This window comes from Pelodiscus sinensis, chromosome 3 (assembly GCF_049634645.1).
Source record: "Pelodiscus sinensis isolate JC-2024 chromosome 3, ASM4963464v1, whole genome shotgun sequence".
Taxonomy (NCBI): Eukaryota; Metazoa; Chordata; order Testudines; family Trionychidae; genus Pelodiscus; species Pelodiscus sinensis.
The window spans coordinates 59908444-60030339 of NC_134713.1; the positions used below are offsets into that span (position 1 = coordinate 59908444).

A 121896-nucleotide genomic window follows, 5' to 3' on the forward strand; every position below is an offset into this window, starting at 1 on the left:
ACTTAATCTGTTTAATAATTTATATTAAACAATTCTTCCTAGCTGCAGCACTAGCAAAATGGCTTGGGCATAATTATGTAATTAACAGTGAATTTCCATTAGCAACTGGAGGTCTGCAGAAAGGTTTATATTGAGCCAGGTGGTCCATGGGGCAAAAAGTTTGAGAATCACCAGGTATGGGTTTATGCGGGGCTCAACAAGTGGCCTGCGGGTGCAATCCTTTGAACATGGCCTCCACTGGGAACATGCTCCACAACGGTGAGGCATCTCCAAGGTGGGGTTGAGCATTGAAAGACGTAAGCAGACGGGCTGGCTAGAACAGATGGGTACAGGGTGTTGGTGTTTCTAGCCCCCAGGGAGGAGGTGCCGGGAGCACTGGGGCATTGTGGGAAGTGCTGGCTGCTTAGCCTTGTGGGCAGAGCCTGAGAGGTGCTGACTGGCTCACACTGGCCACATTTGGGTCTGGTGCCACAGCCGGGCAGCCCTGCCTCCGTCCCACACGGAGTGATAGACTCCGATGTGGGGATGTTAGCTCTGCTGTGAATCCGGGACAGAGCCTCTCGTGTCTGGTCTAACTCGCCCTACTAACCGTCTGTAGCAGGTTGGAATGCTCTGGCTTGGAAACTTTTTCCTGAGTAAAATCACTCCAAACACTCACAACCTGAAGCTTCAAGCTAAACACTCAAAACATTGGTATACAATTATCTTTTTAAGAAGAAGCATTAAAAATGGCAACAAAGAGGAAGCACTTGTTGGATGAACACATGATGATATGTGTTTTAGTAGTTAAATTTAGTTTTAGTAATTAAATTCCTGGACTGTTGTGAAGCCAAAACAAAAAAGAAGTCAATATAGTGGTCTTCTGTTGATATACATTTTAGTAGTTAAATTCTTGGACTATCATTGCTCATTAAAAGTGCTGTCATATGGGTGGATATCGGGTAAATATTGCATTTTATTAATATCAGCAGAACTGACTTAAATGGGGCCTGCGTGTTGTATTGTCTTGCCTTAATCGTATTGTGAAAAAAGCTATTTGCATATATATTTGCATGTACATGCAACCATACTTAAGTTGCAGCCCTCAGCATGTGCTGTATCAGTGTGGCCCCAGGGGGCTTCCAAAGTTGAATAGCTCTGGTTTAAACCATGGCCCGAGCACTAGGAGAGAGTTCTTCCAATAAAGTAAACCACCGCTAGCAGGAAGTAGTGGACAGCGCTGGGAGCCTGGCTCTCAGTGCTGTAGCCTGACATGCTGGGATGTGCGTGTTTTTTCACACCCCTGTGCAAGAAAGTTACAACTCTGTAAAATGCCAGTATAGGTTTGGCCCTATTTGTAATCATGCTTCTTATTGGTGTCAGTATGACTTTTTCTTGGTTATACATGTGTGTCATGATGAACTGTAAAACGAAGTCTGCACCCTTCACTTGCTTTCATTACAAGAGTGGAAGAAATGGTGCTATACAAAAACTAAATTTATGCAATGGTGAAAGCAGATATAATGGATTGCAGGAAGAGAGGTTACACTGACTATTTTCTTATTGGGTATATTAATTTTACTTCTCACAAATATTTTCGGATGGTGACTACTGGAATGATATGCCTCAGATGAAAACCAAGGAAAAAAATGAATTGCTCTGAACACAGTATATGTGAAAGATGATCATGAGATAGACCAGAGTGAAAAGAATTCCAGGAACAGCAAAACATTCAGGAGATGGATTGATTTAACAAGTATAACAACATTTATCATGTTAAACTACTAGAGACATGCTCTTAAAAACTGCAGTTTGAAAGTCACAGTCAAATGTAACATCTATTCCGTGTAAATATCTAATGATGAGAATCAGGTGATTTTTACCTGAACTAGGAAATAAGACACACATTATGAGACCTTGTCAGAGGCTTCCATATAAATAAGAGTGGTCTATACATTGTAATTACATCAATTCTTCCCATTAACAACCTGTAGCTTCTGGATTTCTTCTGGCAGTGTCCAGTGGGCAAAGATTACCAAGAACAGATTTTGCATCAGAACCCATTTAATAACTTGACTGATAACCTGATCAGGAAGAAATCCATCTACCTGCACAACCTCAATGAAAAAATAACAGAAAACTGAAACACAACAACGGTCCTGCAGCACCTTCAAAACTAACCAAAAAAATATATAGATAGTATCATGAGCTATTGTGGGGACCCACAGAAAAGTTAATGCTAAGGCTATCTTAAGTTGTCTTTAATATTTTCCACATAATCAGTGTCCTTTGGGAGTGGGCAGGTCATTAGGGAAGCCATAGCAAATCTGTTTGAAAGGAGCCAGGAGGCCCTGGACGTAAGTAAGCAAGGAGACTGAAGGAACGGAGCTGCTTCAGTCTAGAGGATGTGCAGAATGAGAATGCTGAATCACTTGCTCATTCCACAGGAAACAAAACCTGGCCTGCAGTACACTAATTCAATCAACTGTGCATACAGAATCCCAGAAGAGGAAGGACCAAAATAGCCTTAACACCATAAAATTGATCCACCTGCCTAAAGAATTCATGAGTGTAGGGCAGCAGGGGGCATACTTTTAAATCAACACCTATAAAAGTGATACTTACAGGGATTTTATACAACAGCCTGAGAGTTACTTGGCTTCCATGGCTTAACTTCTGCTTATGCATATTTTGGATTCCTCGGGGTTGTGAATATGATGTTCAAAATTAAGAGCTCACAAGCTTGTTCAGTAATTCTGTTTCCCACTGCTATTTTTAAACTTTCTTTGCAAACAGTACATAGGAGATTTAGTCTAAAGGGCCTTTTCTGCAAAGAAAAGAAGAGGTTTTAATGCTGTTTTGACTCTTATATGTGCAGAACATTTAACTGATGTTTTGATATTGTTCTCACGCTTTTCCTTCCTTCCCCCCAAAAATGCTCTTTTTAGGCTTTCCTTCATGGCAGTTAAATTTTTAATGGTGTTTTAAGATCAATACAATAACAACACGTCATATCTAAAAATAAATGGCCAAAATAATGATTTAATGAAGTTTCTTTGTGAGCTTTTATCTCATTTGTATATCGTGTTTGATCATTTTTAAGGGCATTAGAGATCTTGATGAATGGCTTGAACAAATATAAGATTACTGTAGGCTGCACTTGTGGAGAGCAAAGAAAATAAAATCCCAGTAGCTATTTAAAGTCATTTTATAATAAGAATTGAGGTAATGCAGTGTGTTTACCATAGAATGCAAGCTTGTGTCTCATAGAATATTTCCCTCAACATTTAATTATTCATTTTTAACACTGTACCTGCCTGATCCTGACTACCCTCCTCTTTAGCTTTCGTCATTCTTTCAAAAAGTACACAAACAGTACAGGCAGTCCCCGGGTTACATGGATCTGACTTACATCGGATCCCTACTTACAAACGGGGTGAGGCAACCCTGTACTAGCTGCTTCCCCCCCAGCAGACCAGGGAGACGCGAAGCTAGCGCCCCCCCCCCCCCCCCCCAGCAGACCAGGGAGACGTGGAGTGGCTTTTCTCAGCAGACACCTCAGCTTGAGAATAAAAAAGACTGAGGGAAGTGAGGTGTGGGAGAATAAAACTGAGCTCTGGAGAAATGTTTGGCTAGAGTTTCCCCTACAATATGTACCAGTTTCGACTTACATACAAATTCAACTTAAGAACAAACCTACAGTCCCTATCTTGGACTGCCTGTATAGGAACATCAGTAAACATGACAATTTACTGCAACTATGAGGACAGAGATCAGGGGTTTTGCCTATGATGATAACTAACTGGCTTGCCCATTATAAAATCTGCTTTTCTTACATTCAACACCCAAATGACGTCAAAAGCTAAGTATGGGGCACGTCCAGCCCACTCAAGTAGCCTCATTAGCACTGGCACAACAATTGAGAAGTACTTCCCCTCCTTTTCTTTTTCTGTTATCAATTATGAGGGTCCCCCCTTTTCTCTACACTCTGCTCATCTGAGGAAGTGGATTTTGCCCACCAAAGCCCATGATTATATATTTGTTAGTCTCTAAGTTGCTACAGGACTATTCATGGTTTTTAAAGTTACAGACTAACACAGCTCCGAAATTAATATCAATCTCACATTTTGTACATCAAAGAAACTCAGTATGCTTTACAGACTTAAACTAGAGTACCAAAGGAATGCCACTGAAATATAAACATATTTGGTACATAATATGGCAACAGCTCAACACTGTACAAAAACACTAAAGTATAATTTGTGGCAAGAAAAGGAAAACTGCAGGGGGAATACTAGGCAGGCAGAATGCAACTAGAGGGGGAATCTCAACTAGACCTCCAGGTTAAACCTCACATTCTTGTGAAAATTCCTTGTGATCTGTAATGATCTTAAGTGGTTGGGACTTCATACACACAGAGATGCATAGAATAACAACTATAAAAGGCTTCATGCTTCTGTGCTCCTGGATATTTAGGGCTGAGAGATGTTTTTCCCAAGGCTTGGTTGTATTAAGGGAGGGAGGAGTGGTATGGTCAGATACAAAAATGGGCAAATACAGCTTGGGGGGGATACTCTGTCCTAGCTGCTGTAGTAGTGGAGGGCTCTTTCTGTTAATTTCCTCTGAATATTCAAATGAACACATTTTTGATTGTTGACAAAAGAAGCCTCACTAATGCCAACGTGAATGCTGACTTGCAATGGTATTTCTTGGTATCCGGAACGGTGTGTTGAAATGGAAAAGGGAAGGAAAAGCAATGTCAGTGAAGAGAAGCAGCACTGAGGAGTTGTTCCTGGAGGCATTCCTAGCTTTGTAGCAGCAGAGTGCAGGGACACATCTGGTAATTTGGCTGAGTGCCTGGAATGCAAGTGGTAGGAAATAGGCCCTGTGGGATACAGGCTTCCAGAATCACCTGGAACTGTGGAATCTACAGATGCATGCCACTTGGCACCCAGATAAATTATTTCAAAGGGCCATTAGATGCCAGGCAACAGCATCACCTGAGGAGAAAAGGAAAAGAATGCTAACAGCAACCAAGAGAAAGTGGGTGTGGGGGGAACCAGCAACAGGATGAAGCAGGATAAAGGCCTGTCCTGTTGCATCTAATGCCAACACCTACCAGGTGCTCTCAGCAGCTCAGAGGATTTAAAGTGCTGCTGCTCAACTTCATTTGTAGCTGCTCTGCATGTTGAATTTGTAGATTAGATTGTAAATTCTGGATGGCATTGTAAAGTCCTTGGAGCAATGACTATTTCTGCCTGTGCAGCATCTGAATGGGAACTCTGAGCACTATATACATAAAACAATATTGGCAAAAAGCATTCCACATCATTTTGAAAGGAATTATTTTGTTGAGCAAGGGAATTCCCCAGAAATGCCTCTTCTGGGTCTGGGCAACATTGCAGGAAACAATAGCTGGTGCTCCAGACTGGGGCATTGGTAAACACATTATATCTTGCCATTCCCTGCACAGAGTCAGTGGAATCACTGAACTTTCATACGGGACAGGCATTTTTACCTCTCAGATTTTAATGAAAAAGTAGATTTATAGCTTTATGCTTTACCCAGTTCATTTACTGAAAAGGGGATTTTCCCCTTCTCACCCCAGTACATACAATGCACACGGAGGTGAAAGTAAGTTTGTGAGCCCTGGTGCGCAGCTCTGGCAAGAGCTGGCTGAGCTGTGGCAAAAGCCAGCGGGGAGCTATTTAAAGAGCTGGCAGGGACCCAGGTTGCAATAGGACAGTACCTGTAAGAAATGGTAAGTGACTTTCACTCCTGAATGCACAACATACTAAAGTACTTCAGACTTTTTACCAAATGAGAGGGAAGCAAGAGTCCACATTTTAAAAGCACTTTAAATGTGTTAATTCTAAGTCACTGTGAAGCTAAAGCTAAGATATTGCAGAATTTCCTAGATAATCATAAAATCATGGTCTCAGTGACTGGAGTGACTCATGACTGAGTGCGCCAACCTAAGGGCATACTGTCATGAAGCAGAGCAGACATGCTCAGAACACCAACAGCATAAGTGATACAGTTGTTCCTTGTCAGGGATTCTCCTCTCCTCCAACCCTCACCCCCACATCTTAAAACAGATGGGAAGAGTTCACACATAAATCTCTCTAGGAATGCAGTCAACAAAGCCTCTGTCCTTGATGCTATGTAATACCTCATTGGCCTTCTAGTGGCCATCTTCTGTGCAGGACAAGCATTTTCCTTTAATTAATGTTTCTTTTCTTGTTTGGGGAGTTACACAATTACAGGGGTTTACAGTGCAAACACTCAATATCACTTCATACCACAGGCTATAGCGGTTGTATATATGTATGGACTGAGCTGTTGATGGATGGAGCTAATCTTCTATGATGCCACTGGTGAGCGACTAAGCCAATTCTCGATCGGCAAATCCAATTACAGATGCAGATGTCACATAAAAATCCACCATCTGTGGGTGTTTCACATTCTTTTTGGAGCCTACGCTTTTCTTGTAATTTCAGAATACATTGACTCTCAAAGTGTTTGATAGCCTATGCAATATTTTTCTTCCAGAGGACCCCCCCCAAAAAATGTGGGGGGGGGGTAGGAAGGGGAGATTTGCAAAGTTATTAGGGGTTAGTAGGGGTGTGTGTGTGTGGTATTGCTACCCTTACTTGTGCACTGCTGCTAGCAGCAGCATTGCCTTCAAAGCTGGGCAGATGGAAAGCAGCAGCTGCAGACCTGGAGCCCAGCTCTGAAGACAGAACTGCCACCAGCAGCAGTACCAAAGTAAGGATGGCATGGTCAGCAGTACCAAAGTAAGGATGGCATGGTATGGTATTGCCACCTTTTCTTCTGCACTGCTGGTGGTAGGGAGCTGTCTTCAGAGTTCAGCTGCTGCCCCAGGTTCCAGCTGCTAGTTAAGGGCTCAGCTCCTGGCCCAGGGCTCCATAGCTATGGGCCTAGACTGGGACAGTGAGGTGTGCAGATGGGGTAAGCCAAGGGTTAAGAGCAACAACCCCTCTTAAAATTTTTTCCAGCCCTACTGAAATAACCGTATGATCCCAATACCACTCCCTTTTGGATCAGGACCCCAAATTTCAGAAATACTGGTCACCACTGTGAAATCTATATCATGTAGGGTAAAAGCACACAAAAGACCAGATTTCACAGAGGGGCAGGAACACTAGATTTCACAGTCCATGAGGCATTGTTCATGGCCATGAATTTGGTAGGGCCTACTGACAGTATCCTATGTCACTAAGATCTCAGTGTGTTATACAGAGAGATGTCAAATATTGTTAGAGAATTCAGACATATCAAAGTAATGAAACGCCTCCAAAAAATTAAATGCCTCCCCATTTGAAGCATTCTCTCAAAAGACATTGTTCTGGGATGAGTGTGCTGCGGATTTAGCTCTAAGCTAATAGTTTTGGTATATGCCCACAATCCATCCCATCCGGGTGTAGCGCATCAACTTTTATTTGTAGTTACTTACATCACAGAGAGAGTGTAACTGCATTATAAGCTCAGAGAAGGAAATAACAATCTCCTACCAGAAACTTGGAACAGAGGCATTCCAAATATGTGCCCAAATGCCTAGCAATTGTTAGTGGAGGATAAAACAAGTAAGATTTGTTGTTGTTTTTAAAGTGCCTGGTGATTTATCTTTCTATGGCATTTATAGCACCTCACAACTTTGTCTCACAAACCTCCCAGTGAGGTAAGGAATTGCTAATATGCCCCCATTTTACAAATGGAGAACTGAAGCACAGAGGGGTGCAACAGAGCAGGGAACTGAACGCTCCAAGTCCCAGACTAGTACCATAACCACTGGACCATGCTTTCTTTCTGATCAGAAATTATGCTGGATTGAGAGTTCTGGAGCATATGCATTGACTTCCTCTGCTCCCAGGGACTGCTCGACCTCTGCCCTGCCCCCACTGCATACCTTCCCCCAAATGTCCACCCTGCCCCACCTCTTCCTGCCCCAGCCCCTGCTTTTTCCTTCTCCCACTCCTCCTCTTCCCTCCAATACCTCCTGCACACGGCTGAACAGCTGACTGTGGCAGAAGATGCTGGGAGGGAGGGGGAAAGCTGATGTGCTGAGCTGCTGGTGTGCAGACAAGGGGGAGTCACTGATCTGCTGAACGCCCACTATATTTTTTCTCTGCACGCTCCAGCCCCAGAGCACCCAGGGAGTTGGTGTCTGTGCTCTGGAGGATCACATGTTCCCATCTTCCAGTGAGATAAAGCAGAGGGCAGAGCATGACAAGCTTCCCCACATTTGTCCACCAATAAGTATCACTTTTATGAAAGCACCATGTCTAGCGATGACAGAAGGTGCTTAAGTCTCTCTTAAGTACTCTTGATTTGTCTGCTGAGAATGCTAGTTAGGGTCAACTTGATTTATTTTGGGAGGAGGAAGGGCAAATTCTCCATAGGATTCAATTTTATATAGATAAATCTTTTTAGTATATGTAGTTCTTATCAAGAAGTCCCTATTCAAGGGAGGAGCCATCGGGCTGCCCTTTTCTAAACTAGATGAAAAGAACTAAAAAGAGCACCCGAGATCAAGCGAGCACAAGTACATTGTATAGCTACCGCCTCCGTTAAACCAAAATAGAAGATTTATGGTATGTATCAAGACACACCATGTCATTCGATACACTTGAAAAACATGGCATGTTGTCACTCTCTAAAAAATTACTCTCCAAAAAATAGTGTCTGAGCTCACCCATAAAGCATACACGTGGCTATAAACAGGAGGCACAGGATGTGAGGTCATCTAGTGAATATTAATAAGCATCAGAAGAGCATGTATTTGATTTTGATGAAGAATCAGCAGTTTCTGAGTACCTGGCATGACCAAAGGAATTATAAAATGAGAGAGACACTGAATACCTGAGGCCTTGAAACCCCAATCAATATTTTCAGCATAATCATGGGGAGAGTAAAAGACTGCAAAGGTTAAGAGATGAACTTCTAGTTCATTTGGCCCATGGAGATCACTAAGGAAAGATGCAGGGGTCAAAGATGAGGAAGAATATACCCTGATGTAATCTGACACTGATCAAGTGTTGACAGATAAAGTCCACAGGTATTTCTGACAGGTAAGAGTTCCCTCAGGGTGGTGGATACACCTGAAAGTGGATGACTGACAGAAAGTACAACATTTACCACCTTGTGCACATTTTATGATTATAAAGCAGTTTTTGTTGACAGAACTCATTTTTCACTACAACATCTTGGTCTCCAAGCCTGTGCCAAACTGTTCTAACTTCATCAGTGCAGCTGGGAATACACTTCACAAAATTGCCCTTTGCTGGAGGGAGGAAGAGAGAGAGAGAGAGAACTGAAGCAATGTAATTCTGCAAAATATTTAAGGGAGGGAAGGAGAAAAGCTATGTAAGAGACAAATCCAGATTGCTCTCAATTTTCTAATAAAACATCCCCCACTGCCATGATCATTGGAGATAATAATTAAAATAACAGGAGCAAAATAAACTTTATTTCTGGCTGTGAGCCGCCATGACAATTAGGTAACACAAGAAACTGCCGAGTTATAGATTACTGACAGTATTTGGTTGCAACAGAAACAAGTGACAAGTAGATTAGTAAAATAACTCAAAATAAAGACCCTGACTCAGCAAGACTTTAAGGAGACTACTCAAATTTGACAACACCTCATCCTCACCACTCTCAAAGACGCTTCTTCACAATGCCTGCAGCCATCAGGAAAAGACTGCAGGAAAAGGCAATAATTCCCTTTCCAAAAAAGTGGTTTAGTTTATTTTCTTTTAAGCATATTTCAGAGTATGCTGCTGCAACATGATCACAGGTTCCCCCATGCCCTGTTTGTTTAGTTAAGCAGAGAACTGCATAAATGCCAGACCCATCACAGCTGTGTTTGCTGGACTGGAACATTGCTCATTGTCTATGGAAGATAAGGGCTCACAACAGTTGAGCCATGTTTGCTCATTGCAGGCTCAAACTATGATTTTAATAAGTATCCCAGATCAACTAAAATAAATGTCTCAAACCTTCTTAATAGCCATTTATTTAAAAGGCACTCTTAATTTAGTACATTTTTACTTTTCTTCATCAATTCTGGGATATGTATTCCAGCAATCTGACAAAAAACGCTTTTCTTCTTCAGCAACAAAGCACAAGCTGTAAATTGTCCCATACCCAGATTCCTTTCAAACTCAGACAAAAGACCGTGCTTACTCTGCTCTTATTAGGTCCACATAAATCAAAGACCAGTAAAGGGCATGTCTGGTAATCTGAGAAAACAGCCTACACTAACTGTACAATTGGATCACTATGTGACTCATCCTTCATATTAGCCACAGACAGTGCAACATCTGACAATGCTGCCAAAGCAGTTCAGAAAAAGAACCAGGACATTATATGAATTTGTAAACTCAATTACCCTATTAATCTAGAAATTAACAGTTGAAGGACAGTCGGTAGTTATAAGATGCACTGATCCTGCAAGCCAATAGTATGATGAAGATCCCACTTAAGAAACGTCCCCTCAGATATTCCCCATGTCCACTCTACCCTATACAGAACACTAAGGACTTTTGACTTTCAAAAAACAAGTGCAGAGGAACTTACCTAGGGGGAGATTGCCACATGGTATAAGTGCCATAGGTGCCACTGAAATAAAAGGAGGTATGGCAATTTTACAGGAGCTGAGGCTTTGCTCCCTACTGCTTATCTTCACTTGTGCTGGTATTTAATCTCCATCCACACTTATGCTAGTGTGAAGCAATCTTGTGATCCCAACTCGCTATTCACAGCAGGATCAAGACCTCTGTAGTGCTTGTAATAGTTTTAAAAGAGAACATACATCTTGACACATTTTTAAAGGATAGGTTCTGCATTCAAAGGATTTGGATACTATTTTGCAGCTCTGCCAGATCATACGTTAATGTTTGGAAAAGCCAGAGAAATCCTAAGCTGTATCATCATACAAAAAGACAAAGTGGCCTTTTTACAATTAAATTAAAACTAATTCAATCCATGCTCTCACACTCACACTTCATACACTGGTTATATCTAGATTTATTCTAAGTAGGAAGTGGAAGCAAAAACTATGTAGAATTTAATATACTGAGCCACACAATCAACAGGGTCTCTTCTGCATCAGAAAATCTAATTGTGTTAGAATGTGTGTGAATACCTTTTACCTAATGTGGTATTGAACACGCAATGACATTCAGGACGGAAAAGCACAGTTATCAAAGAATCATAGAATACTAGAAATGGAAGGGACCTCAAGAGGTCATTGAGTCCAGTCCCCTGCCCTCATGGCAGGGCGCACCATCTACCATCCTCATAAAAAGGCTATCTAACCTGCCCTTAAATATCTCCGGAGAGGGAGATTCTACAACCTCCTTAGGCAATTTATTCCAGTGTTTAATCACCCTGACAGCAAGTTTTTCCTAATGTCCAATCTAAACCTCCCTTGCTGCAGTTTAAGTCCATTGCTTAATTATGTTAATATCAGGTCACCTGGTTACTAACAATGACAGTCACTGTCCACAATGAGTTTAGCCTTGTATTTACAAACTTGTGTTTTAATCTCATGTAATTTCCAAGAGTACAAAAGGCCTAGCAGGATATTCCATTATTTGCCCCCATTGTAGATTTTGTAGTTTTGTACAACCATAATGCAATCATTGCAAGAAAGCCTATATGAAGAAAAATAAAAGATCAGGCAAACTTGTTATGGCAGTATTTCAAATGCTCTCTGCTACCTACAGTGGTCCAAAGATGATTGGGGTGGGTGTGGGGGAGTCTTTAAAAGCAAAACAATACATAGATGTTCTTAAATAATGGAATAAATTAAAGGTTGAAAGACAGAGCAATATGGAAACGGTAACTGTCAGAAGCATGTTAAGGTATGTCTACACTGCAATAAAACATATGTGGATAGTCCATGCTGCTGCAGAACATTCCAATGACGTGTAGACACCTGGGCCTGGTCTACACTAGACCATGCAGGCTGGCTTAAGGTACACCATCCTGCTATGCAAAATGCGTAGCTGGATTCAACTTCCCTTAAGCCAAGACACCAGTGTCTACATTACAGGAGGCCAACAGGAGCTGGCTTCTCTTACTCCTTGTAGAATGAGGAGTCCAGGATGCCGGTGGAGTCTGCTCTCCGTGTTCGATTTAAGAGTCTACATTAGTAAAATGAACGCTAGAAGATCAGCCTCTGGAGGGCTGCATTGAACTTTAATAGCTCCACAGCCTTTGACAGCTGACAGGCCAGCCACAGGTGTTTTATTGCAGTGTTTAACCCCAAAATGCTTGAGTGTTTAACCCCAAAATGCTTATCTGAGGAAACACTCTTACTTATTTTAAACCAGAATTAAAAAGGCATTTTAAATCTTGTAACTAAGAATTTGTAGGTATTGAACAAAAAATATTTTTTTCCACATGGTGTAGGAGTTCTTCTGATAGATATCCTTTATAAACTTGAAAAACAAATAACATTTCTGTTTCCATATGAATGAGGAATTTAAAAAATGACACTAGATTTACACATAATTATGAATGATCACAAAGACGTTGTGACAAGAATTAGTGTGCAAAAATAACTTGCTTGCATGAAGATTGCCATATTCTTATACAGCATTACAATAAATAAGTTTTTAAAAGGCAAAAACTGGACTCATTGGTACACCTGTACTGATATAAAGAGATGAAAAAATGCTGAAAGATTTACAAGAAAAAAAAGACAATTTCTCTATAAAAATATGATTGGCTGAATAATGCATCATGAGTCATCACAATAAACCCTTTTAAAGGGCTATTACTGACTTTTCTCGCCGTCTTATGAATACTAGCAAATAAACCCAAGACGACTTCTAATACGTTTATACATTACTGACATTTTCCAGGTATTTGTACGAGTAACTTAAAAACTGCAGGAAAGATACTGTGACGGCTTTTAGTTCAGGTGCGAGCGCATAACCCTCCCACGCCGGGCTTACGGCCCTGCGAGCCTGCCGTCTTTAAGCTATTCCGTCTGTGGCCGTGTGATGGGTTCTAGTTCGGGCGCGAGCGCGTAACCCCCCCATGTCGGGGTTACGGCCCTGCGAGCCTGCCGTCTTTAAGCTATTCCGTCTGTGGCCGTGTGATGGGTTCTAGTTCGGGCGCGAGCGCGTAACCCCCCCATGTCGGGGTTACGGCCCTGCGAGCCTGCCGTCTTTAAGCTATTCCGTCTGTGGCGGTGTGATGGGTTCTAGTTCGGGCGCGAGCGCGTAACCCCCCCATGTCGGGGTTATGGCCCTGCAAGCCCACGTACGTTTAGGTTCCAGTGCGTATCGCTCAGCAGAACCAAGGAAGTGAGGGAGGGGGAATGGGTGGCTAGGGGGACCTGGGCCCTCCCTCTCCACCGGGTCCCAGCCTGGGGCCCTAAGGGTTTGGGTCTTTAGCCCTCACCCGGCTGACGGGGTCCCACCTCGTAACGCATCAGCCCACGGGCGCCAGTACAGCCCTGCCCCAGGCTGCTTCCTAGCCTCCCCTACCCCGGTCTGGCGGGACCGCGGCCTCTCGGCCCTTACCTCCCCAGCGGTGGCCGGTGTCAGCCTGCCTGCGACCTCCTGGGACTTTTCAGTTTAGAAAAGAGGAGACTAAGGGGGGATATGATAGAGGTCTATAAAATCATGAGTGGTGTGGAGAGGGCCGATAAAGAAAAGTTATTTATTAGTTCCCTAAATAGAAGAACTAGAGGACACCAAATGAAATTAATGGGGAGCAGGTTTAAAACTAATAAAAGAAAGTTCTTCTTCACACAGCATGTAGTCAGCCTGTGGAACTCGTTGCCAGAGGAGGCTGTGAAGGCTAGAACTATAATAGAGTTTAAAGAGAAGCTAGATAATTTCATGGAGGTTAGGTCCATAAAAGGCTATTAGCCAGGGGATAAAATGGTGTCCTTGGCCTCTGTCTGTCAGAGGCTGGAGAAGGATGGCAGGAGACAAATCACTTGATCATTGTCTTCGGTCCACCCTCTCTGGGGCACCTGGTGCTGGCCACTGTCGGTAGACAGGATACTGGGCTAGATGGACCTTTGGTCTGACCCAGTACGGCCGTTGTTATGTTCTTATGTTCTCCTCCGGCATTCGTGTCTTGCTCCTCAGTCGGGGCGGAGGGATCACCCTCTTGGTGTCTTCCCCCCTGCTCTGGCCCCAGTCCCAGCTTTAAATGGCCCACCGGGGCTCACATCTCCAGCGTCCGCCCTGCCCCCGGCGTTGCCGGCCCTCCTATGTTGCGGCGTAGGAGGCGGGGCTGCGTTCCGGCTTTCCCCGCCCCTGGCATGCTCGTGTTTGCCAGCGTGGCCGGGAAACGCCGCCTGCTCCTGCCTTGCACTGGGAATGTAGCATCCCAGCGTGGACTCCGCAGGGGCGTGCCTCCCGGGTTTTCCGGGGGGCTCATAGCCACAGGTCCCCGTCCCCCCCCGAGTGCGGGCCGGGGTCGGACCGTCACAGATACCCCTAACAGAACCAGAACTGCTTATCTTTGGCAGGTCACAACTCTCACCTTCAAGATACAGGTTGAACCTCATTCGTCGGGCATCCTTGCGATCTGAGGAGTACTGAGCCAGAGAATTTGCTGGACCACGGGAGGTCAATATTGTCTAGTAGCATTACCAACACTTCCACTGCTTGCTAGCTTCTTAGAACACATTTAGGGGTAAATTAGAGCTAAGTAACAGCACAGAACACTGAAAGCCAGGACTGGTGGCTATAAACAAACTTTATGGGACTGCAGGAAACTTAGCCACGCCCATAATAAGTGGCTATATGATTAACTAAAATCAGACTGGACCGTGGATGTTGCCCGATGAGAGACAGCCAGACTAGAGAGGTTCAACCTTTATGGGAAAAAATACCAGACACAAAAAGATAAATTCCTGCATTTGACCTAATACTACGTCTGCAGTCTTCTCTCCCACATACGTGCCCAGGAATCCTATAACGCTGACCCCACGCATGACATTTTATTGTGATATTCTGCAAGGTGCTCAGAGTGATGAACTTGCCAAATGGGGTTTGATTTATATTTATTTATATTGCCCTGTTCATGCATATTTTTTCTTCTGAATTTCTGATAAATCAAGTGAATGATTTGCCTGCACCTGCCATCTCAGGACCTCATTTGCCATTAGAAGTATATTAACTATTTATGTCCCTAATAGCATATCATGTAGGAGAAACTGACGTGACAAATTTAAAAACATACAAAGCATAAATACACCCTGAAGCAGATTGCTCTATTGATGCAAAATCACAACGGGGGATTTAAATAGGATGAAAGTGGCTTTACAATTGCAATCTGTCACTTCAATGTTTTCCCTCCTTGACTGGCCTAATCATATTCTACAAAGCAGAAACCAGGATACAACAGAGCAAAACAAAAACTGAAGTGGAAAATGTATTTTATTCGTAACAGAAAAATCAAAATGACTAGCCATTGTTATATTGACAAATTATCATGGAAGTATGCAATAGAGCTCCAAAATACATAGGTGGAAAATGCAACATGGCAACTTCTGCCTTTAAATGAATACTCAATCTAAAATACTGAGGAAAAGTAGAATGAGGCCTAGAATAGTTGATGAATGATCTTAACCCCCACAGATATCCCATATTTCACAGGAGATGTTTAGCATCTTACAGTACCCATCAGAACAGTATTGGACATGACAGAATATATAAAGGAAGTGTGACTTCTGGAATCCCAGGGATTTAAAAGAAGCTCTTTGCAACTATAATCTCTCTCTAAACCTGCTCCTCTTATGGTGCATCTACACAGCACCCTTACATTGAAATAAGCTACGCAATTTGCACTGTGCAAACTGCATAGCTTATTTTGATGTTATTTCGAAATAGTTTATTTAGAAACGTCCTTTATCTCTCGTGCAATGAGATTTACAGGGATGTCGGAATATATATATTTCGATATAACAGGCTTGCTCTTAAGACACGAAATAGCTACTTCGGGATATCACAGGCATCGTGAAATAGCTCCACTGTGTAGATGTAGTCTTAGAGAGTTGTCCTTTGACAAGCTCACAGCTTTCTTATTTCTTAATTGTTTGCAGTGTAGCTGCTGCTGTGTTGGTCCCAGGATATTAAAGAAAGACAAGGTGGGTAGGTTAAGCTCAAAAGCTCTTCTCATGCACCAACAGAAGTTGGGCCAAAAAAAGATATTACCACACTTACCTTGTCTCTCTTTTTAATTACTTGAAGTGAATTATTGAAAAAAGTCAGCCTATATAAACAGAATTTCTTCTACTATTTTAAGTAGAAATGCTTCTCCCAAGCAGCTTTGGGATGTACAAACTGTCAGGCTGGATTAGACCCATGGTCCAGGTAGTCCAATGTTCTGTCTCGAAAAGTGGTGTGGACCAGATACTTCAGAGGAAGACACAAACAAATTAGAGAAACATGTGCTAACATTTGGTCTCCTCCTAATCCATATTAGTTTATCATCTAAATCATCGGGTTTAATTACTCAAACCAATATGTATGATAGCATAAGCTTCTATAACTCTGAACTGTGTGGTTATCCTTAAAAACATGTGACTCCCTTTTTGAATCATGCTCAGTTTTTGACCCTAGGGTACTCTGTGGCAAACTTGAGGCCATCTAAGAAAACAGATTACATTAAGGTTACAAAATGGGCGGGGTTCCGAATGTATGTTAATAGAGGGCTCAGACATATAGTAAAAAAGGGCTCAGCAATATGAATATTCTCAGCTATATCTTTAACTTGGGCAGACAACAGGGTTGCTGCTGAACTATGGCAGCACTAGTGCTTATGCAGAGAAAAACAGCTCATCTTTCTCTCTACTGCCCACACATATACTGTATACAAGTTCTCTCTGATACTCTTTCTGCGCAACAGAGACCAAAATGATTACTGACAACTGAAGAATGAGAGGTCCACTCCAAAATTGGAAACCGTGCAAGGTTATTTGTTCCACGCAGAATGCATTTGGTAGTTATCAGTCCAATTACAAGTAGATAAGTGTCTAAAACACAGAAGCTGCCACCAACTCCACTCAGCACTAACTCACCTGTCAACTCTTGTTGACAGTCTCGTAAGAGAAAGCACTGAATGGGCCACAAGGACTGAACTATTTCTAGATATGGTCCCGCCAAGTCAGAATTGAGGCACTTAAGAAGATAGAGGAAGGGAAGTTTATGCAGTGGGGAAGTTTATGCAGTCACAACCTAAGATGGATTAGCTTTGCAAACAGAGGATTTCTGCCTCCAGGGCTGCCAATCCAGAAACTTCCATAAACCCTGTAGACACAAGCACCGTTTTTATAGTTGCAAGATCATTTATTTTAAACAATCACAAAAACTTTTTGTTGTTAACTTTAGCCAATGCATTATCAATTTCATTCAGTTTTACATAGGATACAGATATGCAAATAGTACCTTCTCTCTTGATTACCGAGTCGGATATCAGATGGGAAAAATGTATATACTACATACATAAGGTTGGTGGAAAACAACAGTTTACATTTTACAGTTCCAGTCACCTGATAACCTCTGCCAATTCAAAACAATGACTAGTGTAATAAAAGTTGCATATGTTTCTTAGTTAGGATTCACTACACTAAATATTTTATATCCTCTCCTAGCTACAAGTTCTTCCATTTTCTACATAAAATACACAATTTACTATCAACCACTGCTCCATCAAGATTATTGACTCCTTCTCCCTTGGTGATGAAGACATCATGATTATGGTCACGCCCGCCTTCAGACATAAGTCACTCTCAGAACTCCAGTCTTATAATGTGTGCCTGTCTGAACTAAGGCAGCTGGCTGTCACCTCGTATGTGTAACTGTGTAACCACTGACATTTTCAGCAGTTACAAGGTTACTCAATTACCCATTTTTTAACCTCCCTAATCTGAATGAATTTCTCTGTCATTGGCTTTGCTCTTTCAAAACAAAAAATCCAACAAATATTAAAGCTAAAATATTTTGAGGTTTTGCACCCTGTGTGGTTTTTTCTGGAAAGTCATCCCAATAGAAGTGATCCTTACATTTCTGTATGTTAAGTGAAAACTCCTCTCAAGGTAATCTTCAAATAATGGATGTGGGTTCTTTACATCTTCAAAAAGGCAACCTAGAAAAGAGAAAAAAGCAAAACAAAATGGTTAGCCTTAGTATGGAGAGAAAAAAAATAAAGGACTCAAATTAGCAAGATTCTCTGGTCTGTATTTCTGTGAGGGAAGCCTATGTATACACGTTTCTCCTTGCATAGGAAATACAGTTTGTTTCTAAATGATACAAGTAAAAGGTGTTCATCTTGTCTAATTTAAGAAGACTTTTTAATACCTGATGTACTATTCATCTTGCCTGAAACATTAGCTTGTTTTAAGAACGTTGTCTCTCTGCTATGAATGAAATCCTCATCTCAAAGATAATGGAAAAACTCATTCAGATTTCAGTGACTCGGAAATAGTTCAAGATATATCTGTGATGCTGTTTAAAAAGATAACTACACCTACACTCACACAGCCACCGTTACAAAATTGCAATAAATCTTGTACTAAGTATGTCACCATGTAAACAAGGTATCAATGGAAAACATATAGATTGTTAAGCATTATCATCTTGTTTAAATCCACATATCATCTTTGTATATGAAGTTGGCTATGGGTTTGCATCACAAACATGTTGTTTTTGGTATGCATCAAGACCAATGTTTCTCAAAGTGGTCCATGGACCCACTCTGAGAAAGCTGCTACCGGGCCACTCTGGTTTGTTTACTTACTGGCTCTGCAGCCAATTTGAGAAACAGTGGTCTAGACTAACCAGCCTGCTTGAGGACAATCAGCTCGCTCAGTCAGCCCCTTTTGAAGAAGTTTCAGAAAGCACTGAGGCAATGGCCACCCCATGATTCAGCAAGGTATGTAAGGACATGTGATCTAAGTCTCCATCTTTTGTCAATAACTTTCCATACGCTTTGGCTGAAAGTATAAAAAGAGACTGTGACATGACATCTTTGTCTTGCCCCGTATCTCTGGACATAATTTCTAACAGAAGGAAGCTTTGGACAATGGACTGATGATCCCCAATCTATTTGGGTGAACCAGAGAGACTTACTATAAACTAGCAGAATTAACATCACTGCTATTATCCTGACCTGCAAACTCTGAAACAATTAAAATATGTTTCCTTTAAACAAATAATAACTTTCTTCTTTTCTTCTTGTAATTATAAACCTTTAATTTTTAGTCACTAAAGGGCTGGCTACAAGAGTGGAAATCTGGAAAGATCTAAGTATATGACCTCGGGAGTAAGAGTGGCTGATTCTTGGGATTAGAAGAACCTTATATTTGATTAATCTGGTTTTCAGTAACCTATAAGCATAAAGATCAGAAGTCTGGGTTGTGATAGGGTCTGTTAAGGGAACCTGTATTATGGCTTCTTCTTACCCAGCATGGTAATACAGGAACTCACATAGGCTTGGTGAACTCTGATGTTGGAATAACCACCAGTTTTGGGGTGAGTCGTCTGCCTTATTTTTTAATCAATCTGTCCTGAAAGTGGCATTCTAAGCTGTGACCCTCACCAGGAATGCTCTACATCATCTTTTTTTTTTTCAAAACAAACCAACCAACCAACCAGCCCACCCCTAGAAGGAGTAAAACTACATGATAAACACTGCATGCTAATCAATCCACCTTCTTCCCTTTTATGCACAGGACTGATGGCAATACAGATGGGCCAGGGAGTGTGACCTGCCAAATACAAAGAGCCCAAGAATTTGTGGGAATAAATGGACCCATCCATTGGGTCATCTTCATGTAGTGGCTTTCTCCTAAGTTCTTTTCGCCCTTCCTTAGAATGGGGAGCCTATACTAGAACACAATTAGAATGTGAAGTTAAACAATTTGGAACAAAGTATAAGCCAAGTGGACCTCCTACAGTAAGCAAAAAGCTTACTATTAACCTGGGGACCCTTAATACTTTGCCTATAAAAATGGTAATTCAGAAAATGCATTAAAGCCTCAATGGAAAGATGAAAAAAGCAACAGGGCATTTAACATATTGCTGAAAACAGATAGGAAACAGAATTGATGCCTCATAAAAACACAGTAAGATGAAAAGTCATTAGACACATGCTGACCTTTTTCCTCCATCTCCCTTGCAACTCCAATGGATCAACTACACAAGCAATTACTGACCTAATAAAGCTCAATATCATCTTGGGTTTGTAAACTATGAGACTACATATGTGTGGAGGTCACGCTGATCTTTAAGTACAGACTGTCTGATACTGTTTGTAAAGAATGTACTAAATATGAACCACCAGCAGGAAATGTATTGCAAATAAAACAGAAACTATATCAAATGAATAGACAAAAAATAAAGCTGGACAGAGTAAGACATTTCTTTCTGATCAGATGGCCAAAGGAATACTCCAGAGCACTCAAAAGTTTGCTAGAGAAGACACAGAATACTAAGAGAACCAGTACACATGGGAAGCTGACTCTGCACATTTATTGGCTCCTGTGGAGCTACCTGCCTCCTGTCAGTGCTGCTGCCTTTCTGTGAGAGGCAGAAACGAAGGGGAGGGAAAGGACAGGCGAGAACTGATACATGTGGGGAGCTGCCTGCCTTCTCCTTGCTGCCTCCCAAAAGGGCTGCTGCCGCCCTGCACTGCTGCCTCTGTATTAGAGGCAGCAGTGCAAGGCAGCAGGTGGGAGCTGGTCTGTGCAGGGAGCCAATTTTTAAACCAGCTCTCTTCACAGACTGACTCCCACCTGCCACCCCATGCTACTATCTATGGGTATGTCTACACTACCATCCTAGTTCGAACTAGGGTGGTTAATGTAGTCATTCGAAGTTGCAAATGAAGCCCGGGATTTAAATATCCCGGGCTTCATTTGCATCTTGCCGGGCGCCGCCATTTTTAAATCCCCAGTAGTTCGGACTCTGTGCCCCTGGCTACAAGCGGCACGGAGTAGGTAGTTCGAATAATACAGAGGCAGCAGTGCTGGATGGTGGGGGACTCCTTGTGAGTGGGGCTGGAGCTGTCTGCCTCCCCTGCCCTTGGGGACTATAGAATGGTCATGTAAATGCTAAAATTTGATGTGGTTTAATGACTATTCAATTACATATGACTTAACATCCCTATCACAAAGTCTTCGTTCCCCATTGCAGACAGGAATATATAAAGGCAACAGCCTTTCCCCTACCATTTTCAGAGACTTCATTCCAAATTCACTGATTCAGATAGAACCAAAAACAAGTTAAAATCTATCTTTTGTAGTTAATTAAGTGATTATAAGGGAGAAAGCAAACAAATCAAAACAGATTGCCAAGTGAGTAAACAACAGCGCAAAATAAGTCTCAGAGACTAAAGATAGAATGTGACTATAATACTGGTTTGCTCAGGAAGAAATGTAGGTCCATGCCATTTAATTTTAGACCTTCTTGAAACTTCCTGATAACATTTTGTTTTGCACAGTGTTTTTCAAACAAACACTTCAGCGACCAGGGAGCTTTGTGAGCTGGAGCAGCAAACAGGGAATTTTGAGAGGGAGTTATCCAGGTAAAGGAGGAGCAAATACGGGACCCTTGAGGTAAGTGTCTGTCTGTAGTGTGAGTTTGTGTGTTTGGGGGTTACTTGCTGTGTGCTGAGTTTGTGTTTTCTGTTTGTTTTGTTTGTTTGAAGGAGCGTGTGCTTTGGCCTACAGTTTGAAGCTTTGAGCTTCTAAAGGTTTGAAATTTAGAAGCCTCTGTTAATTGGCTGAGCTTTAGTCAGGGGGCAGGGCTATCAGGAAGGCTAGGGCTTAATAAAACAGTGAGTGTGAAAGGGGAGTGGTAAGGGGCCAAGATACACTTGCCATTCTTTATAGTTTAGTTTAAAGGTTTTAATCAAAACTTCCTGATTTAACTAAAACCTCTATCAATAACCTAGGTAGCTGTAGGAGAGAAGGCAGGAAGAAGCCCAGCAGCACAGTAGGGGCTATCCTGTTTATTGCACTCAGTGTAGCATGTATGATTACCTGCCCTATGGGTGGATGACGTATGTGTGCATTCGATGCAAGGAGCTCCTGGCCCTCAGAGACCACGTATGGGCTTTGGAGGCTAGGGCGGCTGAACTGGAGGAGCTGAGAGAGGCAGAGAGGTGCGTAGATGAGGCTTTCTGGGACACTGTAGAATTGTCTCACCTCCAGTCAGACAGCCTCTGTGCTGTTAAGGAGGATGAAAGGCTCAGGGAAGGAGAGCAGTCAATGGGAACAGAGGGAAATCTTCCCATAGTTGGGACCCTCCTTCCAGATGTTGGGGTATCCTCTAGCACTGAGGTTACCTCTCTGGGGAGGGAATTCCAGTAAGTAAGAAAAGGCAGTTGTTAGTAATAGGAGATTTGATCATTAGAAATGTAGATAGCTGGTTTGCAATGACCGGGAGAATCGTATGGTGACTTGCCTGCCTGGTGTGAAGGTTGCGGATCTCTCGAGCCATCTAGATCAACTTATGTGTAGTGCTGGGGAGGAGCTGGTGGTCATGGTACATGTAGGTACCAATGACATAGGGAAGGGTAGCAGAGACGTCCTGGAGGCCAAATTTAGGCTGCTAGGAAAAAGAGACTGAAATCCAGGACCTCTATGGTGACATTCTCAGAAATGCTTCCAGTTCCACGCGCATGGTCAGGTAGGCAGGCAGAGCTTCAGAGTCTCAATGTGTAGATGAGACGAAGGTGCAGGGAGGAGGGATTTAAGCTTTATAAGGAACTAGGGAAACTTTTGGGATAGGGGGAGCCTATAGAGGAAGAATGGGTTCCACCTAAACCAAAGTGGATCCAGACTGCTGGCACTTAACATTAAAAAGGTCGCAGAGCAGTTTTTAAACTAAGAGATGGGGGAAAGCCGATTGGTGCAGAGGAGCATGTGGATCGGACAGACACATCTCTTAGCAGTATATAAAATCATGAGTGGTGTGGAGAAAGTGAATAAGGAAAAGTTACTTACTTGTTCCCATAATATAAGAACTAGGGGCCCCAAATGAAACTAATGGGCAGCAAGTTTAAAATAAATAAAAGGCAGTTCTTCTTCACACAGCACATAGCCAATCTGTGGAACTCCGTGCTGAGGAGATTGTGAAGGCTAGGACTATAACAGGGTTTAAAAGAGAACTAGATAAATTCATGGAGGTTAGGTCCATAAATGGCTATTAGCCAGTATGGGTAAGGAATGGTGTCCCTAGCCTCTGTTTGTCAGAGGGTGGAGATGGATGGCAGAAGAGAGATGGCTTGATCATTACCTGTTTGATTCACTCCCTCTGGGACACCTGGTATTGGCCACTGTCGGCAGATGGACCTTTGGTCTGACCCAGTATGGACATTCTTATGTTCTTATGCAAAAATGTTCATAGTGTTAGTTAAAGAATACAAGAGAGGGTCTATTAAGAATACCAGAAACCAATGGTGTAAACGCATTCTATAATGAATAAATTAAGCATTTAGTCACAGGTTTAACAACAACAACAACAACAACAAAATTATGAGGACTGAGTGAAGAATAAAAATGTTTTTTTATCGGAAAAGTTTGAAGAGCAATGGAGATGTAAGGAGTCAAGAGAGAAAAAAGCAGGCTGTTCCGGAAAGCAGAAGCTGCTGGAAAGAAATCTCTTTACACAATATTATGTTTTTGTATAGAACAGAGAGGATGTCTAGTGTGAGATGAGCAGAGACAAGGCTCAAGCTAGATGTATTTGAAATGTATAAAAAAAACCCACAAGATTTGTGTTCCGACTACACAGGCAATTCTATGAAGCTGACAGTAGATACAGGAGAAAGAGAAAACTTAAGGGTCAAAGATGATGCCAAAGTTACAAGCACTAGAGGTAAAGTAGGTGTCTGAATTGAGGGAGATAAAGAAAATAGAGTTTTAGAGATTTCTCCTTTTTGCTAAGAAAAGGACAAGCTGTTCTGTCTTTGAGGCAATCAGTTTTAGGAAGCAGAGATTAAGCCACATGCTTATTTCATCACAGAAAAACAATGAAGGTGTCAAAAGCTAAGTTTCAGTATATAAATGGCAATCACAAACTTTCAAATTGCTCCTACTTTTTACTCATTCCAAAGTGAGCGAATGCTGCATAAAGGGGAGTGTATGGTTTTAAAGGTTAGGGACACAAGATTTCCAATATCTGTAGTTTTCATTCCAGAAAAATACACTGGTGTATTTGTATAGATGGCCTGCCCAATATAACCCACATTCATTATCATTTTCCAGGTGAAAATGTACTTAAGGTCTCTCACATTTAACTACCTCTGTAAAGTTAAAGCTGAACAACTTGTGTGTTTAGGCATGGACTTAATTCTATCTGATTCATCACAACATTTGTGCTCAGTATGCACTGGCATAAAATCAAGGCAGACCAGCAAGAAGTTGGAGGAACAAACTAGCTGCATATTGTCCAGGCAAGATCTCCATGAATAATTGTGTCGTGGCATATATTTCCTCACCCAAGTCCAGATGTTCCACACCCTGTCTTTTCAAACAATGTAAGCAGAGAATGAAAAGATTGGGCAGCACTCCTTTCAATCTTTCATGATACTCACCCAGTACCTCCACACATACAAATATGTAATACTATTTATTTCCTTCACCACTACCAGTAATAAAGCAATTGTTGCTCCATTGCAACTACAATTAGCTTGCAATGCTGATAAATGATTGCTCCAGATGCTGGAGGGAAGGAAACCCTTTGTGAGCTCCTACATCCACCAGCCTCATGGGAATTTAATAAGTTAACACTGAACCTAAAAGTATTAATTTACATGAGTCCATCTGTTAGTTACACTGTAGGCAATTCAGCAGCTTCTGGGGGGAACGCATAACAACAAGTGTATTTTTGTCAGAACCAGGCTGTCGTGGAGGCCCAAGGAAGGCACTGCAAGGCAAGGCAGAGCAATGGAAAAAACAGGACTTCCAAAGAGCTGCTGCCTAAGCAGCCAAAATCTCTGCTGCTGCTGTGAGAAGGGTGGGGAAGGAAAACACCACATACCAACCAGAAAGATATGAAGGGAACTCCACAAGCACAAACTTGTGTGGATTCCTGTTCCCTGGGCAGGGATAAACTATGAGAGAGACAATATGATCCAGAGGGACTAGTTATTTCCATTATCCAAATTGGGAGATGCGTAAAATGTAAACAAGCAACCCAATGGAAAAAAAAACAGAATTCAATTGTAATTTCAGCAAGAATTTTTTTAAGTATTATTTTTAGCCTGATAGTGTCCCTTTAAAATTGCATGAAATCAATCAGTCTATAACTAACATATGTGCTTTCATTTTATTCCTCTTAATTGTTACTTTCTCATGAGGACTGAGTTGCACTAGGCTGTTTGTTCTTGTGGTGTAACAGAGGTAAATGTGAAACAGAGACCAGTCCCTTTGAAATTCCAGGTGCTTTTTTCTAATTTAAGAGCAGTATGGCAAAGCATGACCATCCTTTAGATCAGGGCTACTCAATTTTGGAAGCCCCAGGGGCCACAATGTTACTCACAGAACCTGGAAGAAGCAACTTAAGTGTGGTTGCATATACATACACATATATTTGCAAATGTATGCAAATAGCTTCTTTCACACTGACAGGCATGAATATGACTAAGGCAAGACTATACACCACACAGGCCCCATTTAAGTCAGTTCTGCTGATATTAATAAAATGTAATATTTACTCGATTTCCACCCATATGACAGCACTTTTAATGAGAAATGACAGTCCAGGAATTTACCTACTAAAACACATATCAACAGAAGACCATTATATTGACTACTTTTTTGTTTTGGCTCCCACCTGTGGGCTGCATGTTGAGTCCTGTGTAAACTCAAACTGCACCGTGAGCCACGAACAAATGGACTGCGGGCCGCATGCACAGGCCGCATGTTGAGTAGCCCTGCTTTAGAAGAAAGCGCAAGAAGAGCAGCCAAAAGGATTGACAAAATGTCAGTCTCTACTGGCTTTTATTTTATATCAAGACAACAAAAGTCCATATTAGCTTAAAAATGTAAATATTTTAGGGGAAGATGAAAAGTGAATTTTTTTAAATCCAAATTTAAATGGCTACAAACCCTAACCATATTATTTTTTCTCATTTCCAGCTTGTTTCCATTTTCTTTCTTTAACAGCCATTATTCCTTGTAGCATGTGTTAGGTAGACAGGCACAAATATAGCAATGGTATTTACCTGAGTTAGCCTTAAATACAAACCATGGATATAGATGGAACTTGATGATAATGCTTCATTATAATAACTGATCTAAATCCAACCAGAATAATATAGTAAAATAACTAAACAACAATAACAATAATAAAATCAACAGAATTTAGGATTTTTCTTGTCAAAACCAGATGCTGCTTGCTTTACCCTGTGGCAATTACTGTTATGAACTGCAACCCTCAGCTAATCACGCTACCTTAAGCAGCACTTATTTTCTACAACAAATGATTTAAACTGCAGTAGGAAAAAAGTTTGCCCGAGGGCACACATATGTGGGCAGTCTGAAAAGACACATTTTGCTAAGGCTCTGCTGAGTCCCAGCAGTTCTAAGCCAAGAATCTTGAGCTTTGCATTCTTGTGAACCTTCTGTTTTAGTTATCCCACGGGATGGATACCAAAGCAGAAACTTATTTCCTTTATGAGGGCTATTTCAAAGAGAGGAAAGACAGCAGCTGTGCTTTTGCTGTGGTATTTAACTCTGGTCTTAATGGCATTTAAACATGCAAAGGAGAAAATAATGGAAACTCTGAACAAACATTAGACATGGTTCAGTCTTTTTAAAAGAAATGGGTACAACGAGGAAGGATTTTGCAAATTCAACTCATGGATTTACTGTGGGGACTCTGGGACAAAAAATACATCCTACAGAGCTCTTTTGTGGTCTCAGACCACAAAACCATAACCTATATTGAAGTAGGAATCCATGTTCCTCTCCTTCCAGACCAAGGATATAGGCTACAATTACTCCTGCAATTCACTGTGATCACCTGTATAAGACTAAGGCCATGCCTACATTAAGGATGTTAGATATCGGGTAACTGAATAGTTGACTAACTGAATGAATTCTTATTGGTTACTTAACTATTCGACAGTCCCCAGTCAGGGGTGGAGCCAGAAGCCAGTGTGTTCCCAGTCCCACTCCTGGGGAGCCCCCTGCCACACGGCACTGCTGTCTCTGTATTAGAGGCAGTAGCTCGGGGTGCCAGGTGGGAGCTGGTCTGTGAGAGGAGCCAGTTTAAAAACCAGCTCCCCACCAGACTGCCTGCCACCCCACGCTGCTGCCCCTGATAAAGAGGCAGCAGCAGGGGCGGCAGGTTTGTATACTTTTTGGTGGTGCCCCATTAGCCATGCCCCCTGACCCCTGCCCACAAACCCCTTCTTCCTCCTCCTCCATTTTCCCGCTCCCTCTCCACACAAGCCCCTTCCTCCCCCTCCCTCATTTTCCTCTTCCCCCTCTGCATAAGCTCCTTCCTCCCCCTCCTCCTGCCCTTACCTTTCCTTCTGCCTTCCACTTTGCGGGGCCGGAGTCTGCGCTCGGGCCCCAGAAGTCCCCAGACTCCGAACCCGAAGCTTGGCTGTGCGGTGCAATGCCGCGCTGAGCAGTTTTAAAGTCCCGGGCCGTGACGTCATGTCACACCCAGGCATCTCCCTGCTCACCTGTAAACGTTGCACATGGCAGCAGCAGCCGGCAGCATGAGATGGCAAGGGGGAGCCGGACTGAAAGCTGTGCACGGCAGGGACGGGACAGGGACGAGAAGGACACTCTGGGGCCAGGATGGGAGGATGCGCGGGGGGCTGGCAGGTGGGGGCCGGAGCTCGCTCCAGGCAGGGCCAGGGGAGAGACCCAGCTCCAACTATTGGTGGAGCAGGGCCCCCAGATCTGAATATTGCTGGAGCATGGGCACCACGAGCCCATATAACTCGCCACCCATGGGCAACAGCATCCCCTGTACATGGGGGGTCCGAGCATTCTGCAAACAGGGGAGGGAAGAGAGGCTGCCACGAAGCAGTCTCTGTCTGCAGTGGCCTAGGCTGGCTGCAGACAGAGGCTGGTTCCCGGCAGCAGCCCCTGTCTGCAGGGGGAGGGGCTGAGCTCAGCAATACTGAAACCCCCAGGCAATAACCCCCACCCCCCCACCTCTGCCCACACACAACTCCTTTACAATTACAGCACCATGCAATGTCAGGTTTAAATATCTGAAAAAATGAAATTTGCCATTTTTAAATCCTATGACCATGAAATTGACCAAAATGGATCGTGAATTTGGAAGGGCCCTAGACATAATGAACAACTTGTATTGGGGCCTAAGTGGTTTCAATGGAGCCCTAATTCTTCCCCACCGCATCTTTGGGCTCCATGACAATAAAAATAAATCATTATTACTACATCTCCCTCTTCAGACAGGGGCTCACAAACAGGATTCCCCTCCCAAGCTCCTCCTCCTCAGCTTTTCTTTTTTATCTCTTTATGGTGTGCAGTTACTTCTGTTGCCACTTGCTGTCTCAGTTAATTTAGCACGTGCTCTCTTTGCAGAGCGGAATACACCATTATTTTTCAACATAACTATTGCCCATACTAAAAGCAAGTAATAGTAAATTAATAATGATAGCTTGATTTTCCATGAGTCATTGTGAGGCCTTTGTCAGGATTTCCTAGTTCTCAATCCTGCACTCAGATTATGCCTCTCATTTTATAGATTTACAAATGCACTATTAAGATGTTCAGATGAGCAAATTAGGAAAAAAAAGACAACCAGAGAAAAGCAAAAATTCATTCTCTCTCTGGTTTGGCTGACTGATGTTGCCACAACATCTAAAATTGTCTGAGAGTAAAAATCTGTTTGTAAAAATTGTAGTGTATAGTATGGAAAAAAGACATGAATTAGGCAGAAAGAACAGAAGAATTTTTTACAGCATCTTCCCTTCTTAATCTGGTTGTGAAAGCATCCTCCCTTCCTAATCTGGTTGAGAATTTGAGCAAAAGCGATAAAGTTCTTTGGGTTTTCTTAAGAGAAAAGGAATCTAATCACTTAGCTGTACAATTGTGGAAATGGGAGTGAACCAGGACATTCATATGCTTGAAGAGAGAAATTTGGGATGATGGCATTTCAGGGGTATTGCTGGATGGTTGCAGTGACCCTAAACACAATAGGAATTAGGAACAAATCAGCTAGAGCATAGTCAACTGTTTCCCTATCTGATTTGACTATATTTCAAATAAATCCTGAGAGTATCCTGCACAACAATAGTCTGTTTAACTTAGAGAATCTGTTCCCTCAAGACCACCTATAATTAGCTAGGGATGATGCACACTTGGAAGACAAATTTAGACACCACAGAGGTGATGCATCATAGCCTGAAAATAATTAATGCTCATCCTAGTAATGCCACCTATACCAAGAGACTTTGGAACAGTTTACTGGGCCCATAATGTCACAAAGGAATGGGGAAATCATTTTTCATATCCACAGAAATAGGTCACCATAACATTTTGAAAAAGAATCTGAGTGAAAATAAAATGCATTTTGTGACAAGTTGTACTCATTTATCACACAAAATAGACTTGCATGTGGACTTTCAAGGCACTCCAGGCACCCTGCTTCAAACATGAAACGCATTACAAAACAAAACAGATAATAAAGCCATTAAAGTGATTTTGCAGTTAAAAGTATATACATCATTCAGGGACAGAAAGGCTCTAGGGTAGTTGGCTCTGTAAAGTCTGTGGCCTCTGGGCTACAAGTTCAAATCCAGCCCAACCCACAATTACTCAAAGTCTTTACTATTTATTCAGTAGTTTATTACTAGAATTTGCATTACTGTAGTGCTTAACAGCTCGGACTTATACATAAAGAACATTTGTAGTTCCAGACCAACTCTTAGGGGACACTGTTCATACTTAGAGGTGGTCCCTTTCAGATTAGCAATGAATAGGGCCCTACCAAATTCATTGCCATGAAAAAGTGTCATGGACTGCAAAATATGGTCTTTTGTGTATTTTTACTCTATATTATACAGATTTCATCACAATCTCTCAAGCTGAGGATCCTGACCCAAAAAGGGCAGAAGAGGGTTGTAAAGGATATTGTAGGAAGGTTGTGGTATTGCCACCCTTACTTCTGCACTGCTTTCAGGGAGTGATCTGAGAGTGGTGGCTGCTGGTTGCGTGCCCATCTCTGAAGGCAGTGTCCCACCAGCAGCAGTGCAGAAAGATGGAAACACCATACCAGCCCATCTTTACTTCTGTGCTGCTGCTGGTAGCATCTCTGCCTTCAGAGCTGAGCTTCTAGCCAGCAGCCACTGCTCTCCAGCTGCCTAGCTCTCAAGGTGATGCTGCCACCAGTAGTAGAATGAAAGCAAATGGGGAGGAACTAGCTGAAAATCTGAAAGTGGAAGGCAGCTTAGGTGAAAATGATCATGAAATCATAGAGTTCATGATTCTAAGGAATGGTAGAAGAGAAAACAGCAAAATAAAGACAATGGATTTCAGCAAGCAGACTAATTTAGTAAAGTAAGAGAGCTGATAGGTAAGGTCCCATGGGGAGCAAGACTAAGGGGAAAAACCATTAAAGATAGTTGGCAGTTTGTTAAAGGGACATTATTAAGGACTCAAGAGCAAACTATTCCACTGAGTAGAAAAGATAGAAAGTATGGGAAGAAACCATCTTGGCTTAACTTGGAGATTGTAAATTATCTAAAAATCAAAAAGAAACCATATAAAAAGTGGAAACGAGGCCAAATTACAAAGGATGAATATAACCAAATAACACAAGTATGGAGGGGCAAAATTAGAAAGGTGAAGGCACAAAATGAGCTCAATCTTGCCAGAGATATAAAGGGTAACAAGGAAACATTCTACAATTATATTGGAGAATAATTTTCTCCCTCCTCCTTTTAGATACTTGAAAGCTGCTATCATGTCCCTCTCAGTCTTCTCTTTTCCAAACTAAAACCCCCGAATTCTTTCAGTCTTACTTCACAGATCACATTTTTCTAGCTTTTTAATAATTTTTGTTGCTCTTCTCTGGACCGTCTCCAATTTCACCACATCTTTCCTGAAATGTGGTGCCCAGAATTGGACACAATACTCCAGCTGAAGCCTAATCAGCACAGAGTAGATAAGGAGAATCACTTCTCATGTCTTGCTCACAACACTCCTGTAAATGCATTCCAGAATCATGTTTGCTGTTTTTGCACAGTGTCATGCTGTTGACTCATATTTAGCTTGTGGTCCACTATGACCCCTAGATCTCTTTCTGCGGTATTCCTTCCTAGACAGTCACTTCCCATTCTGCATGTGTGAAATTGACTGTTCCTCCCTAAGTGGAGTACTTTGCATTTGTCCTTATTGAACACCTCATCTCAAATGCTTGCCAATTTGTACTGCTTGTGTACCATCTACTTGTTCATCTCAATTCAAAAAGCACAGTATTTTATATACATCCCCAGAAGGACACACATCTGTGGCCTGATGCTACAAACACTAATATGAGTGAGCAGTCTCACTAAAATGAATAGGACTACTTGCATTGCAAACTAAAGGATGTAGAAGCTGCCAGACACATCACTTTTAATTCTCTATAATTAATTTTTCTCATTAGCTATCTCTGGCTTAAATCTTAGAAGAGATCATCCCAAATATCCCTTGTTAATTTTTTTATTGATTTGTGTTATTACTTCTCTAAAATCCAAAATATATTTTATAGACACACATGCAGGCACATGCCCCATGCATTTTACAGTGGTAAGAATTTTAATGCTCAGGGTGAACTACCACTTTCCAATAATTAAAAAAAAAACTGTTTTCAAAAAAATAACACACAGATTTTTAACACATGAAGTGAAATTAAATTAGTTAGCCGCTAGAAACATAAAGCATTAATGAAATGAACTAGAGTATTTTCTCCTTATGAGGACCATTTATTCAGTGTAATTACATTCCTTATATTCAAAATCGATACTTACTCAAGTGTAGAATATTACAATATACCAATAACTGCAAAATGTAAGCAAGTACTGAACTGTAAGAATCTTTTTCTCCCCCAACAAACTGAATACATTAAATCACCACCACTGTTTGAACTAGTCAAAAAAGTGATGGGGAAAAAATGGTCTTATTCAGCAACTACAGTTCCTAGTTCATTTTTTAGAATGCCCAGCTCTCAGAGACTAGCTCCAAGCAATTTTTTCGTATCTAGTGGTGTTAATGAGAAATGTTCAGAGATCCAGTAATAACTCTCTCTCCACAATATATCCTACTGACTAGTTCACTCATTTGTACCTGTTCTGTAGCCAATGGGAATTTTGACATTAACTTCAGTTGGGTCAGGTCCTTAGATGGAAAGTGGGGATAATATCAAAAAATGTTTAGGTACATTTCCATAACTTAATACATAAAGAAAGCAAATGAAAATGACAGAAGCTAGTGACCATGGTGAAGATTTTCAACCCTAGAAGCCTAAAACTAAGCTTCCAAATCTGTATTTGAGCACCAAATATGACGCTCAAATTTCAAATTGCTGAGTACCTATTGACTTCAATGGGACCTGTTGGTGCTATGAAACACGGGCAATTTGTATTTATGTTGCCAAGAATGGGGACCTGTGGAAGCAGCATGGGCCAGGCCACTGCTTCCTACAGCTCGAAATGGTGAACCACACCCAATGGGATCTGTGACGCTCCATGCCTATGGACATTAGATAAAGTGTCTTGCGGCCTGCCAGTGGCTTATCTGGGTGAGCCTGTGACCCACATTTGAAAACTTCTGTGCTAAAGGCTAATATTCACTCCTGTGCAGAGGCCAGTAAAAGGTCTAGTCACCAATTAAGTCCCTCTAGCCCTTAGTTTAATCTTGTTTTCCATTAGCTTTAGAAGCGTATAAACTACACTGTGGATAACAAGACAAAGATTTAAGGAGGATTTGTTTGAGGTAAAAGGGTCATGAACGCCTGTGTCAGTATTTTATGCTCTCTCTCTTTGGTGAGTATATTTAACTAAATGCTAGGAACAAACTACACTGGATCAGGCCGATAGTCCATATAATTCAGTATCCTGCCTCTAGCAGTGGCCAGCTCCAGATTTTTCAGAGGAAGGTTCAAGATGGCAGATGTGGAATAATCTGCCCCCATTTTAAGTCTTCTAATTCCTTTAGTCAGGCTTAAGCCCTGAAGCATGGGATTTAATAATGCTTCCAAAATTTATTTTAAGTATTAAATTAGTAAACCAAGGACAGGAAGAGCTATCCATAAAAATGTCTACTCCCTTTCTGAATTTTGCTAAATTGCGGGATTCAGTTACGTCTAGTGGCAAGGAGTTCCACAGTGAATTATGTGTTGTATGAAAAAGCATTCCCTTTTACTGGGTTTCAATTTGCCACATTTACATTTAATTGAATGTCCCCCTTTTCTTGCATTATGAGACAATAATAAACGCTCCTGATCTACCTCTCTTTAATTCACATATTTACTGTCATGTCCCAGCTTATTCTTCTCCTGTCTAAAGTTAAACAATCTCATCTTTATTCATCTCTCTTCATATTTCTATTCCCCTACTCAAACCTTTTACTCAACTGTGCAAAAGGGCGAACTTTAGCCCATAAAAGAGCTAAATGTACCGTGGCACATGTTTCTGACACTGAAGAACAGCCAGTGAGAGTGTTATAGTCAGTATCTACAACGTTAGTTTAACTGTGAAATCTTTAGCCCCACAAGCTAATGTCTGTTGACGTAGGCTGTGAGATTAGCTGCTGAAGGCTGTGTAGACGTACCCTAATACAGAGGTACCTGGATCTCTCGATAAGCTGGGAATCAAGCAATGGTATGCATTTTAATAGGACCAAAGGTAAATGTAGACATCTAGGAACCGAGAATATAGGCCATACTATATTCAATATAGGGGTGGTGGTGGTGGTGGTGTCTCTCTTCTGAGAAGCAGTGCTTTTGGAAACGATTTGGGTGTCATGGTGGCTAATCAGATCAACATGAACTCCTAGTGCAATGATATGGCCAAAACAACTAATGAGATCCATCTATGCATAAACAGTGGAATCCTGAGTAGGAGAGGGAGGTTATTTTACTTCTATATGTGGCACTAGCGCAATCACTGCTCAAATACTGTGTTGAGTTCTGATGTCAGCAACTGAAGAAAGATGTTGATAAATTGGAAAAGATTCCACAAAGAGCCGGGAGAGTGATAAAAAAAATTAGAAAATATATTTTATAGCAATAAATTCAAGAAGCTAAATCTACTTAGCTTAACGAAGAGACAGTGGAGGGGTGACAGAGTCCTATTCAGGGAACAAATATTTAATAATGGGATCTTCAGTTGGGCAGACAAAAGTGTAACAAGATCCAATACCTAGAAGTTGAAACTAGACAAATTCAGACTGGAAACACAGAGTAATTTTTTTATAGTTATGGTAATTAACAACTGGAACAATTTAAGAAAAGCCATGATAGATTCCTCCACCACTAGCAATTTTAAATATCAAGACTGGATTTTTTTTTTCTTTTTAAATACATGCTCTAGTTCAAACTGGAATTATTTTGGGGACGTTCTATGGCATGTGGAATACAAGAAGGTAGACTAGATTATCCCTCTGATCCCATTTGGCTTTGGAATTTATGAATTTTATTTGCTGCTAAATATGTGTACTAAAAGTGCATAGGTCAAATCCTAGGAGTTGATACAAGTCCCTCTGACTTCAGTGGGACCAGAACTTACCCACACTTCACAGTATATTGAAGTAGAATTGTTTTGGGAGGCAGAGATACAAGGGAGGGAAGAGCTACTACACAGAAATTTTTTTAAACAAGGCAAATTCTATAACTAATATTTAGCCACATTCTAAGTATCACCATTAAATAGGAAAAACAGATACTACTAATAGAATATATCCCCAGGATACCCATAAGGAATAGACATTCGTGATTAATTTAACTAGTCACTAGCTACTACTCTATAAAAATAGAGCTGAAAATGCATTTACTCTGTGACAGTAAAGAATGCAACTTAAGAAAGGTTTTTCTGAGTGTTCAGCAAGTCTCCTACAATAACTTTTTTTTAAAAAAGTAACATTGGTTTCACATTGTTATATAGAAGAAAAAAATATTATTCCTTCTCAGATTTTCTGCCTTTCTTTAAAGGAAAGAGGCAAGTACCACTGAACACGGAAGCATTAAAATCTAGTTTCTAATTACTTTAACAGAAGAAATGCGTTACATGAATTTATTCATAAAAGATAAAACAAGGTTAAACCAGTTGCTCTATACTGTACAATATAAGAGGACATGTATCAAATACCCCTATCAAGAACCCATTGAAATCCACCGTTATCTTAGTTTACGCCAAGGACACAAAATAAAATGGTATATTATAAAATTAGGAATGCACATGGCCACACACCATTGCCAAAAACCTGAGATAGCAGCATGAAGGAAAGCATAGAGAGGTTTATCAGCCATATTTTCAAAGATCCTCATTGAACAACATGAAGCCACAGACAGCCTGGAGAGTGATCCAGGAGAAAATAAAAATGTATTGGTCACATAATTAAGTTATTTGAAATTCCACAAATAATTATGTTAAATTTTGAATCAATGGAGAGTCTCAACACAGAAACAAAACAAAAAAACACCACAGAATAGTGCATCAGTAGTTCAGAGGACCAACAAGCAAAGAATATTATATCCAACATTAAATCAACAGTGTTAAATATTTGATGACAGAGATTAGGACAAGATTAGGACAAGAGTCAACTAAAGGTAAGATACAACTATCTGCAGAAGATTATCCCAAATCTTTCCAGCACCACTTATTACAAATGAAGTGCACTCCTCCTCAGAAGAAGGCCAAATAGCCAAAACAATTACAATTTTCATAAGCATGATTAAGTCTACATTCTAAGTTATTTGATTTAATAGGACAGATTTTTTTAAGGGAGCAAGGAATTTAAAAAAAAATACTTGTAGATAATTTTTCTTTATCTACTTTTCAGGACCAGAATTCAGGTTTTATGTTTTTCCAATAAGAGTTGCTAGCATCACTGTTACTGTGAAAACAGCATGAGCAGTACAGCTCAGAACTGTTTTACTTGTTTATTTTTCCTACAAGCACTAGTATCATATAAAACCTGGATTAGTATCTCAGAGAGTAAGGGGGAAAAAGTATCATATTTGAGTGTGCCAAGTGATTCATTAATAATTTATTAATAAGAAGATTATTTATTTAAATTTAGTAAATTTATTTATTTTCTAAAAAAATGAACAAGAATCAGTCCACATTTAACATTTTAGGCTACTATTAAACAGAGCAAGAACAAGGAAATGACTTAGCAAAATCCTAACAATTGTATTTGCCTACCCAAAACTTTCCCTGCAATTTCAATTGGCTATGGCCTTCTTAAGCTGCTCCAAATTATTCCATGTACGATTAAATAGCTGCCAGGTTTCAATTTAGAGTAGCATTTCTACTGGGAATGAATGAATCCTTGTGTATTAAGGGCTTTGTTAAGTATCAACAGCCATGAAGAAAAACCTATGGAGGAAAAAAAACCCAAACTCAAACCCTCACTTGACAGTACAGGCAGTCCCCAGGTTACGTACAAGATAGGGACTGTAGGTTTGTTCTTAAGTTGAAACTGATCAGTTTCAACAGCGGCTGAATCTGGACGCCAGTTCTGACTTACATACAGATTCAACTTAAGAACCCCAGGCGTCTCCAAGTCAGCTGCTGCTGAAACTGATCAGCGGCTGATTCCAGGAAGCCGGGGGCAGAGCAACTCTGCCTCAGGCTTACTGTAGTCAGCCGCTGGTCAGTTTCAGCAGCGGCTGACTTGGGGACGCCTGGGGCAGAGCAGCTTGGGTGCTGCTGGGTTGCTCCAGTAGTGCCGCTCCTTGGCGCTACTGGAGCAACCCAGCAGCACCCCAGCTGCTCTGCCCCAGGCGTCCTGATTCAGCCGCTGCTGAAACTGACCAGCAGCGGCTGAATCAGGATGCCTGGGGCAGAGCAGCTGGGGTGCTGCCGGGTTGGTCCAGTAGCGCCAAGGAGCGGCGCTGCGGGACCAACCCAGCAGCGCCCCAGCTGCTCTACCCCAGGCGTCGTGGGCAGAAAAGCCTGGTCTGCTGGGGGGTGGGGGGCACTAGCTGCACCCCCCCCCCCAGCAGACCAGGGAGACGCGGAGCAAAGCCGCAGAGGACGCCCACAGCGGGACAGTCCAGGCACACCGTGGCTGTCCCGCTGCGGGCGTCCTCCAAGGCTTTGCTCCGCGTCTCCCTGGTCTGACCAGCAGACCAAGGAGATGGGGAGCAGCTTTTCTCGCCCCGGAGAACGCGGGCGGCGGGACCACGGCTCATCTGGGCGTCCCGCCGCTCCCGTCCTCCGGGGCGAGAAAAGCCCCGTTCGTAACTGCGGATCCGACATAAGTCGGATCCGCGTAACTCGGGGACTGCCTGTACTGTAAAAATGAATTTGCTATATTGGAATACCTCTGTCTCCTCTCGCACTATTTTGTGTAAGAGCCTTTGAATTAAAGGACCAGTCTAGCCTCCTTTTTGATGCTGCTGTTTAAGAAGCCATTGAATTTGTTATTTTCCATTACTGATCACACCAGCATACAGTTTGGCAAGGTTGTGCCCAATCTTGTTCACAGTGCAGGCTGTGGGAGTACTTCAAATGGGAGGAATAGGCATTGGCAAGGAAGCTTGGCCATCTTCCCTCTGGCATCTTTCCTCAAATCCTTGCCTCTCATTTGTAGGCTGGTCAATTCTTCTATGTATTTCTTCCTATATTTACCGCCTTTTTACTGACTTCAAACTTTCATTTGTTTTCTAGAATCATGCACTACATTCAACATCATCTATCAATCGCAGATCAAGAGCCAATGATTTAAAAAAGGATGATGTCATTAGATGACAAGTTTCTTAAAATCGCAACAAACAATGGACTGATTTCGATGGCAGGTAGATTATGTGTATGTCACCAGAAACATTACGTTAAGGTCTTAATAAACTCATCCTCAATTAGTCAAGAACAACAACAACAACAACAACAAAAACGTAAACCCATCTTTCTTCCACAATGCACTTTACTGTAGCCAAATTGCTCTTCCATTTCATGACAACCACACATGACACTTGGTTATATGCACCTGTAATGTGTTCATTTCTCCATTTGATTCTTTGAAGTCTTATTACCCCTTCACTCTCCATAAGATGCTGTGGTCTCAAATTCCTCTGAATGTTGTCAAGCTGCTTTGTCTGCCAATATGACCCTGCAGTTGAGCAGTAGCTTTTTTTCCCCCCACCATAACACATTTCTCAAGGTCTTTGAAATCTACAATAAAATTTTCCCCATTATGAATTATAGCTCTAATTTGATAGGATTACCTCCTTTTCCAGATCACTTATTGATATGCTGAGCAGGACTGATCCTAGTACAGACTAGGGATGTTAAATATCAGTTAATTGATTAGTCGAATAACCTCATGACCAGAGATCGACAAATCTGCGTATCTATTTCAGCTAGTCGCCCTGTTCACCGGCAGTTCGCGCATGCTCAGTGCGGGTCTCGCACATATGCAGTGCGGGACTGGCAAATGGTTTTTGCTGTGATCATCAAGCCCTGCTCATGACATTTTATCAGTTAGTCGACTAGTCTATAGTCCCTAGGGTCAGGGCCAACAGCCACTGTATCAGAGGCAGCAGCGTGGGGTGCCAGGTGGGAGCTGGTCCATGAGGGGAGCGAGTTTAAAAACCAGCTCCCCTTGCAGACCAGCTGCCTGTCACCCTGTGCTGTTTTTTCTGAGAAAGAGGCAGCAGTGTGGGGTGGCAGCAGTCCCTGTATAGGGGGTCCGATGCGAGCCAGAACTGAGCTGAGTGTCCTGCCTGCCTGCCTGGCTCTTGATGCACTTGAAGTGCAGAGCTGAAATGGGGATAGGTCCCAGACCCAGTATGAGCCAGGACTGAGTCAAGCTGCCTGCCCACCCAGCTCCTAATACACTTTAAATGCAGAGCCACAGCATGGGTAGGTCTCAAACCCATCACAAGCTAGGACTCAGCCAGGCTGCTGGACAGCCTGCTAAAAATGTACTGGCAGGGAGAGGGGGAAGAGGGAAATGTGTGTAGTCTATAGCATTAACCTATAAGCTTTTGCTTATCTGTTAATCGACTATATTATTATACTCCTAGTACAGCCCCTGGGGAACACCACTATATCCCTCTCTCCATTCTGAAAACTGACCATTTATTGCTACCCATTGTTTCCTATTTTAACAAGGTACTGATCCATGAGAGGAACTTCCCCCTTATCCCAGGATAGCTTATTTTGCCTAAGAGTCTTTGGTGAAGGACCTTGTCAAAAGCTTTTTTTTAAATCTAAGCACACTATATCCACTGGATCCTCCTTCTCCACATGCTTGCTAACCCCTCAGAATTCTAGTAGATTGGTAACATATAATTTCTCTTTACAAAACCATGCTGACTCTTCCCCTTGTCTATCCGTGTGTCTGATTATTCTGAACTTTACTACAGTTTCAACAAGTTTGCCTGTTACTGAAAGTTAGAAAAACCAACCTATAATTGGCAGGATCACCTCTGAAACCTTCCTTCTTCCACTGCACGTGTCCCCAGCAGCTCAGTCCCTGTGCTGAGTGGGCAGCATAAGGGGCAGTACCAAACATTTCTCATGCCAGTCACTCTAGACTGCTGCTCTGTACACTGTGGCGGAAATGTGCTGGAGGAAATGGGGGCTTCTGGCTTGCTCAGCCCCATCCAAGGCAGCTGGGTCTAGATGGCAGACGGCCTGCTAGCACCCCTCCCAGGCTCTCTTTCAATACTGAAGTTAGGCTTATTAGCTTGTAATTGCTAGGATCACCTCTGAAACTCTTTTAAAAAATTGGCATCATATTAGCTATGTAGTCATTTGGTACAGAAGATGATTTAAATGATAGGTTACAAACCACAGTCAGTAATTCTGTAATTTCACATTTGAGTTCTTTCAGAACCCTTGAGTGAATACCATCTGGTCTTCGTGACTTATTATTGTTTATCAATTTGTTCCAAAATCTTCTCTAATGACACCTCAATCTGGAACAGTTCCTCAGATCTGCCACCTAAAAAGAATGGCTTAGGTTTGGGAATTTCCCTCACTTCCTCTCCTGTGAAGACCATTATGATGATGAAGCTATGCTAATTGCGCCTAGGTTAAGCCTCATATAGACAGCATGTGAAAGTCCTAAACATACCTATATAGAGAGTTAATTACGCACTGTTTCAACAGGACAATGAATAGTTAACACAATACAGACACAGATTTGAAAAAGTTCCTTATTACTTAGATGGGGCTACTATAAGGTGGGTGCATAACTGGCTGGATAACTGTTCTCAAAGGGTGTGTCTAGACTACATGCCTCCATCGACGGAGGCATGTAGATTAGCCAGATCGGCAGAGGGAAATGAAGCCGCGATTAAAATAATCGCGGCTTCATTTAAATTTAAATGGCTGCCCCGCTCTGCCGATCAGCTGTTTGTCGGCAGATCGGGGCAGTCTGGACGCGACGCGCCGACAAAGAAGCCTTTCTTGATTGGCACAGGTAAACCTGGTTTCACGAGGCTTACCTGTGCCGATCAAGAAAGGCTTCTTTGTCGGCGCGGCTCATCCAGACTGCCCCGATCTGCCGACAAACAGCTGATCGGCAGAGCGGGGCAGCCATTTAAATTTAAATGAAGCCGTGATTATTTTAATCACGGCTTCATTTCCCTCTGCCGATCTGGCTAATCTACATGCCTCCGTCGACGGAGGCATGTAGTTTAGACGTACCCAAAGAGTAGTTATTAACAGTTCACAAATATGCTGGCAGGGCGTAACAAGTGGGGTTCCCCAAAGGTCTGGTTTGGGACTGGTTCTGTTCAATATCTTCATCAACATTTTAGCCAGAAGATCTTGCATCATCTCAAAATAAAAAAGGAGTCATATAAAAAGTGGAAACTAGGACAAATTACAAAGGATGAATATAAGCAAACAATACAGGTATGCAGGGGCAAGATTAGAAAGACAAAGGCACAAAACTAGCTCAAACTAGCTAGAGACATAAAGGGTAACAAGAAGACATTCTATAAATATATTAGAAGCAAGAGGAAGACCAAGGACAGGGTAGGCCCATTGCCCAGTGAAGAGGGAGAAACAATAACAGGAAACTTGGAAACGGCAGAGTTGCTTCATGACTTCTTTGTTTCGGTCTTCACCAAGAAGTCTGATGATGAAGGAATGCCTAACACAGTAAATGCTAGTGGGAAGGGGGTACGTTTAGAAGATAAAATAAAAAAAGAACAAGTTAAAAATTACTTAGAAAAGTTAGATGGCTGCAAGTTACCAGGGCCTGATGAAATAAATCCTAGAATAATCAAGGAGCTCATAGAGGAGCCTTTAGCTATCATATTTTAAAAATCATGGACGACAGGAGAGATTCCAGAAGACTGGAAAGGGCAAATATAGTGCCCATCTATAAAAAGGGAAACAAGAACAACCCAGGAAACTACAGACCAGTCAGTTTAACTTCTGTGCCAGGAAAGATAATGGAACAAGTAATTAAGGAATTCATCTGAAAACATCTGGAAGATAATAAGGTGATAGGTAACAGCCAGCATGGATTTATAAAAACAAATCATGTCAAACCAATCTGATAGCTTTCTTTGATAGGATAACAAGTCTTGTGGATAAGGGAGAAGTGGTAGACATGGCATACCTAGACTTTAGTAAAGCATTTAATACGGTCTTGCATGATCTTCTTATCAATAAACTAGGCAAATGCAACTTAGATGGGGTTACTATACAGTGGATGCATAACTGGCTGGATAACCCTCCACAGAGAGTAGTTATTAATGGTTCACTATCCTGCTGGAAGGGCATAACAAGTGGGGTTCTGCAGGGGTCTGTTTTGGGACCGGTAATGTTCAATATCTTCATCAACGATTTAGATACTGGCATAAAGAGTATGCTTATTAAGTCTGCAGGTGATACTAAGCTGGGAGGGGTTGCAGCTGCTTTGGAGGATAGGGTCATAATTCAAAATGATCGGACAAACTGGAGAAATGGTCTGAGGTAAATAGGATGAAGTTTAATAAGGACAAATGCAAAGTACACCACTTAGGAAGGAACAATCAGTTTCACACATATGGAAAGCGACTGTCTAGGAAGGAGTACTGCAGAAAGGAATCTAGGGGTCATAGTGGACCACAAGCTAAATATGAGTCAACAGTGTGACGCTGCTGCAAAAAAAGCAAACATGATTCTGGGATGCATTAACAGGAGTGTTGGGAACAAGACATGAGAAGTCATTCTTCCACTCTACTCTGAACTGATTAGGCCTCAACTCGAGTATTGTGTTCAGTTTTGGGCACCACATTTCAAGAGAGATGTGGAAAATTGGAGAAGGTCTAGAGAATAGCAGCAAGAATGATTAAAGGTCTGGAGAACATGAGCTATGAGGGAAGACTGAAAAAATTGGGCTTCTTTAGTTTAGAAAAGAGGGGCCATGATAGCGATTTTCAAGTACCTAAAAGAGTGTTACAAGGAGGAGGGAGAAAAATTGTTCTCCTTGGCCTCTAAGGATAGGACAAGAAGCAACGGGCTTAAACTGCAGCAAGGGAGGTTTAGGCTGGACATTAGGAAAAACTTTGTAACTGTCACAGTGGTTAAACACTGGAATAAACTGCCTGGGGAGGTTGTAGAATTTCCATCACTGGAGATATTTAAGAGCAGGTTAGACAGATATCTATCAGGGATGATCTAGATAGTGCTTGTTCCTGCTGTGAGGGCAGGGGACTTGACTTGATGATCTCTCGAGGTCCCTTACAGTTCTAGTGTTCTATGATTCCTAACTCTGCTATGGAGTGTCATTTATTCACACTAAAATATATTATGGAAAATTGACTGAACACTTTCCAACACATATATAACCATGTGACAAATACTATTTGTCCATGAGTTTTGTGTATATCATATTGTGGGAACTTCTGTAATACAAATACAGAATAATTAGAATATAACAGCTACCTGCACAGGTTCTGAAATGTGGGAAGAATGACCAACAATTAGAACCATCTTAATGAAAATGAATATGAAACTAGTGTAATTTCCACTACATGCATCTGATGAAGTGAGTCTTTGCCCACGAAAACTTATGCTCCAATAAATCTGTTAGTCTACAAGGTGCCACAGGACTCCTCGTCACTTTTGCATGAAACTATAGTAGATATGGCACTTTGTTTCTCTGTAGCTCTGACATCATTTGTTATTGTGTGTAAAGTATCATGAACTCTAATCAGACTAAGCCACTTGGGATTTTCACAACCAAACCCATACTATTCTTGTCTAAAGAACATTAGTAGTTTTTCCATATATGTTCTGAAAATATTGTTCTCAAAGATGTCAGATGACAAAATTACTTCGAGCATGTGTACTTCTCCCTATTTCTAAGTGTTCAAATACCCATGTCCTGCCTATGGCCCAGAGTGGGGCTTGCAAATTGTGCAAATCTTCCAAATTCTTTTTCTTAGAGTACATGCAAATATTCAGAATTGTGATAATATATTGTGTGCTGTTTTGTTATACAAGATTCTGGGTAGAAGGAGTAGGATGGAATGAGTTGGAGAGTTTCCTGAACTAGATAGAAGGAGTGGGAGAATGAGCAGTCTGCTTTAGTCTCCAACTGGAGTTAATTCTTAAGGAAGATTTGCTCCATGGAAGCCAAGCAATTGTGTTAGGCTTAGATTTCTTGAAAAGAGTACTGCTTATGTGCCTTTGGTAACCACCTCTCCTGCAGGATGTGTGTCAAGTTATATTTAAAATATACCCAGACTCTTTGTCAGTGATTTCTCTTCCTTTCGAAAGTTGACATGCAAGACCATGGACATAAAGTACTGCTCAGCAAAGGGATGAGACTGCAATGTGGTTCCTGATTCTGGATCCCAGGTTACAGTTTTACTACTGCTTCCTGAACCTTGATTCACCATTATCATAATCTCAAGTAATTACAAGAAATGATGTTAGCTAATGGAGGACATGGGGAGAGGCTTCAGCTACTGCAAAAAACCTGAGGGTTTGCATTAATAAAGCAAGAAAGCATTGAGCTTGAACAGAAGCTTGTTTACCTCACTTTATTAAAAGGGAACACATTTAGTAAAGTACAATGCAATTCATTAAAGCTGTAGTCAACAATTTATTTTTTAAGTCTACGCCAATAACCCAAATAAAAAATTGACTATGGCCTTGAAAATATGTTTTACATACAAAGTACAGTCTCAAATTTTAAAAAAGGTTGTATATCTGAAACAGGTGCTCAAATAAATGTTATAGTAAACTAAAGAAATATTAGAACTGAAGTGATGATTTAATAAATTCATCTTAACAAAGTACGACAAAGTGGCAGAGTCATAAAATCTAGTACAGGCAGTCCCCGAGTTACGCGGATCCGACTTATGTCGGATCCGCAGTTACGAACGGGGCCCTTCCTCTCCCTGGTCTCCAGCAGACCAGGGAGAGGAAGCAAAGCGGCGGAACACGCGGCTTGGCTCTGCTTTGCTCTGCTTTGCCCCCCCGTCCCCCTGGTCTGCAGACCAGGGGGACGGGGGGGGCAAAGCAGAGCCAAGCCGCGGAGCACGCGGCCAGCTGACAGCCCAGACGCGTCTGGGCTGTCAGCTGGCCGCGCGCTCCCCGGCTTGACTCTGCTTTGCCCCCCCCCCCCCCCTCCCCCTGGTCTGCAGACCAGGGAGACTGTGGGGGGGGGGGGGCAAAGCAGAGCCAAGCCGTGCAGCACGCGGGCAGCAGACAGCCCAGACGCGTCTGGGCTGTCCGCTGCCCGCGTGTTCCGCCGCTTTGCTCCCCGTCCCCCTGGTCTGCAGACCAGGGGGACGGGGAGCAAAGCAGAGCAAAGCCACAGAGCCCGAGGGCAGCAGGACAGCCACGGCGCATCTGGGCTGTCCCGCTGCCCCCGTGCTTCGCGGCTTTGCTCCGGACACCTGTGGTACAGCAGCTGGGGCACTGCCAGTTGGTCCCGTAGCGCCGCTCTGGGCGCTACTGGACCAACCGGGCAGCACCCCAGCTGCTCTGCCCCAGGCGCCCTGATTCAGCCACTGCTGGTCAGTTTCAGCAGCGGCTGAATCAGGACGCCTGGGGCAGAGCAGATGGGGTGCTGCTGGGTTGGTCCAGTAGTGCCGAGGAGCAGTGCTACTGGAGCAACCCAGCAGCACCCCAACTGCTCTGCCCCAGGCGTCCTGATTTAGCCGCTGCTGAAACTGACCAGCGCTGACTACAGGAAGCCCGAGGCAGAGTTGCTCTGCCCCAGGCTTCCTGGAATCAGCTGCTGATCAGTTTCAGCAGCAGCTGACTTGGGGACGCTTGGGGTTCTTAAGTTGATTCTGTATGTAAGTCAGAACTGGCGGTCAGTTTCAGCAGCGGCTGAATCTGGACGCCAGTTCCGACTTACATACAGATTCAACTTAAGAACAAACCTACAGTCCCTATCTTGTACGTAACCCGGGGACTGCCTGTAGTATAATTCTTCCAGTATTGCTTGTTATTTCCATAAGGGACCAGTCAGTATTTTATCACTTCTTTTCTATTCATTCTGAAGTGTTTTTATGTATTTATTACTGTTTTAAGGAACATTTGTAATAAGGTAGCCTTTGTAGTTGTACTAAACTGCAAAACTCTTGATGCTTGCATGAAACATATGAAAATGAGGTAATGATACTACGTAAATCACCCTAAATGAGAAATAATGAAACTTAAAAGGAGAGTACATAAGCGTTATCTAAATCTGCACAACAGAGAATTTATTTGCAGATGAAATGCGAGAAAGTTGCATTTTTTTTAAATAATTCACTGCAGGAAATATGATGATTTAAGAGGAAATAATAACATGATATCAGATAAGACTAACTCCCTTTTAACACTAATATCTTGGAAGAATTGACTGAAACCAGCAACATTTACTGAAGTAACAGCTTCCATGTGGGGGCTGCTATATTCAAGATAATCTTGGAGCAGCCAAAAGAGACTGGCACCAATATCACTTTAATAGCAATTTTAGAAAAACTAAAAAAATACAGTCACCCCAAATAAACAAAAATGAATACATGTATATCAATGAAGGTATGTTCTGTGTATTAACAGCAGTTTCTCCACTTAGTTGTTAGCATTGGCTTAATATTTCAAAGCACCAATCCAATTTAGGAGCTTTAGAAACAAATTAATAAAAGATATGTCTCTAAATACACTAGTTAGTTTTGAAAATCTGAATTATTTTTCTGTAAAAGGATCAAAAGATATGGATCCAGATAACTGCAAAACAGAAACACTAACAAATACATAAAACTATTTTTTTTTTAAACAATGGTTGCAAAATCTGTATAAAATGTACCTCATTTTCTTTTTTGGTACAGGGAGGGGACAAGACCTATTTTTGAAGTAAATTTCTCTCCCTTGTCTTCTTCCTTCCCTACCTCATTGAATATATCAACCACCTCGAGCAACCACATCTTCTTTCTCTGCCTCTAATGTTGTTTCCCAAAAAGTTCTAAGGCAGCAGCAGAATCAATTTTGGAATCAGAAATATGGATTAGTTCACTTCTGCTCACATTGCTTGGGGAGGGGGGGGGGAAGCAGTGGGAGGATTGAAACTGTCCAGATCTTCAAAGTTTTACTCTACTATTGTGCCAGAATGGACTGGAAGAAGTAACAGAAATAGCCACACATGTCCCCTCAAAGAAATTTTATTATTTATGGAATGAGGTACAAGTGCTTTTTACAAACTTCAAGTGATAGAGAATCCACCATGCTCTTTGATAAATTGTTACAATAGGAATTTATTCACAAGGGCACACTGCTGGCAGAACCTTAACTAGAGGTACCACTATGATAAATAATGCAACAACAAAGTGCAAATGATCCTTTTGTACCATCAGCTAATCTCTCTTATCAGAAAGTGCTAGCACAGCTACCAACTTCCACTGACACTGGACTAAACAGAAAAGAAATTCTAGAACTGTAGGAAATGAACTGCTGGCATTGCTCCACAGTCCTTAAAACAAAACTTTCTTTCAATTTCATGCAACTATAAAAAGTAAATACAAAACTTCAATCTCTTTAAAGCCAAGAATCACTGTTACAATTTGTGGCCATAAGAGGTGATGCTTGGCACTGAAGTAAAATGCCTGTTTCTCCACAATAACAAGATTGAGAGAAATATACTAAATAACCCCATATATCATCATAAGAATTCAATACATAAGACATATTCTGTTCAGCATGCTGGAATCCAAAGAAAGGCAAGATAAGGTTAGCAAAATATAACAGATTACTTGTCACTTTAAAGCCTCTCCCTGCATCAGCTGCTTTGTGCTGGAAGCACAAATGTACAACATATCTGAGCAGCTTTTATGCTCAGACGTAACAGATGAATAGTTCAATAATAAAATAGATAATGGGTCAAATGGCTGCTAGCTGTGGGTGCTTACAAGTTTTACAAACAATATACGAAGTTCAACCAGAAAGTAAAGCAAAGAATTGCCAGCTCCCAAAGGAAGAGAAACAGAAAGATCAAGAGTACAGTGAGCTAATGCAGTTTTTTGAATAACATAAATGAGCCCAACATAGGAGGGCAAAATAAGGCTCAGGAAACTTAACTCATAACCTTGTGAGTTTTATTCCAACAGGCAGATCCTCAGCCCTTCCTATGTCAGCTCAGTAGCCCTAGACTATCTGCCCCAGGTCCCCTTTGGCCATTGGGCTTGTCAGTGGCAGGAGTCGGGCAGAAATCAATGTTCTCTGCTAATCTTGGCTGATGAAGGGACTCCTTGGAAGCAGTTATCTACCAGCTGAAATCAGAGCATCCTGGTCTGGCCCCCTGCTGAACTGGTTGAGCCATTGTTTGACTTTTTCCTCTTTATTTTGGCTATGCACTTATCTTCCTATGTCAGTGACGGACAACAAGGAATTTCATTATACAAGAATGAAGAAGATACCACCCACTGAAACTGCCAAGAGTTGACATGCTCTGCTCTCTCACAAATAGGCAATGTGGAAACCCGCGGTAATGTATATACTTGATCATGGATTTTAGACAGCTAGTGTTGTGGTGCCTTCTGGTCCATTCCTGCCACATACTTCCTTCAGTGATACAAACCATACTAAATGTTTTCACAGGACCATATCAGAATGAAAGAATATTTTAAATATTATGTTACTAAGCAGTAATACATTGCTAGAAGACAGTAGGGAATTTATTGTAAGCACAGATACGAAGATCACTAAGCTGGCTCCAGAGAGCACAAGGCAGAACAGTTTATTACTGAGATTATTAGCAACTAAGCATGTTTTCTTTGTTTGCCTTTTTATACCCCAGATAAAACTGAATCCATACTTACGCCAGTCAACAAATTTATAAGATCTTCAACAGTGCACTGAAACACAGAAAGAATTCTACAAAAGAATCCACTTCTTTGCACAAAATTTGGTCTCTGCTAGCACTGGGATACAGAAAGGATCACTCTTTGTCTATTACTTCCCAAAGCTGAATACATGAATCATATCTATGCTACAGATGAAATCAAGTGCTAACTTGAGCCTTGTCTAGGTTACTCTTTAAGGATTCAGAACTACCTATTACAGATTTTTTTCTAAATCCACAGCAGAAACATGCATGTATATTCTGCAAAGAAAAATACTCCTCTTGGTGAACAAAACCTTGGCTATATCAGTTGAAACAGCAATTGCAAAAGCAAGAAAAAACAGTTCCTGGGGGAGGAGGGGAAGGCTTGGCCTAATTCCAAAAACATTAAATATATCTATTTTTTTAAAAAAGCTGCTCAAAATACTTTTGTAAACCAATGACAATTAGACATTAAAGGTGCACTGCAATGAAAACAAATATTGGTTTTGCCCTCTAACTGCCACAGCTGCAGTAACAACAGCTGGGAGCCCCAAACCCTTGTAAATTGCTGGGCCCTGGGGCAACAGCCACCAGCCCCTACATCGGTGCTTCTAGTCCAATGAAATTAATAGGGCCCAAATTAACCACATCAGGGCTCTGAAAGCAACAGGGCTATACAGAGGCATGAGGATTATCCACAGCAATCCTCACAGGATTATGCAATTTAACACCACTCATTAAGAGCCAAGTCCTGAAAATATTTACAACTAGCTGGAGTTACCCGGCGTTGCTCGGGAAACTGGAGGAACAAAATGTAGAAAAACAGTAGTCCATTATCTTTTTGTGAATGGTAGAAAAGTTGCACTGATTTCATAGGGATTAAAATATAGGTCTGCGTCATTCCCCAGGAACGGTGTGACCCAGGGTGGAGGGGAGGTTACACGTGGGAGGGGTGCCCCAGCTTTCACTCGGGGCTGCAGATGCCGCGGGGGGCAGGGCAGGTGCATGGGAGTAGGGGCACTGTGTGCCGGTGGGGGGGGTCGCTTATATAACCTTGCGGGCAGGATGGGGTGAGTCCCGGATGGCGCTGGGGGCCGCAAGCGGCGGGCACGGGACCTAGGGTGGGCAGGGCAGTTCCTACAGTGCAGCACGGCAGGTTACTTTTTTATTTTTACAGCTTGAGCTCCAAAAGTACCTTAAAACCTTTTCCTGGATGAAAGGTTATCCCATGCAAAGTTTGGTTGCGGTAGCTCGTATAGTGTCCAAGTTATTAGCGCACAAACTTACAAACATTCTCCTTTATATATTAGATATGAGTAACTTCTCTCAGTAGGGTTCTCCTATTGAAGTTAATGAGACTATTACCCCCATATTATGTGCAGTAAACAAGTTGTATGAATGTTCACTGTCTAACTGGCAACCTAGATTATTTGGCAGCATCACCAGCTAGATCAACCAATGTATAAAGCATATAATTTTGCAATCTCATTCTACCAGCACACAGAAAATTCCTCCTTTTTGATCGAAAAAAGTACAATAACAGTTCTGACCATGGGTATAATACAACATTCTGAAATAAACAGTAAACAGCAATACCAGCTGTTAACTTGAGAGTTTAAAAGAATAGAGATCCCTTCACAAATGATACATAAAGCTGACAAACACTGTGGCTGCGTCTACACTGGCATGATTTTGTGCAAATACTTTTAATGGAAAAGTTTTTCCGTTAAAAGTATTTGCACAAGAGAGCGTCTATACTGGCATGTGCCTTTGCGCAAAAGATTTGCTTTTGTGCAAAAGTACCGTGCCAGTGTAGACGCTCTCTTGCGCAAGAAAGCTCTGATGGCCATTTTAGCCATCGGGCTTTCTTGCGCAAGAAATTGATGTTACCCATCTACAATGACCTCTTGAGCAAGAATACTTGCGCAAGAGGACTTATGCTTGAGCGAGAGCATCAGAGTATTTGTGCAAGAAGCACTGATTTCATACAGTAGAACATGCAGACAGGCAGCAAGATTTTGCGCAAAAGCAATTGCTTTAGCGCAAAATCTTGCCAGTGTAGACGCAGCCTGTATGTTTAGTTATTTCATAACACAGTGGGTCATATCCTCAGATGGTAACTGACTCCATTGCAGTCATTACTCTACTTTATACCAGATAAGGCACTGGTCCAATATTTCTTACACAGGGATTTCTTTTCACTTTGTTATTCTGACCTTAAACACAATTAGAAAGAAATTTCAGTAAAATGGAACAGTTTACATAAATTACCGTAAAATCACGAGTATAATACACTTTTTTCCCATTTTTTTTTAGCATCAAAGTTGGGGCACGCATTATCCATAGGAGGTTTTTTTTTAAAAAAAGTTTTAAACTCACCCTCGGCAGGCACAAGCTGGACGGGGGAGGAAGAGGGGCAGGCATGAGCTGCGCAGGGGAGGCCCTCCCCCCCGGCAGGCGCGAGCTTAGCATGCAGGTAGCTGGGCGGGGGGCAGGTTTCCTTCCCGTTCCTTCCCCTCCTGTTCTCCTGTATAATGGGTAAGCATTATACATAGGAGTTCGTTTTTTTCATGATTTTAAGAGTTTAAACTCAGGTTGCGCATTATACATAAGTGCGTATTATACTCGAGATTTTACGGTACTCAGAACTACAGACCTATACAATTTTAGGGTAGCTGCCACATCAGACACAGATTTAGATTCATTTATTGACCTAAACAAATCAATTGTTAATGCATATAATTGAGGGACTGAGTCAAGGACAAAGAACATTTTAAAAGAAGCTGAATTAATACATTTTATCATGCGTTAAACTGCAAATGCTCCTTCATGAAGAATATACAAATTATACAAACCTCTTTCCCATTTTATGTTATATTCTCTTCTTTTCAATAATTACAGTATTAGAAATGTTAAAAGGTCCATTTCTCTCACTGGAGAGGGTTTGGTGCTGTTGAACAGTAATCTACAACAGGACAGATTGTGATCACTTCACTGCCATGCACACACACTTACTTGCATGTGTGACCTTGTCAATCAAAGGAGCAATCACCTTTGAAGTACAAGTTCAAAATCTGATTCTTTATTACCACTACAACTATTTTAATTCTTTTTAATATGGCTTTGACATAGTGGAATTGTACTTTAACTGTTCTAGGTATTCACACTTCTTCTTAAAAAGTCATTGGTAGCATTTATTTAAACATGCTCTTTAGCTTTAACAATTTAAAAATCTGCTATACCTTCCCATCTTGGTCCAGATATTACAATTCTGGGGAAAACTGCATACTAAAAATAAATTCTTCATTGCTATATTTAGTACATTAAAAAGGCCGTAGAGCAGTTTTTAAACTAAGAGATGGGGGAAAGCCGATTGGTGCGGAGATGCACGTAAAGCGGATGGAGACTTCTCTTAGAGGAGAATCCATTGATAGAGATTCTCTAAGCTGTAGTCAGAAAGGGAGGAGGAAAGAGGACAAACCATGGGCCAGAGCAGACAAACAACTGCATATAATGGAATCCAATGCATCAGGGAAGGGCAGACAAAAAAGCAGTGGCAAATTTCTAAAGTGCTTCTACACAAATGCTAGGAGTCTGACTAATAAGATGGGTGAACTAGAATACCTCGTATTAAAGGAGGAGACTGACATAATAGGCATCACTGAAACCTGGTGGAATGAGGAAAATCTGTGGGACACAATCATATTGGGATATAAAATATATCGAAAAGATAGAGCAGGCCGGCTGGGTGGCGGAGTGGCACTGTATGTGCAAGATAATGTAGAATCAAATGAAATAAAAATATTAAGTGAATCAACATGTTCAATAGAATCACTATGGATAGTAATTCCATACTCCAATAATAAGAAATTAGCAGTAGGGATATATTACCGACCACCTGACCAGGACAGTGATACGGACACTGAAATGCTAAGGGAGATTAGAGAGGCTACCAAAATAAATAACTCTATAATAATGAGGGATTTTAATTATCCCCATATTCACTGGATACATGTCACCTCACGAAGAGAAGCAGGGATAAAATTTCTCAATGGCTTAAATGACTGCTTCTTGGAGCAGCTGGTACAGGAACTCACAAGGGGAGAGGCAATTCTCGATATAGTCCTGAGAGGAGCGCAGGATCAGGTCCAGGAGATAACCATTGCAGGACCGCTTGGGAATAGTGACCATAATATAACAACATTTAACATTCCTGTGGTGGGAAGAACACCTCAACAGTCCAGCACCCTGGCATTTAATTTCAAAAAGGGGAATTACGCAAAAATGAGGAAGTTACTTAAACAGAAATTAAAAGGCATAATGACTAGATCCAAATCCCTGCAAGCTCATGGAAACTTTTTAAAGACACCATACTAGAGACCCAACTTAAATGTATACCAAATTAAAAAACATAGCAAGAGACCTAAAAAAGAGTCACCATGGCTTAACCACCATGTAAAAGAAGCAGTGAGGGACAAAAAGGCATCTTTTAAGAAGTGGAAGTCCAATCCTAGTGAGATAAATAGAAAGGAACATAAACACTGTCAAATCAAGTGTAAAAATGTAATAAGAAAAGCAAAAAAAGAGTTTGAGGAACAGCTAGCCAATAATTCTCAAAGAAAAAACAAAATGTTTTTTAAGTACATTAGAAGCAGGAAGCCTGCGAAAAAACCTGTGGGTCCCCTAGACGATCGAGATATAAAAGGAGCAATCAAGGACGATCAAGCCATTGCGGATAAACTTAATGATTTCTTTGCTTCAGTCTTCACGGCTGAAGACGTTAGGGAGATTCCCAAATCTGCACCATCCTTTGTGGGTGATGAATCTGAGGAACTGTCCCGGATTGAAGTGTCATTAGAGGAGGTTTTGGAACAAATAGAAAAACTTAATGTTAACAAATCTCCAGGACCAGATGGCATTCATCCAAGGGTTATAAAAGAACTCAAATGGCAAATTGCTAAACTATTATCTGTGGTTTGTAACCTATCCTTTTAATCGGCTTCCGTACCTAATGACTGGAAGGTAGCCAACATGACATCATTATTTAAAAAGGGCTCTCGAGGCGATCCTGGCAATTACAGACCTGTAAGTCTAACTTCAGTACCAGGCAAATTAGTTGAAACAATAGTAAAGAATAAAATTGTGAGGCATGTGGAAGAACATAATTTGTTGGACAAAAGTCAACATGGTTTCTGTAAAGGGAAATCATGTCTTACTAATCTGTTAGAGTTCTTTGAAGGGGTTAACAAACATGTAGACAAGGGGGATCCAGTAGATATAGTAGATTTAGATTTTCAGAAACCCTTTGACAAGGTTCCTCACCAAAGGCTCTGGTGTAAATTACATGGCCATGGGATAAGAGGGAAGGTCCTTTCTTGAACTGAGAACTGGTTAAAAGACAGGAAACAAAGGGTAGGAATAAATGGTAAATTTTCAGATTGGAGAGCGGTAACTAGTGGTGTCCCCCAAGGGTCAAGTCCTGGGACCAATCCTTTTCAACTTATTCATAAATGATCTAGAGAAAGGGGTAAGGAGTGAGGTGGTAAAGTTTGCGGATGATACCAAACTGTTTAGGATAGTCAAGACAGAAGCAGACTGTGAGGGACTCCAAGAAGATCTCACCAAACTGAGTGATTGGGCAACAAAATGGCAAATGAAATGTAAAGTGTAAAGTAATGCACATCGGGAAAAAAAAACCAACTATACGTACAGCATGATGGGGGCTAATTTGGCTACGACAAATCAGGAAAGAGATCTTGGAGTTATCGTGGATAGTTCTCTGAAAACTTCCACACAGTGTGCAGCGGAGGTCAAAAAGGGAAATAGGATACTAGGAATTATTAAGAAAGGGATAAAAAAATAGGACACAGAATATCTTACTGCCCCTATATAAACTATGATACACCCACATCTTGAATGCTGTGTACAGATGTGGTCTCCTCACCTCAAAAAAGATATTTTGTCCTTGGAAAGGGTTCAGAAGAGGGCAACTAAAATGATTAGGGGGTTTGGAACGGGTCCCATATGAAGAGAGGTTAAAGCGACTGGGACTTTTCAATTTAGAAAAGAGGAGACTGGGGGGGGGGGATATCATAGAGGTATATAAAATCATGAGTGGTGTGGAGAGCGTGGATAAAGAAAAGTTATTTATTAGTTCCCTAAATAGAAGAACTAGAGGACACCAAATGAAATTAATGGGTAGCAGGTTTAAAACTAATAAAAGAAAGTTCTTCTTCACACAGCGTTAAAAGACAGGTTAATCTTTTAGTCAACCTGTGGAACTCCTTGCCAGAGGAGGCTGTGAAGGCTAGGACTATAACAGAGTTTAAAGAGAAGCTAGATAACTTCATGGACGTTAGGTCCATAAAAGGCTATTAGCCAGGGGATAGAAATGGTGTCCCTGGCTTCTGTTCATCAGAGGCTGGAGAAGGATGGCAGGAGACAAATTGCTTGATCATTGTCTTCGGTCCACCCTCTCTGGGGCACCTGGTGCTGGCCACTGTCGGCACACAGGCTACTGGGCTAGATGGACCTTTGGTCTGACCCACTATGGCCATTCTTATGTTCTTATGTACTACAACCTACTACTGTCAGTTTAGCTGTACAGCCTCAATTGATAAGCCATGAATCTGGGTGGATTTATGGATCTCCAGGGGGACTGCTCTTTCATACAGATAACACCTCTATATTGGATGAAAGGCAGTTCATTACCTGGAAGGAGTTCATGAAGCGTAGTGAAGGTGGCAGAGAAGCAGTACTCAAACTCAGTATCAACAACAATTCCAAACAGGTTTTTGATGGAAATGTTAGAGGATGAACTCCAATATCATTTTCCCATGCATCAGACAACCTGAAAAGTAACAAAACATTCTGTTAATTCATGAAAAATACATAGTGTACACAAGAGTCAAACAAATGCTTAAAAACACTCTGAGATTTTCTATATCCTAATAGAGGTCTACTTCACATGCATTATCCTTTAAGAGAGTCACAGGACAATGTATTTTCCTTACAAGGTTGGTAAATGTGACAGGTATTTTTGCTATTATCACCAATTTTCTAAAAATATACATAATGAGACAAGACAATTTAGCATACATCAGAACAATTCATTTTTACATTTGTAATTCTAATTTTTAACAATATTCTGAATCAAATCTCAAATGTCACTGCCAATTTCCTATCATACAGTACTTTTGCATGTATAATATAGCAAAAGGAACAGATAGTGTATTATTAGGAATCCTTTTTATTTTTAATCTTGCTTCCAGTACCAAAACTGTCATTTATCACCGATGAAAAGATAAGGGGGGCAGGGCTCTGGTGCCAACTGATTTTTGTGATATAGCAATGGAAAATTTACACCAAACAAAATCAACCCTAGTTTATTTTTAACATGGCTTTCTGGTTTGAATATAAAATACACCAAAATTTCTCAGAGCTAGTCACAATCAAGCTCAGAAATGGCAGCTATCATAACTTTTTTTTTGTAAATATTTTTGTCAGTTTATGTTGAGGAATAACAGATTGTTTCAGCAACAACTAACAGAATGCCAGCATGACCTGTTTGGAAATGCATGTTAAGCTAGATTTCCTTTCCTTCCACATAAGAATTGTCAGATCAGATTAATGGTCCATTTAGTCCAATAATGTGTCTCGGACAGTAGCCTGTACTGATGCCTGAGAGCAACCTGCACTTACAGATTAAATACAGTGTGTATTTTTATTAGCAGATCAGCCACTTCATTGTTATATTTCTTCAGCTCTCCTGGAAACATATCATCCAAACCATTGCTGTTAAATTCATTAGCTTGACCTTCCTTTTTCAACAGATGAATCTCTATAAGTACCCAAAGGGTATGTCTACACTACAGCATTATTTCGAAATATCTTATTTTGAAGTAACGCGTCTAGACACAAAATGCTTTTTGCTATTTCGAAATAATGCATCCACACGGATTGGACGCTGAATTGTATTTAAGGCCGGCTGGAACTAGTTCCGGCAGGGTATCAGGTCAGAAGTTACCTTGTGGCCAGGACGGCCAGCAGGGCACCCTGGAAAGGGCAGGAGGTCCTCTATTTCAAAATAAGCATCTACACAGCACTTATTTCAAAATAGCAATTTCGAAATTGGTCTTATTCTTTGTGGAATGAGGTTTACCAATTTCAAAATAAACCCTCCGTTAATTTCAATTTAATTTCAAAACAGCAGTTGGCGTGTGTAGATGCTAGGAAAGTTATTTCGAAATAACTTTGCTGTGTAGACATACCCAAAAAGAGCAGGTACCACTCGACCATTTTTTGAGGCATAGACCAAGACACAGAGCTGCAGTCAGTTTGTAATACCCTTACCTTCCTTAACTGCTCCCTTTACCTCTGGTCTTCTAGCCAACTCACTGGTTCTGTGACAGACTAACAGCTTCTTTAGGGTACGTCTACACTTGCTCCCTAGTTCGAACTAGGGATACAAATGTAGGCGACCGAAATTGCTAATGAAGTGGGGATTTAAATACCCTGCGCTTCATTAGCATGATCTCGCCGGCGCTTTACTCCACTCAACAGCTGTTTCGAAAGTGAAAGCGTGCACTGGGATGCGTTAGTTCGAACCAAACCCCTTGGTTCGAACTAACGTTACTCCTCATTAATGTTAGTTCGAATCAAGGGGTTTGGTTTGAACTAACGTCCCAGGGAGCGCTTTCACTTTCGAAACAGCTGTTGAGCGGAGTAACGCGCCAGCGAGATCATGCTAACGAAGCGCAGGTTATTTAAATCCCTGCTTCATTAGCAATTTCAGTTGCCTACATTTGCATCCCTAGTTCGGACTAGGGAGCAAGTGTAGACGTACCCTTATGCACTTAAAACCTTTCTTGTTATCTATGTTCTCTTCACACCCCTCTTAGCTCTCCTAATTTCCATTTTATGTTTTACCTTCCACAAAAACAAGGAGCACTCCTGTGGCAACTTAAAGACTAACAAGCTTTCTTGGGCTAGAGCCCAGTTTGTCAGACACATGAAATGGAAACTTCAGTTTGGCACCTGTATATATACATGCAAAGATGGTAGTGTTACATTACGATGCAGAGGACCAGCACTAACAAAGTCAAATCAATCAGGGTGAATGTGGCCCACTCCCAACAGTTGATAAGAAGGTGTTAGGACAAAGCCTTGTTTCCTGTGCTGGGCCTCCAGGCCTGACTAAGATAACAGCACAGCTGCAACAGGACCTTGAGCACTGCTGAAACTTTCATTGAGTGTTAAAACTATAACCTCCTCCGTACTTCTCACAGGTTTATAAGAAGCTGTTTTGTTAAACCTTGCTCTCTCTGCTCTTTCTTTCCTTATCTCACTCAGTCCTTTCTCTCCCCTTACTTTGGCCCCAGATTCTTGTGCAAAGATCTGTTCTTTCTTGAAGAACTGATAAATGAATCGTAGCCGCTATAACGATATGTATGACGTATCTGACCGATATATGACTTGCACTGATAATAATTCTTTGGAAGCTACTACTGTTGAGCCCTCCCCAATTAATTGCTAATAAACCTGATTAGTATTATCTGTGTGGCTGAATTCTTGGGGAAAGAATTCCTTTGCTTAACAAAGATGTGAATACCAAAAGAGGGAAAATTACTTTTTGTAATAAGCTAGCCACTCCCAGTCTGAGGAAGTGGGTCCCAGCACACCAAAGCTTATGTCCAAATAAATGTGTTAGACTTTAAGGTGCGCTAGGCCTCCTCTTTGTTTTTGTTGAAACAGACTAATAGGGCTACTCCCTGAAACACCATTATCACAAGTAATTACAAGAAATGGGGATTTTCACTTTAAGAGATACTTGTTTGCCATGAATGGCCTCTTGAACCTTCACGTTTGATCATATTGTTTTCCTTCCCCTTCTCTCCCTGGTTTCCTTAGAAGGATGGTAGACTCCTGCTGTTCTGTTATACATTATGCTGATGTAGACAGTACACTGCACCCAGGGGTTTCAGCTGTCAGTTGACGGTAGTGATTTTTTTACTTGATTCGTCACTTTACTTTAAATCTATCTTTTCAAAAACATGTCATCGTGCCCATTTTTGGAAGGTTTATTCCCCCCCCCCCCCGTATTGGGGAAGTTCTATGGCTTGTGCTATGCTGCAGGTCAGAATGGATGATCAGAATGGTCCCTTCTAATCTCTTGGAATGGATGACTATGAATTTAATAATATTAGTGGCTCAGTTATGGTCACCTTTTACTCAACTACTATGGATTCCTTAGTACTAAATCACAAATAATGTCTCCTTTTGAATACTCTCCAACTAGCTGATCCAAGAAGGCATTATTTATATATTTTGAAATTGTTTCTCTAAATTTTCCCCTGATGTGGTATTTGACCAGTTTGTGTGTGACAAGTTTGTTACTTATTACTGTTTTTTTATGAGACGCTGTGCTTCTTTGTTCTTCTTCTCGTCTCAAGGGATTATTCATTTTTTTCTCTTCTGTAATTGTCCCTGTGGATGAAGGAAAAGCTCTTCTTTGCTAAAAATGTAGTATTTCATTGTTTTCTTATACAGTAATTGATTTTCACAGAACCTGTTTTTATTTTGCATAGACTAGCTGTCTCAGCTGCCATCTAGGAGAAAGAATTGCTTGCTTTCACATCACCAGGTCTGGAAAAGGCCCAGTTGTGTGAGGGAAGAGTCTCCTAGGAAGTACTAAGAGCTAGTGGAAGCAGCGTACCTAGGAAGCACTCTACTCCTTGCAGGCTCAAGTCAAAGATGCTAGTACAGAAAGAGACTTCAGCACCATTCATTATTTAATACCTCCTTATTTAAACACACATAATCGAAATAAGAAAGTCCTCTGCTGCTACCTTCTCTTCTGACACAAAATACCACGAAGGTGAACCCAATTAGAAATGGATAATAGTGGGATAAAAACACAAGTCTCTAGTTTGGAATAAGTTTTGTGACAGGGGAGAACTCACCACAGAAAATAAACCAGGACATGAACTTGACATGTGTCAAGTTCATAAACCAACCCCAAAGCTGGCAGATATTGTAAAATGTAGTCAATTAGAAGATTCTGAACTAGAAACAGCACATGTCTTAAGCAAAAAGGACATGAGTACACTTTGCAGCTGGACACTAAATTCTTGCTTCAACCCTTATACCTTGCAAAAATTCAGTCATGCATTTCAGCTATTTCCTTATTAGTCATAAGTAATAATAAAATCTTGCTTTCTTAGCTACAAGTACCTGTAATTTATTCAAAAGGAGGTAAAAAAACAATGCTGAAATACTCAAAACACTACTTAGAAGTTGATTAGAATAGTAGAAATGAAAAGTAGAATATACTCTTACTGTAGAGATCATCTAAATACACTCACTGGGGAAAAAGGCTTACATTAAAAATAGCAAAGGCAATTTTCCAAATTAATTGAATATTCTGATGTTGGCATAGTATGACTTTCCAAATACCATTCAAAACAAACTCTTCTACTTTACAAAAAGATATTAAATGCACCTCCACACTCTTGAACTTAAAAGGCAGTTCTTCTTCACACAGCGCAGAGTCAACCTGTGGAACTCCTTGCCTGAATAGGTTGTGAAGGCTAGGATTATAACAGGGTTTAAAAGAGAACAAGATAAATACATGGAGGTTAAGTCCATTAATGGCTATTAGCCAGTATGTGTAAGGAATGGTGTCCCTAGCTTCTGTTTGTCAGAGGGTGGAAAGGGATGGCAGGAGAGAAATCACTTGATCAGTACCTGTTCACTTAACTCCCTCTGGGACACCTGGCATTGGCCACTGTTAGCAGACAGGTTACTGGGCTGGATGGACCTTATGGCCATTCTTATGTTCTCATATAGTTTTTGTTTCACAGGTAACTAGATTCCCAATGAACATTAGTGTGAAGCTTTATAAATTTCTTCAAATATGATTGGTTATTTAAAGCAGATCTCCATCTTCATGTTACATCATTTTTATGGAAAAGTACATTTCTTAGAGGCTTATCACAGAGCTTAAAAACATGTGTCATTACCCAAAAACATTATAACATATTCATCTTTATCAGGCTGTTCAATAAAGGGATGTTTCTCTGGACACCCATGTAGAGTAGCAACAGGGAGTGGCAATGAACGCTGCTTATTTAGGACAGTAGTAGTATGAATTAGCTAACACAGAAAGCAGCGATGGCTCTTCTTAGCAACACAAGTTATCATAAGCAAAGCAAATCTGCCCTTCACTCTCCGACACGCTTCCCATATGTCAAACGAAACTTGAGGTCTCAGTCCTTCGTCTTCTGCGGGCATGCTCCAAGGCTTTGCTCCCCGTCTCCCTGCAGACTAGGGAGACGGGGAGCAAAGCTTGGAGCACGCCCACAGGGGGACAGCTCAAGCGCGCCCGGGCTGTCCCGCTGCGGGCGTGCTCCAAGGCTTTGCTCCCCGTCCCCCTGCAGACCAGGGAGATGGGGAGCAAATCCGCGGAGCACACCCGCAGCGGGACAGCCCAGGCGCACTTGGGCTGTCCCACTGCAGGCATGCTCCAAGGCTTTGCTCCCCGTCTTCCTGGTCTGACCAGCAGACCAGGGAGATGGGGAGCAAAGCCTAGGAGCACGCCAGCAGTGGGACAGCCGCGGCGCGCCTGGACTGTCCCGCTGCCCGCGTCCTCTGCAGCTTTGCTCCGCGTCTCCCAGGTCAGCAGACCAGGGAGACGGAGCAAAGTCGTGGAGGACTTGGGCGGTCCCGCCACCCCCGTCTCCCTAGTCTGCTGGGGGGGAGGGGTGCAGCTAGTGCCCCCCCCCAGCAGACCAGGCTTTTCTTGCCTACCCCTGGGGTAGAGCAGCTGAGGGCTGTCAGGTTGGTCCTGCAGCGCTGCTCCAGACCAACCCGGCAGCACCCCAGCTGCTCTGCCCCAGACGTCCTGATTCAGTCGCTGCTGGTCAGTTTCAGCAGCGGCTGAATCAGGACGCCTGGGGCAGAGCAGCTGGGGTGCTGCTGGGTTGCTCCAGTAGCGCCGAGGAGCCGCGCTACTGGAGCAACCCAGCAGCACCCCAGCTGCTCTGCCCCAGGCGTCCCCAAGTCAGCCGCTGCTGAAACTGACCAGCGGCTGACTACAGGAAGCCCGAGGCAGAGTTGCTCTGCCCCGGGCTTCCTGGAATCAGCTGCTGATCAGTTTCAGCAGCAGCTGACTTGGGGACGCCTGGGTTTCTTAAGTTGAATCTGTATGTAAGTCAGAACTGGCCTCCAGATTCAGCCGCGGTTGAAACTGATCAGTTTCAGCAGCGGCTGACGCCAGTTCCGACTTACATACAGATTCAACTTAAGAACAAACCTACAGACCCTATCTTGTACGTCACCCGAGGACTGCCTGTATGTAAATCTCCTAGATTGATTTGAAAAGGTCAATCAATATTTTCTAATGTTTAACAAACTGATCCTAAACGTAAATGTGAACTTCACAAAAAATGAAAAGGACTATTCAGATCCTATTAGTGATTAAATTGTCAAAGATCTTCAACAAAAATAGTTGACTAGATTCTTTAGGTATACACATCCAACATTACTCCAGAGAACTGTGTCTTGCCAGTCACAATTATGGATTACACTGTGACATCAGCTGAGCACCCTTTACTCTGAGTTTAGTCAAGACAAGACTCACAAGAAGCTCTTGATGGAGTGAGACTTAAGATACCAAATTTGTGAATTATGTATTTATTCTGCAATTCCCTGAATTCACATAAGTGTTAACAGACTAATAGAGACCCGCTCATATCAATACATGGAAAATACGCATGTAATCACTAGTCTGATTGGACCCTTTTATGTTTCAAATCCAGGAAAAATTATATCTACATCATTTGAAAAAGTGCATCAGACTTTGTTTTGTTACACTATCTTTCTTTCCTGGATGTACATAGTTTTAGAGCATATCAATGGCAACCATCTTTTAACTAAGGAAGGTTGGGTGCAGCTCCCTAGAGAACTGATCACCCACAATAATAGGCCAGAAAGTTGCTTTTGAACAATCACTTCTTTTCCCAGCTTTCCTCCCTTAAAACTCAAGTTCATTGTGCTGCCAATGTAAAAATCATAGCTTATGCTACTCTAAAGAGTGATAAACCACAAATGAGAAATGAATCCAGGTATTACAGAACGCACTGCTGAATGCAAGCACCAGGGCAAAGGAATAGTTTGACTTCTTTGGTTCTAACCTTACTACATAAATTGTATATTTAGGCACGAGTGCAAAAACAAAAACAAAAAACAACAAGAAGACTACATGTGGGCTTAAAGTTAAGCATATGTACAAGCATTTAGCTGGAGCCTGAGAAATCTGATGTGAAAAGCTGACAAATGTTCAGTCCTGACTCTCATACTTCATTAGTTTTGAGTTATCCTTTCCATCATCCACAGCACTTTTAAAAGATAAATCACTTGTATTGAACAAAAGGACAAGTTTATTAAGTAAATTGTCTTAGTTGACTTCATTTTTTAAGCGGTTTAATCAAAAAACAATTATGGTATGGTAGATGATGTGTATACATATTCAATATGCTAGGAGACTACATTATTCACATTTTGTTTAATCTTGAAATATGAAAATGGCATAACATTAATGAAGAATCATTAGTCGCTAAACTCTTGCCAGCATGTATACAATACGGAAGACAAACAAATGCAATTTTTCTATAAAAAACCCATAAACTAAATTCCTCTGAAAATGTTTTATTTCAAGAATGGAGACACTTTTTAACTAAACATTTGCATTCTGGTAGCAAACTAATTAATTCTTTACCTTTATAGCAGGTAGAAAGTGATTTATTTTCAAGTAGATGGAATTTCTCTAGGGTCTGAATTAGTTACAGGGTCGCCTGGCCCACACCTGAAGAAATACCAAAGCATAGTGAAGATTTGACAGACTTGCCTCAAAAGGATGGGAAGTGAAACAGACCAGTAGGGAGACAGAGGTCAAAAAACAGAGGTGAACAAGGTGGGTCTGACAGGAGCTGGACATTGTACAGAGGCAGCATTTTTGGTATGAAGTACGGATGTGAATGAGTACTTGACTAGACGATTAACCGATAAGTCTAGGCCTATTGGTTAATCTAGTCAGCTAATCACATTTCCTGCCCCTACCGCTGCCTCTATATCAGAGGCAGCAGGGAGGCAGGAAAGCAGGAGGTGGTGCTGGAAGGAGTCATCTTAAAAGCCGGTTCCCCTAACACCGGTTCTGTGGTGCTCTCCCCTCCCCCCCCCCCGCAGCTGCCTCTATTAGGTGAAGTAGCCTGCCTGCGGTGGGCCCTGGCTTGCAGCTACTCTGCAGCAGCAGCCCCTGCAGAGAGGCTGAGCTTCCCGTGGACAGAGGTTGGTCTCTAGCAGCAGTTCCTGTCTGCGGGGAGTCTGAGCTCCCAACAGACAGCAACTGGAGCAGCCTCTGTCTGCGGGGAGCTCAGACCGCCCCCCACGGACAGAAGCTACTGTCAGAGCAGCCTTTCTCCACAGCCAGCCCAGGCCACTGCAGACAGGCTGCTGCGAAGCAGCCTCTCCCCTGCTCCTTCACCCCCCCAGCACCCTCTGTCCGTGGGCAGCAGCGCGGGATTGCAGGGGACTCCCTGGGAGGGCCAGATTGCACTGGCTGCCAGCTCCACCCCTGGGGACTTTAGAATAGTCAACTAACTGCTATGAATTCATGCAGTCAGTTGACTATTCTATTACCCACTATCTAACATACCTAGTAAGTATGAGGCAGCATCCCTCTAAGCGTCTCCATCTTATTGTTATAGCCCTGCCAATCCACAGATATCCATGGCTCATTCTTGAGGCTACAGATGGGGATATAAAATTTCGTATTGTGCAGGGCTCTACTAATTGTCTCAGTTCATCATAATGGGTCAGAATTAAGAAAAATTTCTATATAGTCCAGTCTTCTTCATCATCCTTATAAAACCTTCTTACCATTCAATTAGTGATACATATTCTCAACCATGATTAATTATACCTTGTATTTTTGCCTGGGAATATATATTTTAATTGAGACAATCTGAGTTTGATTTAAAAAGTTATTGGGAGTGTTCCTGTAAAAACAATTCAGCAAGTTTAAAGCATTTTATCCTATGAAACATAGGTCCTACATTAATTTTTAACTTATCACAATTAGAAAAGGACACAATTTATATTAAGGAAAAAGAGTTTATAAGAAAATTCAAACTTAACCTGACTAGAGGAGCATCTGCTCATTGCTTTAAACTCCTTTCAGAAAGCCTAGATTTCACAGGCATAAGAAATACCTAGTTGATAAAGTGTTCTTATAACTTTTCCAATGATCCTGTAAGTATTAATTATGCCTTTTGCTTTAGAAAGGGCTTCCATCATTTAAAACCAATTTAAATTTTGTTCATCAACTTCTAATTTCTAACATGAAGCTTCAGAAAATACATTAAATATTTCTCAGTGCTAAGAACTGCAGGAAGGAACAGTAGATTATAAAGCATTTAGTTTGTATTAGAAGACAATGAAATCAATTACATCCATTTCCTTATATTTATGCAAATTTAAATTGTTACTTCTCAATTTATTTTACCTATTTGTACGTATAAAGTGATGGAGGTCTAAATTAGCTGTTTCTAGAGTAGTAAATGATTTTAGAGTCACTCTGGATAGATATTTCACTGAAAACATCCACTCAATGTGCAGTGGCCATCAAAAAAAGTGAACAGAATGTTGGTAATCATTAAAAAAGGGATAGATAATAAGACAGAAAATAGCATATGATTCTATATAAATCCACAGTAAGCCCACATCTTGAATACAGATGTGGTTGCCTCATCTAAAAAAAACCGATATACTGAAATTGAAAAAAGGTTCAGAAAAGAGCAACAAACATTATTAGAAGTATAGAATGGCTTCTGTATGATAAGAGATTAATAAGACTGGCACTGTTCATCTTAGAAAAGAGATGACTAAGAGAGAGAATATGATAGAGGTCTATAAAATCATGACGTATAGAGAAAGTTGATAAGGAAGTGCTATTTATGCCTTCTCATAACACAAAAACTAGGTGTCACCAAATGAAATTAATAGGCAGCAGGTTTAAAACAAACAAAAGGAATTTTTTTTTCCCCCACAGAATGCACAATCAACCTGTGGAACTTCTTGACTTAGGATGTGGGGAGACCAACGCTAACAGCATTTTAAAAAGATCTAGATAAATTCATGGAGGATAGGTTCATCAATGCTTATTAACCAGAAAGGGTAGGAATGGTATCCAGAGTCTCTGTTTGTCAAAGGTTTGGGAAAGGGTGACACAAGTGGGATCACTTGATGATTACCTGTTTTGTTCATTCCCTCTGGGGCACCTGGCAATGGCCACTGTTGGATACTGGACTATAGAGAGACCTTTGGTCTGACTCAGTATGTCTGTTCTAATACAGTCATTATTTAAGAGAAGTAGGACTGTGATATGTCAAACTGTTACCTCTCACCTGCAAAGTACAAAGTAAATTTTGCTCACTAATGATATGAGTGGCTTTACTAGGCTAAATTTTGCTTTGTTTTTCTGGTGTAACTTCATAGATTTCAAAGAAGGTGCTCCAGATTTGCAGCATTATAAATGGGAATAGAATTTGGCCTGTTGGCTTAAAATTTCGTAACATTAGGATTCCCCATATAATTGAATAAAACTGAAATGAGAAGAGGAAATCCCTGAATCTGAGATGTGTCATCAGTTCATGGACGTCAAGTCACTTTGCCACACAATTACATATTAAGAGGCAGTGAACAATCACATTAGGAATAAGCTGAGTGTTACAAATTAATAATCGACTTGAATGAGCACATTTTAAGTCCTAATTTGATCTAGTGGCTAAAAATTTGTAAATCTAAAAATCAATCCAAATATTATTTATTATTACAAAAACTGCCAATGCTTTTACATTGAAACGAATCGCAAAGTGAAAGGGGGAGTGTATATGAATTCCTGTAATGTATTGGTATAACAGGCAGCGAGGAACAAAGCACAGGCATGTAAATGCAAAACAAAAAAGAACTCTGAACAACAAGGTGGAATAGAATCTGGTATATAACTATTTTATTTCCTTCCTTTTTTCAGTTGTCATTTATGATTTATTTCTCTGAGCCTACTTCTTAATTCCCAGCATCATTTTTGACTAGGTCAGGCACAAAAGTAGAACTTCCGCTTTTTTTAAAAAAAATTTAGAAGCTTTGGTACTCAGAGACTACAAAAGGAAGAAAGTGCAAAAGCTCAGCTCCCCTACTGTGCACTGGCTGAAGGTTGTTGAGGCTGCTCATTAATATCCACAGTATGCAAAGTTACTGGCATAGTTCCAGAGTACAATGCAATTTGCAAAATTCCCAGCAGTGAACCAATGGCCTCCCATTAAAAGGGGAACAAAATTACTCTAATAAATGCTGTGTGGACAGAGCTTTACAATGTGCTGTCTTTCAAAGTAATGGGTCTGCTCTGTGAAGAAAATAGGCAAGGCTGCTATGCTTTTTAGTCACACCTTGTTTAATTTCTTGTTGAAACAACTCCAGTAGTTCTGAGTGGAGTGGATTCATATGTGGACTGCAACAACTGGATCACTGTCAAGGAATGGATTCGTTGATGATAGAAGGTGGCACTTTTGATTATTGTAGCTCTTTTGAGTTTCTACAATTAGCAAGTGTTCTATCATTACCCAAGGCTGCATTTTTCCTGCCAGCAGTAGGGTATATACGTCCACAGCTCGAAAGGAAATGGTAGCATTTCTCAATTTCTTGAAACATTTTCCAATTCTAATAGTACCATTTCATTCTTTCTTGGATATATCTTCACCTACATGAGAACAGCTGGGTGGATGAAATGTGGAAATGGCACCAGATGAACTCTAATGTTGGTCAAAGCAAGACCTTGCTGCTTCAGGTAGTCCAGGATTTTGTGAAGGGAAGCCTCAGCAGGGCGACCTGCCGTTGCTGCACCCATACTGAGAAATGGGTCCACTTGGTATCATACGTGGACTGCGTCGAAGGCTTTTGACTCTTGAGGAGAACCCTCTGAACATGCCAGCTCCTGGGAGTTCAACCACGTATGGACCATGCTGTCAGGTGAAGCGAGCTGAGGTTCAGGTAGAGCAGACTCCTTTAGTCCTGGAATAGCAAGTCTGGTCTCAGAGGCAACTGCTTGGGCACACAGGACAGTAGATTCATCAGTGCCCCAAATCAGCATCGGTGAGGCCAGCACAATGAGGATCACTGTCACCTTGTCCCTCTTGACCTCCTGTGGGACCTTGTTGATGAGGGAAACAGAAGGAAGGCATGTAGAAGACCCTCCAACCACTAGTACAGAAACGCATCCGGAAGTGATCCCTGCTCAACGTCAAACCAGGAGCAGAACCAGCTACAATTGGCATCATCTCTCGGCGCAAAGAAGTCCACTGGGGAGAACCCCATTCACAGAGAAGGGAGGCAACCACCTTGGGGTAAAGACCCCATTTGTGGTGAGAGAAGAACTCTCTGCTTAGACTGTCTGTGATCACGTTGAGTTCCCCTGAGAGGTGACGGGCTTCTATCATGAGGCCATGCAGCACGTAACACTCCCAGAGCCTCATAGCTTCCTTGCAGAGCTCTGGGTGCACCCCTCCGCTTGCCTCTTTATGAAGTACAGGGGTCAGCAACCTTTCTGAAGTGGCATGCCTAGTTTCACCCTCCTGGCCCGGGCTGTGCTGTGCTACTCTCCTGGGAGGAGGGAAGGGATCCATTTCCTTTCCACAGACTACCAGTTGCTAATGGAAACTCACAGTTAATTACATAATTACTGGGGAGAATGGTTTAATTTAAATTATTAAACAGATTAAGCCAGCGGCCCTAAGGGTTGTGCCAATTTCTGCACCAGAGGGATAGAGGCTACACCCAAGGCCACACCACAGGAGCAGACGTTCACTAACACCCAAAGATGAGGAGCAGGAGTGGCGACTCCTCCGGTACTGGGACTCCACCACCAATAGAGTCCTGGGAGACTGGGAGTGTTCAATGCATCTGTGTGAGCTATGACCCTCAAATCCAAGGAATAATGCCAGAAGAAGGAGCTATGGTGCTGGGACAGGTATTGAGAGTGGCAGGATGTACCTCTGTGGTTGGAATTGCTCGGTGCCGGTAAGTATCTATGGTGCAACAAACAGTGCTGGTGCTATGGGGAGGAGTCCTATCGCCAACGTTGTCAGTGCCGGAGGGGGCATGCCTCCACAGGTCTGTGCACCGACTCCAGTGATGCGGGAGATTGTGTGTCATGCCTGGTCTCTCATGAGTAAACCTATGGGGACTTTGGAGTGCTCTCCTCTCAGACAGTGGAGGAAAGCAAGATCGGACTTCTTAATCTTAAGAAGATTAAGGGGGGACATGATAGCGGTTTTCAAATATCTAAAAGGGTGTCACAAGGAGGAAGGAGAAAATTTGTTCCTCTTGGTTTCTGAGGACAGGACAAGGAGTAATGGGCTTAAAGTGCAGCAAGGGAGGTTTAAATTGGACATTAGGAAAAAATTCCTAACAGTCAGGGTGGTCAAATATTGGAATAAATTGCCAAGGGAGGTGGTGGAATCTCCCTCTCTGGAGATATTTAAGAACAGGTTAGACAGACATCTGTCAGGGATGGAGTAGACAGAGCTTGGTCCTGCCTTGAGGGCGGGGGGCTGGACTCGATGACCTCTCGAGGTCCCTTCCAGTCCTATGATTCTATGATCTATGATTCTATCTAGGTGATCTGGGGCCAAATGATGGTTTACCTCTGTGCCAGGTCCCCTCTGTGTTGGGGGCAGCAGTACTGGCATGACACTTCTGTCCTGAGCAGCCTGGAAGGCCTCTGGTATGGAGAGGAGATGGACTTTACTTATTGTAAGCGTCAATTAAGTGGCTTATCTGGAGTTACTACGAATATCAAAAGCTGGGGAGGCTGTCTTCATAATGTGTAAGATAATCATCATCTAAATGAAGGCCCATTCACAACAGTGTCAAATTTTAGCATAGAGTTCTGAAGTCTCTCTCTGTAATCTGGTGTTAAAGTCTCTTTGTAGTAAGACACACGTTGTTAGGTTTTTAAGGGAATGGCTAGTTTGAGTAAAATGTAGGCTAACAGGTTTTTCTGTGTGGAGATGTCTGATTTGTGAGAATTGATTCTCTGGCGAAGTGACTGACCAGTTTGTCCAATATACACAGCAGAAGGACATTGTTGGCACATGATGGTATATCACATTGCTGGACGTACAGGAATATGAGCCCTTGATTGTATAACTGACATGGTTAGGTCCAGTGATGGTGTCTCCAGAGTAAATATGTGGACAAAGCTGGCAACGGGGTTTGTTGCAAGGGAAAGTTCTAGGGTTAGTTTTAATATGGTATTCCCAGTGGTTGTTGGTAAGAGTCTTCCTAAGGTTAGGTGGTTGTCTATAGGAGAGTATGGGTTTGTCACCCAGAGTCTCTCAGAATGTTGCATCCTGTTCAAGTATAGGTTGTAGGTTATTGATAATGCCTTGGAGGAGTTTGAGTTGGGGGCTATAGGTGATGACAAGTGGTGTCCTATTGTTGATTTTCTTGGGCCTATCTAGAAATAGTTGGTTTCTGGGTATTTGTCTGGCCCTTTCAATCTATCTTTTTACCTACCCCGGTGGGTAATTGAGTTTTACGAATGCTTGGTAGAGATCTTAAAGTTTTTGGTCTCTGTCAGTGGGACTGGAGCAGATGTGGTTGTATCTAAGGGGTTGACTATAGATGATGGATCATATGATGTGTCCTGGATGCATGTAAGTAAGTGTAGCAGTCAGTGGGCTTCCTGAAGAGAGTGGTATTGATTTTGCCATCAGTGATTTGTACTGTGGTTACCAGGAAATGGATCTCTCGTGTCAAATGGCCTAGGCTGAGATTGATGGTGAGGTGTAGGTTGTTAAAATCTCTGTGGAATTATTCCAGTGTTTCTTGACCACGGGTCCAAATGATAAAAATGTCATTGATGTAGCGTACGTAAGGGAGGGGTGATAGGGGACGGGAGTTGAGGAACCGCTGTTCTAAGTCAGCCATAAAGATGTTAGCGTACTGTGGGGCCATGCGGATGCCCTTGGCTGTGCTGCTGATCTGGAAGTATACGTTGTCACCAAATTGGTAATAATTGTGGGTAAGAACAAAGTTACATAGATCTGCTAACAGATTTGCTGTGGTAACCTCTGGGATAGTGTTTTTAATCGTTTGTAGTCCATCTTCATGTGGAATATTGGTGTAGAGCGCTTCTACCTCCATGGTGGCAAGGATGATGTTATCAGGAAGGTTACAGATGTTTTGTAATTTCCTCAGGAAATCAGTGGTATTTTGGAGATAGCTAGGAGTGTTGGTAACATAGGGTTTGAGGAGGGAGTCTACATAGCTGGATGATCCGGTAGTGAGTGTACCAATACCTGAAATGATGGGACGTCCGGGGTTTCCAGGTTTACGGATTTTGGGAAGCAAATAGAATAATCCTGGTCGGTGTTCAGAAGGCGTGTCTGTGTGAATCTGGTTCTGAGTAGAGGCAGGGAGTTCCTTAAGAAGATGGTGTAGTTTATTTTGGTATTCTGAAGTGGGATCAGAGGAGAGAGGTCTGTAAAATGTGGTGTCTAGCTAGCTGCCTCCTGTGTCCAACTTATTCATAATGACCCCCATTGTCAGCTGGCTTGATTATAATGTCAGAGCTGTTTTTAAGTCTCTGAGTAGTATAGCGTTCAGTGTGGCTGAGATTATGTGGCACTACTTGTTGTTTGCACATAACGTTAGTCTGTGCACGGTTGCAGAAGCATTGAATATAAAAATCCAGACTGTCATTACGACCGTCGGGGGGAGTCCACATAATTTTTTTTCTTTTGGTGTTGGTAGGGGGGATTTAGCCGGTCACTTTGATGTTCATTGGTGAATTCGAAGTATTCCTGTAGATGGAGGTGGCGAAAGAAAGAAGTTCATTTAGAGCTATCAGCTCTGCAAAGGGAATGCTCCCAACAGCTAAGGCTGGAGTACGCTTTTCCAAGTGCTGTCACTGGTAGTAAGAAGGAACTGAGGAGGGTGGGGTCAGGAATGCCCTATATAGTGAGACATGTGTGCAACACCCCAGGTGGCGCTAGGGTCCTGGCCCCTAAGATACTGCTTAGCGAAAAACTTCTGGCACTGGTGCATGTGGCAGGCACTCACACCTTTGCCGAATTGACATGAACAGGCACTTTAAGAACTGTAGACTGTGTTGTCTGGATTGAATGAAAAGACAAAGGCGCATATCACTGATACACTTCTAACATCACAACTTATATCACAGAATGAACAAAACCCATAGGGCTGGAAGGGACCTCAAGTAGTCAAAGTCCAGTCCCCTGTGCAGAGGCAGGACCAAGTCTGACCTACTTCTCAATCCACAGCCCAATCAGCATGCAGGTGTGGCTCATGTGACATCCTGCAGGCCATGCAGTTAGTATATACATCATGCAGATGTATCCCATGAAACACATGGAGAGCTGGATATGCAGCCCACAATGGTAAATAGGCTAAGAACCAGGGACTTAGACCATCCCTGGCAGGTGTTTGTCCAACACATTTTTTTAAAAAACCTTCAAAAGAGGGGCTCCTATAATCTCCCTTGGAAACCTTTTCCAAAACTTAACTTCCCTAGTAGGTTTTCCTAATCTCCTTTGCTGCAGATCAAGTCCATTACTTCCTGTAGTACTTTCTGTGGACATGGGAAACAATTGTTCACAGTCCTCATAACACATTTGAAGACTATTAAAAGGTTCCCCCTCAATCTTCATTTTTCAAGATTAAACAAGCCTAAGTTTTGGGGCTTTATTTTTAATCTTTTCTCATTGGCCATTTTTGCTGCTCTCCCCTGGACTCTCCAGTTTGTCCACATCTTCCCTAAAGTGTGGCACCCAGAAATGGACACAGAAATGCAGCTAAGACCTCATCAGTGCTGAGTACAATGGGAAAATTACCTCCCATGTCTTTCTTATAACACTTCTGTTAATACACCACAAAATTATATTAACCTTTTTCACAACTGCATCTCATTGCTGACATTCAATTTGTGATTCACTATAACCTCCAGATCCTTTTCAGCAGTATTATTACCTAGCCAATTATTCCCCACTTTGCAGTTGTGCATCTGAATTTTTGCTTCCTAACTAAAGTACTTAGCACTTTTCTTAATTGAATTTCATCTTGCTGAATTCAAACTAATACTCCAATTTTGAATTCCAATCCTACTGTCCAAAAATGCTTGCAAAATCCACAAATTTTAGAGGCACACTCTCCATTCCATTATCCAAGTCTCAAATGAAAACACTGAATAATGCTGGATCCAGGCTGACCCGTGGGACTCCCACTAGATCAGACCTCTGAGTTTGACAGTGAACTATTGTTAACTACTCTCTCAGTATGGTTTTTCAAGTAGTTGACTATTTAATTCTTTGTTCTAGTGTCTTTCCAAGTACCAAAGTTAGACTGACAGGTTTATAATTCCTTTGGTACTCTGTTCCCCTATTTAAAGACAGGTACCACATTTCACCTTCCACACTTTCCTTCATCTTTCACTTTATTTGTATAAGGTATTTCAAGACCCCCTTCTTATTTCCTTTTATGTTTCTGGCTAGGTATAATTCACTTTGTGTCTCGGCATTTCTGATTCTGTCCCTGTATAGTTGTGCTATTCTTTTGTACTCTGCTTTGGCAATTTGTCAGTGTTCCCACTTTTTGAAGCGTTGCTATTTGATTTTCAGGTCATTAGAGAGATCCTGATGGAGCCATACTGGCTTCTTGTTCTTCCTATATTTTCTCTGTATCAAGATAATTTGCAGTTGTGCCTTTAATATTATCTCGAGAAACTGTCAGGTGCCCTGCACTCCTTTTTCCCTTACATTTTCTTCCCATCAAACCCTACCTACCATCAATCTGAGTTTTTTTAACGTCTGCTGTTTTTTTAAGTCCATTGTGTTTATTCTGGTGTTCTACTTCTTCCTTCCCTTAAAATCATGAAATGTTTTGTTTTATGATCACTGTCACCCAAATTTCCTTCTTGCTTCAGATTCACTATCAGTACCTCCCTGTTTGTCAGAATAAAGTATAAAATGAATGTCCCTGGGTTATTTCCTCCACTTTCTGAAACAAATAGTTGTGCCCAGTACATTGCAAGAATTTATTGGATTTTTTTTTATTTTGCGCACAACTTTTCCAATTGATGTCTAGGTAGCTGATCTGCATTTCGCTCAGACCTGTGTTTTAGATATTACTGTTGTGTGTTCTAGAAATGCCTGATCCACCTCGCTTCCCTGATTTGGAGATCTGTCATAGACCACTATCATGATATTTCCGCTATTTCCTACCCCTTTTATCTTTACGTACAGGTTTTGAACCGGTCTGCCCCCACCTTTTGCCGGACCTCAGAACAAATGTATGTATTTTCAACGCACAACACAATTCCTCCACGCTTTTTTTCCCTGCTTGTCCTTCTTGAACAAGTTATACCCTTCTATACCAATATTCCAGTCCTGAGACTTACCTCACCACATCTCTGTGATGCCAATTACATCATAATTTATCTTACATACTAATATTTCCAGTTTTTCCCATTATTCCTAATATTTCTTGCCTTTATTTATTGACAACTAAAATGAAGAATTGATTTCCCATTGATTTCCTTCTTTTTTGCTCCTGTGACTCCATTGTTCTTTTCTATCCCCCCTGCAAGTTCTAGCCCTCTGTTAAGGTCACCCTTTTTTGCTTACTTGTGAACTTTTTTCACTTGCCCTTTTGGAATCTAGTTTAAAGCCCTCCTCACTAGGCTGGTGAACTGTTGTGCAAGGATGCTCCTCTCCTTCTTGGTCAGCTGGAGGCCATCTCTGCCCAGCAGCTCTTCTGATCTCTAGGATGTGCCTGTCCCTGCTCATGTCCAGGAGGATGGATAAGAACATGAACTGTGACCCTTTCACCATTGCTCTTAGATCCCTATAACTACTACTTCGATCACATCTGGCAGTATCGTTACTACTCATATGGATGAGCAGCATGGGATAGTCATCAGGTGGATGGATAAGCTTCAACAACCTCACTGTTAACACATCAAACATAATTTTGCAATAGTTCACATGGATACCAAGCATAAGCAGTAACACAGCATAAACTACAGAGGCCCTGACGTGTGTTAGAAAGGAATTAGGATAGCTGGTTTACTATCATTCCATCAATTTGTGCCAGGACATATAGGCAAAGCAACAGCATCTTGGGATCAAATGCATCTGAAAAAAAATCAAAATCAATATTATACCTCTGTCCATCCCAACCAAGGGGGTTCCCAGTCTATGCTATTTCCATACCATGACTCGGTCTGATATCAGACACAGAAGGATGTTAATGGAGGGAAGAAGCTGTTACAGTATGTTTGCTCCCTCTTCTTGATAATCTTGTCCCGAAATGACATACATGCAAATAGACAGTATTAAGCTGGGAGATGGCACTGTGGGATTTCTTTTTAAGAACATTTAAACTAATATGTCTTCTGAGGAGGATGGAAGCATATCAGTCTCCGTAACAGAATGCATTCTGTTACAGCAATGGGCTGAGACATATTCCTTGCTAGTTTTGGTCAGTCAGGAGTACCACAAGTCTCAGCTTGCACTGACATCTTTCAGTTCTTCTAGTACTGCAACTCCATCTGCTGGGCTGGGATTTTTTTTTAATGCTTCTGGTCTTTATGGCTGTGGAGAAGACTTTATGAAATGTAAATTACTATAGTTATTTCTTCCTGAGTTAGCCTATAGACAGCATTAGTGCCTCTCATGTTGACCAGAGCCTTTTCAAGCAGCAGCAGAATCAAGATATTTTTATGCTGATGCTCTGAAAATTTAAAAACAGCACCAGAGAAGGAATTATTTTGCAGCCAACATTTTAACAAGGGGTTCTCAAAAAAGTGCTCCTCTTTACTCAATGAAACTCATTGTCTTATAGAAGCATGATCTCAGAGACAGGAGGAGGGAAAGACTGGGAAATCTCTTTATTCTTCCCATTGTATACTCTCCAAGAGTAAGCCATCGCCAAGTAGCAAGATACAGCAATGCATAAAAAGCAGGGCTGAACTTCATGATACACCAGGGACTCTAACCCTTCATCCACAGGGTAGGGGAATTTGTGCAAGGAGCTACCATATGTTTTTTTCCAGCACACAACTGCAACAGAATTTGGTGCAGGAGTAATTTCCCAGGGGAGCAGTGCCCAAAGAAAGGACCCAAAGTGAAGAAGAGCAGACCATGCTGGTATCAGTAAAACTTCAGTTTCTGTAGCCACCCTTGCAGCAGTATTTGAGTACCTCATAAATGAGGTCAGAAGGCATAGCCAAATGGAAAGCAGAAAGGATTATAATGGGCTGCCTGATCTACTACAGTTAAGGTTTATGGGTTTATCAACTGGAACATTATGCAGCTTATCCTTTTCAACACTCACTCTTAGGTGGTGCGCAACCAATCTGCATGCATATCATCTTGTGTGAAGAGCAAGGCACACTGGTGAATACCATCTTTTTCAACAGATGATCATTATAAAGCCCTTCAGAGAAACATAGCATGGAAACCTTGATGAATAGGATCCTTCACATTGAAGACACAGTGTATTTTACACTTCTGAGGTTCCAAATAAGGTTTCTGACATTGACTTTAGAAATTTTGCCTTTTTGTGACTGACACCCTTAAGGCTTTCCAGCAAATGTGCAAACGTTATGGATTTTTCTCCTGCTAAATATGAGTTTGAAATTTGAGGAAAGATTACTGTGGAATACCCTATCCCAGGGGTTCCCAAACTTTTTGACACGGGGACCAGTAAATCCATTCATGAGGTTTTGGAGGACCGATAGCATTCATTTGCATATTCATTAAGCAAATGATGAATATGCCAATAAGTTATTTCTGGTCCTCCCAACACCCCCAGTGCCAGTTTTAGCAAAGCTTTTGATATGGCCACCCACAATATTCTTGCCAGCAAGTTAAGGGAATATGGATTGGATAAATGGACTGTAAGATGGATAGAAAGCTGGCTAGACCAGGATTTCCCAAACCTGACTGGGATTTTTTGGACCAGGGGAGGTCATTTCAGGGCTTCTGGTTCCCTCCCTCCCCACTAGGCTTCTTTGCACCTCCCTTCCCCGCAACCCAACTGAGCTGCCCACCCCCCCGGTTCCCTGCACCTCCCCCAAAACCATCTCCCACAATCCAAGGGAGTGCAACAACAGTTCCGTGCAGCCCCTCACAGCCCAGCTGAGCTGCCAGTCTGTTCCCTATGCCTTCCCCCATCCACCTTAGCCCAGCTGAGCCCCACACTGGTTCCCTGCAGGCCTCCCCCACAGCACAGCTGAGCCCCATTTCCCTGCACCTCCCCCCAAGCTCCGCAGAACTGCTGAGCCCAGCTCTGATTTCCTGCCACTCCCTCCCCTTGAGTCTAGCCCCAGGTTCCCAGCACCTCCCTCCTCCTGCAGCCCAGGTGAGCCCAGCACCCCACACCTCCTCTCCGACCGCCTGCAGCCCAACGCATCACCCCCTAGCATCAGAGGAGTAGCAAGGGTGTTACGCGCCCAGGGGCAAAAGCAAAATTTGCCCCCCCCTCACCCTCTGCTGCCATGGGCCAGAGCCCTGAACCTGGTGCATGGCTGAGCCAGACCCTGAGAGGAGAGGGGGAGCTTGTACTGCATCTTGCCCCACCCCTTCCAGCTTGGGGCAGGCCCCCACATGCACTATCCACAACAACACATGGAGGGAATCAACCACCTCAGTAATGCCAACTCCTTTAGAACTGAGGCCCGGATTATCCAGCACGAGTTGAGGTAGAGAGGGCACCGTGTGCACGTCTGATATATTTTTACCAAAACTGCTGCCTGCCCAACTTGTCAAAGGAGAAAAGAATCAGGGAGGCCAACAGGAACGTTTTGGAGCAGTTTTTCTCAATTTTTTTTTTTAATGTACCCCTCTTTAAAAAAAATTATCAGTACCCCCAGCACAGTTTTCAGACGCACAAAAAATTTTTCTACCATTACAACATATTTGTTAATAACTTAACCATAGCGGGGTGGGTGCTGAAATTTTTCAGTGTAAAAAGTACAAAAATAATAAAGCACTGAATAACTTAAACCAAAAACTCAGTTTTCTCCAAATTTCATTTGTGTTGAGGTACCCTCCAGACTTCTCTTGAATACCCCTACAGGTATTCATACTACTGGTTGAGAAACATGGCTTAGAGCAGTGTTTTTCAACTTTTTTTTTTTTTAATAAAGTACCCCATTTAAAAAATTATAAGTATCCCCAATGCACCCACCCTTTCCCCAGATTCAGGCATCCCCAGCACCACTGCTCCAACCTAATGCCCCTTCTGCCCCAGAACACTCCCACCCCCCACTCTAATCCAATGCCCATCTTCCAGAGCCAGGCACCCCCAGCTTCCCTGCCCTAGCCCAATCCCTTTCCCCTTTCCGCAGAGCCAGGAAGGGTAACCCTACCTTTAAAGTGGCTGCTCCTGCTGCTTGGCCCTGCCTCGGAGGCTTGATTGCACAGGGCGCACGTGGCCCGACAGCGCTCGTGTAATGTAGAAAGCTGCTACCTTATAAGAATGTGCTACAAGTAGCTTTTCTTATCTGCACGATTGTAAAGAAATGCTTCTATAGGAAACTGCTACCAGAAGTAGCACAATCCTACAGGGAGCATTTCCATACAGACCAGGCTCGCCGCTCTGCTCCCACCCCAGCCCGGCACCTCCCTAGCATAACGCCCAGGGGCAACTGCCCCCCGACTCTCCCCCTCGCTACGCCTCTGCCTAGTGTGGCGCCCAGGGGCAATTCCCCCCTCCCCTGCTATGCCTCTGTGCCAGGAGCCCGGAACATCCAGCTGCATCCTCCTCCCAGCCTGGTCCCGGACTTGGGAGACCCGGCGTCACATGGGCACTCCAGAAGCCCAGAGCACCCCAGCAGTTACTCTGAGGCCCATTTGGGAAATGCTGCCCTATCCAATGAAATCTGGACATGCTTGCAGAGATGATGAACTCAAGTTTCATGAGATTGCAGTATCAATTTGCTGGATGACTACAGGCTGGAATTCATCCATTAGCACTGAAATGTTAGCAAGAGAGACAGGCCATGCTGTGTTTGGTAGTAACAAACAGAAATAAGAGATTAAAGGTAAAGTTTATACTGAAACAGCAGACAGTCGGGGTGAAAATGGTAGAAATCTACTCCAAATAAATAAAAAGAACTGATATGTGTAGGCATTTATGAACATCAGTCTGCTACAGAGGATAATACTATTTCCTACCAGAGAGATGTCAAAATCAGTAATACAATAAACCTGCTTTAAAACTATGTTTGGAAGATTTCATCCAACTGCACGCTGGATTTTTTTTTATGAAATAACCTCTTAAAAATCCTCATCTGGGATTTTACTTCATTTAATTTCACTGCTTTATTTTAAAACAAATTTGGTATGCCCAAACCCTGGCAAGGCATTAGGATTGCCAGGTGTCTGGTATTGAACCGGACAGTTTGGTATTTTTGCCTCTTGTCCAGTAAAAAAAATTCAGAAAATATCGGACACCTAAAATGTCCAGTACTTTCTGATTTTTTCTCCAGCCAGCAGGCGAAAATCCCAGGCTGTCCGGCTCAATACGGAGGCAGCCTGGCAACCCTAGTGCTTACCAGGGAGCTGTCTGGCCCGGCATAGGGAAGCAAGATGGCAGGTGGTTGCCTGCAGCCTGTTAGGGTCAAAAAGCTTCATCACGCGCTTCTTAAAGGGGCCACACTTTTTTTTTTTTTTTTGGCTTAACAACTATCGGGTCCTTCCCCCCCCCCCCCTTCGGTATTTTTTCTGAAACTATCTGGCAACCTATAAGGCATTCATTTCTGCCTTACATCTGGAGTTCAAAGGACAACAAGCTGGAGCTAAAAGGACAGTGTCCTAGCAAATACATTCTTCTTTAATTCTCCATTCCTACAAAAACAGCAATAGAAAACAGCATATAAGAGATGTGTGAAAGGAGCATCAAAGTCAAAAGTCAAGAACAGGAAGTATAGCAGCCCTAGGCAGTGCTCAGCACCTCCTGGGGCTTCGGTGGTGATTTAACCAGGAAGCCCCAGACCTTTTTGAATCACCAGACCCCAGGACAACTGGCTCCTTTACTCCTCTCCATCATCGGGCTTGGGATGAAAAGAAACAATTAATTATACAGGAAAATACAGTCTTCTGCTAGAGCTTGGGGAAGGGTCCTATCTACCATCTACCACCAGTACCATCTGGTTCCTGTTACTGGTGTCTCAAGAAGTATCCAAGTCCTTCTTTTGGCAGTGGTAGCAGTATTTTCCATCACCTATTCCCCTCAGCCTCTGAAATGGCCTTAAAATTCAGGATGCGCTATAATGTAATTCTTTTAGAGCAGTTGCTAGTGCTTACCTACTCAAAGTACATTTACTGGGAAAAAACTTTTCTCTGTGATTTCTGCTACACTCCATCAAGTCCTGTTCAACTCCTAAAACACAATGTATTGTCTGAGAAGGAACTGTGCTTTGCATGGCTAAACACAGAAAAGTTTTTGTGTTTAATAAGGGCTTAGATAAATAATCTTAAATCCCAGTGGATCTCGTTAAAGTAACATCATAAAATTTTTACACTTGCATATGAGTTCAGGGGGGAAAATGTCTACCTAGCAGTTTGAATTCATGCTGCCTAATGCAGCCTTAGGGAAGTGATTGTTAAAATTCATGTGGCTACTATAAATGCATTTCAAATAGTTAGACAATTATAATAAATCATTGCAGAAGCTAATAATAGATTATTTGTGAACAATGTAGTGCATTTTAAATACACAAAATACAAAACCAAAGTTTAAATAATATTAAAGCTGATCACAAGTTGATTGTGCAAACCGTAAGCACATAGTTCACACCCTTGGGGCATTTAAATGCCAATCGTTTTATAGTACAATGGATCTGTATGTAGCTTCCTCCCACTCTGTATATTTTACATCTCCAGTAGACTTCCGATAATCCGGAACCTATGGGACCTAGGTGGTGCCGGATTATCAGATATGCCGGACTATCAGGAGGTACTATAAGCAGGTTATATATATACTGTATACATTATATACACTGTATATAAAGTGTTCTTAACCCTTTTTATTGTACATACTGTATACAGTATACTGTAATGTTTTTGGTTTTTTAAGCCTTTTTTACCCTTTTTGCTCAGTTCAGCTGCTGCCGCTGTTACCTTGAGACTCATTTTTTGCCGAAGCTCACTCACTAGGCTCTTGCCATTTTGATGCCGGACTATCAGGAGTGCCAGACTATTGGATGCCAGACTATTGGAGTTTTACTGTATTTAGATTGGTCCTTATATGCATCTCAGCCCGCTATAATACCTGAACTTCCTGATGGAGCCCAGAAGATCTCTGCATTCTCGTCCCCCCCATTTTACACCTTGTGTCATTTTTACCCTCCTCCTAGCAGAGGACTTGAAGAAACTCCTTATAGATTGGGATGACTCCCACATTACAGGCAACACACTATTTTATGCTGTAACAACAAAGCGCACATAAGAACAGCCATACTGAGTCAGACCAAACATCCATTTAGCCCAGTACCTTGTCTTCCAACAGTGGTCAATGCCAGGTGCTCCAGAGAGAATGAACAGAACAGGTAATTATTGAGTGATCCATCCCCTGTCCCGCATTCCCAGCTTCTGACAAACATTGGCTAAGGATATCATTCTTGCCCTCCAGGAACTTATCTAGTTCTTTTTTGAACCTATTATAGTCTTGACCTTCACAACATCCCCTGTGATGGAGTTCCACAGGTTGACTGTGTGTTGTGCAAAAAATACTTCCTTTTGTTTATTTTTAACCTGCTGCCTATTAATTTCATTTGGCAACCCCTATTTCTTGTGTTATGGAAATGGGTAAATAACTTTTCCTTATGTACTTTCTCCATACCGGTAATGATTTTATAGACCTGTAACATATTACCTCATTAGTCATTTCTTTTTCAAACTGAAAAGTCTCAGTTTCATTTATCTCTTCATATAGCAGCAAATGGATCTTTGAGATGAGGGAATCACATCTGCACTCAGTATTCAAGAGGCAATCCTCTTAATGATTCCCAACATTCTGTTTGCTTTTTTGACTTCTGCAACACATTGAGTGGATGTTTTCAGAGAACTATCCACAATCACTTCAAAATGTTTCTTAAGCGGTAACAACTAATTTAGACCCCATCATTTTATACTTACAGTTGGGATTATGTTTTCTCAATACTTTACAATTACTTTGCATTTATCAACATTACTTTTCATCTGCCATTTTGTTGCACAGTTACCTAATTTTTAGAGATTGTTTTGAAGCTCTTTTCAGCCTGTGGTGTACTTAGCTATTGTGAGCAATTTTATATCATCTGCAAATTTTACCCAACTCACTAATTACCCCTTTCTCCAGATCATCTATGAATATGTTGAATAATATTGGTCCAGTAGAGACCCTTGAGGGACTCTACTAGTTACCTACCTCTATTCTGAAAACTGACCATTTCTTCCTACCCTTCATTTCCTATCTTTTAACTAACTACCAGTCCATGAGAGAACCTTCCCTCTTAACCCATGACAGCTTGCTTTACCGAGGGACCCTCTCAAAAGCTTTCTGGAAATGCAAATACACTATATCTACTGGATCCCCTTTGTCCACATCCTTGCTGACCCCCTCAAAGAATTGTAGTAGATTGAGGAGACATGATTTCCCTGTACAAAAACCATGTGGACCTTTCCCCCAACAAATTTTGTTCATCTATCTATGTCTGACAATTCTGTTCTTTACTATTGTTTTAACCAACTTGACCAGTGCTGCGGTTAGACTTACCGACTTATAAAAATTGGCGTCACATTAGCTATTCTTGTCATTTAGAACAAAAGTTAGTACAGTAAACTTCCGATAATCCGGCACCTTTAGGATCCAGGGGGTGCCAGATTATCAGATATGCCGGATTATCGGAAGGGGGGGGGCTATGAAGGGTCTAGGGTGGTGTGGGGGGGGATGCCACCCCAGACCTCTCATAGCCCCCCCTTCCGATAGTCCGGCTCTGCTCCAGGCGTCCCCGATTCAGCCGCTGCTGGTCAGTTTCAGCAGCAGCTGAATCGGGACGCCTACGGCAGAGCAGCTGGGGTGCTACTGGGTTGGTCCAGTAGCGCCACCCTTTGGCGCTGCGAGATCAACTCGGCAGCACCTCCGTTGCTCTCGGGGACGCCTGGAGCAGAGCAGCTGGGGTGCTGCCGGGTTGGTCCCGCAGCGCCAACGGGCGGCGCTACCGGACCAACCCGGCAACACCCGAGCTGCTCTGCCCCAGGCGTCCCCAAGTCAGCCGCTTCTGCAACTGACCAGCGGCTGACTCCGGGAAGCCCAGGGCAGAGCAGCTCTGCCTCGGGCTTCCCGGAGTCAGCCACTGGTCAGTTTCAGTGGTGGCTAAATCGGGGACAGCTGGGGTGCTGCCTGGTTGGTCCCGCAGCGCCGAGGGGCAGCGCTACGGGACTTACCCAGCAGCACTCCAGCTGCTCTGCCCCCAGCTTCCCCGATTCAGCCGCTGGTCAGTTTCAGCAGCGGCTGAATCGGGGAAGCCGGGGGCAGAGCAGCTCCAATGGTCCGGCTGCCCGGAGCACTTCCGGGTTCCATATGGTGCTGGACCATCAGGAGTGCCGGACCATCAGATGCCGGACCAATGGAGTTTTACTGTAGTTCTGCAATTTCACATTCAAGTTCCTTCATAACTCTTGGGTAAATGCCATCTAATCCAAGTGACTTATTCCTGTTTAGTTTTAAAAATTGTTCTAAAACGTCATCTAAATCCACCTTAACCTGGAACAATTCTGCAGATTTGTCACCTAACAAGAATGGCCCATGTTCAGCAATCTCCCTCATATCCTCAGCTGCGAAGACCGTTACAAAGAATGTAGTTTCTCTGCAATGGCCTTATCTTTGCATGCTCCTTGAGTATCTCAATCATCCAGTGGCCTCACTGTTTTTTTAGCAGGCTTCCTGTTTGGTTACTTTAACATTTTTTTTTGCCATTACTTTCTAAGGTTTTGGGTAGCTGTTCTTCAAACACACAGATGTCCTTCAAACATACACACATACATATATAAAAGGTACGTTTTAGTAAAGATAACGTATTAGTATCACGCTGTTACACACAGAGCTGTGGTAGAGCTCCCTCTGGATAACACTCACCAGATTCTTCTATTTGGAGCCCTCCTCACTGGGCACCTTGTGCTTTTAGCCCCCTGGGTCTGAACAGACCCCAGGCACGGCCCTGAATTGGTTCTCTAAGCATACTCGCAGAGGACAGATCCTCTGTCCCACATCTCCTCCAATTCAACTGCCTTGCCCCTGGAACCAAAGCTGACCCCACAGACTCATCTTTAGCTTTAACATGTTCTCTCTCAGACCTCTACAGTTTACCTCATCAGGGATGCATGATAGAGAGAGAGAGAGAGAGAGAGAGACTCACACACACACACACACACACACACACACACACACACGATTCTAAACTAAATTCTTCTTAACAGAGATAGCATGAGAAATGAAGAGAGGTAGACAAAACCATACCTGTATACACCTCCCGGACTGAGGTGCCTGACTACTCTGGAGAATTCTTTGGTCTTGGGCAGAGTCCTCTGAGGAGTCTATGTTCCCTGAAAAAGCATCCTTAAGGTTTAACAACCCACCTCTGATCCTGGTTATTTTTGTAAAAGGAAGCTATTCTTAAATTATTAACAAGTATCTTAACATGGACATTTCAGGTTTAAGTACTGGTACAACTTCAATAAGGCAAAATTAAACAAATGACTAGATGAAGACTCAGGACACATCCTGGTCCTACTACTCTATGCAGGAGCCTTGATTCATACTGTCTCAGATGAAAGGTAGGAATGATAACTGATTAATCTTGTAGCGTGCTGAAATCTGCCTGGTTCCCCCAACTTTATTCTCTGCAGTGTCTGAGTTTTCCCTGAATACCTCCTCCTCAATCGGCTTTATTAAGGAAATCTGATTACAGTAGATCAGAGTACAGTTGTCCATCGCTATATAAAATCTCCACTCCTCTCCCTTTTGGCTACTGTGCTAGAAATAGCCTCTCCAGTGGCAACTCCACATCAACTTTAGCACCGGGAAGAACTGATTCCTTCCTTCCTTCCTTCAGGATTCTCCCCCGAACACACACATCCACAAAGACAGTCAATTCTGTACCAAATGCTTATGCTGGGTATTGGGTCTGTGGATTTTTGCTTAAGCTATACAGGAAACTTCAATAAATCACTTGTTCACTAAGGATGCGTCTAGACTACAGGGTTGTTTTTTCCCCTCAGAAAAACTGCCATTTTTCCGAAAAAAATTGTACTTACGTTCACACTGCTATTGCATTTTTTCGAAAGAAAATCAAAAGAATGCAGGGTTTTTTCCGACATTTGTAATCCTCATTCTATGAAGAAGAATGCCTTTTCCGAAAGAGCTTTCGGAAAGAGGCGTGTGTGGATGCAGAAAGAGGAGGTTTTTTTGAAAGAAGAGGAAAGAGGAAAAAGCACAGGTATCCTGGTAGCTACTCTGTCCATAGTAATCACAGCTTAAATGCAAGATAGTGTCCATTCAGTGTGGACGCTTTCTTTCGAAAAAGCAGATTGCTTTTTCGATGTGCTTTTGCTGTGTGGATGCTCTTTTTTGAAATAATTTTTTTCAGAAGATCACTTCCGGAAAAGCTTCTTTTGAAAGAAGCCTGCAGTCTAGACGTACCCTAAGGTTGCACCTACACAGCTTGTCTTAACTCGAAATAAGCTACGCAAATTGAGCTTCATCAGTTGCGTAGCTTATTTTGAAATAGCTTACTTCAAAATTGGGAGCATCTATATGGCACTTATTTCAAAATAGAGCACTCTTCCTCCGACTTCCCTCTTCATTCAATGAGGGTTACAGGAGTCAGAGTAAGAAATCCTCCAGCTTGACAGTATTTCAACATTATTTCAAAATAACTGCCTGCTGTGTAGACACAGACTAATAACGTTAGTTATTTCAAAATAATATTGCTAGGTAGCAATATTACCTCTAACAAAATAAGCTCTTTTTACTAGAAAATGCCAGAAAACTCTTTTTACTAGAAAACTCTAAGACCTGATTTTCTTTAAGACCATTCTTCAGATATTTAGTTCCAAGGCCAAATATTATGTATCCTGGATGAATGTGACTTTGCAAGTAAACAAACAACATCATCAAACAACATCACCATATCCACTCAAAAAACATAGTGAATTAATCAAGTAATTCCCTCAACAACTTCTCAAATAAGCTGTGATCAGACTGAAGTTGTACAGCAGCAGCCGCCATTCTCCCAATTCCCCCTTTTGCCTTATTGATTATAGAAATTAAATGCAAACTAAAATTAATGACCTAAGTCATTTTTCCAATAGAAGTAACATTAGTTTATGCAGCCTCTGGGGGTGGAATGCAATAGAAATAATAAATGCTGATTACTTTAGCAGTGGGCAGTATTTGGGGGCTGTGTAAATCAGAAATTGAGCTTTGAATAGTTCAGACAGCAATCTGCCTAACAGATTTACGTAACCTGTGCGAACCCACAGAACTGACACTTTAAGAAAGACTCCATTTTTGCTATTTAAAAAGTAAATCAATGTAACAGAAAACTGCAACGCTCTCTGGTAACTTTTTAAAAATCAAACTTTAAACTTTATTGAAAAAATTGGATAGTTTGCAATTCAAAATATTTGACCTACACTTATGGCAACTGATTTAATTTTGTGTAAAATTTTGCATAATAAAAGATGGCATTTTTTTGGAAAATGTTCAATTATATAGATATACATTTTGATCAGATCTACTTGATGTGATATTTGTGTGTGGTTGTGGTTGCGTTTTTTTTTTTGCTCAACAAAAAATCTTGGGGGGGGGATATAGGGCCCTGCCAAAACGGTTCGAATTGGGCCCCGCACTCCCTAAAGCTGGCACTGCTCCCAGCCACTCCCCCTGCCTGGCTTCTCCATGCAACCACAAGCTCCCAGCGCTGATCACGGCCCTGCCTCTCAGCTGGGAGCCTCTGGTTGCATGCAGATGCCGGGTGGGGGCAGGGGGAGTGGCTGGGAGGCGAGGCGCAATTGGCCCTGGGAGCCCTCAGCTGATTGTGCCTGAGGAGTGACGCCTTGGGGAGGAGGAGAAGCCCTCTCCCTGCTCCTGAGCTCTGTTCAAGCACATTGTGGCGCCGTAGTCCAGGAGAGAAACCCGCAGGTGCTTTGTAGTTGTGTTTAGGCGCCTTCCACGGGCTCTCAGCCAAAACAGGGGAGGAATTTCTGCTTCTTCCCACTGGGACACGCAAAGACCTGGCTATGAGGGAAGTCACCTTCCTACCCATGGTCGCCACCCCCTCCCCCCCGCCATTGTGTTGCCCCGGGGTCTGCCTCTCTTTGGTTTGGGTAGCAGGCGGCTGCTTTCCAGAGAAGGCTCTGCTGCCTCCCCCTTTGTTCCCAGCTTGGTGGCTCTTGGTAGTAGCCACACAGGATGTGTGTTTGGTGTGGGTGGGTGGGTTTTTTTTTTTTTTGCTCAACAAATTTTTAGCCCTTGTGTTTGGTAGTTTTTGGGACACCATCTGGCAACCCTAGTGGGCGGGGTGCAGGGTGGAGGAATACCTTGCAGGAGTGGGAAGGAAGAGAATCACCCCCAGTCCCTTCCCTTCATGGGGTGCATTTAGGGAGGAAGGGGTGGCCACATATGGACAAGCCCCAGAACTCCTTCCCTGCAATAGGCTGGCTTCAGCAAGGAGCAGTGCCATGTAGCCCTAGCTAGCCCTACACTGGCCCCAATGCCTCCTTAACAGTTAAGGAGGCATTCGGGACCTGAGGGAAAGGCTTGGGAGGAAGGGGAGGAGTCCCTTGCAAGAGGGGGCAGGAAGGGAAGCCCCCCCCCTTCCCTGCATGGGGTTAAGGTTGCCAGGTGTGCAGTTTTCACCTGGACAGTCCAGCAATTGCATCTTCTGTCCGGTAAAAAAACAAAAACAAAACAGAAAATACTGTATTTTCTGTTTTTCTTGCAGGCAAGTCCGGCAGGGACTTTTTTTTTTTTTTTTTTTTTTTGCGCTCAACCAATTTTTTTCCCCACCATGCTCAGTATTTTTTGTGAAAGTATCTGGCAACCCTAACTTCCTACTTCCTACCAGTTACCAATGATTATGTAGTTTTTTCTTCACCATATTTTCCATCCCGCTTTATACTTCTCATATCCTTAAATCTGATGCTCATGAAAAAGCTGTAACAGTACTCAACTTGGTGACATGAGAGGCAATCAAACTGTGCTTACTTACAATTAAGATGTTTCATTATAAAAATCTCTAAATTATATGGAGAAGGAAGAAAGAATGATAAGGAATATTATAAAGAAGAATTAATTGCATTTTTGTTCTACTGTACATAGATAAAAATCTCTCTGATAGGAAATCTTGGCAGCATGTGATATCTTTTTATAGTAATATTAGCATCTAATAAATGATTCAACAAAGTATCAGTCACATTATTTTTAGAATTATAATTAAAATGTATAGAGCATTTTATATTTTCAAAGCACAGTCCAAATAGTCACTGTATCCAGTGAATTATGAGTAATAATGTATTAATATCTCCTATTATACAGATTTAGATATAGGCATTTTCAAGAATATCTAGTTGACTAAAGAATATAAGTCCTATTTTCAAAAATGACCTAGAACTTAGACTCCTAGACTCTATATAAAATCATGGCACAAAGCATCCTTCTCCAACAAGACTCTATGGCATTTTCTGATTCTCTTTTCATAGGCGGTAGGAAGAGATGATGACACTTCTTTCCTGTGTAATTTCAACAGACTTTTGTGCAACAGTAGCTCATAAAGGCCCTGTAAAGACTGTCTATGCTCAGAAGAGTTCACAATCTGAATAGATGAAACAGAAAGGAAGCCTCTATGCCTATTTCACAGATAGAAGACTGAGACACAAAGATGAAGTAGTTTTGCCTAAGTAATGAACTGTATCTCAATTCCTTTACCAGATCTTCCTTCTCTCTTACTTATCTTCCTCTTGTTTTTTTTCTTAAGACAAAGGAGGCTTTTAGCGAATCCTTTCACTTAATGTATTAGTTAAACAATATCTGTGTTTGTTTTTCCTTTCTCCATTAGAAACACAATATACTATTGTTCTGGTCAACTTTCATTAAAGCATATGCAATGAAAATTAAAATGAATGTAGTTTTTGGCAACTGTTCTACTGATAACTTACAGGGCTTTTATTCTCTCTCTCTTGATGCACAAGATATTTCCTTGCCTAACTAATACTAATGATGGAAAAATATTCCCTGGAAAATGTAATACAGGATTTAGATTTTTGACAGTATTGTTTGGGGGGAAAAAAAAGCACTATTAGATGAATGTGTTGAAAAAGACGTAATAAAAGTATTACAGTCCTTCCTGGTACTTGGGCATCTAACTGTGCCTTTGGAACAAGTGTCGTTCTAGCAGATCCATTAGTTCTTGCACTGGATTAGTGAATTAACTTGAAATTGTAAATTCAAATCTAGAGTTTTAAATAACAGCAACAAATCTGACATAGCTCTTGCCCTGAAGAGCTTTATCTTCTGATGAAACAAAAAAACAGGACTGTGTAGCACTTTAAAGACTAACAAGATGGTTTATTAGGTGATGAGCTTTTGTGGGCCAGACCCACTTCATCACCTAATAAACCATCTTGTTAAGTCTTTAAAGAGCTACACAGTCCTGTTTTTTGTTTCAGCTACACCAGATTAACACGGCTACATTTCTATCATCTTCTGATGAGTTTGTACAGTTTCAATACAAAGAGTCCCAATCTCAGACTAACAACACTACGAATGACAAATAATTAGATACAATTAAGTAAACAAATCTGTAGAGTTATTTTCAATTATTCTTAATTTTAAGCAACATAGGGAAATAAGAAAAGTTCGTCTTCCTACCCCCTTCATTTTATTATTCAAGATTTGTGCTAAACGGTTTTTAAAAGCAAAAAACCAAATCAAACATCATGCAAAGGATTTTCATTACAGCTTGTTCAGGAGGCTTTCTGTTCATCTTATCTGCAAATCACTGAAGAAAACAGTTGAGGATGACTGATTCCCAGGTGCATAGCAGTCTACGGTTGCTTACAATAAGTCCTACAACCAATTACCAGGACACAGTTACCTGCTTTTACAGTGCTATAGAAGTGCAAATTATTAATCACTTGTCAGTTGAAAGCAAAATACTAATCAACTTAAAACAAAACCGCTGAGCCTGAGGATGTCATACATTGCAAGCTACACAACTACTGAGTCAATCCACAAATGATGCTTAATTCCCTGCTTAGAGCAGTGTTTCTCAAAATGGTCTGTGGACCCACTCTGAGAAAGCTACTAACTGACTGCTTGTTTTTTTTTTTTTTTTACCACCTCCACAGCCACTGAGCCTCACAGCTCCTATGGCTCCAGTTCGCTGTTTATAGCCAACGGGAGCCACAGGAAGTGGTGTGTGGCTCGGGCTGCTGCTTCCCCCCATGGTTGCAAATGGCGAACTGGAACCAATGGGTGCAAGGAGGCTCCATAGATGTGGAGCCGTTAAAATGAGCAGCCAATTAGCAGTTCTCAGGGTGGGTCTGTGGACCACTTTGAGAAACACTGCTCTAGAGAACACTCCAGGATACCACTTACATGGTTTTATGCTGTAGCACTTTCCATGGTATCCAACTAGTTCTGAAGCCGCAGCCACTATGAAAGATTTTTTATAATTCCTGATTTATGGACTGACGAAAACATCTATGTTCTTCTTTTGTCTGTTAAAAATAGTTTAATTGGAGCTGTTAGAAGAAAAGATGACTTAAAGGAGAGGGAATCTGAAGTTCTCAGACAAGAGAAAGACAAATCAGTAAGATCATAGTAATAACCACTGAAAATCTGAGTAAGAAGAGATATTAAGAAACTGGTTAGATTTGTATGTTTTGTTTTTCTGTATGGTTTCTGACGGGTAGTTACATGCACATATACTAAGTTCTTCTGATTTCAATTTAGGAGAAAAATGATAGTTGCTATAAAAAAAGATAACATTCCTAAGTATGGAGCAGCTCAAACAAAAAAAACCACAGACACAACAGCAACAACAACAACAACAAAAACCAGGGAAATCTTCAGACACCAGACCCATAAATGGACTGCGCTATTTAAAGTTACTGACATCACACATTTTAAAAAGATAACTAAAGCAAATGTTCTAATAGGGAAGATAAACTGGAACAATTGTTACTGTTGTTGCCCCTCGTCGTCTTTCTGCTCTTGATGTTTCTGGCAGCTGAGTCGATATGTCCTTTCAAGATCTCAGTCATGCCTAGCTAGCAGCTCCTGAGGATACATCTACACAGCGATCAATAAATTTAATCAATAATGAAAACGAAAATCCCCCAAAACTCTATGGCAGCAAGTCTCAAAACAGCCAAAAATAGAAGTGCAAATGTTTGGGCTTGGGCTGACGTCTAGGCTCCGAAACCTTCAGCGTGTTTCGGCACTCCGGCTCCAGCCTGAATGTCTATGCTGCTATTTTAGCCCTGCAAAGCAAACCTAAGTCAACTGACCCTAGCACTCAGTCTTACTGACACAGGTTGTTATGTTCTTTGGTTCTCTGTGTAGACATATCCTGAATAACCCCAAAGATAAATGTAAATTAATCTTTACAAACAGACTTTCTACACCCAATCCACTAGAAAAGGAGAGACAATCACACACAGTCTTGGCAGTAAGACCTCAAAAAAAGTTCAAGAATGAAACCTTTGACAGAAAAGGAACTCTCTTTTTTTTTAAATTCTAACATTTCTCCTTGCCTCTGCTTCTCTAAATGATGTACAGGTTTGGTTTTTAAAATAGTTCATAACAGGATTTGGATATCAATATATCTGAACTGCAAGTGATCAGGTGTATATTTAGCCATTATCTATGCATTATGCCTAAGTAGATACATTTTCTCTATGATATGCAATAAAAAATGAAAACCTGTTGGAAATTCAAATCTTCACTACTTTCAAGTATTAGTCTGCTTACACTTCAGATGAAATCTACTTGAGGTTATACTGTTTTATAACATAGATGTGGGGCCACTAAATAGCCTCTATGTCATATTAAGGATGTCAAGTAGCAAGTAAATGACTAATTGTGTACTTGATACAATTTGTATCAAGTACACAATTAGTTGATAAGGGGCCACTGCGGCTTTGCAGTTTAAATGTATTAAAATCCCCATGAGCAGGAAGTCCGGCTCATACTATATTTAAGCTGCAGAGGGAGTACGTCTGGGACCCAGCATGAGCTGGGACTGCTTCAGTCCTTGCTCGCGCTGGGTCCAGACTGCTGTGGCTCTGCCTTTCAAATGTAATAAGAGTTGGGCACCTCTTACTACATTTAAAGGGCAGAGCTTGCAGCACCTCTGCCTCCCCTGCTCCCCGAGTCGGCTCCTGCTTCCCCTGCTTCTGATACAGAGGCAGCAGGGGTGGGGGGTGAGAGGGGGTTTACACACAAGAGTATCAACACGATTATTCTTTTACAACCCTACATCACATAGAGCAATATGTTTTCCCATACCTTTTCAATTAATAAATTTTAATTATCATTACATCATTCTCTAGGAAAAAGCTCTCTCCCCCACAAATAATCACATTTCACAATAACTGAACATTCTTTCTGTGAATTAGATGAAAGAGTATGTTCAAAATATTCAGTGTTTGAATTATTTTTATGTATAAGGGGGATGCAGACACAATACAATCGGCGGAAATTACTATGATATCTATCACAAATTCTCAGCAGTTGATGAGACGTTCATATTTTTCTTTTATAAAATATGATCACAAGATAGGATATTTTCCAGTATATTTTATAATACCTATATGATCCACCACTTTTTCTCAAGAGTACAAGGGAAAAAACAAACACAAACCTCTATTCATATATGCTTTCTGCTCTACCATCATAGAGCCAATACGTGAAATACAAATTACTGAACAAATGCTAGTCTGTCAGCTGTGCAAACACTGAAGTCACCAGTGAATGTAATATTCTAGCAACTTTATCCACCACCAGTTACAGGTTTTAATATAAAATGATGCTGTTAAAAGCATGACTGCAACCTTAACCAAATATTATGCTGGCAGTGTTTTTCCTATCATAATTGACACTTCAGATCCTGCTCAAGTCAAATGTTTTCTTTATGAAAACTCCAATAGACTAGGACACAACTAAGAAAAAACCAAGTGTATAGCGTTCAGTTTCAACTTAAAAAAATAATCCTACCATTAGATTTAAAACAAGTTACAATTTTACACCCACGCACACACAACCTGTGAAATCATAAGTGAAAAGCACTTAGTTATAAAAAATAATTTTACATTACTAAATAATCTACTAATAATTTTACCATTTAGCAATAAGAATATGAAGTGGTATCTTTACTCATTTACATTTTTACATATGCTGTTTATGCATATGACATTCAGTGTGCTTGTCTACCGTAAGTATTTCAGGAAAAGCAAGTGGGATTGAAAATCTCATGGCTTAAAAATAGAGGACTTTAACAAACCATATGCATAGCAAGACATTGTTTCACAGTTAAGGGTAAACAATGAAGCTGCAACAGATGGATGAGAATTGCAACGTGCAAACTGGACTGGTCATGCCCCATGTTTGCATCAGAAGGTGAAGGATTGCTGCAGAGGTAGAAGTGTCACCACTGCCATTCCACAGGCATTCTCCTCAGAAGAGAGCAGCTTTAAATTCTGGACAGGTCATCACAAGAGTTGTGCAGGTGGAAGACTGATATTAAAGAGATGTGAAGAAATAACACATTGGCTACGTCTACACTGGCCCCTTTTCCGAAAGGGGCATGCTAATTTTAAACTTCGTAATAGGGAAATCCGCGGGGGATTTAAATATCCCCCGCGGGATTTAAATAAAGATGTCCGCCGCTTTTTTCCGGCTTGTAGAAAAACCGGAAAAGAGCGTCTAGACTGGCCCGATCCTCTGGAATAAAGCCCTATTCCGGAGGATCGGGCCAGTCTAGACGCTCTTTTCCGGCTTTTCTACAAGCCGGAAAAAAGCAGCGGACATCTTTATTTAAATCCCGCGGGGGATATTTAAATCCCCCGCGGATTTCCCTATTACGAAGTTTAAAATTAGCATGCCCCTTTCGGAAAAGGGGCCAGTGTAGACGTAGCCATTGTGTTTGTCTTGCCCTGATCAGCTTTTCCCACTTTATTGTCTCTACTAGCCACTTCTAGGACCCCAAATGTCGCAGCAGTTTGTGGGCACCTTCTACCGGTGTGTTTCTCTAGCCCAGGGGTTGGCAATAATTTTTGATGATGGGCCACTCCAAGATTTGGAAAGTGGTCAAGGGCTGCTCTCTTCCATATTAATGGTGCAAAGTCTGGGATGAAAGTTGGGTGCAGAAGGGACCTTGCAGTAAGGGATTGGGGTGCAGGAGAGAGTGTAGGGTTGGGAGGGGGGAGTTTGGGTGAAGAAGGTAGTTGTGACATGGGTTGGGGAACTAGGGTGCAGGGGTCTGGGTCATGACTTTGGGCAAGAGGGGGTTGTGACCTTGGATAAGGGACTAGGATGCAGGACGGGATGGAGGAGTTTGGGGTGTGACCTAGGGCAGTAGGGGATTGTCACTTGGGGCAAGAGACTGGGGTGCAGGAGGAGGTACAGGGTTTGGGTTATGTCCTGGGGCACAGTGGTGTAGCGACGGGGGTGGGGAAGGCAGTTGTTCCTAAGCACCATGCGAGGGGTATGCCAATTTAGCTGCCAAAAGTTGTGTTAACTTTTTCATGATTATTTCCTATTTTGTATATATTCCAACAGTTGACTGTGAAAAGATTTCAGCAAAACTTTCAAAAAATAAATAGGACGATAGTTATGTTATACTGAAAGTGTTGAAGTTATTCGGCAAGCATTGTACTACGATCTACTAACCAATCTACTAGCTGATCCCAGTATCCGTGGATATCAGTAGGTCAGTTAATAGATCCTAGTAGATCACTACCCTGATGATGTCTGGAGCAAGCTGGATGAAACGTTGGACTGAAAAATCATATACGCGTACAATACCGGAAGCAACATGACACAAGATTGACAACGGATGCGGAAGCTTACGGAAGAAACTTTTTAATTTTGTTCTTTTTTTTAAATTTACGTTCTTATTTTTGCTGACTTAGAAATAACATATACATAATAATAAATGATTGGGGGATTCAAATTTTGCCTTTGCCCCAGGCACATAACACTCTTGCTATGTCACTGCTGGGACAGGGTATTGGGGGACAGAAGGAGGATACAGATTTCAGGTTCCGTGGGGTAGGGGGGGCAAAAGTCTGGGGTGCCAGAGGCTCTGGCTGGGAGTCTTATCTGCTGGATTCTCACCCAGAAGCCTTCTAAAGCGGACTCCCTGCTTGCCCTGCCCCCACACTGGCTGTAGGGGCCATGTGGTTTTTGAACAGCTATGAGCCTGAGGGGAGGGGGAAGGGTGCTTTGGAAGCAGTCGGTTGAGAACAGGCAGCTCCCATTGGTGGAAACCAGCCAATGGGATTGATCTGGGGGCAGGATCCATGCATGAAGGCTCACAGTTGTTCAAACAGAACCTGGCAGCAGCTTCTCTCAGAAGCATCTTGGGGTGGAGGGTGTGGCAAGGCTCCCCACTGCGTCCACAGGCCGTATCCAGCAGCTTGGCATATTTTGCCAAGGCTGGTCTAGCCTGAGGTAGATTAATTTCTTGGAAGTCAATGTAGCTCAATTAATAATGCAACTCTGGCCCCTACATTTGCAAAGTAGGATGCAACAATTTAGAAACCAGACCCTCATTAGGCTAACATAAATAGAGAGGCTGAAACCACACACAACACTATGAAGATGTACCCTCCCTCCTCCTTAATCTAACGCATACCCAGCAAGCACATCAGAGAAACACTGCTCTCCTGGACTGTGAACCAAACCAAAACCAAAACTTAATAAAAGAGCTGATACTTACTCCTTATTCCTGTTTTTAATGCAGGGATGATAAAGAACTTTGACTGCATCCCATGTGCCTAAAGACTTGGAGTCAAGCCTCAAATTATCTTCAAACAATGTAAACACACTGCTGGATGCTGAATTTCCCATAGATTCCACCAATAAAGTGTCAGAATTTAAAAGCCACATCTGTGAATAGAAAATAGCTTATTTATAGAATACACTAGCAGCTTGACCTTGTTCTGTTACTCCAGAACTCCATAGCATACTCTCAAAGATGTCTCAGGCAGAGACAGGGAAAAAGGAGGCATATGTTATACACCAGTTAATTACAGGCAGTCCCTGAGTTACGCGGATCCGACTTATGTCGGATCCGCAGTTACGAATGGGGCCCAACTCCCTGGTCTCCAGCAGACCAGGGGGACGGGGCGCAAAGCCGCTGCCCGCATGCTCCGCGGCTTTGCTCTGCTTTGCTCCCAGTCTTCCTGGTCTGCAGGCCAGGGAGAAGGGGAGCAAAGCAGAGCAAAGCCGCGGAGCACGCGGGCAGCGGACAACCCAGACGCGTCTGGGCTGTCCGCTGCCTGCGTGTTCCGCGGCTTTGCTCCCCGTCCCCCTGGTCTGCAGCCACGGCGCGTCTGGGCTGTCCCGCTGCCCCCGTGCTCCACGGCTTTGCTCCGGACGCCTGTGGTACAGCAGCTGGGGCGCTGCCGGTTGGTCCCGTAGTGCCGCTCTGGGCGCTACTGGACCAACCCGGCAGCACCCCAGCTGCTCTGCCCCAGGCGTTCTGATTCAGCCACTGTTGTCAGTTTCAGCAGCGGCTGAATCAGGACGCCTGAGGCAGAGCAGCTTGGGTGCTGCTGGGATGGTCCAGTAGTGCCGAGGAGCGGCGGCGCTACTGGACCAACCCAGCAGCACCCCAGCTTCTCTGCCCCAGACGTCCCCAAGTCAGCCGCTTCTGAAACTGACCAGTGGCTGACTACAGGAAGCCCCTGCCCCGGGCTTCCTGGAATCAGCCGCTGATCAGTTTCAGCAGCAGCTGACTTGGGGATGCCTGGGGTCCTTAAGTTGAATCTGTATGTAAGTCAGAACTGGCGTCCAGATTCAGCCGCTGTTGAAACTGATCAGTTTCAGCAGCGGCTGAATCTGGACGCCAGTTCTGACTTACATACAGATTCAACTTAAGAACAAACCTACAGTCCCTATCTTGTACGTAACCCGGGGACTGCCTGTATTCTAAAAGCCTAGCTCTAGGTAATACAAGTCTCTTAAGTGGGCTTCCTCATAACGGGAGCACATCATAGCTTTCCTCCAACTATTAGTTTGGCCTGCTATACTGTATTGGGGATAGGTAAGAGGAGATAAGATGTTCAGCACTGGCTCTGTTCAGAGGTCACAGTCCCATCAATTTTGGTCCTCTCTGGGGAGAAGAAATGCAGGGAAATAATTCTGGTAGTGCTAGTTGAAGTTAAGAATTCAATGACATAATGGTAGTGGATAAGGCAGAACAATGAATTGCTACTCTGTTTGCTTTTTCAAAGACAGGATTAATTGTGATAAGGATTTAAGGGCTGTGAGGCTCCCATCCCAGGAGTCCTTTGACAAATCTGAGCTATTTCCAACATTTCCAGGAAGTGTGGTGCAGCCCTAATGTATCAGATGTAAGGCTCCAGAACACTTTTTAAATTTCCTCAGTCACAAAAATATTGTAAACAGACAAGACTACATACATCTGGGTAAACAGCATGTCTGAGTAAGTATTTTGGACTAACTGCCTAAGACTACAATGATCTTTTAGTCTAAAATAACTTCAAGTGGGTTCTTAAATTCCATTGTGATATGCCCAAAACTAAAAGGAAAAAAAAGCAACCAAGTGTTCTGCCTGAATATATGTGAGAATAATTAACTCCTTTTTCTCATTTCCTTTGCACACATAAGTAAACACATAATAACCAATGAGTAACGGTCAGGCATTCCTAAACAATTATAAGAAAATGCCTTACCAAGATGTAGATTTTTCCATCATGCCCTTGTATTCTGAACCTAAACGTACTTCTGGCAGAGGATAACTGCATGAGACATTGAGCTATAATGCTCTGTACAAACTGAGACCTGTTTTAAAATAAATAGTTAGTTTTTATTTATTTATTTATTTTACAAAATTAGCCACTGATCTCCAATTAGCCCCAAGTAAACTCTAAATATATGGCGCCTGGGATTTTCCATGCTGTGAATTCTACTACAATCTAGCACAGAAATAATACCCCCTAGACTTAAGTCACTATTGTGTGGAGAGAGACAAAGCTTCTCTCTTCACCCCCACCTTTCCAGTCTTTCCATAACACAAACAAGAACATTCTTTCTTTTCTGCAGAATGATAATTGCCATACTTGAACAGACCAATGGTCCACATGGTCAAACGTCCTGTATCTGACATCTAATCTCAAATGCTGCAGATAAAGGTCTACAAACTCAATATTGCACTTTATCCTGAAATACAATGTATGCATACAACACAATTACATACATATTAGAAATATCTTTTAGTTTGCAGAATAGAACAGTAATTGTTCACAGCAGGCTATATTTTATGGTTAACTCAACATATGTAGCCTGAACTTTAAAATGGATTGATTGTCTGGGGAAAAAAATGAAAAATATCAGTATTAGATTAAATTAAAGGCTACAAAAAAGACAGGAAAAGTATGATTTAGATTGTCAGATGCCATCTTGCAATGAAAACATTGCCTAAATTTAGAAAAAACAACAAAGTTTTTATAATTAGTTACTTAAAGTCAAACAATTTAAAAGAGTTAAGTTTCCAACTACAAAGTTAATTTGGCTTTCCATAATACCATCTGTACTTCATGGTATACAGTTTACAATAAGCAGTAATATACAAAGGTGCACATTTAACTAGAAAAGAGATCACAAGACACAGCAGGTATGCTATATGGTTGAGTTAATAGTGTTTTTGCATTTCCTAACTTTTTTATTTTAATAGTGTAGACTTAATACTTCATTAGCATAATATAATTAAATACCAAAAAGTAGCTATCCAAAAAATGTAATCATCACCACACAACATTATTCCAATAACCAAACTGAGTACATTATCTGATTTCTATACCTTGGTATCATGTCAAATTTTTTTCCAGGTGGCTGAATAATCATCTCAGTGAAATAATATTTTGTAATCCCTATAAATCAGACAAAAGGAAATTTTTAAACCAAACAGTACACTTATTTTCTTCAATGATATACGCACTGCATCCCCACATTCATAAATTCCTATACCAGCATCCAGTTAAATGGTGGAAGAGATGTCCACATTCCTGTTTGGACATTTAGAAGGAGGGTAACTGGTAAAGAAAACAGGCATGGTCAAAAAGAATAGCTCCTAAAAGAACTAAAGAGATAATCACAAGATCAATATTTTGCCATCCGTATCGTTCCCTACTTAAGCATCCAGCACAATCATATCCCCGTGTACTGCATATCAATCCAGTGTAGGCAAGAGCCAAAACCCTGTAGTGATCATTTTTAAAATATTTTATGTATTGGATTGCTGATACTAATTGAAAACTCACATTATTGCTGCACCAACCTTGAACAAGAAACTAAAAACACTTAATGGACTGAAACCCATGCAACTTAATGTTAGTACTTCAATATCCTTTACCAACCAATGATTCCCCAGTGAATCTCACACATAGCTCTAACAAGAGTAAACTCAAGGGACTAATTCTCTTCTTTCTTCAAAGAGAGGAAACAATATTTCTCTGTAACAAAGTTAGGTTAACTCAGGACACTGGCTCTTTCTGTATCGATATATACAAGACCTATTCAAGTACAGACATTTAAAAAAAAAACACATCAACTGCTTCAGCTTTCCAGGCTTAGCTGCTTCCTTCCAGGTCGTCTTCTTTTAAAATTTTGTAGGTATAAAAATATATACTTTATTTATAATATAAACACAATATGTATTTTACAAGATATTTCTGGGTTGCTAAGTAGGTGCATTTGAGTACCTAATTCTGTAAACAAACAAAGACAATATAATGTTCTAAATGGAGAGAGAGAAAAAAAGAATTTTTAATCACAATTGCATCAGATCTACTTTTGTACACAAGCATCTAGTACAATATGGTTACCTCCAGATACAAAAAACAAGTATACACAACTGTAGCATGAAGTATGAGTAGATATTGTAAATCTTGGGCTTCTTGGAGATAGGATTAGAAGCAGGGATGTAAAATCCCATTTAATTGGTTAAACAGTTAAACATAGTGCTAATACTACATTTAACAAATTAAAGAGGAGTGGATAGGGGTGTTCCAGAGGGGCTGGACCGGCTCCCACGCCTTCTGGGGTCAGGCTAGCGCAGCCCTCACCAAAGGCTGGAGCTGTTCCAGCCCAGCAGTTCCTGGCCCCCGCATGGCCTAATATAGAGCCTCATCACAGAGTCTCATGAAGTAGTACACTTAGTGTAAATAGACTATATTTGAGACCCACTTATTCTAAATGTAATTCAGTGCTGACATTTTTTCCTTTTCTATATTTGTCATTCCATTGTAGAAAACAAAAAGCTTAGTGAAAACAAATAACAGGTTTGCCAAACACTCCTCAGGACACCAGGAGACGGGTCCAACAACATAGAAGGTAACATTTTAAAGTAAATGCCGAGCACAGAAACTGAACATAGAAAAAAAATTATTTTACATTTACTCAAGGCAGTTGCCATTGGATTTTTACTAGCAGTGAGAGAAGTTTGTTTGAACAAAAACAGAAGACTCACAGGACAATTAAAGCTGCATCACATTTAAGACAAATATATTTTACAAGGTAGAACAGAGCATGTAGATTGGAGTAGTTTAAACTTCTAGTTAAAACTAGTGTTCCTGCAGTGAACGTGTCCAATAGGCAGTTATGCTCAAGTCTGCAGAGTACGGCCTTTAAAATCTATTATATATTTTGAAGAGTTTGTTTGTTTGTGGATTTGTTTGTGCAAAATAAAGTCATACTTCAGGATTAGCTACAGCTACCAAATTTTGCATAAAGAATCCTGCCACTTAAATTAGCTGAATGAACTATGTTTTACATTGGAATATGCTGGGTGAAATATTTAAATAATTATTTTTGTTTTTCACTGGAAAAAAGTCATGACTAGTATGATCAGAGTTCATACAAATATTTGCTAACAAAATTAAAATCAAGTCACCTATTCAACTGTCATTTTAGAGCAAACAAAATTTTTACTCTTACAAATCACAAAATAATTCAAATTAGTTACTGAAAGAGTAATGGAAGCTTTACGAGTTTCTGATACAAATTTACTTCAATATATATTCAATTATATATTCAATATAATGAATAATGTTTGAAGTTGAAATCCTATAAATTTAAAACTGTTCTTTTATTTCCCTTTTGCAAGCACATTAATACAAAAATTCTATTACATATATTTAATTTCTTGAATTTTCCTATAAGTGTAATCTATGCAAAATGACTTTTCTTAGTCAACAAAGGGCCTCAGCAGTTACTGTTTAATATATGCAAAGTAGAAAAAAATTAAAAAGAAACAAAACAAAAATAGCAGCAGTTAACACAAAAAAAATAAGAACAGTGTCTATACACACACACACACACACACACACACACACACACACACACACATACACACACACACACGAGAGATTAAAATGAACATTAAGTTTTTTGTATGGATGTAACATCTCTCACCCACATTTCTTATATGACAATTCCTTCTCTCCCATCCTTTTATCTGTCTTTGTCTTTATAGATTTTTAAACTCTTTAGGTCTGAGGTATCTTATCTATAGGTCTGTATAGCATTTTGCACATATTATATTCTACTGCAATGTAAATAAATAATGCATACCACTCCCAGGCAATAATCTCAACTCAAATATTTATATATAAAAATTACAGATTTATAGATACCCATACCAGTATTAACAGAGTCAGGGCACACATTATGTATTCCTATTATATAATATGTTATTGCAACCATGCAGATAAATTAGTCCTCAATACATTAAAAAGATCTTGCCAAATGTTAAGCGGTGAGATTTTATAGCCATCTTTTCTGTATTACCAGTATTCTAGCACTATTCTACCACTTTTCTGTATTAGTTTTAGTTAGGAAGGAGATTTTTGTTCAAAGAAATTATCCTTTGCATATGGTTTATAAAAAGTTTATTTTACCTTATTTTGTTTAGAAGAGCTATTTACAATGGACAAACTGCATACTAGAGCTTGTACACGAAACAAGTGGTTCCCAACCTGTGGCCCATGGATCCTTGGTGGTCTGCGACATTACTGCAGGGAATTTGTGGAAAGTTTTAAATGTAAGGATCAGGCACACCACGATGGGCCCAATCCTTCCCTCCCCCCCCCCCTTTACTTTCCTTTTTCTCTCTGTTTTTCTTTCATTTTCTTTCTTTCCTTTTCTCCCTCGGCGGGGGGTGGGGGGGGGGGCGCGGGGGAGTCAGTGAAATTTTAATAGACTGAAAAGGGGTCCATATGCTTGAACAAGTTGGGAACCACTACACTCAACAACATTTACTAAGGTACACAAAGCTTGCATTCCAAGATTAAATTGGAAATGTGTCCATGATACTAAGGAGACATCTTTTCAAAAATAAATCTAAACTGCTTGTGTTCATATTTTAATCTTTAAATATTATTTCAACTCAGATTTTCTCATATCACATCTTTAGGTGTAATTACAAACCCATTTTATAACTCAGCAAGTAGCATGAGTCAAACATAGCAAAATAAATGTATTCCTTTTATAAGTGCTAAAATACAGAGAACAATATGGCCAGATGCACTACATAAACAAGGATCAAAATAAGTTATTGGGGCCAATAAACTCATAGTTCTGACAGTATAAACAATCTCACCCTTTCAGAAGTGAAGGAAAAGAACCCACAGGAATCAACTCAGCATCCTATTGATAAATTATTTTTCTCCAGAACTTTTAACCTCTAATGTTTAGTGAGAGAGCCAGCCAAATATGGTTTTGTTTGTGTAATCCATACCTGATGATACCGTCTCTCCCAGCATTCTCTTGCAGCGCTTACAAATTACTGTGGTATTTTCCTTTGATTTCTGTAGGACAGAGAAATGCCATTTAAATGTCATTCAACTCTTCTAAATAAGAATGCATAATTTTAACATATTCTCCAGAGTGCACTTCTTTATTCTGCACTCCTTAGAATGCTTACATATATAGAGATGTGAGCTGTTTCATTCACTGAAGCCCTCTAAACTTTCTGAGTTACTTAGAAATTGTGTGTTTTATTTAAATCTTACAGTACATGGTACAAATTAAACCCAGTATTCATATTTAAATTGAATATTGCTGAAAAGATAACTGACAACACTTATAATTCAAACAATTTCATTAGCAAGACTTTTGCATCTAGTATGTTTCATTTGGGGTATATATGCCGCAAATATATTTCACAGGTATTTGTTTAGGCTTACAAGTCTGAAAAAGAACTTTCACCTTGAAAAAAATCATATTGAAGCCAGATTTATACCCACACAGAAAAGTAACACCTATTATAAAAAATTAGTTGAAAAAATGTGTTTTTTTAATTTATTATGACTTTAATAAAAGATGGTCACATTTTTCCACTGTTTCCAACTCTAATGAAGCGACACTTTTACTAAAGCCAGCTTGCCTCTCAACTTTAAAATCATGTGTGATACAAGTCACCATAACGTATGACAAATGACCAAATGTATAATTTGTGTTGCTGCCTGCTGTACCATAAATGACAGATTATGTTGTTTTCTCACAAAACATTTTTAAAGAATGTTTTCCCATTGTGTGATGGAAATGTAATTATAATACAACCAAATCAAAAATCTTACCTATAGGAACAAAGAATATAGTGTGACAGGTCAGGCTAAAGGTTTAAATTAGAAGGGGAAGAGAGGCAGCTCTAGTAAACAGAAAGGGCCCTGGCTAATTAGGGGAGGGTTATTCAGGGCATCCAGGAGTAGCTGACCCACAGTTATCATGGGCAGAGTGGGAGCAGCTGGTGGGAGGGAGGGGACTGCTATACATCAATTAGGGTTAGCTGATCTCATTTGAAGCTGCCACAGGGCCTTTTAAAAAGCCTTCCCTACTGGGGGAAAGTGTGGAGAGTGGAAGAGGAAGTTGGAAAGAATAACAGATAAGGAGACAATCTGAAAAGTTGAAAAGGGGAATGGCAGCATTCCACAGACAGCAGGGGAGGGGAAGAGCTCTGCATTCCACAGACAGCAGGGGAGGGGAGGAGATCCCACAAGACATGTTTGGGATCCTTTTCCAAGTAGCCTGAGAGTTGAGCTACTAGTGGCTGGAGAGGACTGTTTACCCAGCCTCAAGCTGACCAGGGGATGGGATGCTTATCCCAATTCCCTTCGAGCCAGGGGACAGAAGTCCAAACCCCAGCAAGGGCAAGCAGGGCCTGCTTTCATGTATAAGCAGAGAAATATTGAGTAGGAGTTAGGGATGATAACAGGTAACTGGTAAACATTACCCTTACTGGTTGATGCTTACTAGGTCATGGTTAAGCACTACCTAGGGAGAAGCCCCCTGCCCCATGGCCTGAAACAGGTAGAAGGCTGCTCTAGCCCCACCAGGGCTAAAAGCAGCAGGATGGGGAAGGGGTGCGAGAGGGGGTGTGGCTCTAGTCTAGCAGGGCTGGAGCAGCTATTCCATCCCCATTTATTAGGTAATTGGTTAAACTTGTTTAATTGGTTAATTAAATGGGATTTTCCATCCCCCGTAGAGCAGTAGTATCACTTCCAATAACTGTCTCTAGTGCTGTATATAGAATACGGTGTCAAGTTCTGGAGTCCATACTTATACTTCATAAAGCTCAATCTAGTTTGATTAAGAGATGACTTGATCACTGTCCACAAGTATCTATAAGGTGAAGAGGTTTATGACAGTAGCTCTTTAACTAGCAGAAAAAGATATAAAATCCTAAAGTTGAAAGCTGAAGACAGACAAATTTAAGCTAGAAATAAAGTATAATTTTTTAAAACAAGGGTAATTAGCCATTGGAAGAACTCCCATAGCGACATGGTGGATTTTCTGTGACAAATATCAATTTTTTATTTAAAGGCTTTATTTAAGAAACCTATTAAAGCTCAAACAGAAGTCATGGGTTTGAAAATATTACTTCATCAGATTTTTAGCTTGTGTTGTACAGGTCAAACTAGATAATTATGGTGGTCCATTCTGTTCTTAAAAATGTACCTGTCTGGGAATATTAGAGATGTGGGTTCTATTCCTAGCTCTGCTAAAAGGAACCTTGTCAGGTGAAAGTCAGGCTTCCTCTAGTAAAAAGGGCTGCCTATTAGCACTTGTTTCTAAAGAGACAATCACAAATGCTCTCAAGAAAGATTCTTATTTCCTAAGATTAGGAAACTGAGGAGACAGTCTATACTGCAAATCTCAACTAAGCCAGGAAACATCTATAGTGATTCTAGTGGGGACATACAGGTTGGGATTTCTCCAGCCTCTGTTGACTTTTACAACCTTAACAGGACACCTTATACAGGGTACGTCTACGCTACATTCCTCTTTCAAGACAGGAATGCAAATGCAGACAAACGAAACTGCAAATGAAGTGTGGTTTTTGAATTTAACGGTTATTTCAAAGAAGGGTTTTTTTCTCGAAATAACTGCATCTAAACAGCGTTTCTCTCGAAATAGGGTATTTCGAAAAAGCAGCTGGCTGCGATTATGCAAATGAAGCACAGGAAATTCAAATCCATGCTTCATTTGCAATTTTGTTTGTCCTCATTTGCATTCTTCTCTCAAAAAAGGAATGCAGTGTAAACATACTAACAGGAATTGTAGATCCCATTGTACCAAAGTTTGAGCCGATGAAGACAACTGCAACTCCTTTCCCTTTCCCAACTCCCTCCTCTTTACTCTCCCCTAAGAGGTATGGAGTAGAACTTACTTTCATTCTCTCTCTCTCTCTCTCTTCTTGGCAAGGAGTTTGGATTTCTTAACACATAATAAGGGAAGGCAGGGGTCGGGGCAATATAAACCGTATTCCTCAGATAACTGAGTTTTTCAGCTAAAAGTTACATCATGTGGCTGAGAGTCGTGCAGTGTGGTACCTAAAAACTCTGAGAACTCAATGGTATTACTGCTTAAACAAAAAGGATGATACTTTTACCCAGACTAATTAAATCAATATATCTATGTGACAACTCACAGCTGCCGGCAATCTGCAGATGGAGGCAGATCCTCTCCTAATACTTTTTTTGTGTGTGTTTCTATTTCTAAAGATCCTTGATATTGTCTCGGGGAAAATATTTTCCCCAAGAGACATTATTAGGATGCTGCGTGACCATGTGACATTTAAAATGTGTGTTATATCGTTAGACTAAGATGTGAGCAATATGTTTTCCATGGCAGAAAATTGTCTTGGTCCCACAGGAGGCAGAGAGGATTGTTTAAATATCTCTACTACACTCCTGCTACTGTTTTGGTCACAGGCACACACTTTTCAATGACTGCCATGCAATTAAAGAGGGACTTTCATACTAGTGCAAGCTGCATGAATATATTATAAAATCAGAACACTTGTACCATCAGCAATCCATGTTGTCTGTAATTTTCTTATAACCTCTCCATATTATGAAGAATTTTGTATTTCAATATGAATTTTTCCCTGATTAGTCCAGTTTTGGATTGATCTTAAAGCTGTGCTCATTTGCTTGTCAACTGACTGATGCTGGAAATCAATGAGTGCACATTAGAGTTTCAGTACAAGAGCAATAGAAGGGGTTTCAAACAACCCAGTAAGAAATCTTGGCATCAAGGCAATTTTTAGGAAGTGAATATGAAGATTCATCTCATTCGAAAAATCTTCAGGTGCCTCTCACAGGAGACTTCTCTCATTTTTTATTGGAGCTTGCACGACTATGTGGTTCTGAACATCAATGGTGCAGAGCATTTAAATGAGACACTTTGTTTTGGATGCAGCTGCCCAACATCTATACCCACAAGTGCTTTAGTTGCAACCCTCTCTGAGCTACCTCTCTGAGTCCCTTTACTGCCTGTGGAAGCAGTTGCTTATAAGAGACTTGACAGTCCAAAGATTATGAGAGAAAGGGGTTGAAACAAGCCTAACTCTCTGGGCACCACAATTTCAGTAATAGATTCTAAACACAGAGGCCATGCTGAACAGATAGGGTTTACTCTTTGTTCAGAGAGACGTTTCTGTTAAAAGTCCTGAAAATCCAACAGCTGGCATCTCAAAAACCCAAAAGAAGATCAAGCATGGGAAGAGGCAGAGCCTGAGACTCACAGCACATGGAATTCATACTATGATTCACAGAGAGGCTCAGACTGGTCAGTCCTAGCCTAAAAAGCTCTGTACGTTACCTGAAGACAGTATTTTGCCAGGCAAGTGCAGCTAAACAAAAATATTTTAAAAAGATGAGTCCATTTTCCCTCCACCATTTTCATTGTGGGAACATATATAAATGATATTGGGACCCAAACCACAGCCTGATTTTGACAAGTTCTGTATATCCCAACTGTGTGATTTATATTTACTTTTTAGTGTCCAGAATAGTTTCAGCAAATGTACTTACCCTTTGACTCCATTCTTAGCTTTTGGGTTTTATTTTGCTACTCTTTGATTCTTCCTACCATAGCAGAGGTACAGTTTTAATTAACTACCAATCTGATTAAATAAAGCCTGTAGTAATGGACCACCGTTTCCAGTCAAATCAAGGCTGATTCAAGGATTCTACTACTTTACTCTCTGGCAATATGAAATCCCATTTTGCTTTAGCTGCTCATCTTTGCAAGTACAGGTTGAACCTCTATGGCCCAGCATTCTCTGGTCTGGCAACATCCATGGTCTGGAAGGACCATGGATGTTCCTGGACTAGAGAGCCCCAGCAGAGCCGGCCAGCAGGACAGGAGTCCACAGGGCATCAAAGCCTGTTGCCAGATGGGCTGGGAAACTAGCAGGGGCGCCGGGATCCACAGGGTGGGCAGCAGAGCTCACAATGGGCCGGGAAGCTGGTGGGGCTGCCAGAGGGCTCTGTTGAGCTTGCAGCCAGCAGGGCCGGGGGGGGCGAGGAGGGCAGAGGGAGCTGCAGAGCCCACAGCTGGCAGAGCCACAAGTACAGGCAGTCCCCAACTTATGTCAGATCCGCACTTACGAACGGGGCTCTCTCGCCCCGGAGCTCGCAGGCAGCGATCCACCACCTCGACCTCCGGGGCGAGAAAAGCTACTCCCGGTGCCCCTGGTCTGCTGGGGACCGTCTCCAGCAGACCAGGGGCACTGGGAGCGAAGCCGCAGCTGTGGCACGGTCCCGCGCCTCTGAGGCTTTGCCAGAGCAAAGCCTCAGAAGCACGGGAACCCGCCGCTGCTGCAGCTTTGCTTCCGGTGTCTCTGGTCTGCTGGGGACTGTCTCCAGCAGACCAGGGACACCGGGAGCGAAGCCGCAGCGGGGGCACCCTGCTGCCGCTGCGGCTTTGCTCCCCGTGTCCCTGGTCTGCTGGGGGGGGGGGCACAGCTAGTGTACCCCCCCCACCCCCCAGCAGACCAGGCTTTTGTTGTAGACCCTGGGGCAGAGCAGCTGGGGCGCTGCCGGTTAGTCCCGCAGCGCCGCTCTGGGCACTACTGGACCAACCCGACAGCACCCCAGCTGCTCTGCCCCAGGCGTCCTAATTCAGCCGCTGCTGGTCAGTTTCAGCAGTGGCTGAATCAGGACGCCTGGGGCAGAGCAGCTGGGGTGCTGCTGGGTTGGTCTAGTAGCGCCGAGGAGCGGCGCTACTGGAGCAACCCAGCAGCACCCCAGCTGCTCTGCCCCAGGTGTCCCCAAGTCAGCCGCTGCTGAAACTGACCAGCGCTAACTACAGGAAGCCCGAGGCAGAGTTGCTCTGCCCCAGGCTTCCTGGAATCAGCCGCTGATCAGTTTCAGCAGCAGCTGACTTTTCTTAAGTTGAATCTGTATGTAAGTCAGAACTGGCGGTCAGTTTCAGCAGCGGCTGAATCTGGACGCCAGTTCCGACTTACATACAGATTCAACTTAAGAACAAACCTATAGTCCCTATCTTGTACGTAACCCGGGGACTGCCTGTACCTGCAGGAGCTCCCACCAGAGTTCCAGGGCTGGCAGGTTTGCTGAAGCCCACGGGGCTGCTGCCAGGAGACCAAAGGGAGGGATGCTAGGTAGTTGGGGAGAGGAGCCCAGTAGAGAGGCTGGTGCAACCCTCTCCCCCCACCCCGGCGCTGACCTTCTCTGGTCTGGAAACTCCTTTGTCTGGGACTGGTCAGATCTTGAGGAAGTTGGACTAGGGAGGTCCAACCTGTACTGTACTAGGTTCTCTGAATAGTATTTTTACAGTGATTCCAACCGTATTTCAAGGCGGAGGTTTCTGAATCATTTCTTGTTGACCCAGGAGATACTAAGACCAGGAGTAATTATTCTGAAACTGCAAACCATAATCTAGAACTTAGTCTAGCTTTTAGGCAACAGATGTTAACTACTCTACAAACCTTGAACTTAATAAAAGTCTTTCAGTGAAATGGCCACTACCCAAAATAAAATAAAAAATAAAAAGTCACAACGTGAGACATTAAAACAAAATACTTTACCAAGGCAAAGCTCCTCTCAGAAGCAGAATGTTCAGTCTCTAAATGGACTATTTCAGTTGCAGGTACATATGACTTACTTCCTGAATTCACCAGAAAGTAAGTGTGTTCAAAAAAACAGTCGTCATTCTGAGGATGAAGAGCACTTTTGGCAAAGGGATTGGGGTGGCAGCACCATTCCTCAACCAAAGCACTCCAGTTTTCACTTGGTAGGGGAAGAACTCTGAGAAATGTCCTAGCAGAGGAAAGAAAACAAGATATTTCAATCTATTACAAGCATTTCTAAAGGCACTTGTCTTCACACTGCAAAAAAACCAAAAGTCTATCAAATATGACATTCCCTCCCTCCCCAGAAGTAAGAGCTGCCTTCCCCACCTTCAGCAAAAGGTACATATTTATAGATACTGAAGTCCACTGGATGAATTCTGAGAAGGCAATAGTAATAAATCATGACAAGATTATTTGGGAATGTCTTGCATTATGATAACAGGTGGAAAGACTCAGGCTCAGCCTGATCTCCAGCAATTATACTGCAGAAATTGGCATTGATAACTAGTGAAGTGAAAAAAATACCTTGTTTTTTAGCAGTGAAAAACAAAGTCATGTGCTTTTTAAAAAAATGTATCATCTTTTAGATCAGATGCCCATGCAATGTCAACACAGGTCTTAAGAACTACTAAGCAAGGCCACTTAAGCATTCCAAAGCCCCTCCGACAGGGACGCAATCAGACTCTGAAGCAAAACAAACAAAATTAAAAAAATGCTATAGTGCTTTTTCTTGTACTAGATAATGCAACCTGAAGTTAAACTAAAATTTAATTTGCAGAAGTCACACATTCCTGAAGACACCTTACCATATGTCATATCTCAAAGTCAGAATATATGTTAACACACACACTGGTGTACACAAACAATTCTATTTATCTGAAACATCTACAGGCAGTCCCCGGGTTACGTACAAGATAGGGACTGTAGGTTTGTTCTTAAGTTGAATCTGTATGTAAGTCGGAACTGGCGTCCAGATCCAGCCGCTGCTGAAACTGATCAGTTTCAACAGCGCTGAATCTGGATGCCAGTTCTGACTTACATACAGATTCAACTTAAGAACCCCAGGCATCCCCAAGTCAGCTGCTGCTGAAACTGATCAGCGGCTGATTCCAGGAAGCCCGGGGCAGGGGCTTCCTGTAGTCAGCCACTGGTCAGTTTCAGCAGTGGCTGACTTGGGGACGCCTGGGGCAGAGCAGCTGGGGTGCTGCTGCGTTGGTCCAGTAGCGCCGCCGCTCCTCGGCGCTACTGGACCAACCCAGCAGCACCCCAGCTGCTCTGCCCCAGGCGTCCTGATTCAGCCGCTGCTGAATCTGACCAGCAGTGGCTGAATCAGGACGCCTGGGGCAGAACAGCTGGGGTGCTGCCTGGTTGGTCCAGTAGCGCCCAGAGCAGCGCTACGGGACCAACTGGCAGCGCCTCAGCTGCTGTACCACAGGTGTCTGGAGCAAAGCCATGGAGCACGGGGGCAGTGGGACAGCCCAGATGTGCCGTAGCTGTCCGCTGCCTGCGTGCTCCACGGCTTTGCTCTGCTTTGCCCCCCCCCCCCCCCCGTCCTCCTGGTCTGCAGACCAGGGGGATGGGGGGGGGGCAAAGCAGAGCCAAGCCGCGGAGCGCCCGGCCAGCTGATAGCCCAGAGCGTCTGGGCTGTCAGCTGATCGCGCGCTCCGCGGCTTGGCTCTGCTTTGCCCCCCCCCCCCCCCGTCCCCCTGGTCTGCAGACCGGGGGGGGGGGGGGGGGGGCAAAGCAGAGCCAAGCAGAGCCAAGCCGCGGAGCGCGAGATCAGCTGACAGCCCAGACGCGTCTGGGCTGTTAGCTGGCCGGGCGATCCACGGCTTGGCTCTGCTTTGCCCCCCCCTCTCCTCCTGGTCTGCAGACCAGGGGGACGGGGGGGGAGGGGGCAAAGCAGAGCCAAGCCTCGGAGCGCGTGGGCAGCGGACAGCCCTGTCCGCTGCCCACGTGTTCCGCCGCTTTGCTTCCTCTCCCTGGTCTGCTGGAGACCAGGGAGAGGAACCCCGTTCGTAACTGCGGATCCGACATAAGTCGGATCCGCGTAACTCGGGGACTGCCTGTATATGCAGGAGTGGGCTGGGGTTGGGGGTTCTGGCCTGGAGATTGGGTGCAGGAGCAAGCTGAGAGTGAGGGGGATCTGGGTGGGAGGGAGGGACCAGGAGCGGGCTGGGCATGTGTGGTCTTGGGGCAAGAAATGTGTGAGAGGGGAATGGGCTGTAGGGTCTGGACATGAAAGAGATGGGGGGAGGGGGCACTTAACTGGTTCCATGCCCCCTGTAGCTCCTACACACTACCCCTGCTTCTTCGATTTGCTGGAGTGGGGAGCAGTGGGGAAAGCTTCCAGGCGAGCTGTTTCCTGTGCTGCCATTCCCCCAGCTGGAATGGCAGCACAGGTGGGAAGCCATTACTGATGCTCCAAGCTTGTGGGGGGAGTGCCAGTGCAGATTCTCCACTGCGGGAGGTGTAGTGGGAGAGCACCAAGCCCACCTGCAAGATGGTCATGGACCACTAGTGGTCCACAAACTAGCGCTCTTGTCCCACAGATGTGTTGTTAAGGGCAACTCACAATCTCTGAGCAGATGCTTACATATTTTCCCATCACTGCAGTCCAGCACTATTATGTCTCTCTAGTCTCTTAAGAGGCCAATATTTTCCTGGATACTTTCTTATGCCTTTTGTACTCTCACGTAGAAGTGAAATATTTCACAGGTTTCCTTCTTTCTAGATAACAATACATTTCAAATTTTGTTAGCACCTTATCAAAATCAATACTGTCTTCAGAGGAGAGCTGAAATATATTAAAAATCTCTAGGGTCCTGAACCAGCTACAATTATATAAAATCACTTTCTTGGCAGTACCCAGTCTGTATTACATAATGTAAAAGTATTACAAAGCCTGTTGTAAACTGGCACCTGTCACTGCGTGATCTTTACCGCAGTCCAGAGTCACCCACCTTGCCTTCCCAGAGACCTGTAGTCTCCACCACAGTACCCCACCACCTTACATAATAGCAGCCTGCCAGAGTTTGCCTTATAAAAGGGACTGCACAGCCCATCTACTCCTCTGGCTTGTCCATCCTATGCACAAATATAGCTCTTCTATTACATTTGGCACTTTGTACATCTGTGAATGGGCAGCCAGGCTCTGGGCCTTTATCTTTCTCTAGAATTAGATACATGACATTAATTTAATGCAGCACCCGTTCAATTTCAGACGACTTTGAATTGTATTGAGCAACAATCTACTAAAGCCCATCTAATACAACCACATGGGCTTACTAGGGGCCCAGGCCCTCAATGAGAACCCACCCTATTGTAAGACACTCTACCCACCCTATTGTAAGACACTCTCTCTTTTAATGTATATAAACTCTCAAACTGTTGTCCAACATTAACATTTTTCAGAAAGTATACATTAAAATCCTCTCTAATGAAAATTGATTTGCATTATGACATTTAAAATACAATTAGATGCCTTTAAAATATGTAGCCTACTCCCCACCCCACCAAAAAAATCCCTCATTGAGTTTAGAATAATATAACTTTCTTCAACATAAATTAAGTAATCAGATATTTGCTCCATAACATTTGGGAATTCAGTCATAACTGTAATAAATGTAATGTAATTAACACACAGTATTCTGCATTAAATTTTGCAATGCATATGTAAATCTCTTGTATAGCAACAATAATTTTTGGCCTGATGGAAAGGGCAATCTCCTTAAAAGATAATGCATGAAAATTAATTTAAATTACATTCTGCTCTGCTCTCTGAAAGCTACTGAATGACGGAAGCAAAGCCTTGAAAGGTGTACCTTTTGTCTATAATCAACTCTTTTACACTATAATCAGTAGGAAAGAAAAGCATCCTGACAATCTACCCTTCATTGAGTAGTATGGAAGGGGCAGAGGGCATGATTCTGTATCTTGGGAGAGCCATGAGACTCATCGAAAGAATCAAGTTCTAACTTAGTTGATCTCTGATAAACTGCAAGGAAGACCTCCACATAGCTTTGCAGCCTTTTTCATCCTCTCTCCCCCAACATCTATGTATAACAAGCTATCTGTCATATCTGCTCACTACCCCTCCTCCTGTTGAGGCCAAAGCCAGAAAGAATTAATGTTGTTTCTAACACCATTAACTACAGTACTGACTTAAGCTTGGAAATGAGGCAGTGTGGGAAAGGAGAGAGAGTGCTTTGTATCCATGCTGTCATGCCCTTCCAGATTGATGTAACTCAGCCAAACCAAGGGGCTTCAAAAGGCTCTGTGAAAAGAGATGGTGGAGAGCCACTGCCATGCCTCACATTCTGGATATTTTTATTTCAACCTGATCTCCTGTGTGCTCAGGCATGGAGAAGAGTGCAGGACCCACATAGGAGGCTTCCTTGTGGGCTCTGCAGCTGGCCCTGCTCCCATGAAGAAAGCTGTTGGGCAGCATTTAACCAATAAGATGATCTTGTCAGTTAACTGGTTAAACTCTAACATCCCAACTTCAGACTTCATAAGAAAGAGAAAGAGATGTGTCAGACACACAAAATTCAGGTACAGCTTAAACACTTGTGAAGGATATGGGCTGCTCAAATCTGAGAAGTCGATTTGGCCCATTTAGCAGTAGAAGTTCAGCTCCAGATATGAAGGAGTTCAGCTCCAGATATGAAGGAGTACCAAATTTGAAGGAGTTCGCACCTAGGGTTTTGAAATCATCGGAACAGGAAGAATGGGAGAGAACATTTTAACACCGACATGTGTTACTGGTCACAGTACCCATTCTCTGGAGTAGAGGGTGCTCAGTGCGCACGCACAGTATCATGAGCTTCCGTGGGCAAAATCCACTTCTTCAGATGGTCTTGCCCATGAAAGCTCATGATACTCTATATATTTCTGTTAGTCAATAAGGTACCACAGGACTACTCATTTTTAAAAAGTTACAGACTAACACAGCAACCCCCGAGACTAATAACCACTACAGAAAGTCTTCAGAAAAACTGTATAATATTTCATTATCATGATTCTAACTTTCAGGGCAAGAACTAATTTTACCCTTTCCCTGGAAGAAAAAAGGTAGCTTTGCCCCAACACCTATTCTGGTTCATCACAAATATAACTTTTTGACAAGAGAGAATTAATAGGACAAAATGAGCAGAACCAACCAAGATTCCTGAAATGCAGAAGGATACAAAACCATAGAATCATAGAGCTGGAAGAGACCTCAGAAGGTCATCAAGTCCAGCCCCCTGCCCTAGGCAGGACCAATCCCAACTAAATCAACCCGGCCAGGGCTCTGTCAAGCCTAGACTTAAAAATCTCTAGGGATGGAGACTCTACTACTTCCCTAGGTAACCCATTCCAGTGCTTCACCACCCCCCTAGTGAAATAGTTTTTCCTAATATCTAACCTGGACTTCTCCCACCACAACTTGAGACCATTGCTCCTTGTTCTGCCATCCATCACTACTAAGAACAGCCTCTCTCCATCCTCTTTGGAACCTCCCTTCAGGAAGTTGAAGGCTGCTATCAAATCCCCCCTCACGCTTTGCTTCTGCAGACTAAACAGACCCAAGCCTCTCCTTGTAGGTCATATGCTCCAGCCCCCTAATCATTTTGGTTGCCCTCCGCTAGACCATCTCCAATGCGTCCACATCCTTGCATGTATACGTTATTATTTAAGAAATATTAATTTTTATTAAATAATCTTTGTCTTAAAACTTTTTCCTGAAGTATTTGCAATACACTAACAAAGCACTTCAGTATTTTGTAACAGACCCAGAAAAGTAAACTGGCCTATAACTATACTTCCTTATGTATGGATAAAAAGCCCTATACCCCAAAATACTGAAGAGGATAAGACTCATCTTCATTCCACAGATAGGAAGACTGAAGTACAGACAGGGGAAATGGCTTTCCTGGTATAGTGTAAAGCCACAAAAAAGAACCCAGATCTCCTAAATTCCAATTTTCTGCCCTAACCACTGAAACACATCATCTCCCTACTCTCATTATTTTCTAAGTTGAGTGACATGCCAAATGTAAACAAATAATGAAAGATTTGTTTAGGATAATTTCACTGTTAACAATCTACGGTGTACACAACTAACAGGTCAAGAGGCTTTTAAAATATAACTTTTAACCTGTTCATCTTAGTGAATGAATGACATAAATGGCAACCAGTGGTAACAGAAAGCTGAGAAACATTAGGACAGGGATAGATAATAAGATAAAATATATCATATTGCCATTATATAAAACCATGGCATATCACATCTTAAATACTGTATGCAGATGTAGTTGCCTCATCTCAAAAAAGGAACTGGAACTGAAAAAGATACAGAAAAAGACAATAAAAATGATTAGGAGAATGGAAAAGCTTCCATACATGGAAAGATTAACAGAACCGGGCCTTTTCAGCCTGAAAAAGAGACAACTAAGAGGGAGATCGATAGAGGTCTATAAAATAATTTATTATAAAAAAGGAGTGCTATTTACACTAGGGATGTTAAATTTCGATCAATCAACTGAGTAGTGTAATCAATGGAATTTCCATCGACTACTTGATTAGTTGATAGGGGGAGCTCTCGCTATCCCGCTGTGCCTCTGTTTAGAATGTACAAGCACTGCAGGTGGCTCGTGTATATTTCAAAGGGAGAGGCGCAGCATTAGGGATGTTTCTGCCTCTCCTGCCCCCCGCAGAGATGGTGCAGGGGGGAAATGGCTTTTAAGCCAGCTTCCCCAGCACCAGCTCCTGCTCCCCCACAACTACTGCCTCTCTTTGATAAGCACATGCTTATCGGGGAGTCGACTAGTCACTTACATCCCTACTATTTACTCCTCATAACACAAGAACTAGAGGTCACCAAATGAAATTAATAGGCAGCAGTTTTACTACAAACAATGGAAGCATTTCTTCACACAAAGCACAGTCAGCCTGTGAACATTTTTGCCAGAGGATGTTGTGAAGACCAACACTACAAGAGGGTTAAAAAAATAACTATATTAAACTAGTCTCTATTAATCTATTGCAATTAACCAAGATGGGCAAGGATATTGTCCTTAGTCTCTATTTACCAGAAGCTGGGAATGGGTGCCAGGGGACGGCTCACTTTATGATTACATTCTATTCATTCTCTTTGAAGCACTAGGCATTGGCCACTCTTCGAAGACACCTACTATACTTGGTCTGACCCAGTCTAGCCATTCTTAAGTTATGAAGCATTTATTAATACATAACATATACAATTGAATTGCTTACCGTTCTTTTATTATGATTTCACCACAAGACTGACAGTAAAAGATGCAACTCTTCTGTACCTCTGGACTTTCACTCAAAGTTGAAATTAATTCTGCAGATTTTAAAGAGGACATAAAAACGTCAAGTTCTTGTTTAATCTACATAAATTTGCACATAAAACACATAGGTGTCCACTCATTAATTCCAGAAAGCAGAGAGTCTAAAAGCAAGAAGAAAAACACTGGCATTTCACACACCACATTCTTTGTACTCTTCAACATCCTTCCTGCTTACAAGAAAAGAATAGGCAAACAGAACTGAAGGAAAATACAACCTATATTCACAGCATTTAGCATTTATTTGTAATATATATACTCTGTATTTGAGTAGACATTTTTAACAGTGTTGTAAGCTTATGTTGGAGAGGATGAAGTTTTTAACAGGGAAAAGAGAATCCTTTTAAAGTTACATTTCTGGTAAATTAAATCTTAACCCTATTAACGTTAGCTCTGCTGATCTCTAATTGCCATGTGATGGTGCTTCCACATTAAGTAGTTCAAAAAGACCAAAAAAAAAGCAATATTCTAAACTGTCATCTAAGTAGAGGTATAAACGTAGCAACAAAATATACTCTCTCTCTCTGGACGAAAAATGACGAGTCTCCAATATAACAATCCCCCCTGCTGGCCAGCAAAGTGAAAACACTCCAACTAAAGGTATTTCTGAGAACATATTTTCCCAGTTACAATAGAGAACTAAAAATAATAAATGTGACTTTGAATTAAAACAATGCTAAAAGTATACCATTTTAAACAGAAGAATTTGAACTTATTTAATGTGGTGCAGAAGTAGACCACATATTCAAAGTGGGAGCCCTAGGTTGCCTTAGTAAAAAATATGAAACCTGCATGGGTATGTGCCAGTCAGGGGTGTGCGTCAGTTACATGCATACACACAATCAAATATTTTAAAATACTAGTTTGTATTACAATGCATTGTTATTTGGCATGTGTGTGAAATTTTGGAATTTTATGCATAATCTAAGGGATGTAACTTGAAATCTTTAACTTTTGAAAAAAATCAGCATCATGAATACACTGTGGCTTTTTATTCTAAAGTGTCACATACAAGCTGAGTAACTGTGCATCACAATACAAACAAATTTAAAAATACCTAATTTGTGCATGTGTCTAGTCAGCCATCTTACATATATAAATGCAAGTTTCACATTTTTTTCATTGGTGCAACTTCAGTTTGAAAATGTAGTTTACATGTTTACTTCTGAATCATATTACATAACTTCTTTAATGAGAAACAATTACAAAATGATTTTTCAATTCAGATGCACAAACAGTAACATGCATAAACCACCTCAGTATTGCACAAAATAAGCCATAGAATTCCACTTTTTTTTTTCCCCGTGTAAAAGCTCCTGTCTTGTAATCTACATACATACAGTGGACACTACTACTGGTAGTAGAATTTGTCTCTATAGGTTGTACCTCCCTTAACCGGGACTCCCTGGTCTGGGAAGAACCATGATCCAGCATGGATCACGGATGTTCCTGGACCACAGAGCCCAGGAAGAGGGAGGTCTGGCAGTGGGGTAGAAGCGCCATAAGGGACACTGGCAACTCAGCTGGGAATCCAGTGTGTGTGTGGGAAGAGGGAAGGGAGAACTGATGGCATGGCGGGGAGCTCTAGCCTGGCCGTGGGCCATGGACCTCCGGCCCGTGCCAGGGACCTCTGGGCCCGTCCCCAGCACTCCAGCCAGGTTCATGCTTCACAGGCTGGGGATCTCCAGCCCCAGTGGCACCCAGGGAGCTCCGGCCCTGTCCCTTCACCCTGGCCACAGAACTCTGGCCCCAGCCACAGAGCCAGGCAGCTGCAGAGCTCTGCCCCGGCTGCGCAGCTCTGACCATGGCACATGACCCTGAAGGGGCTGAGGCAGCAACAGCGGCAAGCTGGAGCCCTAGCCCTGTGGCAGCACAGCCAGGCGGGGAGGGACCTTTCCTGATCTGACAAATCCCTTCGTCAGGACCAGTCAGGTCCCGAGGGTGCAAGGTCCAACCTGTAATTTAAAAAAAAAAAAAAAAAAAAAAAGGAATATGACATGACACCAAATTCAGAGTACTATGTGGCTTTCCATTGTGTCCTGTGAAAAATACCTTAATTTTTCACTTTAGCTATCAAATATGGTATATGAAATAGAAAGAGGAGAAAGAAAGACAACCCAGTGTGTCATGCATCACCCTTTTAACATTTGTAATGTATGAAATCAGAAATAAGAAAAGAAAATTTATGACCAGTTTTACCATCTTGAAAATACTGTATAGTCAGTTTTGCAATTTTAAACACTGAATTCTGACCATCTGTGCAATGACACAAAGGACCACAAAACAAGACAACAGTTCTTAACAAAGATGGGATTAGTGACATCCTTATGAAACAGGCTGGAATGAATTAGATTTTGCTCTTTGAGTCTTTGTGTGAGAGCAAAATACAAAAGAAGAAACTCTCAAATCAGATGGTAAAGTAGGAGTGAGTATTGAAGAACGGGGCTTTTCTTGCAATTATGTGTCTTCCCTTTTTATTCTCTTTTCTATTTTTGCATTTTCCTATCAAAGTTGTAGTAGGAGTTTGTTTTAATCAAGCAGAGTTTTGGAAATCAATTCCTATTTAATTTTTAATTTAACATTAATGAAAAACTTTTAAAAAATCATAAAGAGAAGAAAGTTCTGCATATCATGAAATCTAGTTAGTTTTTGTCACCTTTTTCTTCTCTTATATATTGGAAATAGCTGTAAAATATTAAATTATCCCAAAATAAAAATATATTTTCTAAACAATGGTCTTGCTTTTCTTTTTAAGGAATTAAATACACTAATATCTGGTCATCCTCACTTGTATTTGAATCTGCTTCAATTTGCAGCCTCACATGTAAACCATCTCCAGCTATGTACTGTAGTCCTCGGCAGGAAGAAGGAACAATCCTGACCTCTTCAGGAAAGCTGATCATATTGCAGCCTTGACAGCTTTTTATCTCTAATGATCCTGGAGACACTGAAATATCCACTGGCAAACTTCCTGCATTTGGCTCACTAGAGATTTAAAAACACACACATATTTGCTTCAGTTAGAAAGAAAACTTTAAAATGAGGGTTTAGTCACATATAACGTTGACTTGTTGAAACAAACTAAAATTCTCTCAAAGGTGAAATGCTTCTTTCATCTTCTTAAACTTTGTGGCTGTTGATGCAATTTTTGTTGAGTCAAACTTTAAGAAATGTACAAAGCTTATAAACAAAATTAATGCATGCTTTTCTGCAATCCCCAAATTAGTACAAAAAAGATATACTGATTGGGAAACAAGGCAGTAATGTAACTGTTTTTAACCTTAAAATCATGAAACAAAATGTAAAGGAAAACAGTTTTAATTGTTTGTCAAAAATCCCAGTCAAATGTTAAAATTAAAATTACACAAAAATGAGAGACAATGAAATGTTTACATACTAAAAAGATAATGCAGTACAAAGGCCAAAATAATTATAAATATAACGCCCAATCTTACTTCCATTTAAATCACTGGCAAAATTCCCAATGAATGAGAATGTGGATAGCACTGGGTCCAAAGGATCTGAACCTGAATTCCTTGCACTCATAAAATTCCCACTGAATCTTCAGAGCAGATTAAAACTTTAGGAGGAAATGGATCAATTCCTAAAGTTAATAGTTGCCTGTTCCCAGAGCATATTATCAGGGTGGCATTGAAAAACAAACCAATATGTTTAAAATGTAAAAACAGTATTTTGCAGGAATCAGAAAGGAAAAAGTCATTTTAATACTTTCTGTATAGGCTTGATGTGCCCTTGAAATTCACTAGGTCAACTTTTTCCAAGATGCACAGCAATTAATATTACACTTTTTATTACATATGGAATTCAGTCAAGATACCGAATTTCACAAATCATGTACGATGCCCACATAGTGGATGTTGGCAAATCTGCAAATGTTATTGTTGAAAGTGATTTAAGTATTTGTTGAGAGGAAAAGTCCGACAAGCAAGTTTATCTATGCAATGAAGTTTGGAGTTTAAAGAATATATGAAACAGAATCAGATAAATGTCTAGTAAATACAGGAACACCATCTAAATGTTTTCAGTTGATATGCAATGACTGTTAAGATTAGAAATTACATTCAGAGTAAAATGTATCATTACTTTGTGAGATTATAAGCTGCTGTGCATGCACAAGTGGAATAGTGAAAGACTGTGCTTAGGTAATCACCAGTCAAGCTACACAACAAGCGTTAGAGACATCTAAAAGTTGGGTGGGGGGGTTGTCATCCCCCCCAGCGCCTGGGGTTCTAAGAGCCAGGCTTGCAGATGCGCTGTCTCCATATTGCCCCCCAGAACAGGAGCTGCTGAACAGCCACAGCCGGTAAGCAAGGTAAGGGGCTCGGCCCCACGCAGAGAGGAGGAAGCGGACTGAGCCGCTCCTCTGCAATACCGGATAATCAGCAGCCCGCTCTGCATCTTCCGCCTGATCTCCATGAAAACTGTCTCCATATGGGCGCCGCGTGAAGCTCTTCTGCCCGGGCCCCTTCTGACACTCCCTGGAGATCGCCGAGGATACTCCCAGTCAAGCTGCCCGCCTGGTGAACTCGCGTGGTGCGGGGCGTGCCTGCAGCCAGCCCAGGAAGCTGCTTAATCGAGGAAACAGCAAGAGCAGAGATGCTTGGGCAGCTTCCCGGCCGCCCTACACAGCGCCCTCTGCAACACCCGCCTCGCACTGCTAAGATCCTGCAACGCTTCTGGAAAAGCGCCTCGCTCCCAATGACTCCACCAACGACTGCCCGTGGAGGCTATATGGGGGCCTCCTCATGCCCCTTTCTGTTCCTCTGGGCGGCCTTCCCTGTACCTCCTCCTCCCACAGAAACAACAGCCTATATGCCAACAGTGTTCTCAGCAGTCAGCTTCCAGTGTTACTAGTTACTCTGCCAGTTAGCCATCTGCTGCAAGACCAGAAAATAGACACTACTAGGCTAAGAAGTACTCCCCCCCCAGTATCCTAGCACGTGTCTACACTGCACCTTAAACTCGAAATAAGATCTTTTATTTGGAGTCTACATCCCTTATCCCTCATGTAATGGGGTTTACTGGGATGCCAAAATAGCTCATCCACTATATTTCAGAATAGCAGAGGCATTCAAAAGACGTGGGGTAGTTATTTTGGGATACCTTTGGTATCCCGAAATAACTTTGATGTGTAGACATAGCCCCAATGACCCTGCTCAGGAAGAAAGGAATTGTGTTGGTAATGCCCCATATCATGTTACTGCACTAGAGCAATATTTTATAGAAACAATGAAACCCTAGTTAGTTTTTAAGAA

General features: G+C 41.9%; 1 protein-coding gene across 5 annotated transcripts; it reads right to left on the reverse strand.

The window, feature by feature from the left end:
* Positions 1-15398: 15398 nt before the first annotated feature.
* UBE3D (ubiquitin protein ligase E3D) lies at positions 15399-121334 on the reverse strand. 5 transcript variants are annotated; one of them, XM_075923814.1, is made up of 11 exons: positions 121014-121334; positions 119409-119605; positions 116526-116616; positions 109224-109455; positions 102624-102693; positions 98688-98757; positions 97561-97669; positions 95580-95749; positions 55163-55301; positions 50831-50978; positions 15399-18126 (listed from the first exon to the last, which is right to left on the reverse strand). In XM_075923814.1, exons 1-11 carry the CDS (start codon positions 121070-121072, stop codon positions 17972-17974), a joined length of 1440 nt encoding a protein of 479 aa, XP_075779929.1. In that variant the 5' UTR covers positions 121073-121334; the 3' UTR covers positions 15399-17971. The 5 variants fall into 5 exon arrangements, with proteins under 5 accessions (XP_075779929.1, XP_006115958.1, XP_014425430.1 ...); XM_014569944.2 differs by lacking the exon at positions 50831-50978 and adding an exon at positions 51307-51416 and having other exon boundaries at positions 17992-18126; positions 121014-121331; XM_006115896.4 differs by lacking the exon at positions 50831-50978 and having other exon boundaries at positions 17965-18126; positions 121014-121326.
* Positions 121335-121896: the final 562 nt, after the last annotated feature.

Coding starts and splice junctions, on each gene's coding strand:
- UBE3D (XM_075923814.1), bottom strand. CDS start 121,072: ATGGAGACAGTTTTCATGGAGATCAGGCGGAAGATGCAGAGCGGGCTG. Junction 102,694..109,223: donor CTGAGAGGAGCTTTGCCTTG/GTAAAGTATTTT, acceptor TCTGTCCTACAG/AAATCAAAGGAAAATACCAC. Junction 95,750..97,560: donor ATGGAAAAATCTACATCTTG/GTAAGGCATTTT, acceptor TTCTATTCACAG/ATGTGGCTTTTAAATTCTGA.